The 144,179-nt window shown below is 42.4% G+C and overlaps 2 protein-coding genes and 1 pseudogene across 5 annotated transcripts in view; 2 read left to right on the plus strand and 1 right to left on the minus strand.

The window, feature by feature from the left end:
• The first annotated feature begins 12,177 nt into the window (after nucleotides 1–12,177).
• On the plus strand, nucleotides 12,178–91,709 carry ACSL6 (acyl-CoA synthetase long chain family member 6). Of its 4 annotated transcripts, none has more exons than XM_049786731.1 (21): nucleotides 12,178–12,310; nucleotides 29,303–29,523; nucleotides 33,385–33,499; nucleotides 33,976–34,040; nucleotides 34,279–34,380; nucleotides 34,593–34,692; nucleotides 35,128–35,306; nucleotides 36,170–36,202; nucleotides 38,474–38,525; nucleotides 54,790–54,863; nucleotides 56,733–56,810; nucleotides 58,120–58,254; nucleotides 58,628–58,762; nucleotides 59,969–60,064; nucleotides 60,998–61,070; nucleotides 63,754–63,842; nucleotides 64,556–64,672; nucleotides 68,109–68,252; nucleotides 71,515–71,616; nucleotides 72,734–72,805; nucleotides 89,374–91,709. In XM_049786731.1, the coding sequence occupies exons 1-21, from the start codon at nucleotides 12,262–12,264 to the stop codon at nucleotides 89,509–89,511; spliced, it is 2,169 nt and encodes a 722-aa protein (XP_049642688.1). In that variant the 5' UTR covers nucleotides 12,178–12,261; the 3' UTR covers nucleotides 89,512–91,709. The 4 variants fall into 4 exon arrangements, with proteins under 4 accessions (XP_049642688.1, XP_049642689.1, XP_049642691.1 ...); XM_049786732.1 differs by lacking the exon at nucleotides 56,733–56,810 and adding an exon at nucleotides 56,866–56,943; XM_049786734.1 differs by lacking the exon at nucleotides 12,178–12,310 and adding an exon at nucleotides 24,706–24,813.
• Nucleotides 69,928–70,027, minus strand: LOC126029279 (uncharacterized; annotated as a pseudogene).
• A 9,508-nt stretch (nucleotides 91,710–101,217) lies between the features above and the next one.
• The window catches only part of MEIKIN (meiotic kinetochore factor), a 78,937-nt gene continuing 35,975 nt past the window's right edge, over nucleotides 101,218–144,179 (plus strand). Inside the window, exons 1-10 of the mRNA XM_049787375.1 lie at nucleotides 101,218–101,352; nucleotides 101,491–101,675; nucleotides 102,150–102,237; nucleotides 103,368–103,428; nucleotides 108,916–109,035; nucleotides 111,951–112,070; nucleotides 115,858–115,897; nucleotides 122,322–122,386; nucleotides 130,692–130,773; nucleotides 140,319–140,391. Coding sequence (XP_049643332.1) covers nucleotides 101,218–101,352; nucleotides 101,491–101,675; nucleotides 102,150–102,237; nucleotides 103,368–103,428; nucleotides 108,916–109,035; nucleotides 111,951–112,070; nucleotides 115,858–115,897; nucleotides 122,322–122,386; nucleotides 130,692–130,773; nucleotides 140,319–140,391 — 969 coding nt within the window. The remainder of the gene's footprint in view (nucleotides 101,353–101,490; nucleotides 101,676–102,149; nucleotides 102,238–103,367; nucleotides 103,429–108,915; nucleotides 109,036–111,950; nucleotides 112,071–115,857; nucleotides 115,898–122,321; nucleotides 122,387–130,691; nucleotides 130,774–140,318; nucleotides 140,392–144,179) is intronic.

The raw sequence follows: 144,179 nt of genomic DNA on the forward strand, positions 1-144,179 counted from the left end.
GAGAGAGAAGAAAACAGATATACGACAAAAACTAAAAATATATATGCTCACACATATCTAAAGAAAAAAGATTTTTAAAAAAATATTAAATAAAAGATGTAATTAAAGGAATAAAGTGAGGCCGGAGAGATAGCATGGAGGCAAGGCGTCTGCCCTTCCTGAAGAAAGACGGTGGCTCAAATCCCGGCATCCCACATGGTCCACAGTGCCTGCCAGGGGCGACCTCCGAGCACAGAGCCGGGAGCAACCTCTGAGCACCACCAGGTGTGACCCAAAAGAAGCAAAAACAAATCAAAACACAAAACTAAAAGCAAAACAAATAAAACAAAACAAAACAAACAAACAAAGAAAGGAAAAACAAAGAAAAAGGGAGAAAGTGATGCAGGAGATTACATTTGGGGAAAAACGGGATAAGAGGTAGTGTTATATAGGTCTTGTACTTATGATGAAAGTATAGGCTTCCCCATTGCCTTTTGAGATTTCCTTGTGGGGTGTGGGCTCCAGGGTGCCTTTTCATCACACACCCTGGCCTTCCTAAAATTGACAAAAGATTTGCGGCAGGGAGGTCTTGGGTAGAGTTCTTGCAGTGGGAGTCCTTTTGGAGCTAGGTCCAGTATCAAGCCACAGTCCGTAGAAATTGCTTCTACCTAGGGGAACCATATGGGATGCAAGGGATCAAACCCAAGTTCGTCCTGGATCAGCCACATGCAAGGCAAATGCCCTACCGCTATGCTGTCACTTCAGCCCCTATATTGGCCTACTTTTAGGTTTTCACAATTTGATGTCACAGAATACAGATATGTTTATATATGTCATAAATTGAATTAGATGACAAATGACATTCTGCATGATTTCAAATAATTTATATTAGATACAGATTATTTATGCTTTAAAAATAGAAAAACAAAATCTTTCTGAGAGAATGAATGGTTCTTTAGAGTTGGAGTATAAGAATGCTCAAGAATTGATTTGTTCTTTGTTTTGACTTCCTTCCATCCATCTTTCCTTCCTTCTTTGTTTCTTTCCTTACACATGCTAGGGATCAAATTCAGGGATTCATGTATAAAAAGTTTGAGATGAACTATTAAACCACATCTCTAACCCTGTCTTCTATGAGTCTTTAAGGAAGTGCCTACCCTTTTTTAGTCTTCTCTAAAATTAGAGAGAATAGACAGCTGACTCGGAGTTCTCTTGGCCCTTACGAGCTTTATCTGTCATTTTCTTGGATTTTCTTGGTGATCAGCTACTGTTCCTTGGTGATGTGTGTGTCTTTTGCAGTCTTCCATACGCCTTTTTTTTTTTTTTTTTTGCCCTTCAGCAGATTTTAGTAGTATTTTTTTCTCACTTCTGAAGTGGGCTGTATTCTGGCACTATTTTTTTTTTCTAATCAAACTTGGTCACATCAAAGGGATTTTTATTTTTGAGTTCCCTAATATGAGCACTGAGAATCCTGGGGATGCACCATCCTTTCCTGGACTTTATCTTCTGTGACTTTTCTGGCATTAGGCCCCTGTTTGGGAGCTCCTCCTCTACCTACCTACCTACCTGCCTGCCTACCTGCCTGTGCAGCTCTCCCCTTCCACATCTTCCTGGGCTGACACAAGTCATTTGAAAGGTCCTTATGATCACCTAAGACCTGAGTCTCTCCCCCAGATCCACCTCATATTGGAGCCAGAATAATACAGCGGTTAAGATGCTTGCCTTGTATGCAACAACCTGAGTTCTATCCCCAGTAACCATATGGTCCCCCAAACCCACTAGGAGTGATCCCTGAATGCAGATCCAGGAGTAAGTTCCGAGCACAGCCAGGTGTGACCCCAAAATAAAATAAAAATCGCCAGCTCCACTTCACTTTGGATGTTGATGTCTATCAGGAAAGAAGCCAGGACAGATGCCAAGAAATTTCAGAACAAAAGGTGTTTAGTCTGAGTAGAACTTCTACTCAGACTCTATGGCTCATGTCTTGTGCATTATTATTCTGATTTTTCTTTACATGATCCTCTCCAGCAATTCAGCCTTTTGGGGTATATTTTTATTAATAAATATTTTGCTTATTTTTGTTTGTTTGTTTGTGGCCATACCCTGTGATGCTAAGGGGTTACTTCTGGCTCTTTGCTCAGAAATTACTCTTGGCAGGCTCGGGGGATCATATGGGATACTGGGGATCGAACCTGGGTCTGATGCTTGCAAGGCAAGCACCCTACCTTCTCTGCTATTGCTCCAGCCCCTTAATAATTTTTAAATGAATCACCAGCAAGAGATACAATTACTAAATTGTCTATGACTGAGTTTCAATTATTCCATGTTCCAACACCTATTCCTTCACCATTGTACATTTCCTACTACCAATGTCCCCAATTTCCCTCCACCTCCCCCTATCCCCTGACCTGCCTCTATGAAAGATATTTTTCTTCTCTCTTTTTATTTTTTCCTTTTTTTTTTTTTTTTTTTTTTTTTTTTTGTGGTTTTTGGGTCACACCCGGCAGTGCTCAGGGGTTACTCCTGGCTCCATGCTCAGAAATTGCTCCTGGCAGGCACAGGGGACCATATGGGATGCTGGGATTCGAACCGATGACCTCTTGCATGAAAGGCAAACGCTTTACCTCCATGCTATCTCTCCAGCCCCTTATTTTTTCCTTTTAAGCACTGTGATTTGCAATACCGTTGCTGAAGAGGTATCATTACAGCCCTTTCTGAACCAGGAGAGCACTTTGGAAATGGGATTTTATAATGGATTTTTTTTCCTAGTAACAAAAATGTCTATTCAGAAGAGTGAATAACACAGCAGGTAAGGCCTTACATATGGTAGTCGCCTTCCATGTGACTGACTTGGTTCAAGCCCCAGTATTTGGTCCCCTCAAGTATTGCCAGGAGTGATCCCTGGGTAAACTCTGAGCACCACTAGCATGGGCCCAAATAAAAAGAAAATACAATGGGCCCGGAGAGATAGCACAGCGGCTTTTGCCTTGCAAGCAGCCGATCCAGGACCAAAGGTGGTTGGTTCGAATCCCGGTGTCCCATATGGTCCCCTGTGCCTGCTGGGAGCTATTTCTGAGCAGACAGACAGGAGTAACCCCTGAGCAACACTGGGTGTGGCCCAAAAACTAAAAAAAAAAAAAAAGAAAGAAAAAAGAAAATACAATTCTACTCATTGCTTAAAAAAGAAGTCATATACAAATAAATTCAAAGAAGAAAAAAATCTTTATAATCAATAATACCACTCTGACAATCACAATTAACCTATTTTCTCAAGCATATATAAACACATTTAACCATTATTAGACTTCTACTGAATCTATAACTTCATAACCTATGTTTCTGTGGCCATATGCCATGCACTTCTCTCTGTTTTATCATGCAGGCTTCTGCATCATTGGAGACTAAGATAGGTAGGTAGATAAAAGAGATGACAGAATTGGGGGAGACCTTTATATGGGACCTTTAAACCCAGAGTGCTGGCTGCCGGAAGCAGAGGTGGTGGTGGAATGCTGCTCCAGCTGTGTCCTATAAACTGCCCTATAAACTCTCTGTTTCTTCTCCTAGAAGAATCTCCCCTTGGGAAATCCCATTAAAAAGATATGCATCCTGGGGCTGGAGAGATAGCATGGAGGTAAGGCGTTTGCCTTTCATGCAAGAGGTCATCGGTTCGAATCCCAGCGTCCCATATGGTCCCCCGTGCCTGCCAGGAGCAATTTCTGAGCATGGAGCCAGGAGTAACCCCTGAGCACTGCCGGGTGTGACCCAAAAACCACAAAAAAAAAAAAAAAAAAAAAAAGATATGCATCCTGATAAACTAAGACTCATATGTGTCAAAGTCTAATCCTTATAGGTTAAGCTAGGCATTTGACCTAAGAATGTTACTCTTCTCCTTCTAATGATTACTGGTTCTAAGCAATAAATATTGTATGTGGAGGACAGTTGAGGCCCTCAGTCTATGAGGCTGTAAGTCCCTGACCCATGCTGTTTCTCTCTTATTTCTGTCTCTTTTCTTAATTTTCTACATCCCTGCTTCAGACCTGTTCACCGAGGGCCAGTGCCTGCTAATTGTACCTGAACAGTGAACTGAAGTAGTAGGAAGTGTCCATAATTGACTGAAATTGGTGAAATTGAAAACCACAAGAATCCAGAACCAACTGAGAGGAATCACTGCTAAAAGGAAGAGTGAGCAGAATTTGAAGGGTGAGTGTTTTCTGGATTTGTTAATCAGGATAGTAATGGGGCAGATGACTTCCCAACAGGAAAAGTACTGTCAGCTCCTAAAATCACTAATGCACACATCAGGAGTAAAAATAAAAAGGGAAGTCTTTCAACAACTACTTCACACTATTTGGCAATATTGTCCTTGACTGCCTACACTGGAATCTCAAGAAAGTTATTGAGAATTGAGAAGCCCATAGACAAGGGGCATCCATTCCTGATTTTGTGTGGTCTTTTGTTACTTAGTCTTACCAGCTTTAGACCTGTTACAATTATAAGGGGAACCACAAATAAAGGGGGGAAATGTATTAAAGGAAGAAAAGGAAAAAGTTAAGCAATTAGAAAGAGACATAGATAGTTCTGAGGAGGAATAATCTGAGTAGAGTGAAGAAGAAATGGCTTATGATTCTTTTCTTGTCAGTTGCATTCAAAAGATTAAACGAAAGATTAAATCCCCCTCTACCCAAACCCATCACAAGGCTTCCTTAGAAAATTTGGTAAAGCCTAGGGTCTGGAGTGATAGCATAATAGTAGGGCGTTCGCCTTGCACACAGATGACCCAGGATGGACCCTGGTTCGATTACCAAGCATCCCATATAGTCCCCCAAGCCTGCCAGGAGTGATTTCTGAGCACAGAGCTAGGAGTAACCCCAGAGAGCCACTGGGAATGGCTCAAAAACAAAAAAGGAAGAGATAATTTGGTAAAGCTTAGCTTAAGAAAAGGGCAGGTGGAGAAAGAAATGACTGGCTCCAGGTCATTCCTAGAGACTGCTCCTCCCTCTGTTCTGCCAGAATAAAAGGATACTAGTAACAAATGGCCACTTGCTAACCTTGTCTAGAATTCAATGAGGAATTTAACAGGGTCAGTTAGAAGCAATGTGGAAGCATTTATGTACCCAGTGTCTGTTATTTCTGTGTCCTTAAATGATGAGTTCCCAGAGGGGTCAGGTGTATATATGCATACTGTCCTCTCCTTAGAGACTCTAAAAGAATATAAACAGGCTCAAATGCATTTGAAACTGACTCTCCCTCTCTGTAGGCAATAGAGCAGTCACTGTCTTTTGAATGTACAATACAAGAATCCAGCTTTTCCATCAACTTTCCTATAGATTCAGAATTTCCAATAAATTTTACTTAGTCTGTAACACTGGAAACCACAGAGCGCATTGCATATTCTTGTTTAAAAAGTGAATAATCTGGTTGCTTTTAAGGCCATCAGAGAATTTTCCCTCAAAGGAACCTTCCTAATAAAGTGAAGTGCTTCATGCTGACAGCTGGGCAGTGATGTGCCCACAAAGCATGTGCGCTCAAAGTGAGCAAGAGACTTCTCCTTTGTCCTCTGCCGCATCTGTTAAAGTCCAGAACACAGTACAGGCTAGACACATAAGTGTTAGCTAAATGCTTGAATGGTCATTTGATATCTTTATTAAAGGGTTAATAAGATGATGAAATACTTAATATTTAATATTTAATTTAATATTTAATACTTGGTTGGGTTTTATAAAGAAACATCACTGAGTAAACAGTATCCATCAGTTCATATATTTCACAAATGTAATCTGAGTTAGCATAGTACAGAAGTTTTTGAGCACAACCAGAATACCACAGACTTGGTGGTTTACAAGGTAGTAATTTGTTTCTCAGTTATAGAAGCTGAAAGTCCATGAGGTATGGTGAGGCCTCTCTCCTGTGTTTACAGATGTCACCATTCTGCCAGGCCCTGGCATGACTTTCTCACTGTGAGTGCACATTCCTGGTGTATCTCGTTATGAGGACACTAGTTCTACTGGGTCAGGATTCCACCCCTATGTCCTCATTTAACCTTGACTATCTCCATAAGTGCCTTGTCTTTACAATAGTCACAGTGGGGATTGGGATTTCAGTAATATGAATTGATGGGCCATGATTCAATTCATATCACATGCAAAATCCTTGTAAACAATGCCTACTATATGCTAAACACTACTATAAAATACTTGATGATGATGATGATGAAGAGATTCAAGATTTAATGGTCATTATCTTTGGGGATGCGAAAACATGTGATTTTCTTTTCTAGCATTTTGTATTTTTCAGCATTTATACACTGGGCAATTTTATTAATCTTGAGGAAAAATACTGATCTTCAGTAAAAGACATGATTGAACATTGTTTATAGCTTTCCAGCTATTTCATCACATATTCAACACCTTCACTCCAGATAGGTCTAAAATTCTTGGTTTAGTTTTCCAGATTATATTTGTTATAATAAAAGGAAGCAAAGATCTGGTTTGATTTACTTCCAGTGGACAGAACTTTTACCTTCTAGTATATGGGGAGGAGAATGTGTCTCTGCATGCCCCAACCCCATATCCAGTCTTTAGTGGGCTGAAAAGACCCAATTCCCATGACAGTAGGTCAGTCTGGGTTCTCAATTGCAAACAACAAAATCCATATTGATTAAAACAGAAGAGGAGCATATTAAATAATGTTAGATAGCTCGTAGCACTGCTGGGAAGTTAGAAGAAATAGGTTCAAATCTTGATTTCTAGCGACAATTCTCCAAATGATCCATAGCCCATCACTTGAGCTACCAGCTTCTGTCAGCAAAATGTAGGCAATATGTAGCACTTTCTCCTGTTCATTGCTGGCTTGAATCAAAGGCTCATAAGAATGTATTCATTTTTATGATCTAAGTTACCTGTCTACCCATTCCTGAAAAGGAGTCTGTAAGAGAGATTTTTCTAAATTGTGTTTGGCAAAGAGGTACTCACAATGTGGGAAATTTTCAAAATGTAGGAGTGTGTTTACAAATTTTGGAGAACAATAAATAAAACCACACTGAAACAGAAGCATGTTCAGAAGCCCTAAATGCAGGAAAACCAGAGCCCAGAGTCACTGAGCCTACTCTTGATTGACTCATAATGTTAGTAGAAGGCTGGGCACTGAGTAAACATTTGGTGGAACTGGTGATGAAAATAATTAGTCAAAACTATTTCATTTATTCCCATAAGTCCATTGGCCAGCTTCTTTTTACCTATAAATAAAAACAGAGGTCAGAAGCTTACTCAGATATTTACAGCATGAGGGGATTTGGGAAAGGAGAGATAGTACAGTAGATAGGTTATTTGCCTTGCATGTGATCAACCTGCATTTGATCCCCATCATTCCAGATTTCTGGGCACCTCCAGAGTGATTTCTGAGTGTAGACCTCAGTTCCTTGAGTATCACTGCATGTGACCCCAAAAAACAAAACAAAACAAATTTAAACATGACAGAATCAGAGTCTTGGTAAGATTGAAGACCCAACCTTGAGTATTTCCTCCTCCAGAAAGTCTCCCTAGATTCCACTAAAATCAATTGTGTGCTGTCACACTCACTATACTTAACTGTAATGACTGGTTCTTCTAGATTTTAGACTCTTGCTCTGTCAAATAGCATAATATTTCTTGCATTCTCTAGGTTAGATCTTGTTTCAAGACTGAAAATGTGACCAAGAACCTGCCTCCTTATTAGAGAAGCTGGCTTGGAAAAGAGAGGTGTAGCTGAGCTGGCCGCAGTTATTGACTTTGCTGACTATGGGAGAATTTCTGGCCTGGTATCTCTGGGACTTCATTTCCATCTGGCTTAATTCTGTCCTACCCATAGTCTGGATGCCTCAAAGTTACAAACTGCCCAGGCCTGTGGAGGAAAGGAGAGTATAGGATCCCGGACAGAGAAAGAATAATATTTCATTACCCAATGATGGGAATAGACCACCTAATCCCCCCAAACGAGGCCCAAAACCTTTCTACTCCCATCCTGTAGAAAGGACAAAACCAGGCTGAGGGAAAACAGTAAAATACTCCATTAAGCTCTATCAGTCACAGCTCAGCACCAGTTTTTTTTTTGTTTTTGTTTTTGTTTTTGTTTGTTTTGTTTTGGTGTCAAACCCGGTGGCGCTCAGGGGTTACTCCTGACTCTGTGCTCAGAAATTGCTCCTGGCAGGGTTGGAGGACCATATGGGATGCTGGGAATCGAACCCAGGTCTGTCCCAGGTCGGCCGCCAACAAGGCAAATGCCCTGCCAGCTATGCTATCTCTCTGGCCCCATCAGCACCAGTTTTTGAGTTAGAATATTCACAAGCAGGGCCCGGAGAGATAGCACAGCGGCGTTTGCCTTGCAAGCAGCCGATCCAGGACCAAAGGTGGTTGGTTCGAATCCCGGTGTCCCATATGGTCCCCCGTGCTTGCCAGGAGTATTTCTGAGCAAACAGCCAGGAGTAACCCCTGAGCACCACCGGGTGTGGCCCAAAAACCAAAAAAAAAAAAAAAGAATATTCACAAGCAGCAGAGACATCTGTTAGAGAAGTAACTGGATCTGACATCCTGCAGGAGGCCTATCTAAATGTGTCCCATGACATCACCCTGGAAGGGATACTGCCAGAGCCTGGAGCACTCACTTCTGCAGCTGAGTGCAGCAGAGGAAGGTTAGGCCTGGATCTCTCTGCATAGCTTTTAGATCTCCTGTTCTGCAAAGAAATACTTTGTCTCTTGGCATGTGTGTGTGTGTGTGTGTGTGAGTGTGTGTTGGTGGTGGTGGTGGTGATATTGTCTACCCATTCCTTGTCTAATCCAGTCCAGAGAGATGTTTTCTTTTTGCCCAGATTTATTTCACACTGGGCACTTGAGCATTAGCTCAAATTAATCTGCTGCCAGAGGAAGTGAAAAAGGGTGTTGGGGGCTATAATATGACATCTACTGAGAAGAATCTTGCCACACTGACTCTGCTACACCCTCTTTTTTTTGGGGGGGGGGTTTTAGGGCCACACCCAGAGAAGCTCTGCACTCAGAAATCACTCCTAGTGGAACTAGTGGAACTCCTAGTGCTCTGGGAACTATATGGGATGCTGGGGATTGAACCTGAATCAGCTGCCTGCGAGGCAAGTGCTCTAGACACTGTACTTCTCTCTGTCCAATAGCATCCTTTTGAGAAGTGTTGCAAAACCTGGGAGTGAAAAATTCTATCAAAGTTCTTGTCAAAGGGGGCCAAAGAGATAGCATGGAGGCAAGGTGTTTGCCTTGCATGCGGAAGGACGGTGGTTCAAATCCCGGCATCCCATATGGTCCCCTGAGCCTACCAGGAGTGATTTCTGAGTGTAGAGCCAGGAGTAAGCCCTGAGTGGCACTGGGTTTAACAAAAAAAAATTTTTTTTTAAAGTTCTTGTCAAGGGGCTGGAGAGATAGCACAACAGTAGGGCATTTGCCTTGCATGCAGCCAATCCAGGACAGATGGTGGTTTGAATCCTTGCATTCCATATAGTCCTCTGAGCCTGCCAGGAGCGATTTCTGAGCACAGAGTCAGGAGTAACCCCTGAATACAGCCGGATGTGACCCCAAAACAAAACAAAACAAAACAAAAAAACTGAAGTTCTTTTCAGACTGTGCCTGTATTCCATCAAGAGTGGCCCTCTCTTGGGGCCGGAGAGATAGCATGAAGGTAAGGTGTTTGGCCTTTCATGCAGAAGGACAGTGGTTCGAATCTCAGCATCCCATATGGTCCCCTGTGCCTGCCAGTCTTTAGCTAGATAATACTTTTCATTAAAATGACCTCCTTATAATGAAAGATTTAGAGAATTAATCCAATATATACTTTTATAAAAAAAAGTATATGATAATAAATTCTTACTTCATTCAAATGATTACATTCAATATGATCTTTGGGGTTAAAAAAAAAAACCCTAAATAGGGGCCGGAGAGATAGCATGGAGGTAAGACATTTGCCTTGCATGCAGAAAGCCAGTGGTTTGAATCCCGACATTCCATATGGTTCCCTGAGCCTGCCAGGAGCGATTTCTGAGCATAGAGCCAGAAGTAACCCCTGAGCACTGCCGGGTGTGACTCAAAACCAAAAACCAAACAAACAAACAAAAAAAAAAAAAACAAAAGAGTGGCCCTCTCAGGAGTTCATATTCTTCAATGGAGAAGAAGGTGGCAAGTGGTACTGTGTAACAGAGGAGATGGCTCAGAACCTCTCTCACACTCCCTGCACTGTATGCCCACAAGGTGCACACTGGCAGGCTGGGCACACACATGTCATTTATACCATAGGCACAGGCCTCTGTACAAATTGCACCCTGTACAAATTTGCACTCTGTACAAATTACACCCCTCATACCCCAATGGAGTTGGGGGGGATTTGAGGAATTTGGGTCTGGAAGCAACTGCAGATACTAAAATTAATCCACACAGGTTAGGGGGATAAAATAGATTCAGGAACTTTCACCACAAGCTAGCTGCAAACAGGTAAAAAAAGCACTGGCAGGCAGACAGGCATGCTGTGGGACTTAAACTGGAAGAAATCTCTCTGACCAGAGATCTTTATTGGGAAGAGTAGGACCACCCCTACGGTTGGAGAACAGAGGTTAGGGGGCCAATCCAGAGGTTCTTCCTGCCCAGGTGGGACAAGTACATGCCAAGAAGAAATATCCTGAATAGTCTGAAAACCGGTGACTCCAACAGCACCCCATCTGCTGAGCTGTGAGTACCCTGCGCACAGGGTAGGTGATCTCTGGAAGACCCAAGGAACCAACCTATTGCTCTCTCACCCACTCTTTAGTTCCCTGCCTTCCTCCAAGTTAGTGCCTGGCCTGGGAGGGCTGCCTGGAGCCCTGAGCGCTGTCCTCGGTGCTGGAGGCCTTGCGGGGCATCCGAGTTTGAGAGCTTGTCAAGGATAGGAGGCAAAGATTTCCAACTCCATGGAAGTGGAGATGCCTGGTGGGGTCGAGCCAAAAGCTCCCCACACTGTTCAAGGAGGACTTGGAACTGCGCTTCCTCTGTCCAACAGCAGACATGAATCCAGGGGTCCAGCCCTGCAAGAAATGTGTCCGTCGGTAGCCGAGTGGCCATTTACTGGCCCTCCCAAGGGGTCATGGGACTCTCCTGGTTGTGTTTGAGACCAGGAGTGGCACCTCCTTTTAGTGGCACCATGAATGCCACTGTGTGTGGCATTTGGAGTCCCCTTCAACTCCACTATTCCCCCTCACACCACAGGTCTCAATAACAGTTTGGTTTGGTTTGGTATGGTGTGTGTGTGTGTGTGTGTGTGTGTGTGTGTGTGTGTGTGTGTGTGTGTGTGTGTGTGTGAGACATATGAGCAGTGACAGGACCCCTAGCTCTGTACTCAGGAATCACTCCTAGCAATTCTTGGGGACCTTATGTGTGTGACGGTTTGGTTTGGTGTGTGTGTGTGTGACAAATGAGCAGTGACAGGGCTCCTAGCTCTGTACTCAGGAATCACTCCTAGCAATTCAATAACAGTTTGCAGCTTTCTTTTTGGTTTGGTTTGGTTTGGTTTGGTATGGGTGTGTGTGTGTGTGTGTGTGTGTGTGTGTGTGTGTGTGTGTGTGTGTGTGTGTGTGTGTGTGTGACATATGAGCAGTGACAGGGCTCCTAGCTCTGTACTCAAAAATCACTCCTAGCAATTCTTGGGGACCTTATGTATGTGAGGTCCTGCTATCTTGTAACTACACAGAGTGTTCCCCCCTCTGGCTCCTGGTGTCCCCCCAATTGATTTCTAAGGGAAGATATTCCTAATCTGAGATCCCTCGAGGTTCCCGGCCAGGTATAGATAGGCCTTGCCCCATCTCTCTCTCTCTCTCTCTCTCTCTCTCTCTGATCCAACTCGTGGCTCTCCCGCATCTGCACTCTCCGGTGCTCGGAGCCTCCAAGTCCCAGGCCAGGGGCGTCCGTCCGTCCGTCCGTCCGGGTCCTCGTCGGAAAGGGGAAGCCTGCGGAGGCCGCAGGGAGGTCACCTGCTCGAGGTCAGGGGGTGCTCGGGCTCCGGCGGTTCGGCGGCGGCTCGGAGCTGGGGGTGGGGCGGGGGGCGGCCGGGACTCCCCTCCCCCGGCCCAGCCTTCTCCGCGGTGCGGTGCGGGGCGGTGCGGGGCGGAGCGGGGTGCGCTGCGGAGCGGGAGGCGGGCGCTAAAAATACCCGGCGGCGGCGGCGGCGGCGGCGGCGGCCTCGGCGGCGGCAACTGCTGGGCTGCGGGGCTGCCGGGCGGCTGCCCGCGGAGGCCGGACGGGCCAGGCCGGGCCCGCCACCGTCATGCTCATCTTCTTCCTCGTCTCGGGGGCATCGCTCTGGCTGATCGCGGGTGAGTGTCTGCCCCCGTCCTCGTCCCTAGGCGGGACCTCCCACATCCGCGGCCTGCGGTGGATGGAGTCCATCCCGGTGATGGTGGGGTCCGCAGACAAGGTTGCTGCTACTGCTGGGCTGATTCTTGAGGTTTTCATCTATATGAATCCAGGGCCTGGGGCCAGGTCTGGGCAGCGACTAGGTCTGCGGGACCCAACCCGGAGACTGGGATACCAAGGGCCTCTTAAGGACCCCCACTACCACCCTCTGTTCTCGCCCCCTTCACCCCTCTACACTCTGGGGAGGACAGACCGGCCACCCAGCAGGACTAGGCCAAAAGCACCCCCCTAAAACCAAGCGCCTTAGGGACTGTCGGTGCATCCCTTCCTTAGCTACTTCCAGGGTCCAAAAGCCAAGGGTATGTGTAGGCCCCAGGAGGGCCTGCAGCCCAGGACCGACGGAGTTCTAAGCTGGCCTTCCAGATTTAGGTCCTCGGTGAGACACCGAGTAAAGCATCCAGCTCCATCCCCAGGCTTTGTGTCCCCACTGTTGCAAGCCGCTTGCTTCCCCATCTCAGGAGTCAACCCTTTTGCCCCTCATCTTCTCCAAAAGCAGGCAGAGCCCATTTGGAGTCCCCTTCAACTCCACTATTCCCCCTCACAGCACAGGTCTCAATAACAGCTTGCAGCTTTTTGGTTTGGTTTGGTTTGATTTGGGGTGTGTGTGTGTGTGTGTGTGTGTGTGTGTGTGTGTGTGTGTGTGTGTGTGTGTGTGTCTGAGCAGTGTCAGGAATCACTCCTAGCAATTCTTGGGGACCTTATGGGATGCTAGGCAAGCACCCTATTCAAACTGTACTGTATCTCCGGCCCCCTCATCACCAATTTTGCTACCTGCACTGGCCACTCCCCTCTGTTAGGCTGGGGTTTTCTGGGGGTGCAATAACATTACAGAGTATCCACCACCAGAAAATTTAGGTTGAATTATCAGGTGAAGTGCTCGAAGTTTAAACTGGCCTTAAACCATATTGAATTTAGAGCAAATGTTCTACAAATGTTAGTGCTTATTACTTCATATTCTAACAGAGCATCAGAGGAGGTTAAGAGGGTTTTTTTCCTAAGCAGAACGAGAGTCAGTCATCATTTTGAAATATTTACCTGAAGCTTACAGGAGTTTAATGTTTATTATTTACATGCTTACAATTATTTTATAATTTACTATTCATAGACAAACTATCCTTTTATTGAGGTTAATTGACTTTCCAAATGTCACATGGGTATCTGCAAAAAAGATTCTAGCTTAGGTTTCCATTGATCATTCATTACTAAGCACTTAGTGGTAAAAGCCTGAACCTAGAGGGTTGGTGGGTCCAGAAATCATTTCAAACCACCTCTACTTGTCCTGAGTCTGGCTGTAGGACCCCTCCCTTGAGCAGGAGAGTGAGAGAGGCTGTAATCTCCTCAGCTTTCTAAGCTCCTTCTGTCTGCCAGTCCTTGATGCTGAACACAGCCCCTATGAACTTGGTGGGCATTCATCCAGGAGGCAAGGTCAGGGCTAGAGCTGGTGTCAGGGTTAAGGAACTGGAGTTATCAAAATGGCGGTAGTAGCATACACTTCTTATTACTTGGGTGATGGACTCAGAGCCTCTTGTGTCAGAAGCCCTTTCACCAACCCTGAGGAGTCCCCCACACAGAAGGGAAGTTTTCTGGAGCCTTGGACTTTAGTGGCAGTATGGAGGTTCCTGGAAGTTATTTGAACACACTTGGCAGGAGCCATCAGAATCCTGGGAAGAAAAGCCCCTTGGTGTGGGATACTGGGCTGAAAGTGGAATTGTGTGGACACTTATAGAAACTGGCCTTCAGTGCTGCTTCAAGTGGTCTGTCTTTTCCAGAGGTCAGGTTTCCCTGAGTGGGGAAACTTGCTCCATTGAGGGGCTGCGGGGGCTTTTAGGTGATCTTGCAGGGCTGTTCTTGGTGCAGGAACTTTTCAGTTCCACACTTTCAGTGCAAACAGGAAATGTCACATTTGGCATAGGGATACTGAAGATGATGTGTGGTACTCACTGGCTGGATTACTGGAGCTACACACTGGGCTTTCCTGAATCATGAGTGCATCTTGCTTTGAACTTTGGTTGGATCCCAGTCTTTCTTTGATAACAATGGGGTCTCCTGGGCTAAGACTGAGTTCATATTCTGCCTTGCTGCCAGGGGCCCATGGCAGCTACCAGATTTCTGTGAATCAGCAAAAATTAAAGGACCCTCAGAATGATGTCACTTTTAGAAGAATTATATGCTTATTGTCACCCAGTGTGGCCCTTTGGAGACAATAGCTGCAGGAAGAGAATGATTCGAAAGGTAATAGGGAGTACCCTAAAGGAGCCACTACAAAGAAGCAGCCTTGCACTCTGAGCCTTATCAACTCTGTTTCCCTCTAAAGAGACCAGCCTTGTATCCAGAGTCCACTTGTGTGTCGAGAGTAATAAACAAGAAAACAAATGAAATTGCTCCAACTTGAGTCAGACTCTGTGCCTGGCCTCGAGAAGCATGTCAGCAATGGGTTGGCATCTCCAGCTGCCTGTGTGTCCTGAAGCCAAGTAGAAATTCACCATCACACACCACTCTGCACAATTTTCTTTTTTAATTTTTGTTGTGATTTGGGGGCCCACCCAATGATGTTCAGGGGTAACTTGTGGCTCTGCACTCAGGAATCATTGCTGAAAGTGCACAAGTGACCATATGGGATGTTGAGTCATATGGGGTGTTGGACCTAGATTGTACTTGGGTCAGTTGTGTGCAAGGCAAACACCCTACCCACTGTACTATTTCTTCGGCCCCTCTCCCCTACCTCTTTTCTAGCTCATCCTTTACTCTATGCTAGTTTGCCATATTGCCTCTGAGAACTGCACTGGAGCTATTCACAGTGGGACATAGAAACCTCTGGTACAGTTGAGGGACACTTTCTACCTGTTTACCTAAAAAAGGATAAATTTCTAGCGGAGATCTTTGAGTGCTTTTATTTTCCAGGAGGCTAAAGAAGTTTGGGAACAGATGTCTAGGCTAGTAGTGCAGCCCTTTGTTCTTATACAGAATATCTTGTCCACAGAATATCTGCACAGCCACACCCTAATGCTAGAAGACAGCTGTGAGGCTTTGCAGCTTGTGGGCATCTGCCAGAGGCTGAGTTCCAGGTAGAGTCAGGCCAGAAAGAGGGGTGTAGGAAGAGGTGGGAGGGGAATTGGGTCTTCACAATCTTGTACCTAGGTACCCTGAATTGATTGTGGCAGGCATGTGGAATCTGCATGGGAGAGGATTCTATTTGGGGTGGGCAGAGGAGGTCACAGTTTAGCTACAGTGGCTAGGCTGAGCAATGGGCAGAAAGTGGTGGGCGGCTGTTGAACTGCTGTGGCTGCAGATAGATGAATAGCTGTGAGCCCAAGGTAACCCAGGTGAGGCCTGGGAGCAGTAGGGGTTGACTCTGCTGGGGTGAGGAGGATCTATTTGTGACTAACCCATTATGACTGTAGGTGTTAGGATCAGGCTGATACAACTCAGCCCACCAGCACCCAGAGCCTGGCGGCTCCCAGTAGATTGAAGACTGGTAAGAGTCCTGGGATGCCAGGACCCAGAAAAATGGTGGAGCTGAAGACAGAGCAGCAGGAGACACACCTCATGAAGCAAGTTTGGCTAAAAACATCCTGCACAGAGCCTGTGGCAGGGAGCTTCACCTGGGGGATCACTCTGACCTCAGTGTCTTCACACCCGCCCAGCCTAGGAGAAGATACTGGAGCATGACACCAGGGGGCAGCAGAACCCACTCGTTCTACTCTGGCTAGTTTTCTGCCCCTTAGGATTGGAAAGGATATCAGGTTGACCTTCAAAGGCTGGGCTTGGCTCAGCTATAGCCCCAGATGGGACCCAGCCTGTTCCCAGTAAACAGAATTGAGTTTGAGGCTCTGGCTTGTTTGTAAAAGGAGACAAAAGTTACAGGCTTTTTACACTGCCTAACACATAGTAGGCACTCAACTATTCCTTGAATAATCTCGTGTGTGTGTGTGTGTGTGTGTGTGTGTGTGTGTGTGTGTGTGTGTGTGTGTGTTTTGGGGTGCTCTAAGAGGGGGAAGTGCTTCCAACATGCTGATTTAATATTTTCTTGAAATTTCCCTATCTCCTACCATGTGTCATGCTCTGTGTTCTGATTCTTTGCCAGACTTCCTCGATTCTTCTCCCACAATAGTGCTGTTACTTCTATTTAAACAGATGAGTCACTGAGGAAGGGGGTTTAGGAGGGGACCATTACATAGTACAACAGCTCGTTCAACTGTATGTCTGTTGGTACATACATACAGCACATCAGTTCAACTGTATGCTTGTTGTTTATATGTCAGACCACAAACTCAGAATTGCTATCCAGGGAGGGACCAGAGGCTGGATCAGTCAGATTTGGGCCTCTTTGGCAGTATCCTCATCCAGGGAGTGGCCCTTGGACAAGAGTATGTTTAAAGAGAAGATGCATGTAAAATGTCCAGAGCAGAGTATGGCACATGGGAAAGGGCTCATTGGATGCTTATGAAGATTGTATCAAGCCTTTCCTAAAAAAGAGGATGCAGGATTCTTTTTGTTTGGTTGGTTTATTTGTGTTTTGGGCCACATTTGCACAAGGTTGTGCACTAAGAAATTACTTCTAGCGGGGCCGAAGAGATAGCATGGAGGTAAGGCATTTACCTTTCATGCAGAAGGTCATCAGTTCGAATCCCAGAGTCCCATATGTTTCCCCATGCCTGCCAGGAGCAATTTCTGAGCACAGAGCCAGGAAAAACCCCTGAGCACTGCTGGGTGTGACCCAAAAACCAAAAAAAAAAAATTACTCCTAGCTTTACTCAGAGATTTAAACTCTGCTTGAGAGCATGCAAGGCAAGTGCCCTACCCACTGTATTATTGTTCCTACCCCTGACCATGCAAGATTCTGAAATACACAGAGGAAGGTGGGAAAGAGAATGCACTTCAAGCAGAGATAGCTGCATGAAGGGAAATTGGCAGTAGGAATAAACAAGATAGAAAATTCTGCTTGGTCAGTGCTTTCACCAGGTTCTCTTCCATAGTACTAGAATACTAGGCCACCCAGCTTGAACTGGATTCTGTTTGGTGACTGTACCAAGGGCATTAGCCCAAATTTGGCATGTGGTTGGCCAGGGTGACACTATTCTGTGCTCCACAAGCCATATGTATACTCTGATGACACAGATTTTCCTGCAGCAAAGTCTTGGACCTCTTCTGTAGCTGTGTGATTGGTTTTGTTCATAGGCCAAATGCCTCCTCTCTGACCCTACCCAGAGTCAGGCAGACTATGTGTACAGAAATAAAAGATACCTGAATTTCCAGAGAGTAATTTATTCTGATAATGTGATTTATAAACCATTATCTCACCAGCAGTTGATTAGCAAATAATAGACTTCTTAGAGTGTGCTCCTTGGTCCTTGAGGGGTGGTGCCTTGTTATGGAGCTGCCAGGCAAGCAGGTGTACCCATAGACAATACCAGGGGAGCCTTCACTGACATGAATGCTGAGAACTCAACAGCCAGAGGTGACTCAGAAGTGTTTACTGAATGAATGAGTGGATGGATTAATGAAGGAACTAACCCAAAGTCAAAGGGTGATTTTATGGGTAGTAAGCTTCTCTGTGAGTGATATTCTGCTGTCTCTTTCAAGCCCCAAGTCTCTTGGTAGGCTGAAAGTTCTGACCAAGAAGAGGTAAGAGGAGGCTTTGTTCTTTCTCTTGCTGACTCGGTGTGATAGTGTGATGGTGTGATCCCTTTCCCAAAGATATCATGAAAACCCAGGGGCCCTAGGATTGATTGGAGAAAGAGAATCTTGAGGGTGTAGTGCTGTGTTAAGGTTGTTCTTCAGGATGTCTAGTTGCTTAGTTCCTCTAAGAACTCCTGGTCAGTGTGGTCATTCCCATATGTCATTCCTTTGTGTGCTTCCTAATTCATGTGAAATTTGGAGTCTGTAGTAGGTAAAAGTGGGTAAGTAGAAACTAGGCTGGGACACATTGAGCTCTCTATTCTGAGGCCAACCTATAATCTCAGAGCATGAAGGATGTCAAAGATCAACAGCCCTTTTTAAAGACATAGTCCCTCTCCCAACAACTGGCTCAGGGAAGGTGTTATATGTGAAAAGTTGGGAGTGACTGGCCTCTGACTAGCTATTTGCCCCTTGAGGACTGTGTTCTGGTATAGCTGTCTCCTGGGGTTTTAAAGCTGAGAGTCAAGCCAAGATGGTGCCAGTGAGGGAATATTTAGCAGCTCAGTTTTCAGATCCTAAGATAAGCAGGTCCGAGTTGACATTTGCTGGGGCCAAGAACATCTAGGGTTTGACAAATGTTAGAGAACAGACAGGTAAATCTCCTTGAATAGGCAGTTCTGAACCAGAGCCCAGTGACCAGCTCCAGGAACCCTGCCCCGATCCAATTAGGAGCAGGGGAAGATCATGAGGAATGGAGCAGAGCATGGCCCTCTGCATCTCTGTCCAGTGAGTATTGGCTATGGGGACTAAGATTCCTCCCCCTGCACCAACTATAGCAATAAACTGTTCTTGGAACCTGCTGCGGTTCCTACTGAATAGGCAAACAGCCAGTGGAAGGAACAGTGAGGTCAGTTCAAGTTTGGGCAGCAAGGCTAGCTGGAAGTGCTACGGCAGTGCTACAGACATATGGAGATATGATGGGAAGAGGTCAAAACTTGTGTCCATAGCAGCAGGACGGAAGTGGGCCACTGTGAGATTACAGGAGACATTGGCCAGAGAATAATGGAACAGTGAGTCCCCAGAAGCTAATGAGAGGAATGCATTTATCCATATGAAAAAAGGGAAACTCAGCTGAGGCCCATTTAGTCTCAAAGTGCTCCTATGGGAAGGGAACAGTGCTTCTGGCCCTCTACTCTGTCCTCTGTCCTCTAGAATGGGAGGGTTTTTCTGATATCCCAGGACTTTGCCTAGTTGCCAGTATTATGGTGGCAATGCCTTGCAGGAAATGAATTAGATGTGGCTTTCTGGGGAACATCTACTCACTTGGACTCTATTTCCCACCTTGCTGGTAGGCCCTCCTCTGTACACCTTGGCTGTACCTTAGGAGGTGGTAAGAAAAGGAGGTAGAACTGATGAGAGATGTGGAGGTACAGGTCCCTGCTCTTCTGGTCATGGCTCCCTCAGCAGGGACAATGATGACTGAAGCCCCTTTTTTATCTGAAAGGAAGTATCCTTTTTCTCCATCTCCTGCCTGCTGCTTCTCTGCCTAAGGCAGCTCCTTGATCTCTCAGGGACATGCCTGCCCTGCCCTCTGAGCTATGTGGCACACTGTGGCAGTTGAGGATGGAGCAGCAGCACATGGTTATTAGAGATGTGTGATTTCTTTGAACCAAGATACAACCAGGGCTTGCAGGCATGGCTGTGGCACAGGACACTTTCTAAGTAGTCTTGTCCTGGATTTCCTAGTTTTCCTCTCAAGCCAGTGCATCCTGTATGTGTGTCTGTGAGGTCTGGCTGTGTTCTTGTCTGCTGACAGTGGTGATTTGGGTCGCATCCATGCTCTAGATTAGAGCCTTTGAGACTCATGCTGAGGCTCTCTCACTGTCTCTGCTGACACCCGAAGTTAGCAGAACTGCCATTTCCACCTTTAAAACAAGACTGAAGTCTGTCCTGGTTTACTGCTTCTGCTGAAGATGAGTCCAAACCCTGATGTATCCCCAAAGCGAACGATTTCAAACCAGGTTCCCTCGCTAGGGTCTTCACACACCACAGCCTCAGCTTGAGGGCAGCACTGCAGGCTGCAGGCAGAGGGCGCATGCGAGCTCCATGCCTCAGCTCTTGTGCCTGTGAGGTCTTGTAGCACCCCATGTTTGTTTCTTTTTTTCTTTGATTTATTTTATTTATTTATGTATTTATTTATTAAGTTTTTGGTTTTTTGGGCAACACCTGGTGACGCTCAGGGGTTATTCCTGGCTATTCGCTCGGAAATCGCTCCTAGCTAGGGGGACCATATGGGATGCTGGGGATCCCATATGGGATGTCCAGGCCTGTCCTGGACAGCTATGTGCAAGGCAAACACCCTACCTCTGTGCTGTCGCTCCGGCCCCACCATGTTTGTTTCTTATTTCTTTGTTTGTTCACCACCCACATCAGGACAGTTCCCCAGGTTCCCTCTTACGAAAAAAAGTTACTAAGGTCAAAGATTCCAGCAAGTAGGACACTTGGCTTGCATATTACCAGCCAGAATTTGACCCCGGACACACTATAAAGTTTCCCAAGTACTAGAAACAATAACTAAGCATAGACACTAGAGTGAACAATAACTGAGCATAGATACACTGAGCATAGCCGGGTGTGACTCCAAAACAAACCATAAAAACTACTACACCAATACCAGCCATTTCTAGTTTTCACAAAGAATAGAGACACTAATGCCTGTTTCTTGCCTGAATTCTGACCTGACATCACTGTAGCTCAGTGCCCTCAGAGACCTCTGGCTGTATTTGAGCATATGGTGGTTAGTGGGACTCCTTTAATGGTGCTCTCGGCACAAACAGCTGCCAACAGCCTTTCTCGGCCAGCCAGGACCTCGTTTTGCTTTGGTCTGAAAGAGATTTTTGTTTCTGGTGAGAACAGACTAAGCCTGGCCTGGCGCCTGGAGCCAGCGCAGGAACACCAACTCTTTCATGTGCCCAGAGTGGAGAGACTGAAGAGACTGAGCAGCCAGGAGTGGCCCTCCCCTTGGCGCTGTAGGAGGCGCTCATTTGCATAGTCCCCATTCTTCCTGGCCTTGAAAAGGGGGCCTGATTTCTCGGTGCTCCAGGCCCCATTGGGGCTGGGCTACTTGGCTTGGCCTTAACCCTGTGGCTGCCATAAGGTCCCATCAGTCAACAATAGAACTTGATGGCTTGAGGACGAATAGAAGGCTGGAGGTGCTTGGGGCTTTCCCTCAAGTAGAGTGGTATTCAAACCTGTTTCTCCTCATGGCATTCAAAAAGAGAAACTTTGGGGGCTCGAGAGATAGCACAACATTAGGGTATTTGTCTTGGAAGCTGCTGACCAGGGACTAACCCAGGTTCGATCCTCAGCATCCCATATGGTCCCCGGAGCCTGCCAGGAGTGATATCTGAGCCCTGAGTCAGGAATACAGTCAGGTGTGCCCCCCCCCCCAATAAACAGAATAAAAAGAGAGAGAAACTTTATTTAAAAGTCTGAGGAAGCCAATGAAGTTGTGAATCACATTTGTAGAAAATTAACTCTTTGAGGTTTTTTTGTTTGTTTGTTTTTGTTTTGTTTTGTTTTTGGTCACACCAGGCAGCGCTCAGGAGTTACTCCTGGTTCTGCACTCAGAAGTCACTCCTGGCAGGCAAGGGGAAGAGGGCCATATAGGATGCCATCTGTTCAAATCAGCTGCATGCAAGGCAAACGCCCTACCGCTGTGCAGAAAATTAACTTTTAACCTGTTTTCTGTTCTGTGAGAAAAATGCTAGAGATCTTGAGGTAAGGGGCAAAGAAACCTTGGTGACTCCTTGCCACAGCTGCAGTTCCTTCTCCAGGGCTCTTTGACACAACTTGTCCAGGTTACTAAATGTCATTTGGAAGGCCTGAGACTTTAGACAGCACCAGCCACAATCTTTGCCCCTCAGTCCTCCCAGTCTCAGCTTCCTGCCCCAGTCTTTGGTGCAGCCGGAACTCTGCTCTCGCCCAAAAAGTCCTGGCAGCTCACAGACTTCAAGTGACTGCCCAAAGTGTCTTTGTCAGAAATATTTCTATCTACATGACACGGAGCCTTTCCTTGCTGCTTTAAGGGCCTTACGTCATCTTGACCCCATTGAGAACAACCCTGGATCCCTGTTCTGGGCTGAACTCTGCAGCCCTGCGTGTATTCAGCGGTGGAATACTGCTCTCCAGCCCCACTGGCCATCTCGAGGCCTGTGACAGGGAAAGGATCTTGTTTCAGCCCCAAACTTTGGCTTCCTGCACCCAGGACTAGGCTTGGCTTGTGTGGTACTCATGGTTCTTGTGTGGTATTCATGGTGCAAGGTTTCTTGTCTACACTTCAGAGTTTAGTGTGAAAGGAGGAACCAGGAGGTCGGGACTCGTCGTCTCCTGTGACTGTTCCCAAAGGAAGCTTTGCCATTGTCTTAGCAGTTACTGAGATAATTTAGCTTGGGGAATTTTGTGGGGCATGGTTTGTAGCGAGGGCTACATTTATCTCAGAGCTTGTGAAAGACACTGTGTTTCTTCTGTTTGCTCTTCTGTTCTCAAGGCTGTTTGCATTTTTAAGTTTTTGGAAGGGTGGTTGGAGCCTGGCTTCCCAACGCTGTCCTGAGGAATGTGAGCCCGTGTTCCCTGAACTGGGCTTGGGGTGAGTGAGAGTCTTGTTGGGAGACCAGACTGCAATTGAGGGAGCAGAGAAGGCCATTGAGGCTACTGCCTGAACAGAGCCTATGACTGGAGGGAACATTGTCACAGATGGCTGGACTTGGGTCTTTCCACATTCAAGTGTTGTATTTGAGCCTTCAGGCTGCTCGGGGAGATTCGGTGAGTGAACTACTTTGTCACCCAGCAACCCTGCAATGTGGCCTGCTGTGGGTCTAGTCTGGCAATTCCCAAGTCAGGACGGCCCTGGGCCTCATCTCTGCCCCAGTTGTCTGTGGTTTCTTTGACTCTAATAAAAGCCCAAGGGGAAGATAAAGGAAAAAGCCCTCTCGTGGCTATTATGTCCTATGCAGTGTGGGGAGGGGTTGAGGGAACTTGACCATGCGAGCCCGGTTTCCCTATGTGACAGTAAAGCTTGTATTTTCCTAAACCTGATCACTGTCCCACCTCCACCTTTCTTGGGCCAGAACCACTGCCTTGGTGCTTTGCTCCTAGCACTCTGGCACTACCAGCCAAAACCTTGGTTGTGGCCACTATATTTCCTGCCCCAGAAGTTGCTCTGAGCATCATTAAAAGAACCTTTCATCTTTTTGTCTGTTTGTTTTTGGGTCGCACCCAGCAGCTCTCAGGGATTACTCCTGGCTCTATGCTCAGAAATCGCTCCTGGCAGGCTCAGGGGACCATATGGGATGGTGGGATTCGAACCACTGACCTTCTGCGTGAAAGGCAAATGCCTTACTTCCATGCTATCTCTCCAGCCCCCAGAACCTTTCGTCTTATTGAAATGTGTCCTCAAAGATGCCTGGAGAAAAGTAAGGGCTCTACAAGAAGGAAGTAGAAGATGTTTTGAGGCTGAAGGTGGGTCCTCAGGCATACTGGTGGGATTTAATGGGCCTTGACTCCCAGCTGAGTAAGGAGCTCTCATGCCTGGCCCACATGGGAGGAGGAGCTGTGAATTCAGCCCCAGGGAAGGCCTGGAGGCCTGAGGGCTCTAATGTTGCCAGGCATTTTTTGCAAACAGGTCTCCAGAGAGAGGACACTTAGGGGATGCCTGGGAGTCTTGCAGCAGAGGCTCTGGATGGGATGGACACTTCAGACTAGGGTTGGAAAGTTAGTCTGGACTCACCTTCACCACCTCACACAGGCTACCACAGGCCTGTAAGTACTACCACATGCTCACTACGAAGTTGGAAAATTGAAAGGGACATATCTGAGGTGCCTCCTCACCCCTCACCTTAAGGAGTTTCAAGATGTGCCTGAGAATCAGTGTCCCAGGCTGCCTACCAGAGGGGTGGAGAGTTCAGAGACCAGCTTTGACCCCTCATGCCAGGGCATGGATTTCAGCTCTCAGGTAGCTGGGCTCTGGGCAGCCAAGAAAACATCTCTCTGAGTAGGTGTGTGTGGTGGGGGATTAAGTGGTCCTGGGTGCTTATGCTGGCCCCTTCCCCCAAATCCCTCCACCTGCTGACCCTGACCTCTTGCTCTGGGCACTCCTCACCCCCCTGAGCATGTCAGAGAAGATATTTCATCCCAGATCTGCCTATTTCCTTCCTCTGCAGGAATACTAATGGGAATTTCTGTGGAGAGGCTAGTACAGCGCCCTCTACCATTCACACTGCCCAAGAGCAATGCATCTCACAGTCTGGTCTACCCAAGGGCTTCCCTGGCCCCCACATACAGACCCTGGTTGTAGCTCCCAGTCCCTGGCCCCTGCAGCATGTATGAAGAGGCTTTGCCCTTAAGCAATCCATTTGGCCAACTCCGGTCTGGGACTGAGACTGTGTGTAGGCCGGGAGGGATGTGAATTGGTAGCCTGGCAGCGTGGGGGTTAAGGCAGGATGGCTTAGCTGTGAGCTGATCTGAGCCAGCCCCGCCCTGTGTGCACGGGGAGGGGGGCAGCGGGGGCCTTGAGGGGCCAGCAGCTTCTCATAGAGCCTGTGTGCCCAAGTCCCTGCCAGACCTGCATTACCAGCTGCCTGGGAACCTCTGCGACACACGGGTCAGGACACAACTCTGCTCCATAGAGCAAGCGTTGCCTGTTGCCATCGTTGCCTTGGGCTGTCCCCTGGAGGGCAGACTCAGGGCAGAGCCTCTGCTGCTTCTGAGCTTTGTTCAAGATGTGGTAAGCTCTCTCCCGGTACCACACACCCTTCACCCTTCGCAAAGGGAGGCTGGTAAGAGTGGAAGTCGGGCTGCAACCTCACAGTGCCAGGAGCCCGCTGCAAAGGTGGGAACCGTGTAATGTGCTTCTGCAGGGTGAATATGAGCCAACCTCTGTGCTGCGTGTTGTCTTCCCTTTGTGCCTAGCCCAGCTTTCTATGCTGGTAGGTTTGTTGGAAGGGTGGAAGGACTTGTCAAGGCCGTGCCTCTGCCATGCATCTTAAATCAGGGTTTGGATCCAGGTTCCCTCCAACATCAGAACTTCCCTAGTAGGCAGACTCTTTCCCAAGCCTGTTGCTGGGGACCCTGGGGCCTCTTGGGGCAGGAGGTGGTTTCCCCCAATGGTGCTCTTGCCAAGGAGGTGAGGAAGTACTTTGATCACAGCTGCTTTGTGCTTTCTCTCCATTTTGTGCCCACCTCGGAAGTTTTTCAGAACTCCAGAATCTGAAAAACATCAGCAGAACCCCCACCTCATCTCAAGATTATGGAGGGAGGTGGAGATGGTTCTCAAGTGAAGGAAGAAACAGACAGAATCAGGAGGGAGGATCTCCTTGCTGGCAAGAGTTCGGACATTTGTTCTGGGATAGTGGGGTGTTCAACAAGACTTTGGAGCAGTGGCAGGAGATGGTTACTTTGTGAGTCAAGAGAATCATTCAGTTCTCAGTGGAAGCACAGCTGGAGAAGCTGGGAGAAGTTTGAGGGGGCTGAGGTGCTGCACTTGCTGTGGACTGGATGATGGAACCAGGACAAGGCCAGGTACCTTGGGAATGGAGCAGAGCAGATGCTGAGGTTGCAGATGCTGAGGTTGCAGATGCTGAGATGCTGTGATTGTCCCAACAGCCCATAGCAGCAGAGAGAATCAGTCTGCACGTGCTAGGCCAAGGGGTCAGGACAGCAGATGGTTTTTGGAGCTGAGCCAGGGGGACCTTGGGGCTTTTACCTCAGCCATCCTTAGGTCATCTGCCTTCCTCCTAGGCTCCCTTCCTTCCATTTTCTTCACTTCCTGGGTTTCCAGAATGATGCCTCTTACAGCTCACCCTTCATATGTCTTAAGCCTGTAGAGGATGTGGGGAGATGGGAGAGTCCAGGCTCACTAGCCTATGTGACCACTTAGCCTTTTAAACTGTTCTGTGCTGCAGGGGAAGAGGTTGTGCTTACTAGGTGTGCTGAGGACCAGGTGAGTATTTACAAACACTTGTGGCAGTTCACTTGGTAACACCAGCTCCATTGCTTCCCTGGGGTGTTCCTCAGCCCCCCATGCTCATGCTATAAGCAGGAGAGCCTCTTGGGGCTGGAAATGAGGCAACAATTGCCCTTACGGACTCACCAGGTCTCACCAAAGTCGCTGAGGGTCAGTGGAGCCAGGGCCCTGGGAATAATAAAGTGAGACGGCTGTGTAGCCACAGCTCTGCCCTGCCCCATGCCAAGGGCTCAGTGGCGCAGGCTGGCTCGGAAGACCATGTCCTCAGAGGACCTGCACTCACAGCCCCGTTCAGAGGCAGCTCCCAGGTCTGAAGAGAGTCATAGGGTAAATGGACTCTGAGTAGGCTTCTGGGCCTAGAAGTGTGACACTGCGGCCAGTGGGGTGGATACTAGACAATATCCACGCCTCCTGGGAGAAGGGGTGTTACCTCTGCCACCACACCAGGCCAGTGGCTTCTACTGGACCCAGCTGTGCAGAGATAACAGATTCTAGCCTGTTAGGCTACACTTCATTTTACCTAAAACAAAGATCATCCCTGATTCCTTTGTATGTTTGTTAACAACTTGTATTTACCCCAAAACAGAGATTGTCTTACTTATAAACCTGGGTGGGACTAGCTCAGGCTAGCCTGAGCTATCTGTCCTTATTGCCTCACGTAGGGGTGGTCTCTGAATTCAATAAAAATGGCAGTTCTGGCAGGCAGCTTGGTGCCTTGATACGAGGTTGAAGACTACCCAGACTACACGTGTTTCACCCTCAGCCCAGTTTGGATTATTTCATGCACAATCATGATTCAGACTCACTCACTTGGGGTTGGAGAAAAGCTGGCTTTTCTGAGGGTTCAGCACACTGCATAGGAGAGCAAGGACTGTGGGCGAGTATGGTGCAGAGGGGCAGTGTAGTACGAGGCAGAGGTGTTTATGCTGTCATTTGAGCTGTCCCTCTGATTCTGTTTGGTGCCCATATCAGGAAACTTCTGCAAGAGCATCTGTTCCCTCCTGGTGGTGTGTATGTGGCACTATAAAGTGCAACAGTGCATAGAGGGTGGGTTCCCCCCCACCCCCAGTACCAGGGCTCTCAGTGAGCTCCATTTCCCTTTCCTGGTACTGGGGAGCATTGGAGGTGAAAGCACAGAATTTCTGGAAGCCAACCTAGCAGATTTTCAGTCTGGAGACTCATATATGATTTCTTGGGTTCCTGATATTATTTCCTGGGCAGAATATTTTATTTGTTAAAGGCTTGATGGACCCTAACTCAGCTCTAACATCTGTGTATTTGCTTTTTTCAACTTGGGTCACCTTTCTTCTTGGTCTTTTGGTCTCAGTGTTCACATTCCACTTTCCAGCATCTCCATTGACTCCCCAAACTTTACTTCCCAGCACTGCTTGCTGCCTATGTGTCTCGCATGGTCCAGGCAGGCCTTTGTCTGGATGAGCAGAGGTCACCTGAAGGCCTAGGGGTGGGTGTGTCTGTAAGCAGCTGTGTGGGTGACCTGGGCATTCTGTTTTTTTTTTAATTATTTTATTTTATAAAAAAAACATTTATTTAGGTTTTGGGGCCACGCCCAGCGGCACTCAGGAGTTACTCCTGACTCTGTGCTCGGAAATCGCTCCTGACAGATTCAGGGGACCATATGGAATGCTGGGAATAGAAACTGGGTCCATCCCAGGTCAGCCATATGCAAGGCAAATGCCCTATGACTGTGCTATAGCTCCAGCCCCCTACCTGGGCATTTTAGACTGTGCTCTCTGTTGATCCAACTGACTTGGTTTCTCTACAATAAGGAAGCCACCTGGCTACTTGCCTGGCATCATCCCCAGAGCATTTTTTTTCTTGGTGAACTCATTGTGGGCCATAGCTGAGCTTTGGCTCTGCCTATGGAAAATCTTAACTTGATCCATATTCCTGGAGTGATTTGCTCCTATGGGATGGTCTCAAAACTGGTCCTGCTGAAGAAGATTTCCAGTAAAACTAGAATTCCAGTTCAGGCACTCAGTGAGGATGCTCTGGCCAACTGAGGATTCATTCTATTCCCCAATGATCCAAGGAGCAGCCAATCTCTGACTTGGGGTGTGCTGAAACCTGAAAGGCCAGTTTCAGAGCCCTGTCACCTCTGCCTGGTATGGGGACCAGCCTGGGCTCAGGTCTTCCTGGGCACTGACAACACACCCTAGTCATCATTGTGGTCCCCACTTGATTATAACTGCCAGATGCCATATGAAGGGTTTTATGTGCTGAAGTGATAAGTCCCCATTTCAAAGTTGGAGAAACAGAGATTCAAGGAGAGGAGGACTATGTTCAATCTTGCATAGATGATAAGTGAGAGAGAAGTTTGAACAGTGGGATTTTACTGGCTTCCTTTATGGGTGTGGTGGTGCTACAGTTTAGTACACACGTCCTTCTCTGGGACTGGCAGAACTCTAGTGTCAGGGCTCAGACAGTCGCAGAGTGGCTGCTGCTCAGTTTCTCATTGTGCACCAAGAATGCTGTTAACTGGTGAGGAGGGTGCTTGGTGCTCTGCAGTCTGGAGCCCTTGCCAACAGACCTGTGTGTGTCACAGAGCACTTCCAGCATCAGTCCAAGTGGGCAGTGACAGTGAGGAGGTTCAGTAAGACTTAAGAATTCATTGTATGCCCCTCCAACTACTTTAGTTCTGGAAATATCCAGACCCTAAATCTCAAAGAGCGTGGCAGACTTCTCTCTAGGAACCAAAGTTAGTTACCAGCGCTTCTCAGAAAAACAGCCCACTGCCTACCCAAGGCATCCTCTATGTCCTTGTGATAAATCCCCATGTCCACTCAGCTTCAGCTGGAAGCATAACCCCTGAGCACTCTGGAAAGAACCACAGATGGTGAAAATGCTTCTCAGACAAGCAAATGGAGCTTCACTGAGCCCTTTCTTTTTAGGCCCTGGGCCTACCAGACTTCCCCTGCCAGGTGTCAGAGCATGTCCATGTCCCCAGAAGGTTGGGAGGTAGCTACCAGCCATGGCCCTGGACCTGAGCATCTGGGTCTCCAGGAAAGTGGCTCAAGGACTGGTTGCTCAGATTTCTGAGGTTTCTGGCCTCTTCTGGAATAGGCCCTTCCGGGAGACCAGGAGCATCAGGAGATACTTCACCTCAATGACCAATGCTTGGCCAAGGTCTCTTTGTCGCTAATGATCCACAATAGGCAGAGGACAAAGCCCAACTCTCCTAACCTAGCTAACAAGGCCTTCACCCTCACTCTTCTTCTCCTCTTTCTGGCAGAGTTAATCCTCTCACTTCTGGAGAAGATGCAGACACAGGAGATCCTGAAGCTACTGCGACTGCCCGAGCTGGCTGATTTGGGCCAATTTTTCCGTAGCCTTTCAGCCACCACCCTCGTGAGTATGGGTGCATTGGCTGCCCTTCTCGCCTACTGGTTCACTCATCGGCCCAAGGCCTTGCAGCCACCATGCAACCTCCTGATGCAGTCAGAGGAAGTGGAGGTGAGTAGGGTGGGGGTAATAGGAAGTAGTCGGTGGAGGAACTCTTGAAAGGTAGAACCCAATGTGGAATTTGTGTGACCCAGAGAAGTTTTTTCCAGAGACTCAGCATCCAGCCACTAAACTTTCAGTGGCCCTGAGCTGGATCCTCCAACTGCACACTCTGCCTCTCCCAGGAATGGAGGCTGGAGAAGAACTTTGTGTCACCCTAGCACCAGGACTCTGGTTTGCCTGCTTCTTGTGTTAAAGATCTGAGCTTGTTGGTCTCTCAGTAAGCAAGGCTTTAAGGGGCTTTAAGGTAAATCCATCCCCCACCCCCAACACCTTGCTTTTAGCTCTGGCCTGGTGCTGGGACCCAGAATTGAGCCCATCCCAAACCATGCCCCTCTGAACAAGGATGCTCAGGTGAGCGAGCCACAGCTTGCAGGAGATGTAGGTGATCGGAGCTAAGTTGGGGAGGCCCCATGAGGTCTATTTCTCATTGAACCAAGTTGTCTTTTTTGTTTTTGTTTTCGTTTTGTTTTGGTTTTTGGGTCACACCTGGCAGTGCTCAGGGGTTACTCCTGGCTCTACGCTCAAAAATCGCCCCTGGCAGGCACGGGGAACCATATGGGATGCCAGGATTAGAACTAACGTCCTTCTGCAGGGAAGGCAAACGCCTTACCTCCATTGCTATTTCGCCGGTCCCCCAAGTTGTCTTTTATATAAATATTACCTTTTCCTAAAATGTATTCATTTTGAATGAATAATATATTTATACCTTTGCAAGGACACAGGCCTTTTCCCTTTCTTAGTTTCTCAGTTCTGCCCAACGACTGGCCATGAGCACTGGGGTTGAGCATGAACCTTTTGCTCTTGGTGGTGTGTCATGGCCATCTGGTCAGTGCCAGGGAGGAGATGGTGCAGGCTGACATAGGCCAGACTCTCCAGGCCTTCCCATGGGTGGCAGGGACATGTGAAGATCAGAGGGCATGGGAGCTCTGGGAGACATGACTCATAGGGTTGGTGAGCTGGGCAACGAAGAAGGGATGCAGAAGGGTGTTGGGCACGGCCTTTGGTGACCACTGATCTGGGTTTGAATATTGGTATTGATTCTCATTCGTCTTGTGGTCCATGGAAGTTTCCTTTCTCTGAGCCTCAATTTCCTCGGCTCTCAAGCGAGTGACAGGAGTCACTGCTTTGTGCAGTCAATGAAGTATGTGGGAAGAGGACTCAGAGGAAATACTCAGATTCCTTATTCCTGGGAAGCTCAACATTCAGTGCATAGGCGGGAACCACAAGGAGATGGTGTGGCAGCACTGGCTCTTCTGGGGTTTGAGTAGTCAGGAAACACAGGAGCCCTCTGGGGAACGATGGTCAGGGCAGAGCCAAGCATAACTAGATGCCAGACCTAGGGTTGGAGTTAATAAAATTTGGATAGAGGAAGAATGGGGAGTGACTGTGTCTCAGAGTGGAAGCCAAGAAAGTCACCTGTGCCCCTGACTGGGAGAACAGGACACAGCTTAGGTTTTCCTTCCTGGGAAGACTGATTTACTCCTTTGCTTCTGCCTCAGGAGTACAGAAAGTAAGAGGGTGGCAGTGCAGTAGGTAAAGGAGAGTGATAGAAAAGAGGGGAGAGGAGACCTGATTATAGAGTCCCCTGTTATGTTTACTCTGTGCTATGTGCTCCGACACCTAATTCATATCCTGTCTCTTACTCTACCTACAATCCTCCCCCATGCTTCCCTTTGTCCCTCTCTGGTTTGGAGATCCTGGAAATACCTACAATTTACAGATCACACTTGTGCCTTCTGCCTCTGCATTTTCACCTGCCTCTGGCCAATCCCTGCCCCAAGTTCTGCCTGTCCAACCCCTTCACATTCTTCATAACCCTGCTCAATTGATATCCCACTAGACAGGTTTTATATGTACCCAGTTCTCAGAAAACTCCAGAAGAAAACTCTGGAAGTTCTCAGAACTTCCACTATAAAAGGTTGAGAGCTTGGGGCTGGAGAGATAGCATGGAGGTAAGGTGTTTGCCTTTCATGCAGGAGGTCTTCGGTTCAAATCCCGGCACCCCATATGGTCCCCTGTGCCTGCCAGGAGCAATTTCTGAGCCTGGAGCCAGGAATAACCCCTGAGCACTGCCGGGTGTGACCCAAAAACCAAAAAAAAAAAAAAAAAAAAGACATATTGGGCCGGGCGGTGGCGCTGGAGGTAAGGTGCCTGCCTTGCCTGCGCTAGCCTAGGACGGACCGCGGTTCGATCCCCCGGCGTCCCATATGGTCCCCCAAGCCAGGAGCAACTTCTGAGCGCATAGCCAGGAGTAACCCCTGAGCGTCACAGGGTGTGGCCCAAAAACCAAAAAAAAAAAAAAAAAAAAAAAAAAAAAAAAGGTTGAGAGCTAGGTGCCTGTGGTTTTGAGTTTATCTCTTTGTTTTGTAACTCTCACAGTTTTCCTCCTATCTGACATTCCATGAGGTGATCAGCCAGCATAGTCCACTTTGCACTCATAGGAAAGGTGTCTCTATATCAGGGCAGTGAGGGCCTGGAGGAAGTGTGGCTTAATGGAAGGGAGGAAGAAAGGAAGAAGTCTGTCTTATCTCCCTACCTCTCAGAGCAGAGGTTTCCTGAATCCTTGCCACTCTGCCCTGCTCCCTCTCTGCCTCTACTCCTGGAAAAACACCTTTAGCCCAGTCCTTGTTATGTGAATGGTGGACGTAGCTTTGTCCCCTAAAGACGACTGTTTTGGAGAGATTTCTATAGGGGGCCTCCTTAGTGGTCCTTAGGCCAAAGGGCCACTCCCAGAGATACCCAGAGGAAGCATGTGGTGCCAGGGATATAACTGCAAGCCATACTGTGTCCCATTGAGCATCTGCTTGGCCCCTGTAACTGATTCTCATATAGGACTTTAGCAGAGTCACGAGCAGCTGGGGAGTTTTTGAGAGTTTGATTCTGATGTATGGGTGTATCCTGGTTCTAGCTAGACTCTATTCTATTGTATGATTGGATTATGGGTCATTTTGTGAAAGCTGACCTGGTGTGTGGGTGCTGCATGTTTGTGAATTTGGAAGACTATGAACTGGCCTATTTGTGAAAGCTGTGTGTTTGTGTGTGTGTGGATTGGATGTGTATAGGGTGCATCCGATATGTAGGGTGTATCCGTCCATGTGTGCATAAACATCGTAGAGGAGATCAATGGAGGGAATAGATGTCAAAGGGATATGAACATCTGTAGAGTGGATATGTAGAATAGATATGAATGTCTAGAGCAGATATGTGGCAAGGATATAAATGTCTGCGGTACGGGTATGTGGAGAGAAATGAATTTCTATAGAGTGGCAGGGATATGAATGTTTGTAGAGTGGAAAGTGGAGAATATATGAGTGTACATAGAGTAGATACGTGGAACAAATGTGACATCTCTATTGCAGATATATGAAAGGGAATGGCTACCAGTTGAAAGAATATGTGGAATGGATATGACTATATGTAAAGCAGATATGTGATGGGGATATGAATATCTGTAGATACATGGAGGGGATATGAATTTTTATAGAGAAGATATGTGGAGGGCATCTGAACTTCTGTAGAGTAGATCTGTGGACAGTATATGAATGTACATAGAGCAAATATGTGGAACAGAGATGAACGTCCATGGAGTGGATAGATGGAGCAGATAGGAATGTCCATGGAGAGAATGTGTGTCTGGGAAATGAATTCTATAGAAGGACTATTGTTTTAGACTGTGTGTGTAACTTCAGAGTGTGTCTCTGTCCTAGCTGTGGAGCATCCACACTATGGACAGCCTGGGGCCCACCAGTGCCATCTCCTGACACTCCTGCCTGCCTCAGCCAGTTTCTCTGGCCTGTGCTTGGCTCCTAGGACAGTGGTGGGGCCCGGCGATCTGTGATTGGGGATGGCCCGCAGCTTCTGACCCACTACTATGACGATGCCCGGACTATGTACCAGGTGTTCTGCCGTGGGCTTAGCATCTCAGGTGAGAGGGACCTGGGTGTGGCTGGGGCAGGGGATGAGCATAGCAGGAGTAAGAGTCTATCTTCAGTGAATAGAAACTGCTTTTAGCTCCTCTCCTGTCCAGTCAGAGAAGTGGCCAGAGGGCTCACCTCAGCTCTGTTACAGTCCTTAGAACCAGCTGATTGTGTGCCAAAAACTACTGCATATACTCTAGTAGCCTTGGCAGTCACTTATGAACCAAACTGCCCAGGGACGCCCCCAGGGTCTTTGCCCTCATTCACAGAGCTACTCACAACAGTCCTGCTGCACTCCTGAGGCCTGAAGAGATGCCCTGTCCATCACACTAGGTCCTCTAGGGCATCAGAAGGCAACAAGGAATGGGGCTGATCCCTTTACTTGACCCATGGACACTCCACAAATTGGGATGGGCCACTTTATGGCTATGTAACCTCATTCCCACACTCCACCTTGGCACAAAGCTTGTCTGTTTCTCTGCAGGAAATGGCCCTTGTCTTGGCTTCAGGAAGCCCAATCAGCCTTACCAATGGCTGTCCTACCAGGAGGTGAGCAATGGACACAGACCCCATCCCCACTACTAGCACAGATTGTGGGCACCCTTATGGATATCAGAGGGCCCCATCTTACCTGTCTACTGAACTCCTGTCTTCAGCCTCCCGGAATTCCCAGCTACTCTGGCCAGGGGTTTGGGGTGGTGTCTTTGATTTGTCAGAATCCTACCTGGAAACTCCCCCCTCCCTCAGTATTTCATTTTCCCATCACTTTCCCTATGATCATTTGCAGGTGGCTGACAGGGCTGAATTCCTGGGGTCTGGACTTCTCCAACACAATTGTAAAGCAAGCACAGATCAGTTTATTGGTGTTTTTGCACAAAATCGGCCAGAGGTGAGCATCTGTCTAGACTGGTTTAAGAGGTGTCAGTGGAGAATTGAGGAGTTCTGTTCCCTTCTTGTAGGGTCTTGGACACAAATAAAACTGGAAGACCGTGGTCTATTCCCTTTCCACCCCCGGGCACAGGACCCTGCTTACCTGGGTTGAGGGCAGGAGAGTCTCTTTTCTCTGTGCTTATGACATCCTCAACCTATGTGTCTCCACAGTGGATCATCTCAGAGCTTGCCTGCTACACATATTCGATGGTAGTGGTCCCACTCTATGATACCCTGGGCCCTGGGGCCATCCGCTACATCATCAACACAGGTGAGGCCATGCCCTGCCTGCCACTGACAGTCCACTCTGCACCCTTGATCCTGCTTACCAACATGCCAGAGCCACAGAACAGGCTTCCTAATCCAACCTTCCCCGATGGGACTTTATCTGCAGTTTGATTCAGAGGGCTGGACTGCCTCTGCATCAACCCTTCCACGGTTTCCAGCCTTCTGAGGCTTGGAGAAGTACTGGGAACCGCTCAGTTCCCCACTCACAGCTCTGAGATTGGGACTGATCCGGGAGAATGGGTGCTCCTGGAACCCTCGACACTGGCAAGTGCGCACACACACACACACACACACACACACACACACACACACACACACACACCGTGGCACATGCAGTTCAGCATTCATTGACTTGCTGTACTGCCTGCAGCCGTGGCTTGTGCCTGCTGTGCCTGACTCTCCTTGCTGGCCTCCACAGCGGACATCAGTACTGTGATTGTGGACAAACCACAGAAAGCTGTGACCCTGCTGGAGCATGTGGAGAGGAAGGAGACTCCCGGGCTCAAGCTCATCATCCTCATGGAGCCGTTTGAAGACGCTCTGAAAGATAGAGGACAGGAGTGCGGGGTGCTCATCAAGTCCATGCAGGCTGTGGAGGTGAGGGACTGTGTCTGGGCTGCCTGCAGGGCTGCAGCTGTCTGACCATTAGCCAGAGCCAATATTTACCCTCAGGAAGGCTGTTGAGGCTGTGTGGTAGGGTGGGGATGTCCAGATATCCTAAGGCATCCCCTTCGTGATAGGCCCTATTGGCTAGCCTGCCACCGAGTTACTAACACAGACACCCAGAGGTGGATGGAGGGTGGTACCAGCCTGTCCCAGAGTCTCACCCTCCACCAGCTGACAGCAGCCTGCCTATGTCCAGGAATTTGTAGAGGAGCTTTCCAGCACCTGTTTTAAGTGCCTGGCTTACCCTTGTTGTGGCCTGCTGAAATAACACAGGACATCCCACCCTCCAAGGTACCAGGCAGCTCACTTGTCCTCTGGATCTATTGGACAGAGGCCTCTACCCCCTCTTGTTCTCCCACTAATTCTCTGCTCTTCTAACTCTGTCTATCATGCCCCCTCACAGGTTAGGGAGCTAAAGTTATGCTGGCAACTCCCCAATCCTCCAGCCAGCCCTGACCTTTCTCTTGAAACAGCTCTCTCTCATGCCACTGCCCCAAATTCAAATTCAGATACACCCGGTCATTCAGGTCAAGTTGTCTTCTCTGCTGTAGCAGGTGTATCTGGTGCCTCTCCCCTAGCATTCTCCCTTGGGTGCCTCTCCCCTAGCACTGTGTGGGGAGGGAGGCCATAGGTCTAGAAGGTACCAAGAGAAGCCACGCAAATGGCTTTTGCTGGTTAAGCCATGTCCGGCCAGGAGATCCTCAGCATTGGGTTTGGCACACCATGTTGTTCATTTGACTTTTTGCTTTGCCGAGAACTTGTGAGCATTTTAAAATAGCATTTTCTTCTTCCAGGAGTGTGGCCAGCAGAACCGTCACGTTCCTGTGGTAAGCTGACCTTCCAGCAGGTGTTTGTTAAGCACCTCGAGGGCAGATTCGCTCTTGAATCCTCACATTGCCCTTCCAGTATGCAATAACCTGGGTCAATAAGCTGCCCTGGGAGTGTCCAGGATACAAGGCAGTGCCTGTGACTGAGTTAGGTGTCAAGGAGGAAGGAGAAAGGGCAGTGAATTCTCTCTCTGGGGAATCGGGCTGTGTTAAATCAGCCTCAAGTTCCAAAGCCAGGACTCTGGAGAGATGAGGGTCTGGAAGCATATGTCGTTGCAGGAAATAATTTACACACTGAAGAGGGTGAAACAGATTTAGAAATTCTAACTCTTAAGCCTTCTGCTCCTAAGCACAGGCAGCTCTATAGGGGTGCCCGGAAATGCAAGAGAGCGTTTTCCTGAAACCTGGAGTATTTTTAGAAAAAATCAGAACTCACCCAGAGGTGGAGATTAAGTGATCTAAACACCAAATCAAGGTACTACATTCAAAGATGTTCCAATGAGTAACAAGGCATATGCTGAGTGGGAATGGCTTCTGGTTAATCCCACATCTCGCCCAGATGACTTCATAGAAAAATGCAGAAATATGAGGTAATATAAAGGGATACACATGCCAAGAGAAAGTGAATTTTCTAAAAGAAAGGCAGATGCCTCTAAATAAAAGATCGAGATGGCATAATTTTGCATGGGTGCAGCAAAAGTTGGAAAAATAGAAAGAAAAACTTTTGGCCTAAAAAACATGGTGTCCCTAACCCATGAAGCTCCTGCCATAAGACCCATTATAGGCTCCAGGCATACTAATTTGTCTAAGTCCAAAGTCTTTCTTCGAGATCCCAAGAGAAGTTCGCAGGGGCTGGAGCAATAGCATAGCGGTAGGGCATTTGCCTTGCACGTGGCCAACCCTGGACAAACTCAGTTCTATTCCCAGCATCCCATATAGTCTCCTGAGCCTGCCAGGAGCAATATCTGAGCTCAGAGCCAGGAGTAACCCTTGAGTGCAGCCTGGTGTGGTCCAAAAACCAAAATAAATAAATAAATAAATAAATAAATAGGAAAGAAAAGTTCTCCTCAATCAGTTTTTGTTGTCAGGTTACAGTAATTGGAGATACAGGACTAGTTCCCTCTGAGTGTGGCAAACTCGGGATGGGAGCAGTAACAGAACTCAGATGCAAGCCCTGGGGTCAAAGGACCCTCTGGCATCTGCTGCCTTTGTTTCTTTCTCTACTTTGTGATTCTGTGTGTGTGTATGGTCCCTGGGATGGAGTTAACAGGGAGGGTTCATTGCCTTCTAGAAAGCTCTGAGCAGGGCTCTCAGCTTTTTTGACCAGCCTCTTGTTTCTGGTCCTCCCTCCAGCTTGACCCTTCCCTTCCCCATCCCCTCTCCTCTAATCCCAGCTTTCTCCCACCCAGTCTTCAGCCTGCTCCCTAGGACCTCTCCTGGACAACCCCAGGACAGAATTCCACCTCCCATACACTCCCATACATAGCCATAGAGCTCTCTCCTGACCCCTCAGAGCTTATGGTGTCTTAGGCCACTTCCTCTCCCAGTCCCTGGGATGGAGTTAACAGGGAGGGTTCATTGCCTTCTAGAAAGCTCTGAGCAGGGCTCTCAGCTTTTTTGACCAGCCTCTTGTTTCTGGTCCTCCCTCCAGCTTGACCCTTCCCTTCCCCATCCCCTCTCCTCTAATCCCAGCTTTCTCCCACCCAGTCTTCAGCCTGCTCCCTAGGACCTCTCCTGGACAACCCCAGGACAGAATTCCACCTCCCATACACTCCCATACATAGCCATAGAGCTCTCTCCTGACCCCTCAGAGCTTATGGTGTCTTAGGCCACTTCCTCTCCCAGTTGCCTACCCTCACCTCATCTGGACAGACCTTGCTTGTCTCACTTCTTCTGTGTGTGACAGTGTCCCAGCCAGGACCAGATGTAGAGCAGTCTTGGTGGCACTCTGGCCGAGCCGTCCATGCCCCATTATAATGGCAGGCACATCTCAGGAGCAAGTTGGGCAGTGGGGCCAGTGGGACCCACTGTAAGGTTGGTGGGGCAGCTCAGTACCTAGGCCTCTATCTGTTTTTCTCACATCTTTACCTTTTTCTGGGGAACTTGCCTGTCATACTGCAGCGCCACGGCATGCTCATGCAGACCTGAACCCCTCACCACATCAGATGGGCATATACTAGTGCCAAGAGGAGCTGGCTGGTACAGAGGCCCCGGATGAGTTAGGATGCCCGTGCCAGGTCTCCTCAGCCCACCCTCTTGTCACTTCTGCAGCCCCCGGAGCCCTGCGACCTCTCCATTGTGTGTTTCACCAGCGGCACCACAGGTAAGCAAAAATCACCCAGACCATGATCCAGGGCTACTTGCATCCTCCTGGCCACCTGGCTTGTTGACTGCAGGCAACTCATGCCCTCTGTGGGCCTGGTTCCAGGACTCGGCTTCCTTCCAAAGTTGGGTTCTTCCTGCCACTCGCTGTGTCTGGCAGGAGGCTGCCCTGGGTGCCTAGATCTAGATGGATACTATACTATGGATGGGAAGGTCCAGGCTCCCTCTTTCTAGGACTTGCCTTTTCCTAGACCTGGGACAGGGTATAACCAGGGCCAGGGCTGTTCTCTACAGGGTTCCTTTCTCCTGGAGAAGCAGCTCAAACCGCTTTGCATCTGCCTCTGCCTGGCCTTTGTATTAGGTCCTAGACTGAGTATGGAGTTAGCATGTGAGCACCTGGTTTTGAATTCTACCCCCACCACTTGCTGGGGAACTGCAAACCAATCCCTTAAGTTCTCTATCTTCCTGCCCACAGTTTCTTAGATGTGTTGGGGCACATAGGAGGTGGATGATGTGTGGAAGCGCCACATAGCACCTCTGGGGGCTGGGACTGCAGCTAACAGAAAGAAGCAGGCAGGAAGAAGCCTATCATTTGGGGGCTGACTGGGGCACAGTGACTAGGGAACAAGCGAGGAGCAATGTTGGGGGAGGCAGAGGCACCATACCTTACAGTCCTGTCCACCTCACAGCTGGAGAGGTGAGCAGCTGTGGGGACTGTCTGAGTGAAGCAGCATGTGGAGGCATCTCTGTCCGCGGGTGCCTGCCTGCTTCTCCACCAGTAGCCCTCTTTCCATCTCAGGGATGACTTGGGAAGGCACTCACCTATGCCCTGTACACAGGCAGCACCTAGTCTGCCTTCTCCAGAGATAAAAGAAAGTGTGCTGCAGAAACACTTCTATGATGTGTGGCATACATTTGACCAGCCTTGTGGTCTGGACACTCCAGCTTGGTAGTTTGTGAGAAATAGGACCTTACTAAAGTGAGATGGGTTATTTATTTTTAACATTCACTCAAATGGATTCAAGGATACCCACCACTCTCTGCTAAAACCCGTCAGAAAAGAAATACTATGGTCCTTTCTCCCCTGGAGCTGACATCCAGAGCCAGCCTAGAATTTGATAATGCACTTCAGGGTTCTTGCTTTTTATGACTTTGCAGCTTGATGTTTTGATGCTATGCCCTTGCAACCTGGATAGGAGAGTCGATTGTGGCTTTAGTGTTGAGCCCTTACCTTCCAAGGGTGCATTCAGGCTTTTAGAAGATCTATAAGTCAGAGGTGCTAGGAACTGCCCCCTTATCTGGAAAAGTATTTCCTGTTGCAGAAATGTTTGCTGCCTGCTAAAGAGGCAGCCCTAATACCTATGTTTTGCTAGACCCTGCAATTGTAATCAAATTCTGAGTGTTCCTGTCTTTGTGTTAACAGTGAAATCACGTATGTGGCCTAGGGAAAAGGGGTCAGGACTGGGGCAGAGCTGAGGGGCAATGAGGCCTCTTTCATACTGTTCCCTGACTTTCTGGGCATCTGCATAAGTCTGGTAGTTAGTCCACGCATCAACCATGTGTGCTTTCAGCCTCACTTTTCACAGTGAGCAGCCTGGCTCCTGGCTGCTTATTGTTTTGTTTTATAGGGATCCTCTCTGTATTACTAGGGAATGAAGGGGCCACTTCCAACAATACTTTGCCTGGTAGTGTGGACATGAGAGTCTGGTGCTCTAGTCTGATTGTTTTGGGGCCCACCAGGACTGTACCTATCTGATGGTGTTTCTGGTGGACATGCATGGACAGGGACCAAACCTGAGGACTTAAGCAGGGAAAGCATGTGTTCTACCCTTTGATCTTCGCACCCCCTCCCCCAAACCCTGGGTGGTTCTTTCAGTGGAATTGATGGAAAATATGACCAGAATCTGGCCTTGAACTCATTATTCTGGTGCGTCATTCTGGAAAAAATTTCTTCTTGGGGTGTGATGAAAATATCTCTGGAGATTCAGAGCAAATCAGTGTTTTGGGGTCTAGTAAAGAAGGCCTGGGAATAGGAAAATGCTAGAGTTCTGTCTGTAGTCAGGGCTGGCTATAATAGGTGTGTCTGCAACTAGTTATTCATTTTAAAATAACTATTAGCTGTAATCTGAATTCCTCTCTTACAAAAAATAAAAAAAATTAAAATTAATAGGATTATTTGTCGGTACAATAGACCTCAGTTTGAGAGGTTTGGCCAGTCAGAAGGTTCACAAGACTCAAAATCTCGTGAACTTCACAACATATCCACAAATATTTGGTATATTTGTGATACTGAACAAGGAAGAAAAAAAGAAAGAAAGCATGAAAAAGTGTGATGCCTTCACAAAAATTGCAAAATAACAAAACTATTCTATGGATTTAGCAGTTAGGAGCATGGGTACCTACCTGCTAGGAAAGTGTGCCTTGGCGTATTAGAAACATTCTATTACTCAACCGGGGTACTATTTACACAGGTAAGGTAAGTTCACTCTGAAAAAAAAATAGAGTTATCTGGTCATTGTGTGTGTGTGTGTGTGTGTGTGAGTGTGTGTGTTACATTACACTGTAACAGGAAGTTTATTTTGAAAAAATAATTCTTTGTAGAGTAATGACAGCCAGTGTGGCAACTGGTAGAGGGTAGAGTGGAGTATTCGTTGTTTTTTTATTTCTTCCAGAAATAAATATTTCTTCTAGCTGAAAAGGAGTCACAAGAGACAGAGAAAAGGGGTGGTGGTGGAACACTTAATGGAAAAAAGACCCCAGATGTTTGTTTTGGTTTGGTCTGTGAAATAGAGGAGGCTTCAAGTAGCAGAAAGATGTTAAAAGGAGAATGAGGGTAGAGGTGAGATAGGCAGGAGGGCCGATTCATCAGAAAGAGAAGTCTGGACTCATTTTGTGGGAAGATGGACAAACCAGGCAGTTGCTGTTTCCATCCATCCAGGACACTTCTTTACCCAGTGTTCTGCCTTTATATATCATTCTGTGAGCCCACTCATAAACACTGGCACCAGTAGTCAAAATGCCACTTTTAGAATCTGAAGTTAGGAGAGTCTGTCCCATTCCTGCCCCACCAACCCCAATTCCCACATACTCTCCAGGGCCTAGGTGACTGTGTCTCTCATAGATGTTGCAGCAAACAAAAGATAAAAACCTGAGAAGAGGTTCCTCTGCAGCTTGGTGTTCTTAGGGTCCTCTGTGAGAGCAACTTGGAAACATTTCCATATCATGATCGAAAAGAAATTCTGCCTTAGTTAGTACTCAACCTGGGTCAGAGAAGCAAACAGAGGCTTCTCTGTTTCCTGCAGGCTCAGCACTAACCTTCCCAAAAGGCGTTTTCTTCTGGGATCTGTGCACAAGACTTACTTCTTCATGCTTTGGGACCACATTGAAATGATTTAAAAAGTCCAGGAAACACCTTAAAGTTACTATAATTACTAGCCCAGGGAAATTCTCCTTTGTAGTTCCCCCGACTCACGTGTAAGGCTGAGTTTGATCCATTGCACCACCCCATATCACTGAGTGCCATCCCAGTGCATCATGTGTGTTGCCCCTGGATACTGCAACAATATAAACAACAAAGGGAGAGCAGGGTAGGAGGGTAGGAGAAAGGGATGTGTGACTTGCATGCAAAGGGACCTGGATTTAATGCCCAATGCAACATGAACCCTCAATTACTCTTGGGGGTAATTGTAGTGTCCCACAGCACTGCTTAACCTGAGCTCTGACCTGTCCAGCTCGGTTAGTCATGTATGTCATGAGTAGTCATGGGGCCCCTGAATACTGCTTGGAACACTCTTCCAAATATAACAAAGAGAAGGGAAAAGGAAAGTTAAAAATGAACATTTTAAAAAAAAATTATGTAGCAAGTTTATGGCTTTGCTTACTCTGTTTCATTTTTAATATTTTCCCCCTTCCTTTTTCTGTTGTTGTTATGTTACGATGACCCAGCTTCTCTTGCATTACTTGCGGTGCTCACACACACTTGTTTGCGGTGCACTGAAGACCGCACATCTTTGTTGTGGTTTCGGGATCTCCAGTGGCAATGCCTCTTGGATCACGCCTGGCTTGTGGGGCAATCCGGGGACTGAACTTGGGGCATCATACCTGCACCGCAGGCACCTGCCACTGAGCCATCCCCAAGCCCCAGGAAGACATTTTTATTCAAAGGTAAACTTTTCTTGTCATGTAGGAGCGGAGAAACTAAACAGAATTGAATGACTACTGTCACTGTGAGTTTGAGCCTCGTTTGCAAGACTGAGATCATGATGATAACTTTCTCAAACCATGCATATGTTCTCCTGTTGTATTACAAATAGATTGATATGTCTAGCGAAATGAAGCTCTTTACAACACAGGATTTTATTTGTAACCAGTTTTGATTTTATACCTAGTATTTTGGGAGCATAGAACCCGATAATTGACAGGTAAAAATTTCCAGGTGATTGGTCCCCTGTGCCTGCCAGGGGCGATTTCTGAGCATAGAGCCAGGAGTAACTCCTGAGCGCTGCCAGGTGTGACCCAAAAGCCAGAAGAAAAAAAAATTTCAGGTGATGCTTTCAAGATAGTTTGTGGATCTCTGGGATTTGTGTGTAGAAAACAGTGCCGAGTGTAGCAGGACAGCCCCTGAAGAGGTTGACTGATGGAGGGATGGAGAATGAGGCCCTTTTCTTCCAGCTCGGAGCACGTGTCTGCCACCCTGTCTAGCCCACGGTTCTGAGGTGAAACGGCGGGTAAACAGCTCGCAGACAATCAGGCTCGTGGAAATATTTGCTTTATTCGGATGGACAAAACTGAAGTCCAAAGACTCCGATTCAGTTCCAGCCAGCAAAAAGCCTCTCGCCTTCCACAGACCCTTGCTCTTATAGTCCAGAGTCAGGTCCCACCCAATGGTGGGATCAGATACCAACCAATGGTGGAAGCAGAATCAGGTCCTACCCTAGGGTGGGGGCAGAATGCCAGGTCACACCCTAGGGTAGGGCACAATCACCTAATCAGATTAGGGTGAGCAACATAGTAATCCCCCAAAATATTTACATACACAATAATTCCCCCTTTTGTTTTTAGTAAACAAACAATATTGTCTACAATTATTAAAAGAAAAATTAGTCAATAATAAAAGAGCGGCTGTTTGCATAAGCGCATCACAGGAAAATGTAAAGAAAAACCTCTAACCTAAGCACAGGGTGTCTAAAACCAGAAACATGTATCAAGGAATCAACTACAAACTCCTGAGAAGATAAATCTAAGACGTACATAGATCTTTCGAAGAGACACCAGAAAGGTTGTGTAGCAGGCAAGAAGAAGCACCTTTTCTTTATTTGTTGTTGTTGTAGGTGGTGGTGGTGGTCGTTTTTGGGTCACACCTGGCAGTGCTCAGGAGTTACTCCTGACTCCACGTTCAGAAATCGCTCCTGGCAGATACCGGCATTTGAACCAATGACCTTCTGCATGAAAGGCCAACGCCTCGCCTCCATGCTATCTCTCCAGCTCCATTTTCATTCAAGTTCAGGTAGACCAGAAAGCCCATCTTTGAGGGCATTGAACTAGGCCTTTATTTCGGAAGAAGTGGCACATACACCCTCTGCACAGTGGGGAGCCACTGCAATGATGATCAATAGGTATCTGAACTTAGTCCAAGTTCTTAATCCGGTCTGAAGTCCATAAGATGTCTGAAATTGATGTCGACTATTTATAGATGGGAGCTTAAGTCACAAACCAAAACAAAATGTTTAAGGCAGAGACCCTCCCTGTGTAAATAAACAACTTGAGGGCCCATCCAAAATGGATGGAACCTTCTATAAACCTAGTATTTTGCCTATGATGCGCCCACGCAAAAAACCCTGAGAACAGACAAAAATATCATTTGGGAAATTATAGACAATAATATATAACTCACAAACCTAAAGTCAAGAAAGCAAAACCTTAATGTAATACAACATCGATTCCTAATATTAAAAACTAAAATAGAAAAACATTAATTACGATAGTCAAAAGAAGCGTAGTACCAAACATAACTTCAAAGGATTACAGTTATAGGAAAAACAATAGATGTAATTTCTACAGAGTTCAATACCAATCTGTAAATATGAGGGGTCTGGAACTCCAAAAAGACCGGCAGAAGACACTTGATGGGTCTGGAAAAGCCGGTTGAAGCCTTGTACAGGAGATAACATCAAGCTGAATGAAGAAGGAAGGCCAGTACAGTCATCCATGTGTTGGGGCATCCCCAAGCGTTACATCATTACATCATAAGTTGGTTGGGCTTCTGTATTTCCTTTGGGATCGGTGCAATCTTGGGGTAGCCATTGTAGAAACGGTCAACAATAGCATTTTGTATGTGGATGGAAAACCAGAAATTCAGATAGCACAGTTTAACTGGGATCCAGAGACTGTGGGTCTTGTCCATGGATCTTTTCTCTGGTGTTACATTGTGACACAAATCCCAGGTGGCTTCATTTCCAACAAGTTTGCAGCATATATGGTGTAAAACTCCAACAGTCATGGATTTCTTCTTCCCGCCGAGATCAGGAAGCTTGTAGTTGTGGGTGAAGGAGATGGGTTGCACATGTGAAATCCTGAAAATTAAAATGTTAAGGACTAGGAAGAGAGAAGGAAGGATAAGGAAGACTAATTTGGGGAAGATAAAGTTAGGAAAAAGGAAACTATATACAAAATATGCAGAACAGACAGACACTAAACAAGACATACATACACAGACTTCACAAAAAATATGGCCATAACACTCACTCATACTAAAAAATATTTGTTGGAAAGGATCCAAAATAGAGCAAAAGAAAAGAGAATTCAGCTGAATCAATTAAAAGCTCCTTAAAATGTAATAGCCGGCAATTGTTTAGATAAATCATTTCAAATTCACAAAAAAAAAATTTTTTTTTATGGTTTTGCCTAGCAGATCTGAAAGAGAATTTCATGCATAATACAAACATGGACAACTCTACTATACGTGTATATCAGTATATATACAAAGTTATTGTATAACAGTAACTTTATGATAATCAATCATAGGCAAGAAGCACTGTGAAGAAAGTCCACCTAAAATTATCATTATGTAAGCGTCTTAAAACCTAAATTGAGGGAAATAAAGCAATAATGTTAAAATAAAAAGAGTGAAAGTCGTTAAATGAGTATACCTAGAAAGAAAAACAACATTAATATGATGAGAAATTTCTCTTTCAGGTGAACCTTGACTAAATTAATTTGTAAAATTTCATGATTAACTGAGACCTAGAGCAATAATGAAATTAAGACATAAATCCATCCTACAAGGAAACACATTGGGGATTCATGATTTTCAATCTATATTCATTGATCATGCCTGTGGAAAGAATCCTAGAGCATTAATAGCAACTGATAAGGAAGTAAAATGATTATCTGGTGTTCATTGTAGATCTCTAAGAAGTATAAAACAGGATGTATGCTGCTGTGGATTTCACCAATGTATTAGGGACTTTTTTGATCTTCTTGTCATCAAAATTGATCCAGTGTTGTTTTGCAGCAATTTTACAGTATGAAGTACAGTGTCCATAGTGAACTTTACCATAATGGTTTGACACCGATGATAAGTTGTATTTCTTAATCTTGCTTTTATTCTCTGAAGTGAATTCCTCTAAATTGAGGTCTTCTAAAGGAAAATCTACGTAAGTATGCAATTTTTTTATTTGTTTGCCATCAAAAGCAAAACGTTTCAAGTGTATTATAAGTACTGGTGGCAGTTTCCATAAGTACGTTTTCTTTGAAAAATCCCTTCTATTTTTGCAACTGTTGCACAGAACTTTGTTGTCATTTCTTAATTCTTCTTCTTTAAAAAATTCAGAGAGGCATTCCTGTAATGTACATTTATCTGTAGATGTAACAGCCAAAGACAAATGAACAAATGTCTCATAAACCTCAGACTTTTGGTGGCAAGTGAGACACTGGAGTATAGATTTGAATTGTCCTTGAAAGAGATCATAAATAATAGATTTATGAGCCTTTTGGTGTTCTGGACTAAATTGTTCATAATTTTCATTTCCCATGAGATGTGTAGTTTTGTCTGTCATTAGATTTACAGTAAGCAAGTCCTGATGTAATCCCTCTATTAGGAACATCAGTAGTTCGTGAGGATCCTGCTGATTGTGTCCAGCAAACTGGTCATTAAGTAAACCAATTGTTACTTTGAAGCTTTCAGGGTTAATATATCTATGAAATCCATTTCCCATGGTTTTGATGAGCCGACCAAATTCTTCGGCTAATTTACCTTCATGCCCCATTGGATTTTTCTTGTTAATATCCTTTTTATAATGATCTTTATAAAAATACTGAGTTAAGTCTGAAATATTATACAAGCATTGCAATATTGAGTTCATGTAGCAAGAGTTTCCTATATTTTGGAGCCCAGTTAAGACAGGTTCCTGTCTTTCCTTTTGCATCTCGGAGTGTAAGGGTTTATCACTACCATCAGTCTCACTCATTGTATGGTGTGTGACAGCTAAATCGTTCCCTGCCCCAGAGACCTTAGTAATATTACTGCTGTTAGTGTCTGAAGTATTCTGTTTTTTCTCTGAAGGGGAGTTTGTAGTCTGAACCTGATCATTTGTGCTAGCCCGATTTCTAACAAGACGTAATGGAACCCAAAATTTCTTGGGAGGGTCATCATTTATAGAAACATAGGCATAACCCCTTCCTCTTAGGAGAAGATAGCCAGCTATCCATTTTTCATCCTCCTTGATCCAAATAGGTTTATGGGTTGTTTCTTGTCTCTGAATATCTTCTTTAAAATGTCTTTCCGCTGCAGTGTAGCTTTCCCCTTGGGGTAAGTTAAAGTAATTTAGTGTGATAAGAGTCAAAGACAGCAAATCCGTTGGTGGTAAACCTCTTTTTCTATTTTTTTGTAATTGAGTTTTTAAGGTTCTGTGAGTCCTTTCTACAATGGCCTGTCCCCTACAATTGTAAGGAATTCCTCTGAGATGTCTTATCTGCCATTCCTTACAAAAAAATTCAAAAGTTTTGCTAACATAGGCTGGCCCATTATCAGTTTTTATAGAATATGGAATACCCATCACAGAGAAACATTGTAAAAGAAAACTACAAGCAGCCTTAGATTTTTGAGAAGACATGGGAATTGCCCACATAAACCGAGAATAAGTGTCCACCACAACATGAAGATAAGGTTTCCTTGGAAATAAATCTGTTTGAGTTATATCCATTTGCCAAAGTTCGTTAGACTGTAAGCCTCTTGGGTTTGCTCCTGCTATGTGAGTCTTTTTTGTTAACGGTGCACATACGTTGCAGTTTTCTACGATTTCTCTAGCTTGCCTCCATGGAATTTGGTAATTCACATGTAAACGGCGAGCATTTGTGTGTAGGGCTGAATGTTCCTCTACAGGTGATTTAAATATAGGCATTGCTAGCAAGTCAGCAGTTTTATTTCCTTGAGCCATAGGTCCTGGAAGACCTGAGTGGGCTCTAATATGTGTGATGAAGATGGGCTCAGTTCGTTTTTGAAGAAGCTGCTGTAATTGTTTAAGTAAGTCCTGTATGATCGGGTTATTAGCATTAAGGGATGCAGTGGCTATCACATGACATAAATTTACCACATACAAAGAATCAGAAACTATATTCATGGCTTCAGATACATTTTCTAATAGGTAAATTAACGTTGCTAATTCAACTTTCTGTGCAGATTTATATTTGGTATCTATGGTCATATTAATGTTGTCTCCAGTTATTCCTCCTTTTCCATTTTGGGATCCATCAATGTAAAAAACCTTGGCATTGGGAATAGGGGAATCCCGAACAATTGAAGAAATAACAAACTGAGTTTTCTTTAAAAAGTCCCAAATTTTTCCTGCTGGATAATGGGAGGATATTTCTCCTGTGAAATCTGAGAGGGCCCTTTGTAGAGATTCATTAATTGGCAATATTGACTCAATTTCCTTTTTTGGTACTGGCAAAACTATTATATCTGGATCAAAACCTAGTAAAGATATAGATCTGAGTCTTGCCTTGATAATAATCTCTGAAATCAGTTGTAAGTAGGGGACAACTGAGCGAGGTTGTTTGTTATGTAAATACACCCATTCCAAAGGTCCTGACTGTTGCATCAAGGCCCCTGTGGGGGTTTCTATAGTAGGGAAGATTAACAGTAATACCTTTTCTCCTGGGATGAATCTTGAGAGAAACGATTTTTGTAATCTGCTCAAGAAGATGTCCAATTCATTTTTTGCAGCTGTTGTTAAATTTCTCGGGCTATCTAAAGCAGGATCACCCTCCAACGTTTTAAACAGATTAGATAACTCTGCATTTGGGATTCCTAGTGCAGGGCGGAGCCAATTTACGTCACCTAAAAGTCTCTGAAAATCATTAAGCGTTCTGAGGTTTTCTTTTTTGATAGAAAATTTTTGTGGACGTATAGACGTCCGGTCCAAAATAAAACCCAAATATTGATACGGTGGCATTATCTGTATTTTTTCTAAAGCTATTTTCAGTCCTGATGTTTGTAAACAGTCAGTAACATAAGAGTATAATTCCTGTAAATCTGTTTCGTTGTTCATTGTGAGCAAGATATCATCTGTATAATGAAATATCATGGCTTGAGGAAATTTTTCACGAGCAGGGCTCAAAACCTTATCTACAAAAAACTGACACATGGTTGGGGAATTCAGCATGCCTTGGGGGAGAACAGTCCATTGGAAACGTCTGCAGGGATGGGTATTATTGAGAGAAGGAACTGAGAATGCAAAACGTTTTTTATCATCTGGGTGGATAGGAATATGGTAGAAGCAGTCTTTCAAATCAATTATAATTAGTGGCCATTCCTTTGGAATAACTACAGGTGATGGTAAACCAGTCTGCAATTTGCCCATAGGTATCATGGATAAATTTATAGCTCTAAGATCCATCAAAAGTCTCCATTTACCGGATTTCTTTTTTATAGTGAATATAGGTGAATTCCATTGAGAAAAAGATGGTTCAATATGTCCTAAACTTAGCTGTTCCTCCACTAATTCTGTCAGCACCTTTAATTTATCAGTTTTAAGGGGCCACTGACCTGTCCAAATTGGTTCATCAGATTTCCATTTTATTTTTATTGGTGCTGGTGTTTTTACGGTAGTGGCCCCCACTAAAAATTTTGGGTTTTTAAATCAAAAGAAGGTTCGGACTCTTCTGGAGCTAATGGGATGTGGAATTCTGCTTTCCACTGTTTGTGTAGGTCACGGCCCCACAGGGATGGTGAAAATGGGCCCACGTGAGGTCTGATTATTGCTTTTTGATTTTCTGGGCCGTAAAATAGTATAGTCCTCGTACTCAACAGACAGGAACTCAGGCCTCCTATTCCTTCTAGGGAATACGGGATTTCCTGAAGAGGCCAATTTTCTGGCCATTCTTTATCAGAAATTACGGTAACCTGAGCACCCGTATCTATCATTCCATCAAAGGGTTTGCCTTCCAAGTGAAGTTTGATCATTGGGTGTTCATCTTTACATTTAGTAACCAGAGCCACGATTGGGTTTTGAGCAGCACCCGGATCTGTGCTTCCAAAACCTCCAATTCTAGTCTTATCTGAAGTCCCAAATTTGACATAAGGCACTATTACTATCTGGGCAATCGCTTCTCCTTTTTTAAAGGTCCATGTAACTGGTACAGTAATAACTACAATGATTTCTCCCATGGAATCTGAGTCAATGACACCAGTGATTACTGATATACCCTTTATGTTGAGGGAACTTCTGCCAAGAATCAAACCCATGGTATCTGGGGGTGGCGGGCCTACAATGCCAGTTTCTAACATGTAAGGGCATGCTCCTGGGTAAATTGTAATGTCCTCTGGGCATAATATGTCTAATCCGGCACTCCCTGAAGTAGAGTGGATTAATTCCCTTATCGTGATGAATTTTCTTGGGCTGGGCTTGGAAGGATTATTGTCTGTGAACTTTGCCCCTGATTTGGAAGGGCCTGGGGGGAGGCCCTGTGGGCGTTTCCCTGCATCTTGTATGTGTGTTCTTGGGGAGCTGAATTTATAAGGAGACGACAATTTCTTTTGATATGTCCCTGTTTTCCACAATGGTAGCAGGCGATTTGCCTCCTGGGGACTGTGTTGAAACCTCTACTTAGGTTATTATTAATGAGGTTTCTGGATCTGCAATCTTTCGCCCAGTGGCGACCCCTTTTGCATTTTGGGCAAAGACCTGGTTTCCGGAAAGTGTTCTGTCCCCGAGGGGAGTAAGACATTGTTCCCTTGGTAACTGGGAAGGTTTGTACTGAGTCTGAGTGGGGTGGGGGTTGGGGTTCCACATAGACATTCCGGCAGGCATAAAGGTAATCATTCAGATCTGACTTTTCATTTAATGTATTCAATACTAATCTACAGGCTGAATTTGCATTATGATAGGCCACAGATTTTACTAGGAAGTTTCTAATCTCCTCATCTTCCACCTGTAACTTCAGAGCATCTTTAATCTTACCTACAAACTCTGCAAATGACTCATAAGGGCCTTGGGTAATTTTTAAAAAGTTTCCTCTACCAATGCTGTTAGAATCAATTTTTTCCCATGCTGACAATGCAATCTCCCTGATTAAATTTAAGATTTCCTTAGGTAAAGCTGCTTGTGTCTGAATATTTGCAAATTGATTTTCTGCCATCAATAATTCATACGATAGAGTAACACCTGCCACTTGCTTTTTCATACCATCCGGACTATATAATTTAGCTTTTACGCCTTCTGAATAGTACATTTCCCATTCAGTTCGCTGTTTAGACGACAGGCATATTTCAGCGATTCTTTTAAAATCATACAAAGTCCAAGATGAGTTATGACTCCAAAGTCTTAATAACTCCACACTGTATGGCGATTTTGGCCCATTTTCTTTACATGATCTTTTAAACCGATCTAATTCTTCCATCTGATAGGGTACATAGTTAGAAACATTTACCCCGTCTATAGGGGATAAGGCCTGATTAGCAAAATTACTCTGAATAGAGCTCTGAGACTGAGCATGTGGTTCATTTTTTGAATCTGCTCTGCTCTGCGATTCAATTTTGTGACTAGAAGGAGGCATACTTCGTGGAGTTAGCACTGGAGGTAGATCATTATCTGAGTCACTACTGTCAAGCAATTCACTAGAATCAGGCTTAACATTCTGAGTTGTTTTTCTTCCAGCAAAAATTTCTATATTGTTGATGGTGGGGCTGGATTCGTCAGCCTGCACCTTGGTCTGAGTTTTCGTCAGATAAATTTCCTTATTATCTATACTGGTTTTAGCCTCACCATTTCTACACTTTCTATTTCCTAAATAGAAATAACAGCAAATAACTATGCTCATAATAATAACGTTAGTCAACACAGAAATTCCACAAACTATGATGGCTAGAGACACTACACTTTTCATTTGAAATATAGACCACAACCATCCAACTGCAGTGATTGTCCTTAGATCAAAACCAATTAGTTTTAAACAAAATGGAATGATCCACTTGTATACTAGAGCACCAATGCGTAAGACTAAGGGTGGTAAAATCCACATGACTAACCACAGAAACCATTTGATGGTCAGCATAGGAAATTTCCAATGAAATATTTCACTTACAGTTCTGAGGGTCCAGGGTTCATGTCCCTGTTCGGGCGCCATTATGTAGCAGGACAGCCCCTGAAGAGGTTGACTGATGGAGGGATGGAGAATGAGGCCCTTTTCTTCCAGCTCGGAGCACGTGTCTGCCACCCTGTCTAGCCCACGGTTCTGAGGTGAAACGGCGGGTAAACAGCTCGCAGACAATCAGGCTCGTGGAAATATTTGCTTTATTCGGATGGACAAAACTGAAGTCCAAAGACTCCGATTCAGTTCCAGCCAGCAAAAAGCCTCTCGCCTTCCACAGACCCTTGCTCTTATAGTCCAGAGTCAGGTCCCACCCAATGGTGGGATCAGATACCAACCAATGGTGGAAGCAGAATCAGGTCCTACCCTAGGGTGGGGGCAGAATGCCAGGTCACACCCTAGGGTAGGGCACAATCACCTAATCAGATTAGGGTGAGCAACATAGTAATCCCCCAAAATATTTACATACACAATACCGAGAAATTTCTTAATGTAGACATGGGTTTAAGGAGAGATGCTGGGCCCGGAGAGATAGCACAGCGGCGTTTTGCCTTGCAAGCAGCCGATCCAGGACCAAAGGTGGTTGGTTCGAATCCCGGTGTCCCATACAGTCCCTCGTGCCTGCCAGGAGCTATTTCTGAGCAGACAGCCAGGAGTACCCCTGAGCACCGCCGGGTGTGACCAAAAAACAAAAAACAAAAAAAAAAAAAAAGGAGAGATGCTGGGACAGAAGGATAAGCAGTGGCGAGACAGCCCATGGATCTTATTCTTTTCAGAGAGAAGACATTTTAACATTTTACCTATTCTAATATGCAACTTTTAAAATCCCTCAACCTTCTCTGTGACCTGGGTCATCTGTGATTTGCAATATGGGTCTAAATGCCAGATCACAGTGTACATCCTGCCCACAGGCATCTCGGTCAGCAGTGATGGTGCTGTTACTGATTTCTCAGACAAATGGGTCACCAGTAAGATGAGCATAGAGGCCTCATGGTGTCTTATGAGAGCAACGTTTTTTTCTTCTCCATCTGTTTCTTTAAACTTGCTCCTTGGAGGAGTCCTTTTTCTATCCTGGGATAAAAAAAAAAGGCCGGTGCCCATTTTCTGGTCACTCTCAGGTAATAATTACAAGTCCCATGGTCATTGTAAGTGACAAATAGAATTTATAAGTGTCAGTCGTAGGTAGGAATTGGTCTAATTCATAAAGACCTGCCTCTGGTTGTGTGGGCTAGTCAGCGGGGAAGGCACTGTCTGCCTTTCTGATTACCTCTGGTTTCTTCTCCTCCAGTTTGCTATTGGTTTCTGCCTCCCCACCCCACCCTCCACCCCCGGAGTAAGTGTGAAGGGAGAATAAGTAAGTGGGATATGCAAGTTAGGAGATGATTTTGGTTAAAGGTCTAAAACAAACTCAACATTTTTCATGACACCTTCAGGAATCCTCCTAATGTAATTGTCTGCTTCATGCTTCCCTGCAGCTTCTACCTCTGGGGCACTTCTCCCTAATACTCAAGGACACTAGTCCCTTTTACCTCGGTAAACTGGCATTTGAACAAGGTCCATTTTTTAACCTGCCATTCCTCACCAACCCCCCTCAGACTGTGATATTCTTTCTACAGACACATTTTATACAAGTTCATGTGATTTATTAGTTTGGGGCAATCTGACTTCTTCACCTTTATCATATGGTCTCTCAGCTGTAGGATATACAAATGAACTTTTTCATAGTGTCTAAATTAAATTAGGTTTCAGGATGGGGTTTGGGAGAGAGTACCCTTCATTCCTTTTCTTTTAATAGGCTATAGAACTTTCCCCCAAAGCAGGTCTCCTACAAATTCATTTGCATACTTTGAAATGGGCCATTTGAAAGAACAGTTTTGTGCTATTTAGTGTGTCCTCTTTTCTGATATCTATCCACTTAAGCAGGTGATGATTACCTGGCTAATACACTGGCCTATTTGATATTTCCTGGGTAAACTCCTTTGTGGAGTTTCACAGCTGCTGTATGTGCTGTCTCAGTGGGAACTTTTGCCTTATATCCTTGTACTCAGCTTCTATTCTTAGATATTAGTGAATTCTAAGGTGAATGCCCTTTCCTGTTCCATAGGTATGAAATTGCTGGGATTTTGACAGCAGTTTTGTGCTCCCCCAACACACACACACACACACACACACACACACACACACACACACACACGACAAAACTGGACTCTCTCCTAAGCTTGCTGTGTCCTGGATTCCCATGTAACCTCTGGCATTTGAGTTATCTGGGTACCTCAGGCTTCTTCATGAACAGGAACAGAAGTTGTGTGTAAACCAAGAATGTCCCATACAGGCACAGGTAGAAGTACTGCGCTGTACAGGGGGCTCCAGCCAGGCCTCTCTGGATGAAAAATGCAAGGTAATATCCTGCCAGCAAATTGGCTGCAGCTTTCTCTGACTAGCCCTGCTCAGACTCAGAGAGCAGCATATGATATGGAGTAAATTTGAACAATGGAGAGAATTCTACGCTCCCCCAGTGGAGACAGGAGAAGGGAAGGTATAGGTCAAAATACCAGCCCTGAGGATGGGAGGTTTGTGATGGTGCTGGGGATAGCTGCCTGGGGCGCTGTTCTCAGGAAGTGACTCTTGGGCCTCCAACTAATTTACTTTCTTGCTTTCTTGCTTTCTCTTTTCAGGGAACCCAAAAGGTGCGATGCTCACCCATGGGAACGTGGTGGCTGATTTCTCAGGCTTTCTAAAAGTGACAGAGGTGAATAGAATAGACGCACTAATGCAGGTGTCTCTTGAGGACATATTGAAGCCTCAGAAGGGTTTTTTTTTTTTTCCTTGCTATTTTCTTTTCTCCCCTGACATGATCTGAGCTGCTGGCATTGACAGGCTGGTGTGTTTGTTGTCATTAAAGTAACCCTTTCTTACAGACACTTTCACCCCAGATGTTGAAATGGTCTGTGCCAAGAGCATATTTAGTTAATTTCTTGATTTATTAATTGCTTAATAAAGCTCAGTTAATTCAGCTCAATTCTTTCCCAATCATATAAATCCTTATTTCTTTTTTCTCTTTTTTTTTTGCAAGAGGGGGTGGGCCCCCCAGCTGTGCTCAGAAACCTGGGACCACTCCCAGCTGTACTGGTCCCAGTGGGCCTGATATTTCAGGGATCAGCTCCTCCACATGTGGCTTTTTGAGCGAGGCAGTTCTGGGGACCACCAAGGCCATCCCAGTGTTTTGGGAGATGTGTGGTGCCAGTAATCGGCCTTCCCATCATGCAATGCGTGTGCTCTACCCTGTTGAGATATCTCTCCTGCCCCCTATTTTTAATTTTTACTTCAAAAATTAAGACACCCATTGGTTGTACCTTTATTTAAAAAGTAATATTTAATAACTTATTTTTCGAGTAAGTCAGGATTTAATTTAGTCATTTTGTGTTTAAGGACTACTAGAGTCTGAGAAACAGTGGCAATTGTTTATTTATAAGGCTGTTTTTAAAAGTAAATCTAAAATTTTAAAATGTTTTATATCTGAGCCTGATAAAAGTTTATTAGCATTTTATAACCATCTAAGAAAGAAGGATCTTTTCCTGTTGGAGGTAAGTATTTTACTATCCTATTGCTTCAAAAGGAGAAAAGAATATACATTTTATTTAAGTGAAACCTCTTCTCCAAGATGGAGAAAAATCATTATCTACATTCTTACTATATAATTTTATGGAACACGTGCCCCCAAAAGCCCCAGAATTTAGTAGAAACGGCTCAGAGGCTGCTGAAGCTCCACCCTGATCAGGAATCATGTACCATCTTCCCAGGGCTGATTTCATTCAGAAACCAGCCTGGAAGAAGGAAGGCTTGAACCAAGTAAGAGTTCCAGAGGCCTTGTTCTTGATGGCTGTCCATTCTATGATATGTAGGTGGGCCCTACTGTGCTGTGGCACCAGATGCCCATTGTCCACCCGTGGGCAATTTTCCTAGGCCATGACTTGAGTTCAGCTACCAGTCTAGAGCTCTGCTGTGAGCCCAACATTGTTGGAGCGCAAGCCCTAGCTACCGTTGATGTAGTCTCAGGGATTTTTGGGCCTCATTTCTCTGGAAGTTCTAGAAAGTGTGACAAGACCAGACACTCTGAATCCCTGTCCCAGTGGCCAAAGAGTGGGGAATGGAACCTCCCATTCCTTCAGCTGCAGGAAGGAGGGTGGAGAGCCAGGCTGGCGCCTGCTGCCTACAAGTGAGATCAGTCCCTGAGGAGACTTCCTTGCGGAGCTGGGCTCTGCTGGTTTCTATGTGCTTCATTTGGCTCTTTGCTTCTGCAGATAACCTAGACACACTGGCGCTGCGACCTAACACTCCGCTTCCTATGCTGCCCTGTCTGTCTTTTTATTTTCTCTTTCATTCTCTTTTCTTTCTGCACCCTTTGCCTCCCTCTCTCATTTCTCATACCTTCTCTCCCTCTCCTGCTCTTCCACCCTTTTTCATCTTCCCTCCCTCTCTTCCCCGTTCTCCCCACTTCCCTCCCTCCTCTTCCTGTTTGCCCTTCTAGGACCATTTTCTCTTTATTGTTTTTTGATTCTCTTGTTGTCTTCCTGTCAGTGTTTCTTTCCTTTCTGTCTCCCATGCCCGTCACCTGCAGAAAGTGATCTTTCCGAGACAGGACGATGTGCTCATCTCCTTCCTGCCTCTGGCTCACATGTTTGAGAGAGTGATCCAGGTAAGACGTCCACCTGACTGACGGGCCTTGCCGGGCTCCTTGTGTTTTCTTGCAGAGCCAGTGGGCTCCCACATGTGCGGATGTGCACATTTCCTATTTGCCTTTAGCACACATGTTTGACCGAATGGTGCAGGTAAGGCCCTGGTTTCAGGGAGGCACTATTTGTGCCAGAATTCAGAACCCTATCAGAGTGTCATGTGTCATTGGTGGCTTAGAACTAATATTGCCTGTCCTTAGAAGATACCAGAAGTGCCAGGTCTCCCACCTGGCCTACCTGGGAGCATTGTTCCAGGAAAGCATCCCACTGAGGGCTTTGGTTCAGAGACCACTGTAGCCTTGTAGACCTTTTCTACAAGGTCTCTGTGCAGTGCAGCTTCTCTTTCTACCCCACACAGTTATATTTAATGCCTTCTGTGACTGTAACTTTCTACCAAATAAGGTAGTAAATAAGGCAGTTGGGGTTTACACTGTCATGACCCTTCAGGCTTTGGTGGGACTCAATTGGGAACACCTGAAATGGGCCACACAGGGGTACAAAGGGAGTGAGGGGAAAGAGTCTACTTGTGGTCATGGGTATGGAGGGTATATGTGGGTGAATCACTCAAGAGACCAGCCTGTGAATACACTATCTCCTGAGCTGCTCCCATCTTCCTTTGGTGGAGACGGTGTATGTGGTACAACAGGCTGTCAGCCCTGCTGTGATCAGGTCTCTCAAGTGTGTGACTCAGAGCAACAACTCCCTTTGCCTCTTAACTGGAAAATGGAGACTAGGAATCCTGTCTGTCTTATGGGTTTGCTGTTAGCAATTGGGAAAGGAGCATAGAACTGTACCTGGCTTATGCCAGGTTCCTCTGAAAACCAGTCAGGCTTCCTCTAGACTTATCCAGAGCCAATATTAGCAGAATTTCCTGTCCACTGGAGCCCTGAGCACTATCCCAGAGTTGCTGGGGTGTTCACAGAGAAATCTACAGGACCAGAGTAGACCCAGTGATAAAAGATGGGCTAGTGTAGCTCAGAGATCCAAGTCCCCAGAAAGGCTCTGATCCAGAGCTTAGGGATTCAATGAGGGGAAGCTTCCAGTGAGACAGGCTGCTCCAGTATCTTCCAGTTACTCAGCAGCCCTTATTCATCCTTTCCTAGTGGGACTCAGTGGTATAGTGAGGTGGGAGTGGGCAGAGGGACACTTCAGTGTCTCATGGAATCTACCAGATCTGGATTGGGGATCACGGGTACCCCATCTGTAGTGCAGCTCTGTAGTCTAGCTGGGGTGACCCTCTGAAGGACCCTCCTTGCTGTCTTCTCCCTTCAGTCTGTCGTCTACTGCCACGGAGGGCGCGTCGGCTTCTTCCAGGGCGATATCCGTCTGCTTTCAGATGACATGAAGGCTCTGTGTCCCACCATCTTCCCTGTAGTCCCACGGCTGCTGAACCGGATGTATGACAAGGTGAAGCCCTGAGAAACCTCTGGTCTGGCTGATGGGCTGCAAACTTGTTGAATTGTTTGGCTCAGGCCCAAGCTGCTCTTTGTGTGGTCTCCACTACTAGGCATGTCTCTTCCCTGGCAGTCCCTGGCTTTCACTTCTCTACTTGTTCTCCCTATTCTTCAAAACCCTAATGGGGAAATTTTTACTGCCCCCTGCACTCCCACCCACTGCCCTGATATTTCTATTTGGTCATACAAATGCCACAGTGTACCCCAAATTTCCTTCTGTTAATTGTTAGTGCATGGGATGTCACACCTCTGGTGACTTATATAGGAACAAAGTGGAGGTAGGGGGACCACAGCTCTGATAGCTGTTTCTCCCAACTGTTCCTCAGATTTTCAGTCAGGCAGACACACCATTAAAGCGCTGGCTTCTGGAGTTTGCTGCGAAGCGTAAACAGGCTGAAATTCGCTGTGGAATCATTAGAAACAACAGTATCTGGGATGAAATCTTCTTTAATAAGATTCAGGTAAGAAAAGCAGGTGAGCTGAAGCAATAGTATAGCGGGTAGAGTGTTTGCCTTGCACATAGCCAACCTGAGTTTGATCCTCCATATCCCATATGAGCACCAGAGCCATGAGTAAACCCTGAGCAGGTGTGGCCAAAAAAATGGAGGAAGGAAAGACAGAAAAGAAAACAGAGAAAGGGAGAAAAGAAAGAAAAATGAGGATTATAAAGCTATCTCTCAATACTTGATGACAGCCTTACAGAGAAGTTCATCCCAGTAACCTGAAATTTTTTAAATGTATCAGTCATAAAGGTAAAGCTTCACTTTAACACCACTGAACTTCTAAAGAACTAATTTTTGTTCTTTAGAGAACAGAAAGCAGCAAGGACTCTCCTGAAAAGTAGGTAGGTCCTTAGACCTCTCCAGCATCAGGACAACTTTGCCCTTCTTGCCAGGTTCACCAGAGAGCCAGTGGGACATGAACGTTTTTTTCCCACCCTGGAGCCCTTGCCAGGGAAGCTTTTCCTTAGTGCTTAGGTCTGTGTAAAGAGATGGTCAAGAGTCTTCTTTTTTTCTTCTTATTTCCCATCCCAATCCACGCCAAGCAAAAAGTGCTCATTTTAAGATCCTCTATAATATTTTCAAACTCTATCTGACCCAAGGAATTTGTCACTAGTTAGTAAAGCTACTCATCTTCTCTTAGCATATTTTTAGCTATGAAAATGAATATTTAAACACTCTCATCTCAAGTTACAGAAACAAAGTGTTTAAAGAATTCTTTGTCCTCTGCAGTTTATAGTAAATAGAGCTTAATATTGATTTCTACATGGAGAAAAAAAAAAGTTATGCCATTAAACTGGAAGTGGGAAGAAATTGTCCTAAGTAATTGTTTTTGGATGCTTGCAGTGGCAAGAGAGTGAGGGAGCAACTGTGCACATTAAGGAAGAGAGAATCAAAATGGTAGGATGCTCCTCAGGTCAATGCCTTAGTTCTCAGAGGACACAAAAGGGGTGGCTATAATTTGGTTGAGTCACAAAGCTAATTGGTTCATATGGAAGAAGAAAGAATTTTTTCAATTCCTGTGTTGAATAGCCTCCAATCTCCTTTCAGTCCCTAGTCTGGGGTCCAGGTAAATCCAGCTGTTGAATGTTGACGTTGCTTGAGGCCCAGATGGGCTAGAATCCTACTTGAATAGTACAAACTTCTGGTTCTTCTCTCTTCCCACAGGCCAGTCTTGGGGGGAAAGTGAGGATGATTGTTACTGGAGCAGCCCCCGCTTCTCCCGCAGTCCTAGGATTCCTCCGGGCAGCTCTGGGATGCCAGGTATTGTCATTTGGTGATTTCCTAGTGGCAATAATATATGTTAGGGAAGGGCAGGATATCAACTATATCCTTTGTTGTTCTGGAAAAAGTTTCTGAGGGTAAGACTTGGTGGGATAAAAACTCCCTCCTCTGAGGATGGAAAAAGGCGAAGATGACTTGTCAACATTCTAGAAAGTTCAGGTGTTTCACTGGGGAAAGAGGGATAGAATAAGCCAGAAGCTTCTTCAAAGTCTTAGAGCTTGTACCACACAATGCTTCTGCATCTCCACATCCTCCTGTCTAATAGAGGAGTTTAAGAGGTAGTGGAAAATTCTTTTGAGTTATTCACCCAATCAATTCATTCCTTCAGTTGGCACTTATTGTTGCTGCCACAGTCTTAGAGCATAGTGATGTGGTGGTTCTAACTGATGGGTTTAAAGTACAGTAGGCACATCTGGTTCATCATGTGTATGCTTAACATTTCTGTATTAGCAGCTATGGGCTTCTTGTATTGTCTTTCTGTTCTCTACCAACATGGCCTGACCACTCCCAAAGGCAGAGTTTCACACATGATATTTTCCTGTAAGCATATGGATTGCTAGAGGGGGGGAAAACCTAGAGAAACAGATAAAAATATATAGTGAATTTTAAGAGTTGTCATCAACACATACTGAAATGAAAAAAATAAAGTAGTTAAAAATAGATCAGAAATCTTTACCCAGACCACGAAACCTTATCTTCTGGGTGTCTATGGTAAAAATAGCACTTCCACACAAACACCTGTTGTCTGTGTTCAGCTTCACCTGGAGTTACCTACCTCCAAAATACATCCCATTCCACTGTCCCCAGCATGGAGCAGCCAGATGCTCAGTAGGAGGCTCACTGGCTGAAAATGAGAACTAGTCATCTACAGGAAGTTGTGTCCACAGTGTGGTTTCCGTGTTTTGCTCAAAGGTTTATGAAGGTTACGGTCAAACTGAATGCACAGCTGGATGTACCTTTACTACACCCGGGGACTGGACCTCAGGTAAGCTGGACTGGAGATGTGATAATGAGTTGCATGGGCACTTAGCAAAGGAATAGTGAAAAACACTCATGTTGGTTTTGTCTGGGTAGTGTATGTGAATTGGTTATTCACTTTGTGACATATTTTTGTGTTTTGCTATTTCTTCTGTAGGTAAAAGAATTGTGAAAAAAGAATAAATAACAATTCATCTCTAAGCAATAAAATGCTTATATTATCATTATATTGTGTGTTTGATAGGTTCTAAATTGTGTATATAAGTATGTTGTGTTTGAGGGGTTTACATTTTCTCATTGAATAATATTAGAAAATATGAAGCAGCTGTGAAATAAGTATGATTTAGGGGTGGAAGTAAATTTGGAATAGCCAGAGCCCTGTTTCTAAAGGGCTTTTAAGAACTGTAGTCTTCTGTGATATTAATATTAATTTTAGAAGGTGACATATCTTATCCATATCCTCAGCCTAAAGAACTTCAAACAAACTTTGTTTGGGTCACACCCAGCAGCGCTCAGGGGTTACTCCTGGCTCTATGCTCAGAAATCGCTGTTGGAAAAATGAAAGACATTTTTAACAGTATCTCAGAGACAAGAGAGATGAGGGCTGGTAGGTGCAGCTCATGACATGAAGCTCACCACATAGAGTGATGAGTGCAGTTAGAGAAATAACTACACTGAAAACTATCATAACAATGTGAATGAATGTGGGAAGTAGAAAGCCTGTCTCGAGTACAGGTGTAGGTGGGGTGGGGAGGAGGGAGATCTGAGAAATTGGTGGTGGGAATGTTGCACCAGTGAAGGGGGTGTTCTTTAAATGACTGTAATCATGCAACTATAATCATATTTGTAATCATGGTGTTTAAATAAAGATAATTTAAAAAAAAGAAATTGCTGTTGGCAGGCTCAGGGGACCATATGAGATGCTGGGATTCGAACCAACATCCTTCTGCATGCAAGGCAAATGCCCTACCTCTATGCTATCTCTCTGGCCCCCAGAACTTCATCTTTTAAGGCAAGATTGCACAAGCTATCACCAGATATAGACCAGACCTAGAAAGAATCTGAAAATAACAGAATCCCTCAGGAAGCTAACTTGTATGAGTTGGAAGTCACCATGTAGGCTTATGTTTGCTCAACTATGCACTAGAAAACTTGAGCTTATGTACATGCAAAAGAAATATGTACTGTAGGGGGCTAGAGCAATAGCATAACAGTAGGGCATTTGCCTTACACATAGTCAACACAGGGCCGATTCTGGTTCTATTCCCAGCATCTTATATGGGTCCCCTGAGCCTCCCAGAAGCGATTTCTGAGCACAGACGTAGGAGTAAACCCTGAGCGCCATCCGGTGTGATCCCCTCCCAAAAAATGTGTACAGAGCACCTTAAGGAAGTCAGCAGAAACATGATTTGTATTTGGCCAACTATAAACATACTTCCTCTCCCCAACCTCAATTTTATTTCTTTTAACTCTAACTGAATAAGATGTCTTTAGTATACATTCTTTGATCTCTCTAACACTGACAGATCTATCAGAATTATCTTCTTAGATCCTGGTTCACTTATTTTTTTTTCCTCCTTACTGCGACATGTTTACTGATCTCTCTCATGTTTCTCCTCCCTTTGGACACTTCTTACCTCCTAGTGTCATTCTCTACATTTTCCTATCTAAGAATTTTGAGGGTTTTGTCCTTGTCATGCATCTTTACCATAAAACCTTTCTTACCTAATACCTTTCTTACAATTGGACAAGATTTAGCACAATTCTTTTGTTTAAAAGAAAAATCAAATTGCCGCATTTCCATTTATGTGGCTCACTATTCAGGACCTCATCTTTAAAACTCTTTACTTGGAGGTTGGAGTGATAGCACAGTGAGTAGGGCATTTGCCTTGCATGTGGCCAATCCAGGTTCAATCCCTGGCATCTCATACGGTTCCTAAGCCTGCCAGGAGTAATTTCCAAGTGCAAAGTCCGGAGTAACCCCCGAGCACCACCAGGTCTGGCCCTAAAACAAAAACAAAACCCCTTTACTTAACCAGTAAATTTTTATGACAATTATTAGTTGTAATTTTCAGTTGGAGTATATAAGAAATTTGAAGTATTCCTTTATGGGGATAAGTTACTTTGTTCATTTGTTACTGAGGTGTAAGATAGACAAGAGATGTCAGAATCTTTTGAGTGTGCATAAGATTTGTAAACTCTAGGGACTAGAGAGATAGCTCAAAATGTTAGAAAGCATACCAGGTATGGGTGAGGCCTCAAGTTCAATCCTCAACACTATGTGACCTCTGAGCACTGCCACACCAAACTCAGTTGCGTGGATCAGGCACAGTGGAAGATATCTTTAAGCCCCACTAGATAAAGGGCCAGAGGGCCTTGAGCATGGCCACGTTGGCTTAGATAATCCCAAAACCTCTGGGCCCAAGCATCACCGTGTCAAATATATGGTACACTTTGTTGCCTTAGAATCATTGGAAGTGACCCCTGGACTCCTGAGCACTGCTTAGGAGCCTTCACCCCAGCTTTCACAAAATATAGAATTGTAGGACCTAGTGAATCAGAATCTATTATTTGGGGAGGGTCTCTAAAGGGATATCACTTTGCATCTGTGATTCCCCATTTTGTCTGCCTGGGGTTGGTTACAGTTCTGAAGTGGATCTGAAATTGACATTTACAGTTTTGTCTCCTAGGGCATGTTGGGGCTCCTCTGCCCTGCAATCATATCAAGCTGGTAGATGTGGAGGAACTGAACTATTGGACCTGCAAAGGCGAGGGAGAGGTAAACTTAAGCATTTGCCATTCACGTATAAGGATGCTATATGCAGTGAGTAAAAACAAAACACAATAGAAATAGGATTTTTAGGTTTTTTTTAATTGGGGTTCTGTGATTTGCAATACTGTTAATGATGGTATGCAGTGCACATAATTCCAATCCCACACCATCACTAGTGTATCCATTTTCCTCCTCAAGGACCCCAGTGCCCCTTCCTTTCAAATGCCCACACCAAACTCAGTTGTGTGGATCAGTTCTCCCATTATGTTGCCATTGGCCTTTTGTTGTTATCTTGCTGTATATCTTGTAAGTTACACATCAAAGAGATCTAAAATTTTTTTTCATCTTATATATCAAGTCAGTGTAGGCATTGTTTTTTTGGTTTCTTGTTTTTCTTTGTTGTTGTTTTTTTCTTGCTTTTCATCATATCCAATGGTTCTCAGGGGTTACTCCTGGCTCTGTGCTCAGGAATCTCTCCTGAAGAGACTCTGGGAACCATATGTGGTGCCAGGGATTGAACCTGAGTTCTATCAAGTCTGTTTAAACTACTAATTAATAAGACTTCAGGCAGCAGTGGCTATTCCTGTCCTGTTTCCATCCCTGCCATTTCCCAGGTAGGTTCCCCGAGGCTGTGTGTGCTTCACTCATAACTCTTCACAGCTTCATGTCTGGATTTCATAGGCTGTGGGCTTAGAGAAACTGGGTGTTTGTCCCTACAGATATGTGTGAGAGGACCAAATGTATTTAAAGGTTACTTGAAAGATCCAGACAGGACAAAAGAGGCTCTAGACAGCGACGGCTGGCTTCACACTGGAGACATCGGGAAGTGGCTGCCGGTGTGTATGTTGGGAATGTTGGGGTGCTGAAGGTTCTGGTGGTGGGCGGTATCTGACTAGTTCACTCCTGAGTAGGAGTCAAGGGGCTTCTCTATATCCTCTCTGGCATTCATTCTGGGACACTGTGAAGGAGGGATGTTTGTTAGGGGGTCAGGGCTAGAGTTTGAGACCCACTTCCCCCTTTTTTTGTTTTTGTTTTTGCTTTTTTGGAGGCCACAACCAGCAGCACTCCGGAGTTATTTCTGGCTCTGTGTTTAGAAATCACTCCTGGCAGGCTCGGGGAACCATTTGAGATGCCAGGGATTGAACCTGGATCTGCGTCCAAGGAAAATGCCCTATCACTGTGCTATCACCTCGGCCCTGGGACCCACTTCCTTTTATGAATGGTTTTCAGAATAAGATCTGGCAGTGCTGTGGAACTGATTGGAGAATTCAAGAGCATAGCTCCTGGAAATCTGAGGATGGCTCGGCTGGGATCTGATAGACACTGATCCCCAGCTGAGACATGGTGCTGAGCTACTGGGAAAGTATGGAGTAGGATGGAAGGATGCTTGAACCTCTTTGGTACTATCAAAGTATCATCCCTCCCTGGAGCTTCATTTATAGAATAAGAGAACAAGATCACATAGCATGCTTTGGCTAGCACTTCCAACTTTCAGCCAAAGCTAGTAATTGTGCCTCATTTGGTCATTTGTAAATTAGGTAGAATAGTATTATTTACCTTTCTGGTTATTGTGAGGAATAAATGAAATTATACTGCAAGCAGTTAGCAGAATGCCTGGCCCATTAGAGACAGGAAGATGGAAGCCAGGACCAGATAAAGGCTCTGTCACTGGCATCAAGAGCCTTTGCTCAATACAGCCAACCCAGGGGCTCTCCAATGATTTTCCAAAGCTGCATTGGATGTGGTTGGATGTTCTGAGATGTTGAGGTTATCAGGCTTGTGAGTGATGTCAAGCCCTCCTGGGTCCTCTGGGCTGCTGCACTGATATACCTGTGTGAAGCTGTGCTCTTCCCTTTGAAAACCCCTCATTCCTACAACAGAGTGGATACACTAGCTTGTTGTGTACCCTTGGCTAGGGACTCGGCCTAATAATGAGAGATAAGTTTCACTCTAGCATGATGAGTCTGGGCAAAGGGCCATGCTTACTTGACAGAGGACAGGGATTTGAATCTTAGCATATGAGTCATGTTGGAAGGCTGAGGAGATGCTGAGAAGGACAATCTGGGAAGGTGCAATAAATAGCACTTGTGGAGAGGCACTGGAAGTCTGAGCTACCCACAGGTATATGTGTGTTGAGGGCAGGTTTTTGAAGAAGTATCAGGGCACAGGCTGGGTAGTCTCATCAGCTCATAGAGCTCAGGCCCTCACACAGACAGTTTTGAAGGCTCTGTGTATCCTTTTATATTATTTATTTTCAAGAGGTCTTTACATTTTGAAACTGCCCGGTGAATCACAAAATCTTATATCTTGTGCTGCTGATGCTCTGCAGCTTGAATAAAACCAACACCCAAAACTACGCAAACATATATACTTTTTTTTTTTTTTTTGGCTTTTAGGCCATACCCGGCAGTGCTCAGGGGTTACTCCTGGCTGTCTGCTCAGAAATAGCTCCTGGCAGGCACGGGGGACCATATGGGACACCGGAATTCGAACCAACTACCTTTGGTCCTGGATCGGCTGCTTGCAAGGCAAACGCCGCTGTGCTATCTCTCCAGGCCCCAAACATTTATACTTTTAACCAGTGGTAAACCCATGATAAATTAAAATATGACTGTAACAACAACAAAAATATCCACCTTGTCTGGTGTTGTGAGACATTAATAAATCAATTTCCAAGAAACACCTAGTGCCGAACTCACAGACAAGAAGCAGAGTCTTCTAGAAGTTACTTTAAAAAAAAAAAGTATTGTTACTTTGAAATAGTATTGGATACATCAAGTAAAAGGCCTAAAATTCTGATCCAGAAGGATCTGCTCCAAATCCTGGCCCACATTACTTTTTCTTTTTTTTGTTTTTCGTTTTTTGTTTTTGGGTCACACCCGGCATTGCTCAGGGGTTACTCCTGGCTGTCTGCTCAGAATAGCTCCTGGCAGGCACAGGGGACCATATGGGACACCGGGATTCGAACCAACCACCTTTGGTCCTGGATTGGCTGCTTGCAAGGCAAACGCTGCTGTGCTATCTCTCCGGGCCCCCACATTAATTTTTAACTGTGGCTTTGGGATATGTTAAGTGACTTCTGATCCTCACTTTAATCAATTGTGAAATGGAGGTGATTATTTACTGTGTGTGTAGGGTGCCATTAGAAGAAGAAAAGTCAATGTTCGGAAAGCAGCTGATCGGCAGCCTGAGCTTGGAGAATTCCAGCTGTCTTTGTTCTCTGGTTCTGGTAGGCCTCACATAGGGAGAAGGGGCATTCAGATGCACACAGAGTGGTGTCATTAGATGATTTTGATGGTGGATGAAGTGGCCCTGAGGACTGGTAAGCCTGACTCAGCAACCTGAAAGTCCCAGGAGAAGCAAACAGCAAGGCCCTTTTCAGAATTGGGGCTTGGGAGCTCAGTCAGGCTGAAGTGGGATTGTGATGAACTTCAGTTGAAGTATACTATATCCTGCAGGGGACATTAACTGAGCTTGAATGTGTTCTGAGGACAGTTAGGTTCTAGGCTTGGAGCTCAGAGAAGAGGTTTGACGGGAAGAGGTTTAACATGGGAATGGATAGTGATGAGACAACTGGCAGTTACTTCAGGGAATACTTCCCATATGTTTGGAAACTATATCCTTCAGGGGTTGAGCCAAATAAGAAAGGTGCACTCAGCAACATTACGGGGGAGTTGGAGATGAGTTGAGGTCCGTGAGGCCAAGGACACAGCATTCAGTGCCCAATCGGGACATGTCTCCTGTAGAGGTCACTAAAGAGTGATCTGTCATTCTGGAGGAATGAGGACTCTGACTTATCAGGTAGGTCTCAGTGGGGGCCTCTTTCAGTCCTGTGCCATGTTGGGGGCAGCAGGGGCTGCCTTTGGGGTGTGGAAACAAGAGGCTAAACATGTGTAGGGGATCAAATATGAAGATGTTGTTAGCAAAAGAACAGCTAGAGCCAGGGCCTAGGTAAGATAGGACACTGATGGAAGACAGGTGGCCTTCTGGAAGGATGTCTGCCACCAGGCTTGTGCACACAGGGGTTCCCTGCTGGGGAGAAAAAAAAAAAAAGGACAATTAGGACTCCACAGAGCAGGGAGCCTTTGGCCTGTGTGCATAGAGGCACTCTGCATCCAATCCCATGCCTCTGAGAGAGCATAGGTCATGGGAAGCAGCTCCCAGTGGGGTCTGTAGCAGGATGGGGCCTGGTCAAGGGGCTATATTGCTGAGAAAGGGAAAGCTGTGGGCTTGGGGAAGTCATTTGATGATGTTCTCTGTCCAACACCACAGGCCGGAACTCTTAAAATTATTGATCGGAAAAAGCACATATTTAAACTTGCTCAGGGAGAATATGTGGCACCTGAGAAGATTGAGAACATCTACATCCGCTGTGAGCCTGTGTCACAAATCTATGTCCATGGAGACAGCTTAAAGGTGAGTGTATCCTTGCTTCGAAATGAGTGGAGGGTCTTTGGCACTTTACTGTTGTCGGAAGTGCAGTAACTTTATTTACCAAAAGCATAAACACTGTTGCAACATGTTACTTCAACTATAAAAATTGAAAGTATTTTCAAGGAAAGGTGAGTCATTGATTAAAAAGCAAACAGTGAGTCCCACATGCTCTACTCCTCCCGTGTGCATTAGGCCTGTGGAAAATCTACGAGTTATCTTGGACTTATTTGCTAATTGATTAAAATGGTAAATATTTCCAGTCATCTGTATTTTTACAAATTTTGTGTTCTTTGGTTTTGGGCCTCCCAGTGATGCTGGAGCTATCAGGGCTATACCCACTAGGTGTCTAATGGGGGAGAATAAGGGAGGGATTCCAAATTAATGGTCAGAGGGCAGCAGCCCAGAGTTAGGTGGGACAGGCAATTTCTTGGGAGAATTATATAGGATACAGATTAAACCTGGGTCGGGCCCGGAGAGATAGCACAGCAGTGTTTGCCTTGCAAGCAGCCGATCCAGGACCAAAGGTGGTTGGTTCAAATCCCAGTGTCCCATATGGTTCCCCGTGCCTGCCAGGAGCTATGTCTGAGCAGACAGCCAGGAGTAACCTCTGAGCACCACCAGGTGTGACCCAAAAAAAAAACAAAACAAAACAAAACAAAACAAACAAACCTGGGACACTCTGTGCAAGGCAAGTGCCCTACCCACTGTATCTCTGGCTTTTAACTGCACTTCTATTTGAAATCAGAAAGATTATAGTAAGTATATTATATGTTACCACTGGATTTATATAGTTAAATGTTACTAAAGATTAAGTCTTTGTTTAAGACAGTCTAACTCAGTGCTCAGGGATCACTGTGGCAATGTTCAGGGAGCCATATGAGATACCAGGATTTGAATTAGGATCATCCTCAAGTAAGGCCAGCCTTAATCGCTGCACAATCTCTCTGGACCCTAAATTTTTTAATTTAATTTTATTTTATTTTGGGATTTGGGGTCACACCCAGTGGCACTCAGGGTTTACTCCTGACTGCTCAGAAATCATTTATGGCTGGCTTGGAGACAATATGGGATGCCAGGGATTGAACCCTGATCTGTCCTAGGTCAGCTGTGTGCAAGGCAAATACCCTGCCACTGTGGTATCGCTCCAGTTTCCCTAAATTTGTTTAAGTCAGATTCTGTGACTTATTCTTTCTGATTAATTTTACTCTAATGATAGCCTCTAGTTTCATCCATGTGACTGCAGTTTGCATGATTAAAGTAAGAAACTCTAAGGCAGGGGTCTCAAACTCATGGCCCGCAGGCCGTTTGCTGCCCTCCGAACAACATTTTGTGGCCCTGTCCTAGAGGAATTTTGTTTTGTTTTGTTTTAGTTGTTTGGGTCACACCCCCCAATGTTCAAGGATTACTACTGACTTTGCACTCAAGGATCACCCCGATTTTGACTCCTGCGGCCCCCAGGTAAATTGAGTTTGAGACCCCTGTTCTGAGGGCTGCAATGATAGTATAGTGGGTAGGTCATGGATGTCACCAACCCAGAGTTCAATCCCCAGCAAATTCCCATATGGTCCCCTGAGCCCACTAGGAATGATCCCCAAGTTCAAAGCCAGGAATAAGCCCTGAGCACTGCTGGTGTCCCCTCCCCCCCCAAATAAACAAATAAAATATAAAAAACTTCATGAATTTATATATCATCCTGTGTAAGAGCAATGCTAATCTTCCATCATTCCAGTTTTAGTACAGCACTACTGAAGCAAGCACCCTTAAGTTTTTTTGTGTGGGGAGGGCCACTTCTGGCATTTTCTGTGTTTAGAGATAACTTCTGGAAGGGCTTGGGGGACCAAATAGGGCCCCAGGGATTGAACCTGGGTTAGCCACATGCAATACACACTCCCTACCTGCAGTACTGTGGCTCCAGACCCCCTTAATTTTTTTTGTTTGTTTGCTTGGTTTTTGGGTTTTGGGCCACACCTGGCAACATTCAGGGGTTACTCCTGGCTCTTGTGTTTAGAAATCACTCATAGCAGGCTCAGGGGACCATGTGGGATGCCAGGAATCAAATCCAGGTCCATCCCGGGTAGGCTGCAGGCAAGGCAAATGCCCTACTGCTGTGCTATCTCTCCAGCCCCCTTAAGTTATTGTTGTTGTTGTTGGTGGTGGTGGTGGTGGTGGTTTTTGGGTCACACCTGGCAGCACTCAGGGGTTACTCCTGGCTCTATGCTCAGAAATCGCTCCTGGCAGGCTCAGGGGACCCTATGGGATGCCCGAATTCGAACCTCTGTCCTCCTGCATGCAAGGCAAACACCTTACCTCCATGCCATCTCTCCAGCCCCAAGTTATTTTTTAAGAAAATGTCTTGAAAATTGAATGACATTCTTCATGAATGAGGACCATTATTAATTGAATAATCATTTAATAATAAAATGATAATTTTATTTAATTTATCAATTGCCATATTAATAAACATTAAATATATATTTAAATATACTTATTTAATAAGTGTCAATTAAATAATTTATAAAGGGTTTGAAAATCCTGAGAAATATATATGTTTTGTTTCATAGGTTTGATTGGCATCCTAAAGATGAACTAATTTAAGACTTGCATGTGAAAAATAAATACAAAACAAAACAAAACAAAAAGACTTGCATGAGAGGGGCTAAAGAGCCAGTACAGGGGTTAAGGCACTTAACTTGTACGTGATTACACCCTGCTAGATCCCTGGCTCCCAGAGTAATCTCTGAGCAGATCTGGGTGTGGCCAAATTCTTCTACCCAAAGATTTGCAAGAGAATCATATATATTGGTCTAACTTTACTGAGTCTTAATCTCACTACGCTTATTATTATTTTACAAAATCAGAGGGATATATTAAAAAATAAAGAGTCAGGTATATATGATATTTTGGTAGAAATGTTTCATAACCATTACTATACTTAGAAATGGGTGGAGTCTGAGAATACTAAGAGATTATTTTTAATGGTGGACCACAAATAACCACTTAAAAAAAAAGTTTCACTGGGTCCTGAGAGATGGCACAGCGGCGTTTGCCTTGCAAGCAGCTGATCCAGGACCAAAGGTGGTTGGTTCGAATCCCGGTGTCCCATATGGTCCCCCATGCCTGCCAGGAGCTATTTCTGAGCAGACAGCCAGGAGTAACCCCTGAGCACTGCCGGGTGTGACCCAAAAACAAAAAAAAAAAAAAAAAAAAGTTTCACTATGACATTCTCCTTTGGTGCTTTTTACAGGCCTTTTTGGTGGGTATTGTCGTGCCTGACCCAGAAGTCTTGCCCTCCTGGTCCCAAAAGAGAGGAATTGAAGGTTCATATGGAGATCTTTGTACAAATAAGGTGAGTATCTTGAAACTGTTTCCTGAAAAGTGTTGGGTCTTTTGTGAAATTTAATAATGAGAGGAAAGAACAGTGTACCTAGTGAAATATGAAGACCTAGGGAAAAACTCTAACATCATTTTATAAGTAGTTGGAAAACTGAGGTCAGAGTGTCTGCTAATTTGGAGTCGTGACGGAACTTATTTTTCTTCTAGAAAGTTTGATAAATCATTACATTTCAGAGTCAAGAAAAATCCCAGGAGGCTTGTCCAAGCCTGTTCTTTTTGCAGCTTTTAGAAGAGTCCGGAGAGAAAGCACTTTGCCCAGGGCCACACCAGCTGCTTAATGGCAATGTCCAATGTAAACACAAGCCTTTTGATTTATGCGCTCTTTTTTTGTGTTGTGTCGTTTTTGGGGGTTTTTCTTGGGGGGGGGCACACCCGGTGATGCTTAGGTGTTACTCCTGGCTATCTGCTCAGAAATCACTCCTGGCTTGGGGACCATTTGGGACACGTGGGGATCAAACCGTGGTCCTTCCTTGGCTAGCTCATGCAAAGGCAGATGCCTTACCACTTGCGCCACCACTCTGGCCCCTATGCACTCTTTTTTAAAGATAAAGTGTATTTGTTTCTTCAGTACTTAGAGAAACACTCAGGGAAGTGAAAAAGTGGCTAATTGTCCTGACTGAGTTATCAGCCATTCACTTCTTCAGAAACCTCCTCATGGCACATGTAGTGTTGTGTGGAGAAGAATCACTGTGCTCTCTGGCTCAGTGCCAAACCCCTTCCTGTCACATGGTTTCTTTCTCAACTTCAGCCATACACTTCTGTTCTCCCAGCCCTCTCTCGTGGTGATGACAGCAGTGAAGGATTCATCGCTGAGCTAGGGGCCACTTAAAGAAAGTCAGCTTGTACCTTAGCTAGCTTCTTTGAGCTTTCTCTGTGACCCCATGTCTGTCACTTCCTTCCTGATGGGAGGTGGAGGTTGCCAGGGAGTGGCAGGCCCAGTTGAAGGGGGGGGGGGGGATGAATCACACAATCTTATACCAGATTTTGCTCAGAACACCTAGTTTCCGCCCTCTCCATCTTGAAATGTAATTTTTCTTGCCTTGTAATTTTATCGCTGTGGTTTAATTCAGGAGCTGAAGAAAGCCATTTTGGAAGATTTGGTGAGGTTAGGAAAAGAAAGTGGACTCCATTCTTTTGAACAGGTAACTATTGCCCTGCCTTGCTTCTTAGAATCTGTTAAGTAATGATGAAAATGAAATTATGATAATGATAATTTGATAAAAATGATAATTATGATAAGACTCACCTAGACTCCCCTCCCCACCCCCCATAATATAGCCCCAGACCCTTTCCCAACTAACTGGCTCCATGAATTTAAAACTAGTCTGTTGTATGTTGAGTGAGTCTGCTTTTGCCCTCATGTAACAAGTATTTGTGAAGCTGCAGTATCATTCACCATCACTCCTGTGTTGTCTATATCCAGGCTACCTTTAGTAGTTAAGACAGTGCCTGTCGGGGCCCGGAGAGATAACACAGCAGCGTTTGCCTTGCAAGCAGCCGATTCAGGACCAAAGGTGGTTGGTTCGAATCCCGGTGTCCCATATGGTCCCCCGTGCCTGCCAGGAGCTATTTCTGAGCAGACAGCCAGGAGTAACCCCTGAGCACCACCGGGTGTGGCCCAAAAACAAAAACAAAAACAAAAACAAAACAAAACAAAAAGACAGTGCCTGTCTTGGGCCAGAGTAATCGCACAGCGGTAGGGCATTTGTCTTCATGTGGCCAACTAAGGACAAACGTGGGTTCGATTCCCAGCATCCCATATGGTCCCCCGAGCCTGCCAGAAGTAATTTCTGAGCACAGAGCCAGGAGTAACCCTGAGTGCTGCCGCTGGGTGTGGCCCCAAACCAAAAAACTAACAAACAAAAAAGATCAGTGTCCTATTTATATTTTTATGGAAACTTATCTATTTGGCTGCAGTGGGGACAGCTTGCTGGGTTGGCCCAGGAAGATTCAGCTGTCCTCTTAAAATTTTTTGTGCCTTTCAAAGTTGGGGTTCTTATTGTAACTGAGTTTATAAGTATACTTGGCCCTTGCTATATATGCCATGCCATGCATATATTCTTTTTAATGAGAAATTTAAAAATAAATTTTAAAGCAGAAAGATAATTAAAAGCCAACTAAAATTTTTCCATTTACTGTAATGATTGTTTATAAAATTTTGGTTTTCTAAGAGGGTCCCCACGTATATGTTAGAAACTCTAAATTTATATGAATTTTTATTTTTTTTCCATTTTGATAAGCGAAAATAGCTGCTTTTTTTTTTTTTTTTTTTTTTTTTTGTTTTTGGGCCACACCCGGCGGTGCCCAGAGGTTACTCCTGGCTGTCTGCTCAGAAATAGCTCCTGGCAGGCACGGGGGACCATATGGGATTCCGGGATTCGAACCAACCACCTTTGGTCCTGGATCGGCTGCTTGCAAGGCAAACACCACTGTGCTATCTCTCCGGGCCTGCTTTCTTTTTTTTTAATTTTGTTTTTGGACCACACTTGGTGGTGCTCAGGGGTTACTTCTGGATCTATGTTCAGGAATCACTCCTGGTAGTTCTCAGGGGATCATATGGGATGCTGGGGATCAAATCCGGTTTGGCTGCATATAAGGCAAGCACCTTACCTACTGTACTACCTCCCTGGCCCTGAAAATTTTTTCACTGACCCTGAAAAATTTTAAAACCAGGCTAAACATAAATTCCAACTGCAGTAATTTGTAACTGAAAAACATTTCTGTAGATTGACTTTAATTTGTTTTATTTTTAGACTGAGAAATTTAAATACTGTTTCAGAAACTTGAGAGCATTAAAATTTTTTTTGAAATAAAATCAGGGGTTTACCCTCATCTGACATGTCAGCGTGTGTGGAAACAAATAAGGCCTAGATAAATAGTTACTTGGGTTTTTTTTTAAAAAATAAACTATTAAAATTAGAAAAATTGTGTTTATCTTTGTGAATACAAAGTTGGTTCTGACATAATTACTTAAATTACTGGATTTTCTAGGATTGACTTCAATGGCAGTTCTAAACTTTATTTCTAGGGAGCTGTATATGGCTGGGTCATATTAATCAGAGGGTCTACACTGGGTTGGTTGTTCAATACAGACCTTGTCTGCTAACTGCTCTGCTCAGATGACTAAGAGGGTTCTTGGAACACCAGGGCCTGCACCTAAACGAATAAACTCCTGAGAACTTCCTTTTTCATTTCCAAGGCCTGCACGCCCTCTGCTGGTGTCATGTCAGATGATCAACCCCAGGGTTTATGGAAAAAAATCTTAATCCAATTACTCTTTTTTTTTTTTTTTTTTTTGGTTTTTGGGCCACACCCGTTTGACGCTCAGGGGTTACTCCTGGCTATGTGCTCAGAAATCGCCCCTGGCTTGGGGGGACCATATGGGACGCCGGGGGATCGAACCGCGGTCCGTTCCTTGGTAGCGCTTACAAGGCAGACACCTTATCTCCAGCGCCACCTTCCCGGCCCCAATCCAATTACTCTTTATGAAAAAGACTAACAACTCTCCAGATTATGCTAAAAACTTTGAAAACTTGGTCGTTTTTTCCATTGTTAACCATAGCTCTAGTTAGAGCTTTTACTGAGACAAGACGTATTCTTGACTTTCCATACTCCTTAAGCAGAATTTCTGCTCTAATAATCTGCCCTCACCATGGTAACATCAAATACTGAGAAGACATGTGACATCCAAAAGGCCTCTTCATTTTCTGTGTTCTCATTTTCCTCTTTGTTGGTTTCTGGCATCTCCACCCCATCCTTAATCTTTCCACCTCTGCCTAACAGTGTGTGCCCTGCTTGACCATAGGAGAGCAGAACCGAGGCCCTAGGAAAGTACATTCCCAGTTCTTTTCCAGAGCTCAACATGCCGTATTTGCCGGCGTATAAGACGACCCTTCAACCCATGAAAAACTTCCTAAAAGTCTTAAAAGTAAGTTACTTCTTAAAAGTAAGAGGGGTGCGGATCACTCATCCCTGAAGCTGGAACAAGTTTCAGCATGCCGTATACCAGCATATAATATGACTCCCGATTCTAGGAAGTTTTTCATGGGTTGAAGGTCGTCTTATACGCCAGCAAATATGGTAATTATAGATTAATCCACATTTTGTCTCAGTTTGTTCTTTTCCCTTTTTGTCAAAAGTTAGTGATCCATTAAGTTTTAATACTAACATTTAAATACTCATATATAGCTACTCAATGTCTAAGCTCAAGATTTAAAATCATTCAGTTAAAAGTTAAGACTTACTAGATTGGATTTATATGAATCAAATATTAATTTTTTTATTTCACCCTGACTAATTTTTTCATTTGAATTTTAATTTTCAAAATGCTTTATTTTATTACTGTGGTTATAAAATTGTTCATTGTTGGGTTTCAGTCATGCAGTGTACACCATCCTTTGCTAGTGCACCCTTCCCGCCTAGCACCAACGTCTCTTGTTTTCATCCCAACCCTCAGTCCCTCTCCTACCTGTCTCTCAGCAGGTTATTTGTTTCTCTCTCTCTGTGTGTCTCTCTCTGTCTCTGTCTCTGTCTCTCCCTCTCTCTCTCTCTCTCTCTCTCTGTCTCTCTCTCTCCCCCTTTTTTTTATTTAAACACTTTGATTACATACGTGATTGTGTTTGGGTTTCAGTCATGAAAAGCACACCACCCATCACCAGTGCAACATTCCCATCACCAATGTCCAAAATCTCCCTCCTCCCCACCCCACCCCTGCCTGTACTCTAGACAGGCTTTCCATTTCCCTCATACATTCTCATTATTAGGATAGTTCAAAATGTAGTTATTTCTCTAACTAAACTCATCCCTGTTTGTGGTGAGTCTCATGAGGTGAACTGTAACTTCCAGCCCTTCTCTATTTTGTGTCTGAAAATTATTATTGCAAGAATGTCTTTCAATTTTCTTAAAACCCATAGATGAGTGAGACCATTCTGTGTTTTTCTCTCTCTGACTTATTTCACTCATCATAATAGATTCCATGTACATCCATGTATAGGAAAATTTCATGACTTCATCTCTCCTGACAGCTGCATAATATTCCATTGTGTATATGTACCACAGTTTCTTTAGCCATTCGTCTGTTGAAGGGCATCTTGGTTGTTTCCAGAGTCTTGCTGTGGTAAATAGTGCTGCAATGAATATAGGTGTAAGTAAGGGTGTTTTGTATTGTATTTTTGTGTACCTAGGGTATATTCCTAGGAATGGTATAGCTGGATTGTATGGGAACTCGATTTCCAGTTTGGGGAGGAATCTCCATATCACTTTCCATAAAGGTTGAACTAGATAAGAGTGGATAAGAGTTCCTTTCTCTCCACATCCCCGCCAACACTGTTTGTTCTCATTCATGGTGATGTGTGCCAATCTCTGTGGTGTGAGGTGGTACATCATAGTTGTTTTGATTTGCATCTCCCTGATGATTAGTGATGTGGAGCATTTTTTCATGTGTCTTTTGGCCATTTGTATTTCTTCTTTGTCAAAGTGTCTGTCCATTTCTTCTCCCCATTTTTTGATGGGATTAGATTTTTTTTCTTGTAAAGTTCTGTCAGGTTTGCACTATTCTTAATAGAGGGGTGCTTTGCAAGTCACTTTCTCTCCTTTCTTCACAGAGTTCTTGTCCAGAGTTCCAAATACCATTGTCCTAGTAAACACTTATCTATTCTAACTGCACTCACCAACTCAAACTACACTCAACTGCTTTTTTTAGCAAGCTTTCTACCCCAAGCTGAACCTCCTGACTCTTATCTCTATTGTCTCTGGATATTATTACCATACTATCTTTTGTTTTTCTTATAACTCACAAATGAGTGAGATTATTCTGTCTGTCTCTTTCCCTCTGGCTCATTTCACTAGCATAATAATCTCCATGTCCATCCATGTCCATGTATAAGAAAATTTCATGATTTCATTTTTTTCTAATGGCTGCATAGCATTCCATTATATAGATGTACCATGGTTTCTCAGGCCACTCATCTGTTGTTGGGCACCTGGGTTGTTTCCAGATTCTGGCTATTGTTAATAGTGCTCTGCTGAACATAGGACTACAGAAGGCATTTTTATATTGTGTTTTTGTGTTCCTGGGATATATCCCTAGGACTAGTATTGCTGGATAACATGGGAGCTCAATTTATAGCTTTCTGAAGAATGCCCATGTTGTTTTTCAAAAAGGCTGGACCAGTCTGCATTCCCACCAGCACTGAATGAGAATCTCTTTCTCCCCACATCCACAACAGCACTAATGGTAGCACTAGTTCTTGTTTTTTTGTTATGTGTGCTAGTCTCTGTGGTGTGAGGTGATATCTTATTATTGTTTTGATTTGCATCTCCCTGATGATTAGTGATATGGAGCATTTTTTTATGTGACTTTGGCCATTTGTATTTCTTCTTTGAGGAAATGTCTGTTCATTTTTTCTTCCCATCTTTTTTTCTTGTGAAGTTCAATCAATGACTTGTATATCTTATGATATTAACCTCTTATCTGTTGGGTGTTGGATGACTAGTTTCTTCCATTTCAAGGTAGCCTTTGTATCTTAGTCACTATTTCTTTTCAAGTACAGAAGCTTCTCATTTAATGTAGTTCCATTTGTTTATTGTTGCTTCCACATTCTTGGGCCAGTGTTGTTTCCTCTTTGAAGATGCCTTTAGTCTCAATATCATGGAGTGTTCTATTTACATTTTCCTCTATGTTTCTTATGGTTTCAGATCTGATATCAAGGTCTTTAATCCATTTTGATTTGACCTTTGTGCATGGTGTTAACGGGAGGTTTGAGTTCATTTTTTTTCCATGTAGTTGACCAGTTTTCCCAAAAAAACTTGTTGAAGAGACTTTTCTTGCTCCATTTTGTATTTCTTGCTCCTTTATCAAAAATTAATTGTAGGGACCAGAGAGATAGCATGAAGGTAAGGCATTTGCCTTGCATGCAGAAGGACAGTGATTCGAATCCCGGCATCCCATATGGTCCCCCGAGCCTATCAGGAGCAATTTCTGAGCATAGAACCAGGAGTACCCCCTGAGTGCTGCCGGGTGTGACCCAAAAACCAAAACAAAAAAAAATTGTAAACCTATGGATCCATCTCCAGATATTCAAATTTATTCCACTGATTTTAGGGTCTGTCTTTATTCCAATAAAGATTACTGCTTTATAGTTCAGTTTAAAGTTGGAGAAAGTGATTCCTTTCATTTTTTTTTTTTTTTGGCCAAGGATTACTTTAGCTATTCGTGGACATTTATTTCTCCAAATGAATTTCAAGAGTGTTTGATTCACTTGTTTGAAAAATGATATAGGCAATTTTATAGGGATTGCATTAAATCTGTACAATGCTTTAAGAAGTATTGACATTTTCCTCCCAATCCATGAGCAGGGTATATGTCTCCATTTCCTGTGTCCTCTTTTATTTTTTTAGTAATATATTTATTTAAGTACCTTGATTATAGACATAATTATAGTTGGGTATCAGTATATAAAGAACACCCCCTTCACCAGTGCAACATTCCCACCACCAATGCCCCCATCCCATCTCCCCCAACCCCCCAGTCTGTATTCGAGACAGGCCTTGCACTTCTCTCACTCATTGACATTGTTATGGTAGTTGTCAGTGTAGTTATTCCTTTAACTGCACTCACCACTTTTTTTGGTGGGCTTCATACTGTGAGCCGGTCCTTCCAGCCCTCATCTCTATTGTCTCTGGGCATTATTACAATAATGTCTTTTATTTTTCTTAAAACCCATAGATATGTGAGACTATGCTGTGGCTATCTCTCTCCCTCTGACTTATTTTACTCAGCATAATAGATTCCATGTACATCCATGTCTGAATTTCATGACTTCATCTCTCCTGATGGCTGCATAGTATTCTCTTTTATTTCTTGAAGCAATATTTTGTAGTTTTCTTTTTATTGTTTATTTTGGTTTTGGGCCACACCCAGCAATGCTCAGGGGTTACTCCTAGCTTTGCACTTAGAAATCACTCTTGCCAGGCTCAGAGGACCATATGGGATGCCAGGGATTGAACACAGGTCCATCCCAGGTCCACCTTGGTCGTCCACCTGCAAGGCAAACACCCTACCACTGTGCTATCACTCCAGCCCCTTTTTATATATTCTGCATACTATATCTAAACAGTACTATATATTGCTGTAGAGTTTATCTTCTCTGTGCTGTTTTTGTTTGTTTTGTTTTATAATTTCCTTGTCACCCTGAATTTCAAAGGAGTTTACCCAATTCCTTGTACTGAATATAGACTCTTGTTCCAGTTATACAATTTTCTCTAAAGCTGCTAGTAACGAAAATGAACTGTGAGGCTTTAAGGACACTATAGATATGCATTTATCTCCCCTTTAAAAATTTTATTATTCATTTCATTCATAATTGAAGTAGATAAATGTTTTTCACTTATCAAAAATCTTTATGAGGTCCTGTTTCCAGCTAAAAGAACTTTTAAAAAATATTGATTGGTGAAAGACTTGTAATTCACGTTGATCACAATAAAATTATTTTAAAAAATAAAAAAATTTTTTGTAACCCACTAAGAACACCCTCCATATGTCTATTGTCTTAGATGACATGTTACTTAACTTTTTTATTAGTAATTTGATCTAAAATGAAACAGATGAAATCTATCACTAAATCTATTAAAAATAGACTACAAAAATGTTGATTGGTTTAAACATTTTATGTTAAGTCAATAAACATGAGTTACTAAGTTAAATGACCATCTCTAGGATTGTTAGATTTATATTTTGATCATGTTTTCTTTAAGCTAAATAGTTGTATTGCATATAGTGATTTCCAAACTTATTGAAGTAGCCAAACTTAGATGAGATCCTAGATGGCTGTGCAACAGGTATAAAAATCAATTAATAGTACCATTGGGGGAGTTCAATAGTGCCAAACTCACAACCCTGGTCCAATCTGACCTCATTTACCCTAACTCCTCTACTTCATCCCTCCCCAATCTCTGCCTCTCCCCTATGTCCTCCCACCTGGACCTGTGCACACCTCACTTGCATACATTTTTCTACTTCCATAGACCTCTACAGGATGCCTATCTCCAGTGCACATCTCCTGAAAGATGGTTTACATTTGATAAAACTAATTAGGAAACAAGCATACTGCAGAAAGTACAAAGAATGACAACCCTCTCCATTTCCTTAACAAATCTTTGTGTCTTCATTTAGTGAGAGCACAAACATTGATTCTGAAACATTTGAAATAACTCTTGTTAAGAACCTGATTTCCAGCTCTTTTTACATAATATATACAAAAAGAAAAAATTCAACATGTAAAGTTGAGGCAGCAACATTTGAATTTAAATTTTTCTCACCAGTCCTGTTGAATAAATATAAAATATAAGGTTAGGGTGAGGACTTTCTTGGCATGGCACTGCACCTGTAGCCCCTTTTGCCAGCAGGTCTGGAGGCACAGGATAACGGCATAAAAATAATCACAAGCAAAAAAAAAGAAAAAGAAAAAGAAATAATCACAAGCAGTCAGAATTTCATGTAAGTCAGCTGGGTTTATTCCATGGCCCTATCCATCATGTGCAGACTTTGTGCCTTGTCTGCCTAACTCTTCTCTTTCTCTCTCTCTCTCTCTCTCTCTCTCTCTCTCTCTCTCTCTCTCTCTCTCTCTCTCTCTCTCTCTCTCTCTCTCTCTCTCTCTCTCTCTCTCTCTCTCTCTCTCTCTCTCTCTCTCTCTCTCTCTCTCTTTCTCTCCCTTTCTCTCTCTTTTTCGATTAAACCTGGGTCACCCTCCCACTGTACTATCCATCTAGCCCCTAAAATGTCCTTTTAGTTGCAGAAGTAAATCTTCCATTTGAAGATATTTCTAAGGGACAAAGATAACTCTGATTCATTAATGTGTCATTTTAAAACTTTTTTAAATATTTAAGTTACAAGTATGGGTTAATAAAAATGCCAGAATTTGTTTTTCTTCTTAAGTGGAAACTAGCTATTTTCGGGGTTCTCTCTGTTCTTTATTTGAAAAATCAGTGATTGTAATTAAGCATTTTCTGAACAAAGAATTCTTTGTCTTAAAATACCCACTTGTCAGAACTCTAGATCATTAGCATCAGAGATTTTGAAAACAATCATAGATATACTGAACTTTGCAGCCATGTACATATATTGTTTTTTTTCCAGTTTTTTCTTGTGACAAAATATGCCTAATACTTTTTACTTAAAGGGCTATTTTGGGCCCGGAGAGATAGCACAGCGGCATTTGCCTTGCAAGCAGCCGATCCAGGACCAAAGGTGGTTGGTTCGAATCCCGGTGTCCCATATGGTCCCCCATGCCTGCCAGGAGCTATTTCTGAGCAGACAGCCAGGAGTGACCCCTGAGCACCGCCGGGTGTGGCCCAAAAACCAAAAAAAAAAAAAAAGGGCTATTTTAAGTTTAATACCACATTCAGTAGTATTAACTATATTTGTAGTACTGTGCAACTATCACTATCGTCCATATATGTAGCATATCTTTTAAATTCTGTGTCTATGTATTTTGTAAGTTCAAATTTCTCTTTTTTTTTTTTTTTTTTTTGGTTTTTGGGCCACACCCAGCGGTGCTCAGGGGTTACTCCTGGCTGTCTGCTCAGAAATAGCTCCTGGCAGGCACGGGGGACCATATGGGACACCGGGATTCGAACCAACCACCTTTTGTCCTGGATCAGCTGCTTGCAAGGCAAATGCCGCTGTGCTATCTCTCTGGGCCCTCAAATTTCTCTTTCTTCCAATTCTGGCAACTATAGTTCTATTTTTTCTCTGACTTTGATTAATTTTAAGTGGAAACATACAGTAATTGTCTTTTCTGTTACTGAGTTTATTATAATTTAGCATCATGTCCTGGGGGGGGATCATCCATGTTGTAGCACTTATCAGGACTTCCTTTTAGGGGGTTTGGGGGGCACACCTATTTTACCCTCAGGGATTATTCCCGGCTGTGTGCTCAGAAATCACTCCTGGATTGGGGGGACCATATGGGAGGCCGGGGGACCTAACCTCGGTCATCCTAGGCTAGCATTTGCAAGGCAGATGCCTACCTCTATCGCCACCACTCCGGCCCCAGAACTTCCTTTTTGTTTAAATTTGGTTATATTACATTACTGTATATAACCTAGTTTGTTCATCAATTCATATGTTGATGTCTATTTAAGTTGTTTTTATTTTTTTGCCAATGTGAAAAATGCTGCTATGAACATGTATGTATATATATATATGTATATATATATATCCCTTTGAGACCCTGTTTTCAATTCTTTTGGGCATATAATTATAAGTGGAATTGCTGGATCATAAAGTAATTTTTTATTCTTTGAGGAACTGTCATATTGTTTTCTATAGTGGTTGTACCATTTTACATCTCCCACAATGTGTGCAAGGACTCAGATTTCTTCATATCCTTACCAACACTTGAAATTTCCTATTTTGGGGAAAATAACAAACACCTAATTAGTGTTATGTGGTATATAGATTAATGTTTGAAGTACATGGTCTATTGATTGTGTCCACTGATTTATTTATATGTCATATATCATGACAGATTCAACCCTTAAACTTGTCTTGTTTTCCTGTCATTTATAGTTCAGTGTGAGTTTACAGTATGAGACAAAGGCCAAATTTCTTTTTTTTCTTTAAAACTTTTTTTTTAGTATAAACATTTAAGCACCATGATTACAAGCATGTTTGTAGTTGGGTTTCAGTCTATCCACCTCTTCCTGTCCCTAGCCAAAATGGCTCTTTCAAAAGATCACTCTGTTAAGAATGGGTTGAAGTGTAAAAGAGTTGAAGCTCCTAGGCCAGCCAGGAGACAAGATAATGGTGATTTGTGTTGTAAATTGGCTGTGGAGATGGAAATTGATTTGGTGGAGATGTGGGAGGATGATTTTCTTCTTACTCTCCAGGTATCTATCTTAAGCTCAACTTGAGTTCTACATACTTATATAACCAATGTCTAACCATCTCGAGTTATCTCAGGAGCATTTCAAACTTAACCTGAATACATGGTCTTCCCACCTCAAAATATTTTCTTCCTATTCCTCCAGTTTTTCTACTCAAGTAAAAACCTAAAGCCAATCTTATTTGTTCTCTTTGTCTTTCCTACTTAGCCAAACCAATTGTAGGGCCTATTCTTTCAACAACCCTTCCTTATTCCTATCATACTCCCACACTTCCACTAAATCAATTTCCATCTCCACAGCTAATTTACAGCACAAATCACCATAATCTTGTCTCCTGACTGTTCTAGCAGCTTCAACTCTTTCACACTTCAACCCATTCTTTTTTTTATTAATAATTTTTTTATTTAAACATCTTGATTACACATATGATTGTGATTAGGTTTCAGTCATGTAAAGAACACCCCCTTCACCAGTGCAAAATTCCCACCACCAATGTCCCAAATCTCCCTCCATTCCACCCCACCCCACCTGTACTCCAGACAGGCTTTCCAGTTCCCTCATTCATTCACATGATTATGGTAGTTTTCTGTGTAGTTATTTCTATAACTGCACTCACCACTCTTTGTGGTGAGCTTCATGAAGTGAGCTGGAAGTTCCAGCCCTCCTCTCATTGTCTCTGAGGATTGTTGCAAAAATGACTTTTATTTTTCTTAAAACCCATAGATGAGTGAGACTATTCTGCATCTCTCTCCCTCTGACTTATTTTACTCAGCATGGTAGATTCCATGTACATCCATGTATAGGAAAATTTCATGACTTCATCTCTCCTGACAGCTGCATAATATTCCATTGTGTATATGTACCACAGTTTCTTTAGCCATTCGTCAGTTGAAGGGCATCTTGGTTGTTTCTAGAGCCTGGCTATTGTAAATAGTGCTGCAATAAATATATGTTTGAGGAAGGGGGTTTTGTATTGTATTCTTGTGTTCTTAGGGTATATCCCTAGGAGTGGAATAGCTGGGTCAAATGGGAGCTCAATTTCCAGATTTTAGAGAAATCTCCATATCATTTTCCATAGAGGTTGGCCTAGACGGCATTCCCACCAGCAGTGGATAAGAGTTCCTTTCTCTCCACATCCCCATCAGCACTGATTGTTCTCATTCTTTGTGATGTATGCCAATCTCTGTGGTGTGAGATGATATCTCATCGTTGTTTTGATTTGCATCTCCCTGATGATTAGTGATGAGGAACATTTTTTCATGTGCCTTTTGTCCATTTGTATTTCTTTTTTATCAAAGCATCTGTTCATTTCTTCTTCCCATTTTTTGATGGGATTAGATGTTTTTTTCTTGTAAAGTTTTGTCAGTGCCCTGTATATTTTGGATATTAGCCCTTATCTGATGGGTGTTGGGTGAATAGTTTCTCCCATTCGGTGGGTGGCTCTTGTATCCGGGGCACTATTTATTTTGAGGTGCAGAAGCTTCTCAGCTTAATGTATTCCCATCTGTTGATCTCTGCTTCCACTTGTTTGGAAAGTGCAGTTTCTTCCTTGAAGATACCTTTAGTCTCAATGTCATGGAGTGTTTTACCGATGTGTTGTTCTATATACCTTATGGTATCAAAGTCTTTAATCCATTTGGATTTTACCTTCATACATGATGTTAACTGGGGGTCTATGTTCTCTTTTTTGCAAGTGGCTAACCAGTTTTGCCAGCACTACTTGTTGGAGAGGTTTTCCCTGCTCCACTTAGGATTTCTTGCTACTTTGTCAAAACTTAGGTGATTGTATGTCTGGGGAACATTGTCTGAGAACTCAAGCCTATTCCACTGATCTGAGGGTCTGTCTTTATTCCAATACCATGCTGTTTTGATAAGTAATCTTGTGAAAAGAGCCATTTTGGCTAAGGGGAGGGATAGGAAGAGGTGGATAGACTGAAACCCAACTACAAACATGCTTGTAATCATGGTGCTTAAATATTTATAATTTAAAAAAAGTTTTAAAGAAAATAAAAAGAAATTTGGCCTATGTTTCCACACTGTAAAATATAAAACACATGGAGTAAAAAAAAAAAAAAAAAAAAAAAGAAAAAGAAAGTGACCTAAGAACAGTAGTTGAGGTTCATGGACACTTAGTAGCACTGAAGGTTCAGTAATTTTGTACATCAAAACCAAACCATTAACATGTTATAATTTATTGGGGCCGGGCGGTGGCGCTGGAGGTAAGGTACCTGCCTTGCCTGCACTAGCCTAGGACGGACCGCGGTTCGATCCCCTGGCGTCCCATATGGTCCCCCAAGAAGCCAGGAGCAACTTCTGAGCGCATAGCCAGGAGTAACCCCTGAGCGTCACTGGGTGTGGCCCAAAAAAAAAAAAAAAAATTTATTGGGGCCGGGCGGTGGCGCTAAAGGTAAGGTGTCTGCCTTGCCAGCGCTAGCCTAGGACGGACCGCGGTTCGATCCCCGGTGTCCCATATGGTCCCCCAAGCCAGGAGCGACTTCTGAGCGCATAGCCAGGAGTAACCCCTGAGCATCAAATGGGTGTGGCCCAAAAACAAAACAAAAAAAAATTTATTAACATTAATAGGTTATAACCATATTATCATTTAGATTTTTTTTTTTTTTTGGTTTTTGGGCCACACCCGGCAGTGCTCAGGGGTTACTCCTGGCTGTCTGCTCAGAAATAGCTCCTGGCAGGCACCGGGGACCATATGGGACACCGGGATTCGAACCAACCACCTTTGGTCCTGGATCGGCTGCTTGCAAGGCAAACACCGCTGTACTATCTCTCCGGGTCCTATCATTTAGATTTTAACAAAAATACAATTTTCAAATATTACTTTATGGGGACTGGAGTGTGTTGGGAGAGTATTTGCCTTACAAGCGGCTTACTGGGATTCGATGATCACCACATGAAGCCACCAGGAATGATCCCTGAGCACAGAACCAGGAATAAACACTGAGCACTCTATTGTATCAACACCCCCCCCCCCAAATAAAATAGAATGTTTACTTTCTTTTTGGTTTTTGGGCCACACCCGGCGTTGCTCAGGGGTTACTCCTGGCTGTCTGCTCAGAAATAGCTCCTGGCAGGCACCGGGGACCATATGGGATACTGGGATTCGAACCAACCACCTTTGATCCTGGATCGGCTGCTTGCAAGGCAAACACGGCTGTGCTATCTCTCTGGTCCCGAATGTTTACATTTTTGTTTTTGCATCACATCCAGCAAAACTCAGGAGTTACTCCTGGCTCTACACTTAGGAGTTAATTCTGGCAGTGCTCAGTGGACCATATGAGATGACGGGGATCAAACCCTGGTCAGTTGTATGCAAGGCAAGCACCTTACCCATTGTACCATTGCTCTGGCCCCTAAAATATTTACTTTTTTAAAAACTTTCGAAAATTGTTTAAAGAATCATGTTCAAACTCCTCTGTTGACAGTATTGATTGATCCTGTGTACTTTGGCGTTGATCTGAATCTCCAGACTCTTCTCTCTCCTCTTTATTTGTACCATATGCTTCATCTCACACTTACAATGTTCCAAATGTGCTTGATACATGTTGCCTTTGCCAAGAGCTCCCTCCTCTCAAGCTGTATACAGCCCCTCCCTTCCCCTAGCTGTCTTCATTTCATTTCCATTTTTATCCTTCAGAGTTCAAAGAGGATATTGTTTTAAAAAATTATGCTCAAATATGAGGTCCATAGTAATGGGAAATGTATTCAGCATATATAACAATAACCTCATCTACAGAATGGATTGTTGTTTTTGTTTCCCCCCTCCACTCACACCAGCATTCAGAGATGGGCAGTTTAATGCAAGTACAGGTTCTCAAGAAAACTAGGCTTTCCTCTATCGTTCCTGCCTCCTGTCTTTCCACTCTATCTTCCCACTCTGTTTTTAGTTTGTTGGCTTATCACCTCCTGGTCACAAGGCAGCTGCTACAGCTTTGGACATTGTCCATATTCAAGGGAGGGAAAGGACAGTGGGTGGAGATAATTATAATGGACTTCTTTAACAGGAAAACAAAAAGTTCCCTTTTCTACCAATCAAAAGTGGATCTCATGGCTATCCTTAAATTGTAAGAAAAGCTGGAAAATCCAGGAGTAGGGTTGTCACAACTGGCATAGACTTTTTGGTACCAAACCAAGGTTCTATTTGCATGGAAGAAGCAAGGAAAGCAATTGACAGGCCCTGCCAAAGGTAACCTTCCCAGTGCTTGTCTCCACACAAGTGATCTATTACAGCATTTCTCATTAGATTGTAAGTTCCATGGGCCTATGTCTTGTTCTCCTTTGGATTTTTGGTATCTAACACAACTGTTGCTTCATAATGGTTGGTCAATATATGGTTGGTCAATTATACAAAAAAAATTACATGCAGACATATTTACATATTTACATGTATACATAAATTTAACACATTTTATTTAATGTTTAAAAGTTAATTCATAACCCTATTCACTGTAATGGTATAAGGTCTGCTCTCTCAACAAAATCATTGAATTTTCTAGACTCAATTTATTGCTGTCATTGTTACTCTAGGAGTCAGTCCAAGCCCAGATCATCACATAATTTTAGAACTGATAGTGACTGGTTATAGTGGAACTAGCACCCCACCCAACTCTTTGGAGGAACCTGCCCAAAGCTTCCTGGTGTAGATTATCTATCTCTCCACTGCTCCTTTCAGTTTTACAAAGAAACTCAGGAATATATCTCATGGAAATAGTTGTTTTGTATCCTACGCCTTATCTAGTCATGTCTATCTCCTTTCAATAGTTGTAAACTTCCATAGAACAACTTTTTTTAAAACTTATGTTAAGCATGTCTCCCTAGACCATATAGTCATCCTTGGAATGGTACCACCATTTATGCAGCCAAAAAATCTGAGAGTTCTCAAGCTTCTTTTTCTTGTTTCTGAGTCATTTTTAGAACTGCTTGCTTCTTTATGTTACTCCCACTGTCCCCCAAGTCTAGGCTTTTCCTTCTCTCTCATGAATTCTCTTCTGGTTGGTTTTATAATCTTAACAGACTTAAAATTTTTTACTTTTCTGCAGGAGAGAGCTTTCTGAAATGTTTTAGATTAGCCATGCCATTGTCCTGCAGAGACCCTTAGATGATTTTCTGCTTTCTTCAGCAAAGTTTGAATCCCTTCACAGACTGTCTTATTTAAACTTCACATCCCTCTCTTCTTCACCTCTTTACTTTGAACTTTAAATCACAAAACAAGAATCCATTTGTATTTTCTTTCTGGCACTGCCAAATCATACCCCCTTAACTTTATTCTTGGGATTACCTCTGCTTTAAATACCTATTTAGGTTTTAGATGCTGTACTTCACTACCTACCTTACCTCATTTGCTAGTTACTCTTAGTTACTCTCATGTTTAGGAAGGCAACACGAGCTGATTTGGGAGTTTTCTCTGACTGCTCTTCCCTCAACCTTCTCATAACAGAGTTGAGTATTCTTCACCCTGTACATACCATGCTATCTAACAATTGCCCAGTGTGTATTGAATACAAATGAGCATCCATTGTCTTCCACGGAGGGGTACTCATGATTTTTCTATTTCTTCAGTGCTGGCACAAGAAAGGCAACCAGTTCATTTCTATTTACTAGCTAAATGAAAGAGTGGAAAGGAGTTGGGGGTGGAGCTGGAGAGGGGAAGTAACTTTCAGATATGTCAAGTAGGCTGAAATGTTTTAACATAATTTTTACTTTTAAAGAGGCAGTGTTTTTATAGCAATGTATACATATATTTCTATATATGTACTTTAAATGTTATGTAATATTCTTGATAAAGATATATTCTGCATTTGGTTTTTAGGTTAAAGCCATTCACATTCACCGTGACATGTTCTCAGTTCAAAATGGCTTGCTGACACCAACATTAAAAGCTAAGAGACCCGAGCTGAGAGAATACTTCAAAAAACAAATAGAAGAGCTTTACTCAATCTCCATGTGAAGTTCAAGGAAAGTTCTTCTCAGTATAATGGACTGTGTAGCAATATTATAGTTACTCCTGAAAGTAATGAGTCAGCCTAATGGCACAGATGAAAATGAACGAGCACGTGACCATATGACAGCCTTTTCCTGTCCCAAGAGGTCTTTAACAATATTTTCTCTATCATCACTGAGTACACTTTATTTTTATTAAAATGAATTGTAGTGAGCTGCTAAAATATTGCAAATGACAATGTATAAAAATCAAGACTTTTTTCAAGAACCGTGTACCACTAAAAGTAATATATTCTCAATGTTCACAGCACTATTAAACATAAAGAAAAATATAACTAATATATTGTACTCAATTCTTTGTGGACTACTAACCAGATACAGCAAATATCTAGACAATATGGACTACCTCATTTAATAATGTCAAATTACAATGAAACCAGACTTAAAAATTAAAAATAGGTGTACAGAATCATGCTAAAATAAAACATGATAGCTCACACTCTAGAACTTTGATTCTTTAAATATGACAATCCTTATCAATGTGAAAGTCTTATCATTTGTACTTTTATCCATGAAAAACGTAAGTTCAGATGTTCTTAAGCCAAGTGTGATGCTAATATAGCTTTTTTTTTTTTTTTTTTTTTTTTTTAGTTTTTGAGCCACATCTGGCAATGCTCAGGGGTCCTGGCTCTGTGCTCAGGACTCACTCCTGGCAGTGCTTGGGGGACCATCGGGGATGCTGGAGATTAAATCCAGGTCAGCTGCGTGCAAGGCAAGCACCTCATCCACTGTACTTTTGCTCCAGCTCCCCCTAATACAGCACTTAACAAAAATCTTCCACACATTTTCTCATTTATTAAGCTCATTAGAATTTAGGAACTACCTAGAAAAATGTAACATAAAACTACCAGGATAATGCGATATCCATGGACTTATGGCCACAACAAACTCTAAAAGATATATGTTGACTTTATTATGAAAAGACATATGGAAGAGATGGAGAAGAAACCCAACATTATTTCTCAGATTGGGCAGCAATTAATGTACCTAATATTCCTCACTGGCTTTTTACAGTCTTATATTCTTAATATTATCCAGGCCATGCATTCTTGAGAAACTCAATTTATGAACAATTTCACTTTCTTTAGTAACACCCTCAAGGCAGGATATTGAAAGGAATAAATGTTATTTCCAAATAAAATTTTTTTCAGCAATATAACTTTGAAGAACCTCTTCAAAATACTCTTAGAAAACTATGTAAGTCTACCATAGATGTTCTTGGATCTGGGTGCCAACAATTTTATAAAAAGTAAAGCCAACATGGACAGCAATTAAATTTCAAGCTGCAGACTGTACATTTGAAAGAGAAACTGTCCTAGGACAGTTTTCTTCAGGAGAAAAGAAAAGCAGAGGTGAGGCATTATTCATAGTGTAGAGGCTCTTTCCACTGCAGTAAATCTTATCTGTTAAATAAATGCTTTTGGTTAAAAGCTGCATCATCACACAGACCTGCTGGATGAATCTGCATGAATGATATGTACTTATTTTAGTCTTCACAAAAATGTGCCAGTTTTCCGATGGATTTATTGAATATTTTACATATACATGGGCACATTTTTTCCTGCACACCCATCATTTGCACTTACAAATTTGACTTTTAATGATCCAGTTCTATGAACATTAGTTTTAAAGATATTTTTAATAAAAGGATACTAAAATATCTAAGGTCACATTTATAGGGCATAAATACTTTATGCTTACTATATGTTTGACTAATCAGTAAAAAACGCTTACCTGGATTAGATAAATATGTTTTAAAGTTTGAGTAGATTCATATTTTAAAGAAAATAAAACTATTACCTTTTATCTTTCCATTTAATTAAAACTTCATAGTTGGCTTTGTTTACAATGGGACAGAGTAATATAAGCAATCTAAAACAAATATTTTTCCTATTATTGTCTCATAGTCTTTATAAAAATGAAGGTTATGGACAACTTAATATTTCTGCCTTTCTCACTTTAAATTCTGATGTTTCCATTAGTGATCCTGATTTGTGTGAAAATTATCACACATGGGCCAAAAAATAAATTACATCAGTTGTACTGAGAGAAGTAAACAGTGGGCCCCAAATATGTTGCATGTACATTTATTTATTCTTCTGTTTAATGCCACTAATTTTTTAATAAAGGAAAAATTAAACAATATGTGTTAATGTAACAATCCTTCTTGCTTCAGATTTTCTATCTTCATTCTGGGGGAAAAGTTTGTTTCTTTTGAACCATTCTAGAAAAACGGCTATTATGGATTTAACACATTCACATTCCTATGGGTATCATTTCCTATTTCTGGCTCTGAGATCAATTTTTTAAGCATTAAGATATCCTTAAATGTTTTGTCTTTTATGTTACATATATATGTTACATATAAATGTTCTAGTAATCCTCACTTTTTACAAATTGATGTTTAAACTAAAAAATGGGTTATCGGGGCCGGGCAGTGGCGCTAGAGGTAAGGTGCCTGCCTTGCCTGCGCTAGCCTAGGACGGACCGTGGTTCGATCCCCCGGTGTCCCATATGGTCCCCCAAGCCAGGAGCGACTTCTGAGCACATAGCCAGGAGTAACCCCTGAGCGTTACCGGGTGTGGCCCAAAAACCAAAAAAAAAAAAATGGGTTATCACTTTTTCCTTTTACCATCAAAGATGTTTTTATGACATATTCACCTCCAGGTGAGAAAGAACTCTTACAAGTTGTAACGTGCAGGCTTAGCTCCACATATTAGAAACTCAGATCAAAAGCCCAAGGAATCAACATATTATGTCTTTCTTATATGAGCAACTTAATCATTTTTCTAGATTTAGGTAAAATTGTAAGCATGAGAAAAATAGACATTCCCATTACAGTTTTTTTTGTTTTTGTTTTTGTTTTTTTGTTTTTTTGGGTCACACCCGGCATCTCCTGGCTCTATGCTCAGAATATCGCTCCCCTGGCAGGCTCGGGAGACCATATGGGACGCTGGGATTTGAACCAATGACCTTCTGCATGAAAGGCAAACGCCTTACCCTCCATGCTATCTCTCCGGCCCCTCCCATTACAGTTTTATATTGAGGTTATGTTGTAGTCAGTTAATATAATCATACTAACTATCCTATAGATCAATAATTTTTCTCCAGAAAAGAAAATTAGTTATGCTAATTTTAGTGGTAGAGCTTAGTGGCACAGCTCTTGCCTTTTACATATGAGGTCCTGAGTTAAATACCTGGCAACACACACACACACACACACACACACACACACTTATGCATGCATACATGCTTATGCTCTCAAAAAATTCCTTATTTAATGAATGTAAAGAGTGGGAAATGCATTTTTGCATGAAAAGACTGCTAATAAATTTGCTTAATATCTCAGGAAAAAGAATAATTATGTACAACTGATAGAACTATGTTTAATTAAGTTCTGGAATATTGGGCCCGGAGAGATAGCACAGCGGCGTTTTCCTTGCAAGCAGCCGATCCAGGACCAAAGGTGGTTGGTTCGAATCCCGGTGTCCCATATGGTCCCCGGTGCCTGCCAGGAGCTATTTCTGAGCAGACAGCCAGGAGTAACCCCTGAGCACCGCCGGGTGTGGCCCAAAAACCAAAAAAAAAAAAAAAAAAGTTCTGGAATATTTGACTGTTTTTATTTTAAGAAAACATTTGCAGAAGAGAAAAAGTGATCTGAGTAGTCTGAAATTTCTCTTAAGTATGTCACAGTTTTTTTTTTATGTGAACCTACTATTAACTGCACTAAAAAGGGAATTAGCATTCAAGTAAAGAAAAAGCCCAATATGAGAAACAATTAGGACACATAAGTGATTATAAGCTATATATAGCAATATATAAATACCTAGGATACAAGAATTTCTTTAATTTTTATTTTTATCATAATGGCTTACGTATCTTTCACAGTAGTATTTTAGGTACATATTAACATTGAATCAGGGGAATACCCATCACCAAATTTGCCCTCCCCCCATCCCAGTTCCCTTTCTGCAACCCATATCCCCTACCATCCCCCCCATCCCCCGGGCTGCTAGAGTAGGTGGTCCCCTCTTTGTCGAGCTTACTATTAGTGATCATATATCTGTTTGGTCCTGGTACACTCCCTTGTTTCCCCCTCTATTTAAGAGGCGGAGCTAGATAAATCGAGTTATGTGGTTCTGTTTGAAGGAAAGAAAAGCAATAGATTGGGGTACAAAATAAGAAAAAATAAAAAATATATAAAAAAGAAATCAAATACGCTGAAAATGGGCAGAGTCCTTCTAGAGGCTTTCAACCTCAGTTTGAGAGAGGATGTGAAAAAGGTAATTGAAACACCACAACAATACAGAAAGAAATATAAAATTAAATATCCAGGGGCCGGAGAGATAGCATGGAGGTAAGGCGTTTACCTTTCATGCAGAAGGTCATTGGTTCGAATCCCGGCGTCCCATATGGTCCCCCGTGCCTGCCAGGAGCAATTTCTGAGCATGGAGCCAGAAAAAACCCCTGAGCACTGCCGGGTGTGACCCAAAAACCACAAAAAAAAAAAAAATTAAATATCCAGTGAGCACTACAGCAATAAAGACAAGCACAACACAGTAGTCTCGGTTCTGAAATCAAATCATGCTGGAGTGCAAAAAGAAAGAGAAAGATAAGATAAAATAAAGTAAAATAAAATAATATTGGAGACATCAATTTCAATCTCTACACCAAAATAAAGACATCAAAAAAATCAATCGATAAATATGTGGAAAAATGATTGTTTTGTGCTTTTTTTTTCCTTTTCTTTTTCCCCTGCATAGTAACTACTGGGGATATTATAGAGGGAATTCCCTTGGCCTAAGAGATACAGGGTTTCTCCACCCCTGAAGTATACTGTCATGGGATTAACTATAGACTCCCTTGCATGATCATTTACTCTCCCTTCAGTGCTTTTGTGGTGTATGGAAGACTTCTACTTCGTCTTGGATGGTAAAATCAGACCTCTATATCTAGAGATCTTGGTGACTGTGCAACTCAAGGAATGGAGCTTATGGTGAAGTTTTTCTTTGTGATTTGTGAAGAAGCAGTTCTGCTTCTTCAGTGTTGTTTTAATCCATCTTCTGTAGTTGGTGGTCTTGGTCATTATGTTGCTCCTAGAATGGAGCCTGGGATAAAGTCTTCCATTATGTTTCCTGAAGACCCATTCAGTTGCAGTTGTCTCAGTCAGATCTCTGGAATTGGAGATCTTGTTTGTTGAACAAATCATAGACCAAAAGCTAGGCTAGAGCTTTTTGTTGCTGTTGGTGGTGGTTGTGGTCCCTGGATGCGTACTGTTCAGTCCTCGTTGTAACAACCAGACATCTGTATATAGCGATCTTGGCTTTTGCACAGATCAAAGGGTGACATGTTTCCTGATTTTGTCTTATCGTTGGCTGATGAGGAAGGACAACTTGCTCTTAGCTCAAGTTATTCCCATTTTTTCATTTTCAGGTTATCAATTTAGAACTGGCACATGTTGGTGTCAGAGCAGCAATATGAATGCTCTGGAGAAGATTTGGCTCCTGGAGCTGTTGTGGAGAACTCTGTCGTTTCTATGTCTGGGATCCAGGAGTCGAGGCTGGATGGTCGGTGTCTAGTTTCCTAGAGTCTAAGTTGTTTCCACATGACATACGTTCAGGGTGGGAGATGTCCCTGTATTGTAAACAAGTATGAGTTCTTATCCCTAGTAGATAAGAGCTTGTTTTTACACATAAAATTTCCCCTTTGTTTACTATGTCTTTGCAGGAACAAGTGGTGCTACATTATATTGCTGGTGGATTTGGGGGTGGAGAGAGAAGAAAACAGAAACCCTACAAAAACTAAGACTATATATGCTCACACATATCTAAAGAAAAAAAAGTTTTTATTTAAAAAAAAAGATTAAATAAAAGACGTAATTAAAGGAATAAAGTGGGGCCGGGCGAGATAGCATGGAGACAAGGCACCTGTCCTTCCTGCAGAAAGACGATAGCTCAGATCCCAGCATCCCATATGCTCCCCCATGCCCACTAGGGGCGATCTCTGAGGATAGAGCCAGGAGCACCCTCCGAGTGCTGTCAGGAGTGACCCAAAAGAAGCAAAAACAAATCAAATAAAAAAACAAAACAAACAAACTAAAAAGAACAAGAATAAAAAAGAAAAAAAACTAAGAAAAAGGGAGAAAGTGATACAGGAGATTACATTTGGGGAGAAACAGGATAAGAGGTAGCGTTATATAGGTCTATACTTATGATGAAAGTATAGGCCTCCCCATTGTCTTTTGAGATTTCCTTGTGAGGTATGGGATCCAGGCAGGGAGGTCTTGGGTAGAGTTCTTGCAGTGGGGGTCCTTTGGAGCTAGTTCCAATATCAAGCCACAGTTCACATTAGGGAGAGGTGATTAGGAGGGCCACACTGCATGGGTCAGTCGGGGTGTTGGTTGTATTTTCTTGCCGGAAACGAGGTGAGAGTTTGAGTGGGTATCTCTTCACTTGGGTAGTGGGTACTGGCTTGTTGGGGTAGGAGGTCGGTCTTGATGCCTAATGGATTAAGAACTGATGGTGAAGAGTTATAATGTGGTGGGGATATAGGGGGTGGGATTGAGGGATGAAAGGATAGTCGGATTTCTGGAGGAGGGAGAGGGAATACTATATGGGAGGGGTTATATAGGGTATAGGTATGGGTTGTTTGTGGTTTAGGTTTGTCCCTTAAGGGGGATTCCTATCTCTGTGTGCTCCTGCCCACATATAAACATATAGAAGTTAGCTTACGTGTATATTAATGTAGAGAGGTGAGGAGGGCAAAAGGTGCATTGAGTACAGAAAGATAGGTAAGTATAGTACTTATAAGGAAAGGAAACTAATAGATCAACTTTTGGGTATGTATAGGTTTTGTGTCTCAAGTACTGACCATTGTGTTAATGAGTTCTATCTATATAGGTGTTTACTCTTTGCAGTATTGTCCTCAGCACCCTATATGTCAGCTTTCCTTTCCTATAGATGAGGTAACTGTGTGGTTTTTATTTGACATAGATTGAATTGATGATAGTGAGGAGGAGAAGGTGGAAGAAGAGAGAGACAAGAAGAGAGAATAGGAAAAACAAAACAAACCAACAATCAAGCAACAACAACAACAACAACAACAAAAATACGAAGTAATGAGAAGGGAGGGTATAAGAGCAAGTGCATGTTAGTTTGGTTGAATGTGTTTGATGCTTAGGCCCTGTGGTAAAAATCTGTAGGTCACGGTTGTTGCTTTGGTGATGAGGCTGGTCATGTGCTTCAGGTCCTAAAAGAAGGCATAATCTAGAGATAAAGAGTATGTTAAAGAGTTTTATCCGGCCATTTTCATGATTCAAGCAGAGTATGATGCCTCGTGTGACTGAGCACCAAGGTACCACCGTAGGAGGTACCTCCTACGTAGGAGGTAACAAGAATTTTTAAACCTGGGCCCAAACTCAAAAGATTTTCATCAAGTACAGAGGCTTTTAACATTCAGCATTTTCTTGTTAGATCATTGCTTGGAGCAGTAGTAATTGCTAGTTAATTGTATGGGGCAGGTGAGGAAAATAGATATTTTTTGAAGAATTGCTTATTCTTTAAATTTTTAAAAATTAAGATTAAAATATTACTTTTAAAATATGTCAAAAATACCTTCACTGTAATTGTAGTTTAGTTTTATTATAATAGCTTGCATATTAAGTATAAAATACATTTATGAAAACTTGTAAAAATAAAAAATTTTTCTTCTCAAAGTTGCATATAGTTACTATTAATATATAGCATATTCCTCTAACGCTAGTAATTTTGTGATTTAAATGCTTTGAAAACATTTTATACCTCATCTTATTCTAGACTTTCTCTATGGATCACCCAACTCCCAAAACTTTTGATCTTTCAAGAGAGGTTTTTGGGGCCAGAGAGATAGCACAGTGGTAGGACATTTGCCTTGCATGTGACCGACCCAGGATGGACAGTGGTTCGAATTCTGGCATCCCATATGGTCCCCCAAGCCAGCCAGGAGTGATTTCTAAGTGCAGAGCTAGTAATAACCCCTGAGCGCTGCTGCCGCGTGTGACCCAAAACCAAAACCATCTTCTATTCCTAAATGTGACCTAGATTTAAGTCATTTATATACTTTTTTAAAGAAAAAGTTTTCCATCATGATGGTCTTAAAAGAATGCATTATAGGGCCGGAGAGATAGCATGGAGGTAAGGCGTTTGCCTTTCATGCAGAAGGTCATCGGTTCAAATCCCGGCGTCCCATATGATCCCCCGTGCCTGCCGGGAGCAATTTCTGAGCATGGAGCCAGGAGTGGCCCCTGAGCACTGCCGGGTGTGACCCAAAAAAAACACACACACAAAAAAAAAAAAGAATGCATTATAATGCCTTTTACCCACCTGCAAGTTATGGGCAGGGGGAAACAATACACCTTCCTTAAATGGTGCATGCTGCTCTGTCTAAATTATATAGATGATCAGAGATCATTTCTACAACTCAATACTAAATCATACAGATTCCACCTTTTCAAATTATTCAAAGTCATCTATTTTTTTTCTATTCTCATAGCTTTTAGTATCCTAGAGTCCATTTATATATTGCTTGGAACATTACAGGACTTTCTTAATCATCCTTTATGTTTATATCCCCAGCTTCTTCAAATTTCACCTTTACATTTTAGTCAGGGTAATTTTTCTAAATGGAACATCTGGTCATGCTACTCTCCTGTTTAATATTCTTTTGATGACTTCCCATATTTCCAGAACAAAATTCAGACTCCCTTATTTAGATTTTTTGTTTTGTTTTGTTTTGTTGTTTGTTTTGTTTTTGGGTCACACCTGGCAGCTCTCAGGGGTTACTCCTGGCTCTATGGTCAGAAATCACTCCTGACAGGCTCAGGGGACCATATGGGATGTCGGGATTTGAACTACTGTCCTTCTGCATGCAAGGCAAATGCCCTACCTACATGCTAGCTCTCCAGCCCCAGTTTCCCTTATTTAGTACACAAGCCTTAGCATCTCTTCTCCCTTCCTCCAGGAAGCCTTGACTTCAATCATACCAACTACTTTTTGTAATGTCCTAAAAATGTCATGCTTTTGTGTACCTCCTGTGGCACCTAGAGTCCCCTTTTCTTATTAATTTATTTTTTATTTAAGTAACATGATTATAGTTGGATTACAGTCACAAACAGAACACCCTCCTTCACCAATGTTACATTCTCCCTCTCAATGCCCCCCTTCCCATTCCCTGCCTGTATTCTAGACAGGCCCCCTTTTCTTAAAATGACATTTCCCCCCCCTTCTTGGTTTTGGTTTTTGGCTACACCCAGTAGTGCTCAGGAATTACTCCTAGCTCTACACTCAAGAATCACTCCTAACAGGTTGGGGGATGCCATATGGGATGCCAGGATAGAACCTGGGTTGACGAGGTTCAAGGCAAGTGCCTTACCTGCTGTACTATCTCTTTGGCCCTAGGATACCTTTATTTAATATCCTCTTCCCTCTGTTTAATTCCTAATTCTTAAAATGAAGTTCAACAACTATCCTGTTTTCTGTGAAGTATCTCTCATGGTTGACTTGTTGATTATCCCAGTGAGTTGCTTGAAGCTCTAACCCAGCGCACATGGTCTTGCCCATAGTGACTGCTCAAGAAACAGATATTAAAGAAAACCCCCTTGGTCCTTTTTGGATGTTGCATTGTACTAATAATTGTCATAGTTAAACTGATTTTCCATCTATGACTGTGATTTTTTCCATTCTTGCTAACTTAGAAAATCTGGTTTTCAATTAGATCCTAAACAACCTCTTCAAAATTTGGAATTTGTTTCTCCTGGAAATTGGTAGCTCCATGATATTTTCAAATTTAGTCAAACCCTTTGTATGACTCAAAAGAAAAAAAATAGAAATTCTGAGTCTAGAATTGACTCAAATGAGTACTCATAGTTGAAAACATGCACCAATGTTTGGAGAATAAAGTTAGGGGAAATAGCTGAGCAAGTACATCTCTACCATTTTTACCAAATGTAACTAATCCAATATATCCTTCCTATTTTATAGTCTGGCTTTATGAGAAACCTTAAACGGAACATTTTCCCTAACCATGCCACCAAGGACTCTGGACTCCTTTTCTTTTCTACTTTTCTTGCATGGAAGCATGATAAGTACATTAAACAAGTATCAGGAGACTTGTGACAGCTGTGCCAATCATCTGTCATAATGAGCCTCTTTAAGATGTGATTTCTTCAGCCACAAAATGAGGGAGGAAAAATAAGTAATCTCAGAGGTTCAATAAATCACACCCAATACCTTTTCTGCTTTTGAGAACTGCATGTTAACCTCCATAAATTATTTCTGGGTGGTATGTCAGTAAATTTGAATCAGAATCAGAATAATGAATAAGAGTTCTAGGCTATAAGGTTACAAGGGCAGATCCACTTGTGTTTTAAGCTGGGTTTTTTTTTTTCGTTTGTTTTTCATTCATTGTTTCTTTAATTTCTAAGCATGGAGTATCCCAAGGAATCCAAATTCCCAAATGATATTCAAGAATTAAGATTTCTCACAACTCATCTCCCAACACGAAAAAGTGGAGCCTGGAAATTTGGAAAAATGAACTAGAAACTGTCACGTATTATGAATGTGACTAAAAAAAATAATGTTCAAAAATTTGAACAGCTGTAATGTGTAACAATATGGCAAAATTCTTGATTCAATGATCATTTCTAACTCACCTCTTTACTCCCAGGATCTATTACCATGCCTAAGGGGGTGAATATTGATTTACTAACAAAGCACTATAGAATCAGGTAAGAATTCCTACCATGTGCTCTTTATAAAATTAAGTTTTAATGACTAATTCTACATTAAACCTATTCTCATGCATTCCTAAATTTCAAAATTTCATGGATTTAAAAAATGATGGATAAAGATATTTGTATAGATATATGTACTCATACTCACACACCATGTTGGTATATCCCAGAAAAGTCTGTAATTTTGTCCCTACAGATAGCATTTTTTTAATGTTGTGCAATGCTATTTTCACACGACTTAAGAGGATGTTTTGTTGTTGCTAATGTCCAAAACATCCATTTGGGGTGAAGCCATATAGTTCAAAGTGGGTTGTGTGTTAGGGAGTTCATTCCTTTAATTTGGGCAAAGGAAGAGCAGAGCCTTAGGGCACTAGGAAGAGAGCTACTTTGGAATTCTCTTTCTTTCACACCAAGCCTGCCAGGAGCTGAAGGCTAAAGGCGTCAACTGATCTAGAACTTATCTAGGAGTCTACTGACTAGAACCCAGAAACCTGTATTCAAATGTTCAGTTAAGAGTCACAAATACCAGCCATTCAGAACCCCAATGAACCGGTGACGAAAGAAACTGGAGCTGATTGCTCAGACAGATGGTTCATTCCCTTGCACCTTCATGCTGACTCTGTGCTTGGAGACCCCACCGTGGAATACCTCTAGGATCCTGCACATAAGGAAGGCCGCAGGGGCCGCCGGGATTAAAGTGTCAGACCTGGCATCCCAGGTGCCCCTGCGCGGCTGGGCCAAGTATAAAAAGGCAGGAGCTCGGCAAACTGCGTCAATCCCGCACCGCTGGGCCCCTCACGCTGCTTGCAAGCGGCCCCTGTCCCTCAAGCCCTCGGGATCTTCGGGAAAGCAACAGCCAGAGGGCCCCCCAAGCCTTAGAGTGGGATGGCAGTGTGGCTCCGGGCCTATACTCGCAAGAAGCCGGCCGGCTCCAGGCTCAACCTGACCCCAACGCCGGGCCTAGACAGCCCGGCCAGAGTGGAGGCCCTGCCTGGCCCAGGCCTAAGGCGGGCTGCCCGGGCTGAGGCCTGGCACGGGCCGGCCAAGGGGAAGAGGGCAAAGCGGCTGCTGATGGGAAAGACTGCAGGGGAGGGGCCGCGAGAGGCGGCAGGGCAAGGGGCAGCCCTTGGGGCCTGTGGCCTGAAAGGGACCGGCCAGGCTCACGGACTGGCGGACATCTCAGAGAAGGCGGAGCAGAGCTGCCAGGCAGGAGGAGGCGGTGGCTCTGGGCAGCTCAGGTATGTCTCCTTTGGGGCCTCTTCAGAAGCCATTTCAGTGCTGATCGTCTGGTGGTTTGGCCTCCTGGTGAAGAAGACGTCGAAGCAGCTTTCTCTGAACATAAGGCCCAGACATTTGCCTTAAGATTTCTTTCAGGGCTGGGACGTGGCACTAGCGGCTTGCATGCCTGCTTGTTTGCTTTCTTGCTTGCTTGCTTGGGCCTGGGTTCATCCCATCATTTGCACAATCCATTGAGTGTGTTGATACAAAGCATCCCACTCTGGCCCTACAACACATGTTTTCTTTTCCTTTTTGTTTTTGTTTTGGGGTCACACCGGCAGCACTCAGGGGTTCCTCCTGGCTCTACGCTCAGAAGTCGCTTCTGGCAGGCTCAGAGGACCATAAGGGATGCCGGGATTCGAACCACCAACCTTCTGCTTGCAAGGCAAAGGCCTTGCTTCCATGCTATGTCTCCGGTCCCACAACACTTGTTTTCTAAGCTATTCCCAAAGAAACTTTCAGCCTCTGAGCAGTTGCAAACAGTGAACAGACTGTCTCCTTCCTAATGGTGCAGACTAATGGTGTTGTTTGTTTCTCAGCGCTCAATTAAGATTTGCCGGGAAGAAAAGCCTGCAAGAAGTTGGCACCAGTGAAGAGATTGACGATGCGACCACCGGGCTGTGGAGTGTATGTTTCTCCTGTGATTCCCTCACACACTTAGTGTCATCCCCAGTGGCACCCCACAGCCCTCCACATCGAAGTACACACTCATTTTTTTTTCTTGTTCAATAGAGATGTCATGGTTTTCTAGGTTTTAAAATAAGCATTGAGGCCGGATCAATAGCATAGCAGTAGGATGTTTTGTCTTGCATGCGGCCTACCCGGGATCCCCGGCATCCTATATGGTCCCCCGAGCCTGCCAGGGGCAATTTCTGAGCACAGAGCTAGGAGTAACCCCTGAACGCCACCGGGTGTGTCCCCAAAACGAAATAAAATAAACATAAAATAAAAAATAAAATAAAATAAAATTTTTTATTTTATTTTATTTTATTTTATTGGAGGGGAGAGGGCACAACCAGCAGTGCTTAGGGCTTTACTCCTGACTCTGCTCTCAGCAATCCATTCCTGGTGGCTTGGGAGACCACATGGAACCCTGGTTGGCTGCATGCAAGGCAATCTCCTGCTGTTCAGGCCCCCTACTTGTATTTTCTTTTTTTGTGTGTGTGTTTGTGAATTATTTGTTTTATGTTGAAGATGAGATTTGCGCATAAAGAAAATATTTTCCTCCTTTATTTTTATTTCTGTTCTTTTACACTTATTTGTTAATATTTAGTATTTTTTATAGTTGGACCACTAAAAAGCACTTTTTCCTAAAAGGGACCATAAATATCTACTTAATGGTTTGTCTTACATTATTTAGATGACTAGTATATTGTTGACTCCCTAACTGGGCCCTTACTGTTATATTTTAATATTTATTTTGTTTTATTGTGGACCACACCTGTACTAGCTCCTAGCTCTGTACTCAGGAATCACACCTATTAGATTCTATGTGAGGTGCTGGGGATTGAACCCAGTTGACCTCATGTAAAAGCAAATACCTTACCCACTGTGCTATCTCTATGTCCTTAATATTTATTTTTAGATGTAATATTTAATATCAAGTCACATCTATGATACATAAAACATATTGTACATATAAAACATTTGCAGAATCAACACTAGTTTTTATTTTCAAAATAATCAAATCAATGTGATTAAACAAAGTTATTCAATCTCATAATTTGTGCTATATCTTTAATTCTTATTTCATATAGGAGTCAGAGACTGATGGCCTCCAGGTTGACAGTAGCTTATCAAATAGCGATTTAGTTTCAGGTAAGACTGTTGTTGACTGTGAACTTCTTTCCTAAAATCACAAAGCACCTATATATGTATATCTGCCCCCATTTTTCTGTATTAGTGGAAGAAGTTTTTTCTTCTATTCCAAAGTGTTTTCTTGTGCACTGGGTTTTATCCGCAATAGTTAAGCATATACCAGTAAGTGTGAATTTAAATTTGTGGTAACGGTTGCAAAATAGATGGACTTTAGTGTAATTGAATTTCTTTGGAATTATTTGGGAAGATTTTGATGAGAGATAGACTTTTGAGATCTGAAGAGAAGAAAATGACTATGCAGAGATGATTAAAGAGGAATCTAGGTATAAGGGAGAGCAGCAGCACAGACCTTAATGTGGGAATGAATGTTCAGTGTTTTGTGTTCAGTGAGCTGAAAGGTCAATGGTTGCAGTAAAGGGACTGAAGCAAATAGCACAGTGGGTAGGGTTTTTTTTGCCTTGCATGCGGCCTATGTGGGTTCAATCCCTAGCATCCCATATAATTCCTCGAGCCCACCAGGAGTGATTCCTGTGCACAGAGCCAGGAGTAACCCCTGAGGACCATCAATGTGGAAAAAAAAACAACCTACAAACACAGCAAACAAACAAACAAAAAGATGCTATCAGCATATCACTAATACTTCGGAATTCTTCAAAGCAGATAAAATCACACTGATGAATAAGAGTAGAGAAAACCCACAGCAGAGTTAATAACTCTATAGATGTTTGAAATTCTTGTTCAATAAATAACAAGAAATTATAATATAAAGGGCTCTGAAAAATTGTTAAGGAGCCAAATTACCAAGCATTCCATTCTAATCCTATAAGGCCTGCCCTCCTTCACCTCATTCCCTTTTTATATTGAAAACACAGGCAGCTTATAGTCACTAGAATCTAGTGTTTGTGGCCAGAAACTAGATTGTGGGAATTGTTTCCAAGCAAAGTGATATATTAGGTATTGGTATGGGTCAGTGTTGTAGCTGTTGTGGTAAGCAGAAGAAACTCTGAAGTAACTTCAAAGTGCCACAAAAGTGGGAGGATAAAAATGTAAGTAATCGGGCTCGGAGAGATAGTACAGCGGCATTTGCCTTGCAAGCAGCCGATCCAGGACCTAAGGTGGTTGGTTCGAATCCCGGTGTCCCATATGGTCCCCCGTGCCTGCCAGGAGCTATTTCTGAGCAGACAGCCAGGAGTAACTCCTGAGTACTGCTGGGTGTGGCCCAAAAACAAAACAAAACAAAACAAAACAAAAAAATGTAAGTAATCAGGGCCGGAGAGTTAGCATGAAGGTAAGGCGTTTGCCTTTCGTGCAGAAGGACATTGGTTCGAATCCTGGCATTCCATATGGTCCCTCGAGCTGCCAGGAGTGATTTCTGAGAGTGGAGCCAGGAGTAACTCCTGAGCACTGCTGGGTGTGACCCCCCCAAAAATGTAAGTAATTGATTATAGTTACATTCCAGATTAAGAGTTTATCTTTCTGTAGTGGAAATTCTGTTATAATTTGATTCTAATATTGACACTGGCCAGATTAAGTTGGTGCCTCCATGTACCATAGTTTTCATACCATAAGATTCATTTTTTTCCGCCAAAAGTGCATCTTATGGTTAGGTACGTCTTACAGAGCGAAAAATATGGTAATATATATGGTAATATATAGTACCTTAAAAATACATGAGACACATTCACATTAAGTTTCCAGAATGTTGAGCATGGGGAATAGTATGGCTCCAGGCCAAAGGCCCTTTTGCCAAGCTTTGGGGAGACTATGGGGCTCGGCCTCCCCAACAACAGCCTTTCCTCTCCTTCCTCCCAGAACTCCATGACTTCCCTGGGCTGGGGCCCAGGAGCTGACAAGGTAAATGCCTGGGAGCAATTTAAAGGGGACCCCAGGCTTTCCCCAACCCCCACCCTGCACAAACAGGGTTCTCTTGGGGAAGTCGCTGGCAACTTTCCTCCCAGCATTGTCCATTCTCAAACCACGCATGGGCTAGCGGCCCTGCACATAAAGTATAGATAGTTTAATAGGATATCATAGGGTTTCATCTATGTTTACAATATACAGAATGTCTATGTTGTATACTTTCCTTCCCCCATTGACTCATCACCTTGCAGAGGTCCTCAAACTTTTTAAACAGGGGGCCAGTTCACTGTCCCTCAGACCATTGGAGGGTCTGACTATAGTAAAAACAAAACTTATGAACGAATTCTTATGCACACTGCATATATCTTATTTTGCAATGAAGAAACAAAACAGATACAAATACAATATGTGGCCTGCGGGCCATAGTTTGAGGACCACTGCCAGGCTCATTTATAATCCTTTACTCTCACTCCCACTGCCTATTACCCCACATTTAACTATTTTTACCCTCAGTTCTTCACTCATCATGAAGCAGATCATTATCCTCACTCAAGCCAGCTGCCAGCCAGCTCCCAAATTGAAAAAATAGTCTCTCACCCTGAGAAGAAATCAATACTCTGTTCCTACTCTCAGTGACCTCCTATCCTCCACCTTTCTTCACTGTGTACCTGTGCTTGCTACCATACTCAGTTTCTGAGAAGCCCCCACTCAAAGACATTTCCTGATATGGACTACTGGGAATTGTTTGCAGACTCCAGAAGGCCAAATCACAGACCAAAGTGGTGTCCCAGATTCAACACCCTTCCCCCCCCCGACTATTTCTAAAGACATAAGAGGGACATGTATCTCCTTTGTATATCTTAGATGTATTTCCTTAACATATATAACTATTTTTGAATATCTTTTTATATAGTGACAATTTTGCCAACTGGTTTTTATTGTTTTTTTTTTGTTTGTTTGTGCAATTTCTATACTTTAATAACTTCAGAAGTAAGTGCTACCAGTTTGCAGCACCATTTGCTGCGGACAATTTGAAAACACCATTGGCACATTTAATTATGAATTTAGTCCTCTAATCTTTAATAATCAAATTTTAGTTTTAAATTTTTTTATTTAAACGAATTTATTACATACATGATTGTGTTTGGGTTTCAGTCATGTAAAGAACACCACCCATCACCAGTGCAACATTCCCATCACCAATGTCTCAAATCTCCCTCCTCCGCACCCAACCCCCGCCTGTACTCTAGACAGGCTTTTTATTTCCCTCATACATTCTCATTATTAGGATAGTTCGAAACTTAATTATTTTTCTAACTAAACTCATCCCTGCTTGTGGTGAGCTTCATGAGATGAGCTGTAACTTCCAGCTCTTTTCTCTTTTGTGTCTGAAAATTATTATTGCAAGAATGTCTTTCATTTTTCTTAAAACCCATAGATGAGTGAGACCATTCTGCGTTTCTCTCTCTCTCTCTCTCTCTCTCTCTCTCTCTCTCTCTCTCTCTCTGACTTATTTCACTCAGCTTAATATATTCCATGTACATCCATGTATAGGAAAATTTCATGACTTCATCTCTCCTGACGGCTGCATAATATTCCATTGTGTATATGTACCACAGTTTCTTTAGCCATTCATCTGTTGAAGGGTATCTTGGCTGTTTCCAGAGTCTTGCTATGGTAAATAGTGCTGCAATGAATATAGGTGTAAGGAAGGGATTTTTGTATTGTATTTTTGTGTTCCTAGGGTATATTTCTAGGAGTGATATAGCTGGGTCGTATGGGAGCTCGATTTCCAGTTTTTGGGGAATCTCCATATTGCTTTTCATAAAGTTTGAACTAGACAGCATTCCCACCAGCAGTGGATAAGAGTTCCTTTCTCTCCACATCCCTGCCAACACTGCTTGTTCTCATTCTTTGTGATGTGTGCCAATCTCTGGAATGTGAGGTGGTACCTCATAGTTGTTTTGATTTGCATCTCCCTGATGATTAGTGATGTGGAGCATTTTTTTTTTATGTGTCTTTTGGCCATTTGTATTTCTTCTTTGTCAAAGTGTCTGTCCATTTCTTCTCCCCATTTTTTGATGGGATTAGATGTTTTTCTTGTAAATTTCTGTCAATGCCTTGTATATTTTGGAGATTAGCCCCTTGTCTGATGGGTATTGGGTGAATAGTTTCTCCCACTCAGTGGGGGGCTCTTGTATTCTGGGCGCTATTTCTTTTGAGGTGCAGAAGCTTCTCAGTTTAATATATTCCCATCTGTTAATCTCTGCTTTCACTTGCTTGGAGAGTGCAGTTTCCTCTTTGAAGATGCCTTTAGTCTCAATTTCATGGAGTGTTTTACCTATGTGTTGTTCTATATATTTATGGTTTTGGGTCTGATATCGAGGTCTTTCATCCATTTGGATTTAACCTTCGTACATGATGTTAGCTGGGGGTCTAAATTCAATTTTTTGCAAGTGGCTAGCCAGTTGTGCCAACACCATTTGTTGAAGAGGCTTTCTTTGCTCCATTTAGGATTTCTTGCTCTTTTATCAAAAATTGGGGGATTGTATGTCTGGGGAACATTCTCTGAGTATTCAAGCCTATTCCACTGATCTGAGGGCCTGTCTTTATTCCAATACCATGCTGTTTTGATAACTATTGCTTTGTAGTACAGTTTAAAGTTGGGGAAAGTAATTCCTCCCATATTCTTTTCCCCAATGATTGCTTTAGCTATTCTAGGGTGTTTATTGTTCCAAATGAATTTCAAAAGTGCCTGATCCATTTCTTTGAAGAATGTCATGGGTATCTTTAGAGGGATCGCATTAAATCTGTACAATGCTTTGGCGAGTATTGCCATTTTGATGATGTTAATCCTGCCAATCCATGAGCAGGGTATGTACATCATGTTTGTAATCATGGTGCTTAAATAAAGAATTTCTATTAAAAAAGTTTTCAGAATGTCTATCACTCTTCTAAAACCTCAGAAACAAGCTACTTTTAAAATACTGAGGAGATAGTTCAAGGAGCTGAAAAAATACTTTGCATGGTAAAGATCTAGGTTTGATACCTGGTACTGAATTGTCCCATGAGCACTGTTGAGAATATCTCAGAGCACTTCTGGGTGTAGCCCCAAAATAAAAACAAACAATGGTAACAAATACATACAAAAACAATGTTGACAAATATATACATACACACCTAGGTAGATTGGAACAATAGTTCAAATGCTAAGACCAACCTTTTATCTTCCTATCCTGTTTTTGGGACAGCATATTATTTTAAGTGCTTCTTGAATTTCTTTGATACTATAGAGAAAATAAGGTGTTTAACTACAATAAATGGCATTTTCTAAAATTGTAGTTGAAATATATATAATTAATGGCCTTGGTCACTAGATGTATCAAGTTGATGTGTGAAAGGTATAAAGAAATAAAATATAGATTCTTTAATATAGACACTGATCACATTCTAGGGATTTATGGGCTAATGTTTGAAACCTGATAATACTGTTTCATTTAAGTAGAAGCACTTTACATGTTAAGTACACAATTGCATGTACATTTATACAAATTTGAATGTCTAGGATTATGCCTAGGATGGTTCTGTATTTATAGAAAACATTTTCTCCTTTTTGTTTTTCTATAGGACTAAGTTTGCAGCATCATATTTCCAATTCTCTTCTGGACTGTTCAACTATGGACTCTTCTAAAGAGAGTTTAAGTAGTTTCTCATCACCTGAAGTCTTCAGAGGGTCAGATTATTTTGGTGAGAAAAATAATTTTAACCTTCAGTTAGTCCACTGCAAACATTGTATATTTGTCTACAACTTCTCCAGTGAATGATGTTTCTTTGGTAAGAGTAATCTTTTCCTCATGATCTCCCTTCTCTGCCCACTATTTTCTGTGATTCAGTCTTACTCACATAAAACTATAGAGAGAGAGCACTCAGTTTATAGAAGGATGAAGAGATTTGTATTTATATGTAATATGCATGCATAATTAAGAAATTTTTTTTTTGGTTTTTGGGTTACACCTGGTGGTGCTCATGGGTTACTCCTAACTCTGCGTTCAGAAATCACTCCTGGCAGGCTTGGGGGACCATATGGGATGCTGGGATTCAAACTACTGTCCTTCTGCATGCAAGGCAAATGCCCTACCTCCATGCTATCTCTCTGACCCAGAATTTTTGCTTATAATGAGTATAACAAGTATAACTTTTTGCTTGAATTATAGGCTATCTTTTCTTTCCTGTGCTTGTCTTAGAGCAAAACAAAACAAAAAATGTTGTTAAATGTTATTAAGGTCATTCCCTACTTGAATGAATTTTTTCTATAAATTATTTATATATTCACTATACCTACAATTAAGAAACTTAAGTTAACAATTGTAGGTTGAATGCATCCTTCCTTCACAGCGTTTTCAAATGTCAGAAAATGGCTTTTATAAAACACATTAAGGTAAAAAATAATTGATCAGACTTAGAATTAAGATTAGGAAGCATGCAGTCCATCCAGGACAGGTCTGGGTTTGATACCCTGCATCCCATATGATACACCCCCCAAGGCTTCCATGAACGATTTCTGAGCACAGAGCCAGGAGTAATCTCTGAGCATTGCCGGGTATGGCTCAAAAAAACAAAATAAAATGTACACAAAAAAATATACAAGACTAGATAGCATTCAGGATATACTTTAATGGGTTTTGTGTTAGCAGTGAGAATAACTTATTTTTTGTGAGTTATTTTATTTTTGTTTTATTTTTCAGCCCACCCAGGGTGCTCAGGAGTTACTCCTGGCTCTGCACTCCAAAATTATTCCTGGCAGGCTCGAGGGACTATATGCGATGATAGGGATCAAACCCAGGTCGACCCCATGCAATGCAAATGCCTGACTCACTGTGCTATTGCTCTGTCCCCACAAACAAAAATCTTTTAATTCAAAAACACAAACCAAATATGTAGGCATGGCCAAAGACAGCAGTAAAGCCATATATTATAAATCTAATCCAGTAACTGATGTTTATAGTGTTTTTTCAACTTCAACAATAAATCAACTTTTTCCTATTTAGTTCCTTCAACTGTTTTCTTTAAAGTTACTGATGAAGAGCACCTGCCTTGAAGTTCTGGTCACACCTCATTATTAATAGTACTAGTGGGAGCTGGAGAGATAGCACAGCCATAGGGCTTTTGCCTTGCACAAAGAGGACCTTGGGATGGACCTAGTTTCGATTCCCAGCATCCCATTTGGTCCTGTGAACCTGCCAGGAATGATTTCTGAGTGCAGAGCCAGGAGTAACCCCTGAGCGCCACCGGGTATGACCCAGAACACATAACAATAACAACAACAAAAATAGAGCAAATGGTCAGATAAAGAAGATCTAAGAAAGTCAAGACTTAAATCAACAAGAGTGTCCCAGAAACAAATCAGTTTGCATTGTACCATCCCAGAAAAAAACTAAAATTTGGCAACACCAAATACTTATAAGAAAATATATCAGAAGCATGAAAGATGTGGTAACAACTCCTTTATGACTCAAAAAGAGCCTGGAATCTTTGGATTATTTTCAAAGAAAGGGATTTAGGGCCAGAGCGATGGAACAGCAGGTAAGGCAGTTAGTTGCCTTTCACCCAGCGAACCCAGGTTCCATACCAGGCATTCCATAAGGTCCTCTGAGCACATCAAGGAATTATTCCTGAATGCAGAGCCAAAAGTAACCCCTGAAAATTGATGAGTGTGGCCAAAGATAAAAATAAATAAATAAATAAATAAATAAATAAATAGGAAAGAAAGAGGGGCCAGAGAGATAACACAGCAGTAAGGCATTTTCCTTGCACACGGCAGACCTAGGACGAAACTGAGTTTGATTCCTGGCATCCCATATGGTCTCCAAGCCTGCCAGGAGCAATTTCTAAGCACAGAGCCAGCTGGGTGTGGCCCAAAAACCAGTCAATCAATTAATCAATCAATAAATAAATTTTATCTAATTTTATTGGGTTTTATATTATTAAATCCTTGAAAAAATGTTTAATTAGATATTGGTCTGACTAAAAACAGTATTAAGAGAACTGTGGAAAGTGTGGGAAATGTAGGGTGAGGGATAAGAAAGGCTAGAGTAGGAGATGTTAATAAATAGCCTCATTGTTCCATAGAAGTATCTGAATAGAATGCTTAAAAGTGACAGCAATTGGGATAGGAGTGGTGGTGCAAGTGGTAGGGCATTTGCCTTACATGCGCTAACCTAGGACAGACCACGGTTCAATCCCTAGCATCCCATATGGTCCTCCAAGCCAGAAGTAATCCCTGTTGCTGGGTGTGGACCCAAAAAGATGTAACAGCAAATAATAGTGTGCTATTTAATGATATGTTATTTAGTTAATATTACCTAGATACACTTTTTTTTTTATAAAATATAAGAACCAGCTCTCGTGTATGCTCTTCTTACTTAGATCAATATATTTTACTGAGCAAACATCTCTGATATAAAGTGGATTAGAGAATCAAAATAGGCCAAGGATTATTTACTATATTGATGCCTTAATACTTATCTTTTTCTCTGGACCAACTAAAATCTTCAATAGCCATCGCCTGGTATGGCTAGTTACTTAAGTTGGTGTTTGATGGGAAAGGTGACTTAATTGTATGGTGTTCAAATCTTTGTGCTATTTCTCTTTGCTTGTTTTAGATCGGTCATGTCCCAAGTTGGAAGAATACATGCTATGCAAGAATTCCACTCTTTTGGATACTAGTAAAGCAGTGGCAGTAGAGAAAGTACCATTGTTTTCAAATCTCTCTTCAATTATAGGTGAGTTTCACATTCTGTTTTTCCTGATGTCACAGGGAAAGCTGTCATCTATGTTATATTTTTTATTTTGAGTTATTTCTGAGTTAAATTAATCAATTAGGATTGCCTTTGGGTATGTATATATAATAGCTAATAGCAGTTTACACATTTATTTTATTTTATTTTTTATTATTTTATTTATTTATTTATTTATTTATTGGTTTATTGGTTGGATTCGAACCAACCACCTTTGGTCCTGGATCAGCTGCTTGCAAGGCAAACACCACTGTGCTATCTCTCCGGCCCCTATTTTATTTTATTATTTTATTCTTTTTATTTTTTATTTTATTATTTTGGTTTTGGGATATGCCCCACAGTGCTCAGAGATTACTCCTAACTTTGTGTTCAGGAATTACTGATGGCTGTGCTTAGAGGACCAACTGTAGTGCCAGGAATTGAACTTGGGTCAAGCAGGTAGCCAAGCCAGCATCCTACCTACTGTACTGATTTTCCAGTCCTGATATTGTTTTAAAGTTTCCAAAGGGTTGGGGCCAGAGAGATAGTACAGCAGCTGATCCAGGACCTAAGGTGGTTAGTTCGAATCCCGGCATCCCATATGGACCCCCTGTGCCTGCCAGGATCTATTTCTGAGCAGATAGCCAGGAGTAACCCTGAGCACAACTGGGTGTGGCCCAAAACCCAAAAACCAAAAAAGTTTCCAAAGGGTTATTTTGTCAGATATTTTGAGCATTTAATTTATCCTCATTTACAATCCAAAAGTTACCTAAGTTTTCTGTTTGTGTATGTGTGTGTATTTACTTTTATTGTACATTGTTTTCTAAGCTCTTTGGCACAATTTTCTGGGGATGTTTGAACTAACATGATGCATGTTATAGGAGAACTTTACTTTTGTGCTGCCTATTCTGGGCGTTTAAAATTTTTGGCATATTTTGATTGTGGCATTTTAGTTTTGAAATCTGCATTCTTTATTTGCAACAATTGTAATTTTATTTTTAGTTTTTCTTCTAATTTTTCTTCCAGTCCTGATTTCTTAAAAATAATTTTTTAAGTAAGCTCAGACTTGTATAGAATTGCAAAAATTGTCTGGAGGGTTCTTACGTACCTCTCACCCAACTTTTCCTAATGCTATCCTATATCACTATGTAGGATACACTTCTAATATTTATCACAAATACTACTGCTAACTAGCACAGTAAAGGAAACTTGGAATCTATCAAAATAAAACCATTAACAAACTATATATCTTACTTAAAATTCACTAAGTTTTTTACTGTCTTGTTTTCTATGTAATGATTCTATTTAGGATCCTACACTAATTTGATAGAGCTTTATTTATTTATTTATTTTTGGTTTTTGGTATCTGAAGATGCTCAGAAATTACTCCTGTTCTGTGCTCAGGAATTACTCAGGGCAGTGCTCAAGGGACCATATTGGATGTCAGGGATCCAACTCGAATTTCTCATTCGCTAGGCAAATGCCCTAGCTACTGAAATATTTATCATGCCAGCCCAGGTTCTCTGTCTACTGCAGTCATGATAATTCTGAGTTTTTCCTAATTTCAACAATTTTAAAGTTTATTGACAGTTATTTTTTAGAAAGTCCCTTAATTTGAATTTGCCTAATGTTTTTTCTTGCTTTTTAAATAGATTATACAGGTTTTAATAATGCCACAAAAGTACTTATTTCTTTGTAGGAAGACAATGTAAAGGTATCTTAAATATTACCATGATTCTATGAATCATAACTATACAAAAAACTATTCTCAGTAAAGTTGCACTTTTTATTTATTCTTCCTTCTCTTTTGATCCCATTTCCTCCTCTTTGTACCTCTTTTTCATCTACCCTGTTTGGATCACTTGTATCAAGTTAATAGTTTATTCTTGCATGGTGAAAAGTGACCCATGAAATTTCTATATACTTTCTTCTATGAAGAATAACAGTTATGCTATATTATTTTGCATAGTTATTTGTACTTGGTGGATTGGGGAGGTAGTTCATAGGGTTAGTGTGTTTGCTCTTCTTATTGGAGGTCCAGAGTCATTTCACGACATCACATGACCTCTTAAACTCTGCTGGGAGCAACCTCTGCACAACTTGAAAGTAGCCCCTGACAGGGCCAGAGAGATAGGGAGAGATCGCAAAGCAGTAGAGCATTTGCCTTGCATGTGGCCCCACCGGAGAGGGACCTAGTTCAATTCCCGGCATCCCATATGGTCCCCCAGCCTGCCAGGGGCGATTTCTGAGTGCGAGTCAGGAGTGACCCCTGAGCTTCGCTGGGTGTGGCCCAGAAACCAATCAATAATAAATAAAAAATAATAATAATAATAACAACAACAACAACAACAACAGAAAGTAGCTCCTGAGCACCACTAGGTGTGGCCTCAAAACAAAACCAAACAAAGAGAATTAAAAAGTATGTATTGGGCAGGAGAGATATCATGGAGGTAAGGCGTTTGCCTTAAGTGCAGAAGGACAGTGGTTCGAATCCCGGCATCCCATCTGGTCCCCCAAGCCTGCCAGGAGCATTTCTGAGTGTGGAACCAGGAGTAACCCCTGAGCACTGCCAGGTGTGACCCCAAAAAACAAAACAAAAGTGTGTGTTAGAAATTAATGCAGCCAGCGAGGTGGCGCTAGAGGTAAGGTGTCTGCCTTGCAAGCACTAGCCAAGGAAGGACCGAGGTTTGATCCTTTGGTCCCCCCGAGCCAGGGGCGATTTCTTAGCACTTAGCCAGGAGTAACCCCTGAGCATCAAATGGGTGTGGCCCCCCCAAAAAAAGAAGAAATTACTCTGCATACAGAGCTTTTTTTTCTTTCTTTATAGTTGCATAGAGATTTAAATAGAAATTTCCCTCATTTTTATAGCTAATGGTATTTCATGGCATAGATATTCTTTAATTTATTAAACCACTCTCATAATATTATACTATTTTTTCCAATGGTTTGCTATTATAGACAATGAATGATTTAATGAAAAAACTTAAAGAACTTATGGTATACGTTTTCATTTTTTTATTTTTTACACATCCTCAAAGTAGATTCCCAGAAATGAAATAACTTAACTCAGAAGATAATTGGATACATATGAACTAGGCATGCTAACTTTGTTACACAGGATTATTGTAAGAAGCAGTTAAATTTATAGATGTAAAATGACCTACATATTAAAAAATTAGCCAAAAACAAGTTAGTAGATTCTTGCCTCTCTAAAATTTTATAATTTTGTTTTTATTTGCTTTGTTTGTTTATGTGTTTTTTGAATCACACCCAGCAGTTTTTGGGTATTCCCACAGCTCTTTTTTCTGGAGTTGCTACTATTAGAGTTTGTGGAATCTTGCAGTGCTGGGATCAAACTTGAGCCTTTGGTATGCAAAGTGGGCAATTAGCCTCTTGAGCTATCTCTTTGGTCTGGTTTCATTTTGACTTTTGGAAAATATTACATAGGATGCATTTATGAAAAAAATACAATTATAAAAATAAGCAATTTTACCACTATGTATTTTAAAGAAAATATATTTTTCCTACTGTACTTTTAACCTCTAGATTTGAATAATATATTTCTTTTTTTTGTTTGTTTGGTTTTTTGGGCCACACCCTTTTGATGCTCAGGGGTTACTCCTGGCTAAGCACTCAGAAATTGCCCCTGGCTTGTGGGGACCATAGGGGACGCCAGGGGATTGAACCTTGGTCTGTTCCTTGGCTAGCGCTTGCAAGGCAGACACTTTACCTCTAGCGCCATCTCACCGGCCTCTGAATAATATATTTCTAAATAGATATTTTTCTTTCCTAGGTTCCTCTTCAGAAGACTATCAGAAATGCCATAGAAAAATGTAAGCATTAACATTTTATATGCTTTTCTAAACCTTGTGTTCTACTAGTTATATACAGATATGATTGTTGCTAATAAATTTAGATGTTTATTTATTCAGTGTTTGAGGATCTAACTGTTTCAGAACTGATCTAATTGATGTGCATATAGGTAAAACTATTCAAAACAAATCTCTGGAGACTGGAGAGATAACAGTGGGCTGAGCACATGCATTATCTGTAGGCATTCAGGAAACCTGAGTTTGATCCTTGGTTCCCCAGTCAGTCCCCTGAGTGCCACTACTCGGGTAACCCCTGAAAATTGAAGTGGGAGTAGCCCCTGAATACTGCCTGGTGTGACTCCAAAACACTTTAAACAAAAAAATCTCTGAGACCAAGGAGATAAACTGGGCACAGACCTGGCATGCAGAGGGCTTCAACTATGGTTTCTGGCACCATATGTCTATGCTATGTGTAGCCCTTGGTACCACTAATGAGCCCCCACCCTCACTGAATTTACATTCTAGTTAAGAGAGATGACAGTAAGCAAAAAAATACTTTACTGTTGTTAATATGTTGGTTATGAATATGATGGAAAATATAATGGAGAATGGTAATGAAAATGATAACGAATGGTAGTGATAATGTGGTGGAGAATACAAAATCAGGAGCAGAGAATACTGGAATGAAGATCTGCTATTTTAAGTGGTGTGGTCAGGAATATCATCATTGAAAAGATATCATTTGAACAGTGACCTAAAGGAGACAGTGCAAGTTATGAGAGTCTCTGGAGAAAAGAGAGTCGAGGTGGAAAGAAGAGCTGGAGTGCAGGCCCTGAGGTAAGAAGCCTTGGTATTTGGAGTGGATAGAGAAAGAAGTAACAGAAGAAGCAGAGGCAAGAGTATATAAATCTTGTAGACTAAAGGGTAAGGAGCATGAGAGACAGTACCTTAATTTTTTTGGGGGGGAGAGGGGGTTGAGTCACACACACCCGGCAGTGCTCAGGGGCCACTCCTGGCTCTGCACTCAGAAATTGCTTCTGGCAGGCTCAGGGGACCATATGGGATGCCAGGAATCGATCCAGGGTTGGACACATGCAAGGCAGACACCAGTGCTTTCGCTCCATCTAGTACCTAAATTTTTAGAGGTAATCACAATCTGGATCATGAAAAGTCTTTAAGGGCTGTTGTATTTATTTTAGCCTGATGTTGATAGAAGTCTCTGAACAATTTTCAATAGGACTGTAAACATAATCAAAAAATTTTAACACAGTACTTTTATTTTTGAGGGGAAGCCTCTCAAGTAGTTCTCAGGAGGCCCTTGACAAGACTTGCCCCTAGAGCAAGTGTCAGTCAGCCAGCAAGAGGTTCAATATAAGGAATAAAGGATGTCGTGCTGCTTGGGCTTGGGGTACAGGGGATTAATTGGGCCACCCTGGAAGTTCTGAGATTTCTTTTTTTCTTTTTTTCTTTTTTTTTTGGGGGGGGGGGGCCACACGCGGTGACACTCAGGGGTTACTTCTGGCTATGCATTCAGAAATTGCTCCTGGCTTGGAGGACCATCTGTCCTAGGCTAGTGCAAGCAAGGCAAATGCCTTACTGCTTATGCTACTGCTCTGGCCCCAAATTCTGGGTTCTAAGACTTTATCCATTAATTCTCAGAACCCATGTGGTTCTAGGGATTGTACCAGGTTGGCCCTATGGTAGGCATGTGCTTTAACCCCTATATTCTCTCTCCAGCCCAGCTCATTGTTAGCAAATATACTAAGTGAAAGAAACTAGTCATTGAAGACAACTACTTTCATATGAGATATTCAGAGTAGAAAAATCTTAGCTATAGAAAGCAAATTAGTGATTGCTTAAGACTGAGATGTTGGGGCCAGAGAGATAGCATGGAGGCAAGGCATTTGCCTTTCATGCAGAAGGTCGGTGGTTCGAATCCCAGCATCCCATATGGTCCCCTGAGCCTGCCAGGAGCAATTTCTGAGCATAGAGCCAGGAGTAACCCCTGAGCGCTGCAGGGTGTGACCCAAAAACAAAACAAACAAACAAAAAAACAAAACAAAAAGACTGAGATGTTGGAGAAGAAACCTGGGATTATTGGATACAACATATATTACTTCCTTTGAGGATAGTGAAACTGTTTTTAAGTGAATGTAGATAAAGGTTACCCAACTCTGAATATACTAAAAGATAATGAGTTGTATACTTTATATGGCAGATTCTATAGTGTATGGATTATATCAATAAAATTTGGGGCAAACAGTCTTTACAAAGAAAAAACTATTTAGTTTTTGGGCCACACCCAGATGTGCTTAGGGCTTACTCGTGGCTTGCTTGGGGGACCATATGGGATGCCAGATTCTAAACCTTGCTCCACCACATGCATGCATCATTCCCACTGTACTCAGACCCCCAGAACAATATAGTTTTTCATAAGAAATATAGATTGGGGGCCGGGCGGTGGCGCTGGAGGTAAGGTGCCTGCCTTGCCTGCGCTAGCCTAGGACGGACCGCGGTTCGATCCCCCGGCGTCCCATATGGTCCCCCAAGAAGCCAGGAGCAACTTCTGAGCGCATAGCCAGGAGTAACCCCTGAGCGTCACAGGGTGTGGCCCAAAAACAAAAACAAAAACAAAAACAAAAAAAAAAAAAAAGAAATATAGATGGAAAATGTAATAGAAGAAAAATAAATGGTTAATAAATTGGGTTATGGGGTGGAGCAATAGCACAGTGGGTAGGGTGTTTGCCTTCATGCGGCTGACTGGATTCAGTTCCTGGCATCCCATATGGTCCCCTGAGCCTGTCAAGAGTCATTTCTGAATAACACCTGAGCACCACTGGGTGTGTCCTCCCCACCCCACCCCGCAAAAGAAAAAATTGGATCAGACAATTTATTTGAGTTCTATTTTGACTGAGCTGCTGTTCTATTGCTATTTCTTATTAAAACAAGGGAAACAACTTTTGAATGATAACTTATTTATTAGGTAAAGAAACACTTAGAGAAAGGCAAAGGTGAATAGAGATTACAGATGATTTAACTGCAGAGAAAACTGAGATACCTACAACACTTTGAATAGGTTTATTTAGCAAGCACCTATATAGCCTATCCTGGAGAGCAGCAATATTTGAATTACTAATGGTGTCTTATATAAATGCTTGCATTTAACTGGTGAGAAGATTATGAAGAAAAAAATCTATTATTGTTATTCTTTTTTTTTTTTTGAGTGAAGCAAGATAATAAAAAAAAAGTATTTTTTTGTTTTGTTTTTTTGGGCGGGCCACACCTGGTGGTGCTCAGGGGTTAGTTACTCCTGGCTCTGTACTCAGAAATCGCTCCTGGCAGGCTCGGAGGACCATCGAGGATGCTGGGAATTGAACCCAGGTCATCCTGGATCAACCACGTGCAAGGCAAATGCTTTACCACTGTGCTATCTCTCCAGCGCCCTAAAATTTGTATTTATTTATTTTTGGGTCACTCCTGGCAGCGCTCAGGGGTTACTCCTGACTCCATGCTCAGAAATCACTCCTGGCAGACACAGGGGAACATATGGGATGCCGGGATTCAAACCATGACCTTCTGCATGCAAGGCAAACGGCTTACCTCCATGATATCTCTCCAGCCCCAGAAGTGAGAACTCTTGAGTTTTTTAAGGTACTATAGAGGCTCTGGGTGCCCAATCACATGGCAGGAATTGGCCCCCCACTAGTTGGATGGGGACATCTTACCAGGTGTGGGTCCTGGAGAGATTATGATCCTTGGTGTCTCTGGGCTGGCTCCCACAGAAAGAACAATGCTATGAATTTTAGAGTCATAAACTCAGCTACCCTTAGCCTCCTGGAAGAAGGCCTGGTTCCAACATGGCTACTGCGTTTGTGGGTGTGGTTACAGCTGCGAGGCTTTCCTGGAAGAAGGAAGATGGGGGGGGGGGAGGTGTCCACACTCACTCTAAAAAAAAATTCCCTGGTGATTTCACCCCAACAACCAGTGTACCTGATGTGTGGTCAGATCAGCATCCCCGCAGGGAATCATAGACGGTCAGTGATAAGACAGGTTATGGGGAAATGGTGATCCTGGGTGATGGAGGCAGTAAGCATGGTTTTGGCAAAGTGGGGGCTTGGCCCACTCTTTCATCTTGAAATGACCAGCTTTGTGCTGTGGGGGCCAGTGCTCGGTGTTTGATATGTTTAATTGATCTTAGATACTAGCGCTATATCTGATATATGTGTACAAATATTTTGTCCCACTTAATCAGGAATCTATTATAGCCTTAATTTCTTTTACTATTCAGAAGCATTCTAATTTGATGCAGTACTATTTATTTGTTTGTTTGTTTTTGTTCTCATTCTCTTTGCTTCTTTGGTCATCTATTGAAGACTTACCTCTGTAGTCAATTTCCTAGAGAGTTCTTCTAGTGTTTTCTCCAATGAATTTTATTTATTTTTTACTTTTTTATTTTTGTGGTTTTTTGAGTTTTGGGTCACACCCAGCAGCGCTCAGGGGCTACTCCTAGCTCTATGCTCAGAAATCACCCCCGGCAGGCTTGGGGAACCATATGGGATGCTGGGATTCAAGCCATCATCCTTCAGCATGAAAGGCAAATGCCCTACTGCAATACTATCTTTCTGGCCCCTCCAATGAATTTTATGGACTCTGGTCTAATATCAATATTTTTGGTTTTTGGGGGGAGCATATATGATGGTGCTCATGACTTACTCCAGGCTCTGCACTCAGGGACCATTCTTGGATACCATATACAATGCTTTTTTATTTTGAGGGCGGGTCATACTCAAATGCTCAGGGGTTACTCCTGGCTCTGCATCACTCAGGAATTACTCCTTGTAGTGCTCACAGAACCATGTGTGATATCAAGTATTAAATTCAGGTTTTAAGGTAAGCACCGTACCAACTACCCTGTCTCTCCAGCCTTATTTTCCCTCTTGGGATTTCTATGATTATTCTGGGAATTTTATGATTTTATACAAATTTTAGTAAAGTTTTTCTGAGTCTTTGAAAAAACATCTTTGGAATTTTAATATGTATTGAATCTGTGTAATACTTTGAGTAGAACAGTAATTTTAACAGTGTTTACCCCACTATTACATAAACAGGTAATGTCTTTCCATTTCCTATTGTCCTCTTCTATTTCTCCTCAGCAGTGATTTATAGTTTTCACTGTATACGTTTTCATTTTCCTTAAGAGAATTTCTAGTTATTTGATGATTTGGGGCACTGCTTTGAAACAGGTCCTCTTTTTAATTTCATTTTCTTCTTGTTAATTATTTGCATATAGGAATTATGCTATATATTTCTAGGTGGTTCTATACCTTGTGTACTGTCATTCATTGACTGATATCTTATGGCTTAATTTGTTATAAAAATTCAAATGTTTTAGGGAGGCCCTCCTAAGCTCTTAGAGAGTGAACCTCTGGGTGATACTTTTCCACCAATATAGATGTGGGGTAACAGGTGAGAAGATAACATTAGAAGAGACTAAGAGAAAGCCAAAGGTTGCTTCAATATATGCTAAACTGTTTATAACTTTAATATTTGTGGCCATGGGAGAGAGTTCAGTTTCTGTTGTGTAAGTGATTGGTTCCTAAGCTTCTCTCCCTTTTTTCTTTTCAGTAATCCTCAAGGCTGAAACACTTGAAGGAACAATTTCTTTGTTCACATCTTCAGTTACTTCTATTTTCTATGGTTAATAGTAAAACTTGGGTTTTGCCCATCAACTACAAATTTATATCAGCTAATAGGGCTTTCAGGAAAATAGCAGAATGTCAAATGTGGCTTTGATATAGTCTTATAGTTCAGACCTCAGTAGATGAAAACAATAAAACAATGAAACAGTGGTCCTCTGAGTACAGTAACGGTGATTCCCAAGCACAGAGCCAGGAGTAATCCCTGAGCACTGCCAGATATATCCCAAAAAGCCAAAAATAATTTTTTCAAACTAGTTATATATTTTCAGGATAATTGATTGCATGTAACTATCTTAATTTTAAGTGTATTTAAAATTCTTAAAAGTACTTTATGGGGGGCCGGGTAGGTGGCGCTGGAGGTAAGGTGTCTGCCTTGCAAGCGCTAGCCAAGGAAGGACCGCGGTTCGATCCCCCGGCGTCCCATATGGTCCCCCCAAGCCAGGGGCAATTTCTGAGCACATAGCCAGGAGTAACCCCTGAGCGCCAAACGGGTGTGGCCCAAAAACCAAAACCAAAAAGTACTTTATGGGTTGGAGCAATAGTAAAGCATGTAAGGTGTTTCCCTTATACATTGTCAACCCAGTTTCAGTCCCCAGTATTCCATATTGTCCCCTGAGACTTCCAGGGATAATTTCTGAGTTTAGAGCCAGGACTAATCCCTGCTCTTTACCAGTGTGGCTCCAAAACAAACAAACAAAGGTTCCTAAAGTTAAGAGAATAATACTATTGACATGTTCTTATTTTAGAGTGATGACATTGACAGACCAAGATATTTCTCCAAAACTAAAGAATACTTCAAATCCAGAATCAGGTAATATGTTAAAAATTAATTATTTTCATAAATTTGTATTTATTTTTATTCCAATATAATATATATTAAGAAAAGTGGTAGGGCCAGAGCAATAGCACAGCAGTAGGGTGTTTGCCTTGCACACAGCAGCACAGGACAGACTTGGGTTCTATCCCTGGCATCCTATATGGTCCCCCGAGCCAGTAGCAATTTCTGAGCACATAACCAGGAGTAACCCCTGAGCATCACTCAGGTGTGGCCCCAAAACAAAACAAAACTAAAAAAAAAAAAAAGAAAGAAAGAAAATTGGTATTTGAGGAATCTGTGGAGTCATGAGACCTGGGATCCATTTACAGCACTGAAAATGAAAAGTAAAATAATGAATTGGGGCCAGAGAGATTGTCCAATGAGCTGAGCACATGCTTTGCATGCAGGAATCCTACCAAATGGTTTCTTGAATTCTGTGAGGAGTCACCATTGATCACTTGGTTAATATTGGAATTGGCCTAAATTTCAAAAGAAACAAACAGAAATAGAAAGTGGGGCCCGGAGAGATAGCACAGTGGCGTTTGCCTTGCAAGCAGCCGATCCAGGACCTAAGGTGGTTGGTTCGAATCCCGGTGTCCCATATGGTCCCCCGTGCCTGCCAGGAGCTATTTCTGAACAAACAGCCAGGAGTAACCCCTGAGCACCGCCGGGTGTGGCCCAAAAAACAAAACAAAACAAAAAAGAAAGTGAACCTTCATGATCCTCATACCAACCATCATTAATCAATCATGTAATAAACATTTACAAGGTATGGATCAAGCATTATTATATATAACAGTGGGGAATGACATATTTCTCTGCCTTTATTGGTTTCATTTGGAGGACAGGAAGATATTTAATAGACCAAGTACTGGAGAAACCAATTATGATTGTAACATAAAAACATTAATAAATTGCCTTGCATTATAAGGGCTTTCTTAGTTTATTTTTAGAATATATTTAGCATGATATTCATATCCTTTTAAAACATAGCTATTTATATCTTTTAAAAGCACATCTCAGGGGTTGGAGCAATAACACAGCGGGTAGAACATTTGCCTTATACTTTACCAACCTGGATTCATATGATCCCCTGAGCCTGCCAGGGGCGATGTCTGAGTACAGACCTAGGAGTAACCCCCTGTGTGTTTCTTGGGTGTGGCCCAAAAACAAACAAAAAAACACAGCATGGGAACAAAAATACAGCAGATGTGTTGCTTGCCCTGTATGCAGTTAACCCAAGTTCTATCCATATCTTCTCATATGGTCCCCTGAGAACCACCAGGAGTGGTTTCCGAGTGCAGAGCCAGGAATAACTACTGGCTGGGTAATAATCACTGGGTGTGGTCCAAAACCCAAGACAAATAACATTTTGCATAATTTTAGCATCTATTTAAGGGATAAATGAAGAATGTATGTGTTTGCTTCTGATATATTTAAGTCCCTTGAATTCAGATGCCTTCTGAAGCAACTATCTATAAGGTCACACAAATTATAGCTGTGAGGGAACATGAAAATGTCCTTGCCCTAACAGAATTTATATTAAAGTTGAATAAGAAATGGGATAATGGATCAGAGAGATGGTAGAGCAAGTAGAGTACTTGTCTTCCAAGCAGCTTACCTAGTTTCAATCCTTGGTATCACATATGTTACGCCAAACCCCACTGAGAGAGACCTCTGAGCATTGAGTCAGGAGTAAGCCCTGAACATCATTGGGTATGACCCCAAACAAAACCAAACAAACAGGTGCCGGAGAGATAGCATGGAGGTAAGGCATTTGCCTTGCCTGCAGAAGGATGGTGGTTCGAATCCCGGCATCCCATATGGTCCCCTGAGCCTGCCAGAAGCAATTTCTGAGTGTAGAGCAGGAGTAACCCCAGAGTACTGCCGGGTGTGACCCAAAAACAAAAACAAACACCAAACAATAGGATGATAAATGAGTAATATGTTATAAATAAGAATAATAGGAAGGATAAAATGGTCTGTGTAAAAATTTGGGGGGCAGAGGAAAGGGTATAAATAAAAAGAGATTGTGCTTGATATATTTGAAAATGAGGGAAAAATGAGGAAAAAAGTTAATGGTACTGGAATAAAGTGGATAAAACAATGAATGAATGAAACTGCAGGCAAAAAGTTAGTCAGTGACATGAGTCTTGTGTGCCATTCTAAGGCATACAGATTTTATCCTTAACGTTCTGAGAAAAGCAGAGAAAAAACAAGATCAGATGAATATTTCAGCTAGACTAAGGAGTCATGAATGGAAGCAAGGACTCCTTTTAAATTATCTTACCTGTATAATGGTGTTGGAGACTAAAGTGGTAGCAGTGATCTTATTTTTGAATATAATTTAAGGACAAATTTTCTGATTATACTAGATATTGGATAAGAGAGAAAAATGTCTTAAACTACTAGTTTGAATAACTGGATAAATAATAGTTATCAGGGCTCGGAGAGATAGCACAGCGGCGTTTGCCTTGCAAGCAGCCAATCCAGGATCAAAGGTGGTTGGTTCGAATCCCGGTGTCCCATATGGTCCCCCATGCCTGCCAGGAGCTATTTCTGAGCAGACAGCCAGGAGTAACTCCTGAGCACCGCCAGGTGTGACCCAAAAACCAAAAAGAAAATAATAATAATAGTTATCATTTCTTGATATAGGAACATTTATCATAGAACAATATTGGGAAAACAATGAAGAGAATTGGTTTGGACATAGTTTGATCTTTCAACTCATATATGTGTCTGTACATATATATGTAACAGTCTGAAAAAGTATATAGTCACATATATGTATATACTATGACTTCCATACAGATAAAGTTTAAGAACAGGAAAACTTCAACAGGTTGTTGAAGTAAAAAGTGGTGATCTTTATAAAAGTGGGTGCAGGCAGGGAAAGAATATGCAGAAAATTTGGGGGGTATTGAAAATATATATTTTTGGGGGGTTGGGCCACACCTAGCAGCACTCAGGGGTTACTCCTGGCTTTGCACTCATAAGTTGCTCCTGGCAGGCTCGGGGGACCATATGAGAGGCCAGGGATCAAACCCAGGTCCATCCCAGGTCAGCCATGTGCCAGGCAAGTGTCTTACCCCTGTGCTATCACTCCAGCCCCTTGAAAATATTTAATATCTTGATATGAGTGATGATTATATGGATGACTATATATATATATATATTTGAAATTTCTTCCCAGTACTATATATGTGCCATAATTCAATAAAATATTTACATCACTTAGAAAAGATGTTTACACATGTGGATGCCCTGAGTTCAGTCATATTTGGTAATCCCCAAAACTTCTGACCCTGAGCAACATTGCATCGTTGGGCCTCAGCATTGAATTCTCTGGCCTAGTTGGTCAATGATGGCTCTGAGTTCTCAGCTTTCTTAGTACTTATGTACTTAGTACATAGCCCCTCCCCCAAACTGAGAGATTTATTCATCATCTAGTGAATATGTCAGGAAAGCAGTATGTGATACAGTCTTGAGTTCAGACTCAAGATTAGGGCTACGTAGAAATATTTGATTCAGACTACAGGTGTTTTGAAGACATAGGATTAGGTAATGTCACCGAGGCTCTAAAATAAATGAAAAAGACATGTGCAAAATAATGTAAATGGAGTACTCCAACATTTATAAGTAACTATAATGAAAATTAACAAGAAATAAATAAAACAAGATTGAGAGGTGAGACATAACCAAGTCCTAAGTGTTTTCTGTCTTGGCATTTATAGCTCAGAAAACCAGAAACTTACAGATCATCCTCAGCACCTTCTTTAGTTTTTTTTATATCTATTATCAAGTATTGATGCAAATTTTATCCCTGTGGAACTCTCACATCTATTGTGTCTTTCTCTACCTTGGACTGGGAAGGTGAGAGGAGTGCATTCTCTTCAAAGTTAAACATCTTTAGTAGGGGAAAAAAAAATAGAGACTGGGGCGAGAGTGATAGTACAGCAAGTAGGGCAACTTGCCTTGCATCTGGCTGACCTAGGTTTAATCCCTGGAACCCCATATGGTCTTTTGAGTACTGCCAGGAGTGATTCTTGAGTGCAGAGCCAAGAAAAAGTCCTGGGGCCGGAGAGAGAGCATGGAGGTAGTGCATTTGCCTTGCATGCAGAAGGACAGTGGTTCGAATACCTCCCATATGGTCCCGGGAGCCTGCCAGGAGCGATTTCTGAGCACAGAGCCAGGAGTAAACCTTGAGCAATGCCGGTGTGATCAAAAAAAAAAAAAAAAAGAAAGAAAGAAAGAAAAAAGAAAAAGTCCTGAGCATTTCTGGGTGTGGCCCAAATACAAACAAACAAACAAACAAAAATATAGAGTTCCAGTTAAATTTGAATTCAGGAGGGCAAAGATAATTTAGGAGGAGATGAACTTGCCTTGAATGTTGTTTCCTCTGACATGACATGACTTTTTAAAATTTCTGGTACTGGGGCCGGTGAGGTGGCGCTAGAGGTAAGGTGTCTGCCTTGCAAGCGCTAGCCAAGGAAAGGACCACGGTTCGATCCCCCGGCGTCCCGTATGGTCCCCCCAAGCCAGGGGCAATTTCTGAGCGCGTAGCCAGGAGTAACCCCTGAGCATCTAACGGGTGTGGCCCGAAAAACCAAAAAAAAAAAAAAATTTCTGGTACCATAAAAGGTTTCCTGAGCATTGCCCAGGGTCATTTATGATCACAGAACAAGGAATAACTATCTCTTAGCACTGTCAGGTGTGGTCTCTTCCCCCCCCAAAAAAAATCTAAAATAAATTTGAATTCAAGTAAGTGCCAATGATTTAAAATATAAGCATGTCCCAAATAATGCACAGACTTACTATCCCATGAGGAATATGTATTCTAAATTATTTTTGAAATTTATATAGAAGAATTTCTTAGTTCTAAACAAAATTAAGATTTCTGAATGCCAAGTTAGTAGCTTGAGTTTTAATTTGAGGTCAGTGAAAAGCCTTTAAATAGTTTTAAGCAGATGATAATTAGATTTCTATTTTAGGTTTATAGTGTGGGTGGTGGATTAAGGAGGGAAGTGAATCTCAAAACTATACAAACTATTAAAGGAAACGCTCGCTGTTGTCTGATTTAGTCGTTTCTTAATTAAAATTTTAAATTTAAAACATTGTGGTTTACAAGTTATTCATAGTTTTAGACATGTTTCAGTACCAGTCCTGCCATTAGTGTCAACCTCCTCCACCAGAATCAACCCCATACTTCCCCACCCCCCAACCCTCTTACCCCAGCCTGCAATCATAATAAGCACCTTTTTAAGTTTGGTTGTTAAAGTTTGGGTCTTGTGATTTAATTGTTGTTGTCTCAGTGATTTGGATATTTATTTTTGTCCTGGCTTAACACCACCAATACACCTGAGTCCCCTTGGATCCTGCCCCTCATTATGTCTCTCTTTCTCCTCCTCCACTCAATTTTTTTCTATCTCTTCACAATACTCTGGGCCAAGAGTATGCTAAACAACCTCCATTAAACCATTGCATTTTGTATAAAGTTATTCTAAATACCACATATAAGTGATATCATCCTGTATTTATCCTTTTATTGGCATACTTTATTTAACAGTATCTTACTGTTTCATACATGTTGCAGAAAATTACATCATTCCTTACAGCTATGTAGAATTCCACTGTATATATGTACCACATCTTCATGATCTACTCACTGTTTTAGTCTTTTTTGTTTGTTTTATTTTGGGGGCCACACTCAGGGTTCTCAAGGGTTACCCTCTGGCTCTCAGCTCAAAAAATCACTCTTGGCAAGCTCAGGGGACCATATAGGATGCTGGGGATTGAACCCTGGTTGGCTGCATACAAGGCAAACTCTACCTGCTGTGCTATTGCTCCAGTCCTGTTTAAGTCTTTTTAAATACTGGTGTTACAGAGGCTAGAGAGTTAGTTCAGGAGTTAAGGCACTTGCCTTGAATGTGGCTGGCCCAAATTCAATCTCTGGAATCATATGATTACCCAAATGTCACCAAATGTAGCCTGGAGGCTCCTAAGCACTGCCAGAGTGTGTTTAAAAAGGATAATCTCAGGCCCTCACACTGATTTACTGGTCTACTGAACACCTCTTGTGAAACCCAGGGGGAAAAAGTACTGTTGTTACAAATAGTCAAATTTGCATAATTAAATGCATATAGATTATGAACTTATAAATTAAATTTATATACACATATGAATTAAATTTTCACAGAGTACACACTTAAGCAAAACTTGTTGAATGGGGTTGGAGCGATAACATAGCTAGTAGGGCTTTTGCCTCACATGTGGCTTACCTGGATTCCATCCCTGGCATCCCAGATGGTCTCCTAAGCCACCAAGAATAATTTCTTAGTGCAGAGCCAGGAGTAAATCCTGAGCACCACCAAGTATGCCTCCTTTCCAAAACAAAACCAAATAAACAAAAACTTGTTGGAGACTGAGGAAGAAAAATCAAGACTAAAGAAAATCAGTAAAAGGATTAGAAAGGGAAGATAACTCATGCCCGTTGTTCCGAAGTCCAGTAATGTTAAAGGGAAATTATTTGGTAAGAATTGAATATATGGGGCCGGAGAGATAGCATGGAGGTAAGGTGTTTGCCTTTCATGCAGGAGGTCATCAGTTCGAATCCCGGTGTTCCATATGGTCCCCCATGCCTGCCAGGAGCAATTTCTGAGCCTGGAGCCAGGAATAACCCCTGAGCACTGCCAGGTGTGACCCAAAAACCACACACACACAAAAAAAGAATTGAATATATTATAGGCTTACTGCAGGCAACATATTGTATATTGTTGTAGGAAGTAAATAGAAGATACTATGAATATATGAATAGTTGTCTATGGACAAGAACATAATTGGAATGTTACAGAAAGGACCATGAGGTACAGATGAAATTGGATTTCAGAGCAGTAGTACAGTGGGTTGAGCATTTGCCTTGCCTGCAGCCAGGTTAAATATCTGACATTCTGTATCATCCCTTAAGGACCACCTGGAGTGATCCCTGAATACAGAGCCAAAATTAAGCCCTGAGCACTACTGGGTGTGCTCCCACTCTCTAAGAACAAAACAACCAAAAACAAACCCCAAGAAATTGGGTTTCGTTCTTTTATAAATATGGGAACTTCCTGAAATTGCATGTCATTCTTAGAATGGTTGCATGTTAATTTCTGCATTCATCTATTTTTAGTATATATGTACTGCTAAAGTGAGCCACAGGTGCAGTTTTTGGTAAGATGAGATATTTCTGTATTTTTTAAAATGTGGGTAGAAATGTTGAATGGAAATGTCTGATAATGTTGGTAAGTTGAAATGGGAGAATATTTAATAAAAAAAATTTAATCACAACTTTCTTTCCTACTTAAAAAAATATTTCTCAACAATTTTTTTTTTTGCTTTTTGGGCCACACCCAATGATGATCACGGGTTACTCCTGGCTGTGTGCTCAGAAATTGCTCCTGGCTTGAGGGACCATATGGGACGCCAGGGGATCGAACCATGGTCCATCCTAGGTTAGCGCATGAAAGACAAACACCCTACCGCTTGCACTCCAGCCTTCAACTATTTATTTATTCCTATGAAGCCTGGAGCTTTTAGATAAAGATATTTTAATACATTTTTCTTATGAAGGGTTTACTCCTGGCTATGTGCTCAGAAATCACTCCTGGTTCGGGGGACCATATGGAACAGCGGGGATCGAACCAAGGTTTTTCCTGGATCAGCTGTGTGTTAGGCAAATGCTCTACCACTGTGCTATCACTCTGGCCCACCCCTTTTTTTGTTTTATGGTCACGCCTGTCTGTGTTCAGGGGTTACTCATGGCTCTGTGCTCAGTAATTGCTCCTGGCAGCACGGCCAAGATTCGAACCACTGTCTGTCCTGAATCAGCTACATGCAAGGCAAATGCCCTACCAGTGTGTTATCTCTCTAGCCCCCAAGGTTTTCTTTTAAAATTATTACAAATTACAAAGTCCCACTCATTTAAAAGCAGACCTAGGAGCTGGAGTGATAGCACAGTGGTAGGGCATTTGCCTTGCATGCAGCTGACCCAGGACGGACCCAGATTCTATTCCAGGCATCCCATAAGGACCCCCAAACCTGCAAGGAGTTGTTTCTGAGTGCATAGACAGGAATAACCCCTGGGGATTGCCGGTGTGGCCCCAAAACCAAAACACACACACATACACACAAATAAAGGAAAAGGAAAGAAAGTCAAAGAAGACCAAGTTTTGTTTTTAAATTATTTATTCAAATTTGAGTTGCTTCTATACTCAGTTAATAACAGGTTAAATCGACTACTAAGAGATATTTTTACTTATAGAAAATGCAGCTTGTGAAATTTTGCTTGCTGAGAAACCTTGCACTTTAATTCCTGAAAAAATGAAGAAAAAGGCAAGTATGAAGTGAATAAAACATAAAGTTCATACTGTAGAGTGCATGTTTTTAAATTAGCAAACTTCTATAATTTTATTTGGAAGAGAGGGAACTCCAGCCATTCTGTGCCAGCCAAACAGGAAAGTGCAAAGTAAGGGTCTGGTCTTGAGATTCTACACTAGCACAGGCCTATACCTGGTGGTACTCCTGGAAAATTTTGTGACTTTGGAAATGGAACCGACATGCTAGACATAGGCACCAGGCCTTTGAGCTATCTCTACTGCCCCATGTGTACTGCTAAATCGAAACTATCCTGTACATCCCAACAAACAAGGTAGCATGAGGGAAGATGTGTCCCTTCTGCCCATTATCCAGGTAAGGCAGCCTTATTTTTAGAAACCGTTTTTTGATCTGGTTTGGGGAAGGCCAGAGATGAAAGGTGGGGACTGAAAGCTTGCTCTCACTGGAGCATGGAGGAGTGGTTCTCCTGCTGTGCTAGTAGCTTCACTCCTCTAGGTTTGATTTTCAACATCCTACCTCACCATTCAAAACAAAATCCCTCGAGAGATTCAGTTCTTACAGGAGTGTGTGGAGACTCACTTCTACTGTCTCTGCTTCCTTTCACGATGCACTGTCCAGGTGTCACCGTATGGGGTGGGAGGTACTGAATATCAGTTCACATTCAGGTTTTCTACTGTAGCAGTTGGCAAATGGTACAAATCACAAATCCATGTTCCCTCGGGACGTATTGCCCAGCGTCCCACTGTTCTTGATTTAAAAATCTGGCTTATGTCTTCAATGGGTAGTAGAGAAGAAGTGTTGCTGTTAAAATGTTGGCACCTCCTTTGCCAGGTGATTTCTGATGTAAAATCACCTTGGCTCTTGTTGCTCTGGCAGAGGGTTACATTTTGGCCTAGTCTAACTGGGCTTGTTTTAAGGGAATCAGATGAAGAACAGAGTGAAAGGAAAATGGTGGTTCCATTATTCAGTTTTCAATTTCTGATTACTATTATATTTCTTTCTCCTTTCTTAATTTTAATTTTTTTGGGGGGGACCATACCTGGTGGTGCTCAGAGGTGACTCTTGGCTCTGTGCTCAGAAATCACTCCTGGCAGGCTTGGGGGACCATATGGGATGTTGGGGATTGAACCCAGCTGGCTGTGTACAAGGCAAATGCCTTACCTGCTGTGCTATCTCTACTGCCCTTTCCTTTATTTTTTATTGAATTGCCATAACATACATAGTTAAAAAATTGTTAATGACTGAGTTTCAGTCATACAGTGTTCCAACACCCATCACTTCACAAGTGTTCATTTCCTGCCATCATTTTCCTGTTTCCCTCCCATCTGCATATGTGAGGGATGTGAGGGCCAGGTTTTGATCTCTCCCAGTAACTGCAGACAAGATTGCTAAGAGCAAATAAAAAATGATGATCCAACTAAAATTTGTCTACAAGAAATCCAGATTTTGAAAAAAATGCTTTACTGGAATAAAATTCACAATTTAATTTTATTTATATATATTCATAATTTGGTACACATATATTGTGAAAGGATTTTTCTGTATAGTGAATTGCCACCCATCTCACATATTTATGTTTTGTTTTGTTTTGGTTTGGTTTTTGGGCCACACCCAGCGGTACTCAGGGGTTACTCCTGGTGTCTGCTCAGAAATAGCTCCTGGCAGGCACGGGGGACCATATGGGACACCGGGATTCGAACCAACCACCTATGGTCCTGGATCGGCTGCTTGCAAGGCAAACGCCGCTGTGCTATCTCTCCGGGCCCCATATTTATGTATTTTTCATGAAACATTCAACTTCTTTCTTTTAGTAAGTTATAATTCTAGAGTATAGTGTTGTCAACTATAATTACCATGATTTACATAGAAATCTCAGACCTAATTTAGTTTTAAGCTTGAAATTCACCGTTTTACTAATCTCCATTTCTCTCACCATCCCTTGGAAGTTATTTTTCTATTCTCAGTCTCTGAGTTTTGATTTAAAAAATTCTATATTTAAAATGATATTACAGAGCTTTTATCTTTATCCGGATTAATCACTTACCTTAGTGCCCTCATGTTTCTTCTAGTTGCTGTAAATGACAAACATAGCTAAATGGTACTTTATTGTGTACATATGTGTGTCACATTTTTTTTTTGTTTTGTTTTTGGGCCACACCCGTTTGACGCTCAGGGGCTACTCCTGGTTTTGTGCTCAGAAATCACCCCTGGCTTGGGGGGACCATATGGGACACTGGGGGATCGAACCGCGGTCCATCCACTTGCAAGGCGGACACCTAACCTGTAGTGCCACCTTCCTGGCCCCATGTGTGTCACATTTATTATAAGCATTCATTAATTGTGATATACTTAGGTTGTTGCTAAATGTTTTTTGTTTGTTTTTGGGTCACACCCGGCAGCGCTCAGGGATTACTCCTGGCTCTGTGCCTCCTGGCAGACTCAGGGGACCATATGGGATGCCGGGATTTGAACCACCATCCTTCTGCATGAAAGGCAAATGCTTTACCTTCATGCTATCTCTCCGGCCCCTGTTGTTGCTAAATTTTTAATTATTCTGAGTAATGTTGCTATGATCATTGAGTAGATATCTCTTTGATATCCTGTTTCCATTTCTTCAGATATATGCCAAGAGAGGTACTGCTGGGTCATATAGGATGTTCTATCTTTAACTTTTAGAGGGATCTCCATATTGTTTTCCACAATAGCTGCACCAATTTAAAGTTCCATCGATAGTGCAGTATATTCTTTGCAATCATCACCAATATTTATTTTATTAGTTTTCTTTTAATTTTGGGGCCATATCTTGTCGTGTCTGGGTGATATTCACATGCTTGGGTGACTCTTCTTTTTTTTTTTTTAAATAATATCTTTATTTAAGCACCAAGATTAAAAAACCATGATTGTAGTTGGATTTTAGTCATAAAAAGAACACCCCACTTCACCAGTGCAACAATCCCACTACTATTGCCTCCTCCCCCATCCCCTGCCTGTATTTGAGACAGGCATTCTTAAGTTCCTGCATACAAAGGATGTGCTGGAGCTACCTCCCTGGCTGATTCTCATCATTAGTATGTTCTAATAGATGTAAGGCCATTTATCTTTATGGCTTTGATTTCCATTCCCCTGATCATTTTTTTTCGGGCCACACCCATTTGATGCTCAGGGGTTACTCCTGGTTAAGGGCTCAGAAATTGCCCCTGGCTTGGGGGGAACATATCAAACCGTGGTCCTTACTTGGCTAGCGCTTGCAAGGCAGACACCTTACCTCTAGTGCCACCTCGCTGGCCCAAGAACACTTTCTTTTTTGGGGGGGCACACCCGTTTGATGCTCAGGGGTTAATCCTGGCTAAGCACTCAGAAATCGCCCCTGGCTTGGGGGGACCATTTGGGACACTGGGGGATCAAACCACGGTCCTTCCTTGGCTAGCGCTTGCAAGGCAGACACCTTACCTTTAGCACCACCTCGCCAGCCCCTCCCTGATAATTTTCTATGTATCTTTGATTTGTCTTATTTAGAACATGTTTACTAGTCAGATCCTCTGCAAACTTATAATTGGATTGCTTTATATTAAATTGTATAAAGTTCTATTTCTTAGACATTATCCCTTCAGAATTTAGATGATTTGCAAATATTTTTCTCACATTCCAAAGGTTGATTTTTATTTTGTTGATTTATTTTCTGAACAAAGCTTTTAGGATTGAGATAGTCCTATTTATTTAGTTAGCTAGTTGGGTTTTTTGTTGTTGTTGTTGTTGTTGTTGTTGTTTTTAGTTCTGAATCAAAAAATTTCAGTATGGGGGCCGGGTAGGTGGCGCTGGAGGTAAGGTGTCTGCCTTGCAAGCGCTAGCCAAGGAAGGACCGCGGTTCGATCCCCCGGCGTCCCATATGGTCCCCCCAAGCCAGGGGCGATTTCTGAGCACATAGCCAGGAGTAACCCCTGAGCGTCAAACGGGTGTGGCCCAAAAACAAACAAAAAAAAAAAAAAAAATTTCAGTATGGGGCCAGAGAGCTAAAACAGCAGGTGGCGCTCTTGATTATATTTAGTCGTCTGAGCCCTGCCAAGAGTGATCCTTAAGCACAGAATAAGGAATAAGCCCTGAATACAGCTGGTTATAGTCACAAAACAAAAACTAAGCGTGACAAAAAGTTAGTTCAAGCCAGGAGCGACTTCTGAGTGCATAGCCAGGAGTAACCCCTGAGCGTCACCGGGTGTGGCCCAAAAACCAAAAAAAAAAAAAAAAAGTTAGTTCAATACAAATTAAAATTTAAAAAGACTTTTTTGTTTTTTTTTGGTTTTTGGGTCACACCCGGCAGCGCTCAGGGGTTATGCCAGGCTCTATGCTGAGAAATCGCTGATGGCAGGCTTGGGGGACCATATGGGATGCCGGAATTCAAACCACTCTCCTTCTGCATGCAAGGCAAATGCCTTACATCTGTGCTATCTCTCCAGCCCCTAAAATTTCAAAGTTATTTTATGTCTATTAATAAACTAAAAATTTCAAATAGAAAGTCAAAAGTGCTAGAATAGTTAACTTAATATTGAAGGGAAAGAATGAATTTTGAGTATTTCAACTATTTGAGTTCAAGATGTGTGCTATATGTGGCTGACCTAGGGCAGACCTTGGTTTGATCCCGGTGTTCTATCTGATCCCCTAAGCCAGGAGTGATTTCTGAGTGCATAGCCAGGAGTTACCCCTGAGTGCCACCAGGTGTGGTCCCCAAACCAAAAAAAGATGTGTGCTATAGGGGCCAGATAGATAGCACAGAAGTTAGAACTTTTGCCTTGCACATGGCTGACCCAGGTCCCCTCAGCCTACCAGGAATGATTTCTGAGTGCAGAGCCAGGAGTAACCCCTGAGTGCTATCAGGTGTAGCCCCAAAAGAAACAAACAAAAAAATAAAACAAAAGAAAAAGATGTGTGCTCTACAGTAATTAAGACTGTATACTGGGGGCCGGGTAGGTGGCGCTGGAGGTAAGGTGTCTGCCTTGCAAGCGCTAGCCAAGGAAGGACCGCGGTTCGATCCCCCGGCGTCCCATATGGTCCCCCCAAGCCAGGGGCGATTTCTGAGCACATAGCCAGGAGTAACCCCTGAGCGTCAAACGGGTGTGGCCCAAAAACCAAAAAAAAAAAAAAAAAAAAAAAAAGACTGTATACTGGTCTGGAATGGTTGTAGACTAGGTTGGGTGCTTGCCTTGTACGTGGTTAACTTGGATTCAATCCCTGGCATACCATATGGTCCTTTCAGCTCACCAGGAATAATCCCTATATACAGAACCATAGTAAGCCTTGAGAACCAATGGGTATGGCCCCCAAACAACAAAAAGACTGTGATATTGGTGAAAGAATAAGCTGAATGGAACAGAACTGTGATCCCAGAAATAAATTTCTAATAATAGTCTACCTCTATAAAATGTGTAGTTTTTTATTGTTTGTTTGTTTCGATTTGGACCATATCTGGCAGTGCTCAGGAGCTACTCTCAACTTTGTAGTTGGGGGCTACTTCAAGCAGTGCTGGGGGCACTATTTAGTGCCAGAGATTGAGAACTGAATAATAAAATCAAAGTCAAAAATTAAAAGTTATGCCAAAATTTTTCCATAGGAGTGATGGAAGGGAGAAAAGATAGCTAAATCTAAACCTATAGGTAACCAAACCTCTGTTAGCTAGTGATCTAGTTGAAGTTGGTTTAGATTTTATTAATTAATTAATTAATTACTTTTGTTTTTTGTGCCACACCTGGTGACGTTCAGAGGTTACTCCTGGCTATGTGCTCAGAAATCGCTCCTGGCTTGGGGGACCATATGGGACACTGGGGGATCAAACCACAGTCCGTCCTAGGCTAGCACACACAAGGCAGATGCCTTACCACTTTGCACCACCACTCCAGCCCCAAACTGGTTTTTATTAAAGGTCTCTTCTTAACTTTGTGCTACTTGGGATGCTGGCATGTAAACATTTATTTTTATTATAACAGTTATTACATATTTATATAACAAAAGTAGAACATCTAGAAGTACTAAAGTGTTTTAAAAGCATTGTAAAATAAATCTCATTATGAATTTATATCAGCCTGAAAAATGTTCAGAAGAGAGAAATTCAAAGAGTCAAATAAAGTTAAGCTCTCAACATCTGAAAGGGAAGGCACAGTCACCTCACCAGAGATCTGTTCCTGAAAACAATAGGGATGGATCAGTTACTAAAGTTGTTTTGTCTCAGCCCCTGGAACCTGCATTGGTAAGTACTGTCCTTTCGTAAATTATTTAGAAGACTATAGAAGAAAGTATATTTATTCTGAAAATTCATCTGTGCATAATTTCTTACCAAATCTAGGTATTATGAGAAGAAGCCATATATTTGCTGCTATATGTAGGGAGATGTCTTTGAAATACCTTATAGTTGACAATTGGTTAGAACTGCTTGGAAGCAGATTTTTGAGATAGGATCAAAAGATGAAGGGGCATATTGGCAAGGGTAATACGTGAGAAAAGATAACAAGAGATTTGTTTTTTTTTTCTTTTCCAAACAGGATTTGGCAAGAATAACATCAACTTTTAAACTGATGTCAAAAACTCTTTCAGGGCCCAGAGTGCTAGTACAGCGTGTAGGGCATTTGCATGCAGTACATCTGAATTTAATCCTGGGCACCCATATGGTCCTCCCAGTCTCCACCAGGAGAGATTCCTGAGTGTAGATCCAAGAGTAAACCCTGAGCACAACTAGGTGTTCCTCTCTCCCTGCCCAAAACAAAAATGTTTTCACTTAGGGTGTTCCAAAGTAAAGATTGCACTAGAGGGTTCCTAGCTTGAGCTGTTGTGTACAGGGGCTGGCTGAGAGTTTAAAGAAAGTGATTGCTTCATCTGAAAGTTGGAAAAGATTCAAAAAATCTTGCAGTGGGGCTGTCAGCTACCTGCTCTCTGCTAAGTAGGACAATAGCTTTTTTTGTTCAAGGAAATCTAAAGCAATGCACCTCTTTAGCTGCCACAATGGTAATAAAAAATAGTTTCACTGAATATTTTCTACTCTCTGGAACCTATAGATTCTCTTGATATGTATTATTTTGCAAACTTTAAACAACTTCCTAGGAGTATAATAATCACCATGTTCAACAAAATAGTTTATATAGGTAGTAAATTAAAGAACTGTAATATTCAGTCAATGAAACAAATGCAGCTATAAAATGTTTAAAAGAACTTTTTTGATTAAGTGCTGTGCTTTACAAAGTTATTTACAGTAGAGTTTTAGGCAGACAGTGTTCCAACACTAGTCCCACCACTAGTTAAAATGTTTTTGAGGGGCCAGGCGGTGGCGCTAAAGGTAAAGTGCTTGCCTTGCCTGCGCTAGCCTTGGACGGACCGCGGTTCGATCCCCCGGTGTCCCATATGGTCCCCCAAGCCAGGAGCAACTTCTGAGCGCATAGCCAGGAGTAACCCCTGAGCATTACCGGGTGTGGCCCAAAAACCAAAAAAAAAAAAAAAAGATGTTTTTGATTTAAAATTTTTCTGTCTCTTATAAATTATTTCAGATAATGTCTTAGTCAGACTATTAATTAAAGCAATTTTTAAGTTAGAAAAGAAAAATGCTAAAGGGATTAAAAAAGAGCCAGTAATAGTACAGCAGATAGGACACCAGGCTGGCCCAGGTTTAATCATCATGTACATATGGTCCTCCAAGCCCACCAGAAGTGATCCCTGAGTATAGAGCTAGGAGTAAGTTCAGGTGTGGCCCAAAGACAAAAACAAACAAGAGAATAAAAGAAGAAATAAGCCTAATATAAACTTTCCTATAATGGTTAAATTTGAATTCTCATTTAGTGTTCCAGACTTGGAATCATATAATAGATACCTTTTCACAGAGATTCATCATAAGAGCATGATTATTTCATGAAATCTAGGTGTGGAAAAGGCAGCTCAATAAATAAATAAATAAATAAATAAATAAATAAGCAAGAAATAAAGCTACCAGTTTTCTTTCTTTGACTATTGCGATCACTATTTTTTGTTCTTTTTGGTTTTGTCTTTGAGTTTCAAATGCTGCTTCCTTCTATCTTTCTTACTTGATCTTTCACACTCTCTCCACCCACCTCTCACTCTCACTCTCTGACGGTCTCAGTCTTTTTTTTTATTATTGTTTTGAAATTAAAGATTTATTTGAACATTGTGATTACAAGGTTGTTCATAATACAGTTTCTCCCCCCATACACACACACACACACACACACACACACACACAGATAAAGTTGTTCGTGATTGAGTTAGTCATATAATACACAACCTTTACCAATGCGCATTTCCCACCACCAATGTCCCCAGTTTCTTTCTTAACTTTCTTGATGCACCCTTCCCTCCCACACCACCTTCCCCTGCATGCTTCTGGAGCAGTCTCTCTCTCTCTCTCTCTCTCTCTCTCTCTCTCTCTCTCTCTCTCTCTCTCTCTCTCTCTCTCTCTCTCTCTCTCTCTCTCTCTCTCTCTCTCTCCTCTCTCTCTCTCTCCTCTTTCTCCTCTTCTTTGACACTGTAGTTTGCATTACTGTCAATGAAGGGATGCCATGCACGTCGCTCCATCTCCTTTCAGCACCCAATTCTTATCCAGTGATCAGTTTCAACTATCATCTTCACAGTAGACCCTTCTCTACTCCAACTGGATTCTCCATTCTTTGTTGCAAACTTCCTACCAAGTCTCAGCCATTCTTGATGCTGCTGTTGGTCTATATTTCTTTCTCCGGTCTTCCTTTCTTTTTCTTCCTTCTGTCTTCCCATCCACTCTTTTTTTCTTTTTCTTCTCCCACTCCTCCAACTCTCCATTCCTTTTTGGCATTTCCCCCTTCTCAAACGTTTTAGTTCAGTATTCTGTCTCTCTCCCTCTTCTCTTTCTTCCTTGGTTTTGCCATCTGTCTCTCTTTGCACCTTAAGTAGAAAAAAATGTCTGTCCTATTTCATAATTTATTTAACTTTGATGTTCCATAAATAAAAATAATACATATTTAAATATATATTTCAATGAATTATCTTTGCTATAAATATGCTTTAACATCTTTTGAACTATGTTGTCCTTTTCCATTGAAAGGACTGGGAAAATGGATTAAAGAGCTGGAGCACATGTTTTGCATATGGTAGATCTGGGTTCACTCCTGCACTTCAAGGTTCCCTGAGCACTACTAAGGAAGGCCTTTGTGTACTGCCAGGTGCAAGATTAATTAAAGTAGTATTTGTAATTAAATTATAAAACTAAAGTACTTTTATTAGAAGCTGACAAAAAATAAAACACCACTTCCTAATTCAAAACTTTGGTGATTTTCCCCCCTTAAATTCATAGTGATTTCTACTAAAGTTTCCTTATATAGTTATGAGGAATTATATTTTGTCATATAGAATTCTTTGGGAAGTTGTTTGCTTAAATCAAAAATCCTTTGGTAATCTATTTAGTAGCTTAAATTATTTTTAGCAGCTTAGAATTTTATGACACATTATGTTAATTTAAATTGTGTTTATAAAATATACAATAGTTTTTTCTGCTATTCTATTTCCTGTTTCACAAACTTTTATAGAATCTAAGTTCCAGTACTTCTGTTAAGAAAAGAAAAGGCCTACTAACAAGTACTCCATCCTCTCAAACAGTTGATTTAGTGGTAAGTATTGACATTTGTGTATCATAATACATATTTCCTGGCTCTTATCACCATTTTTCAACCCATACAAATATTACATATAGAAAATTTAAATATTTATGCTGCACAGGTACTCTTTTACTAGGGGCACTTACTGTTGCTATTTATTTATAAATTAAAGTAAGAATGTTGCAGTGAGCAGGATTGATGGGTCTTTCCCCCTCTTCTACCCCTCCTTCCTATTCCTATGGCAAAATTTACCATTTTAATAATCTAAAAAAATACACACTTTTCTTTTATAAACTTTTATGGGAGTGGTCTTCAGGCCATCACTATCATCAAAGTTCTGGCTCAGGAAGAAGTTGACAGCCAAATTTTTATTCTTCTTGAAGGTAAAGTAGGCCTGGGTGATCAGGCTTTCGTGGGAAGCCCCAGAGCCTTTAGTCTCTCTATGAATGTATGCATGTAGTTCATCTGTTGGGCCTTCTCCCTGATGACACTCCTCTTTACCTTCCATGTCCAGGAGGTTAACCAGGTTCCCCCAGGAAGGGGAGTGTCTTCAGCATTTGGATAAATTGCTCCTGTTGCTGGCAGATTTGCTGCAGGAGCTGCCGGTTCTCCTGGCCCATCTCCTGGAGCAGGACAGGCAAGAGTGCTCAGCTCTGGTAGATGATCTGCCACATGTTATAGAACTGGGTCTGGGTTTGACAGGAACTCCAGAGGGTTCTTTCCCAATTCTGTTATTTTAGTAATTTTTAAGTATATAGTTCAAATATATTCACATTGTTGTTCTGGTATCACCACCATTTACACATGCAAAAAAAATTTAGAGAACCTTGTCAGTAGTACTGAGGGTCATACTTAGCAATTACTAGGGGCATATGGTGCTGAGAACTGAACTGAATTTAGGGCTTCACACATCGCTAGGCATGTGTTTCTGGCACCATCTAATGGTGCTCAGGGTCTGCTCCAAGTTCTATGTTCAGACATAACCCTGGCAGTGTTCCTGGACCATACATGTACCAGGGATCAAGGTGGGGTCAGCTGCATGTAAGTTGAGTGCTTTATCTACTGTTTTTGGGTTTGGGGCCATACCCAGTGGTACTCAGAGACTCTGTGCTCAGTAATTACTCCTGGCAGACTCTGGATCATGTGGGATGCTGGGGATCGAACTCAGATCAGCCACATGCATCCCACATGCATCCCATGGTTCTCAGAGTCAGCCAAGCATGACCCTAACCACTGTGCTATCACTCCAGTCCCCATATTGTTTTTCTTACCCTCCTCTTATTTTTTTTTTATTAAGAAAATGCCATATTTTTTTCCTCAAGAACTGCACTGTTTACCTTCTCAATAATAATAATACATCAGGGTTACAATTTTTTTCTGTCATTCCAATACTTGTTTTCTGGTTTTGGGGGTTTGTTGTTATTATTTTTTTTAGTGAAGCAAGGTAGTTTTTATTGGATGAATCTTATTTAGAAAGATGCAAGGGGATAGTAGGAAGGAATAAATGTTCGAGAGGAAACATGAGCTTGAAAGAGCAAACACAGCTAGTAAGTAAAGAGACATACTATGATAAGCAAGTGAGATACACTCAAGAGAGAACACTATTTGAAGAGCAATTGTGTTTTGTTTTGTGTTTGAAAGTGACCATCTTATGGGTTTTACAACATTAGAGCATGGTGATTAGGGAAATATCTGTTTAAGTTCTTTGCTCATTTTACTTTTATTTATCTTACTTTCTGTCATTGGTTTCTTATAAAAATACAAAATGCAGAAATAGCCAAATGAAAGAGATGCACAGAAAAAAATATAAAGGGCAAGGAACTTCCATGCTTTCCCCATATGCCACTGTCTCCTAATATTCTTTTGTTCAAAAACCTTGTCTTTTTGCAATTTTATGAAGGTTTCATTAAACAGGAGTGATTGGGTAAATTACTGGACATTGGCCATCTGTTCTACCTCCTGCCCCTTTCTCCTCCCAAGAGGTTACGTGGGTAGAACTGAAAGTTCTCTACATATTTGGTTCTCTTGGTAACTAACTTGCAACAGTTTGTGCATTCCAAAAGTCATTTCATTAACCTAAGAAAGTTGTCCTAATTTCACAGTCATTCTTTTGGCGTTTTAATTTAATTTAATTTAATTGGTATCGTAATGATTTAAAAGCCTGTGAGGTTAGAGGATAGTGTAGCAGGTAAAGTGCTGCCTTGTAGGTGCTCAACCAGGATTTGATATTTGTTACCACATATAGTCCCCCAATTCCCTCCAGGAGTGATTATTGAATGAAGAGCAAGGAATAATCCCTGAGCATTATTGGCTGGGACTCTTAAGCAAAAACAAAACACAAAAGAATGTAAATGCTTATGTTTGAGGGGTTCAATGTTACCATTTTCCACCCAAATGCCACTATCTCTTTATCACAGGACCCTCGAGTCCACCTTCTCCACTTCACCAACTACTTGGTAAACTCAATTTGTTGCTGGAGTCAAAGGTGGTTTTTTTGTTTGTTTGTTTGTTTGTTTTTAATCTATTGAGCATTGTGTATTTCCTTGCTTTCTCTCTTTGCTTATATGCAAGAAATTATCAGGTATTTGTCTGTGTCCTCTGACTTAGTTCATTTAACATAACCCCCTTTAGTTCTATGTGTGTTGTAGCAAGTATCTTTTCTTCTGCATTGTATTCATCTATTTGTCCATCAGTTTATCCATTTGTCTATCATTAGTCATGGGCTGTTTTTAGATCTTCTAATTTTTTTATTTTTATTTTTTTTGTTTTTGTTTTTGGGTCACACCAGGCAGTGCTCAGGGGTTATTCCTGGCTCTATGCTCAGAAATCGCCCCTGGCAGGCACAGGGGACCATATGAGATGCTGGATTCGAACTACCGATCTGCATGAAAGGCAAACGCCTTACCTCCATGCTATCTCTCCAGCCCCAGTCTTCTAGTGTTTTTGACCATTTAAAAATCAGGTTATTGGGGTCCAGAGATATAGCATAAAGGTAGGATGTTTGCCTTGCATGCAGAAGGATGGTGGTTCGAATCCCAGCATCCCATATGGTCCCCCGAGTCAGCCAGGAGTGATTTCTGAATGTATAGCCAGGAGTAACCCCTGAGCACTGCTGGTTGTGACCCAAAAACCAAAAAAAAAAAAAAAATCAAGTTATTGCTTTTATTTTAATCAAGTTTTTAATATTCTGGATATTAATTCATCTCTTATCAGATAATTTGTTGACAATATTTTCTCCCATTTTGTGGTTGACTTTCCATTTTTATTTTTTGGTTAATAAATTATTTTTTAACTTGGGGCTGCAGCAATAAGTACAGCAGATAGGGCATTTGTTTTGCATTGCAGGCAACCTTGGTTTGATTACCAGCATCCCATACTGTCCCCCAAGCCCACCGGGATTGATTCCTGAACTCTGAGCTAAGAGTTACCCCTGCTTACAGTGGCCTGAAAAACAAAAACAAAAAAAATTTTTTTTTTAATTTTGGGGCCAGAGAGATAGTACAACAGTTAAGGTGCTTGCTTTGCACGTGGCCAACATGGGTTCAATTCCCAGGATCCCATATGGTCACCCAAGCAAAGCCAGTCCTAGGCTTTTTCATATCATATCCAAGAAATCTTTGTGAAATTCAATACCATAGAAGTTTCCCTTTCTGTTTTTCTCTAAGATATTTACAACTTAGCTCTTAGGTAACTAGGGTCCTTTTATTTTCTCTATTTTGTTTATTTGATTTTTGAGACATACACAGCTCTGTTCAGGGCTAACTCATGGCTTTGTGCTCAGGAATCACTTACTCTGAGGG

This window comes from Suncus etruscus, chromosome 14, assembly GCF_024139225.1.
Source record: "Suncus etruscus isolate mSunEtr1 chromosome 14, mSunEtr1.pri.cur, whole genome shotgun sequence".
Taxonomy (NCBI): Eukaryota; Metazoa; Chordata; class Mammalia; order Eulipotyphla; family Soricidae; genus Suncus; species Suncus etruscus.

Excerpts from the sequence above, each read along its gene's own strand:
- ACSL6 (XM_049786731.1), top strand. The coding sequence starts at position 12,262 with ATGCTCATCTTCTTCCTCGTCTCGGGGGCATCGCTCTGGCTGATCGCG. Across the intron at positions 34,381-34,592 it reads TTGCACAAAATCGGCCAGAG|TGGATCATCTCAGAGCTTGC; the intron begins GTGAGCATCTGT and ends GTGTCTCCACAG. Across the intron at positions 38,526-54,789 it reads TTTCACCAGCGGCACCACAG|GGAACCCAAAAGGTGCGATG; the intron begins GTAAGCAAAAAT and ends TTCTCTTTTCAG.